Genomic DNA, 142,962 nt, shown 5'->3' on the forward strand with positions numbered 1-142,962 from the left:
ACATTGTTTCTAATATGGAAAAATTAGAAACAAACTAATATTCACTACTAAGAACTGACGTAAGTAGGATATACCCATTCAATAAGATTCTGTGTAAATGATAAAAGGATGGTTGTAACTCATCTATTCCCCTCGTAAAAATGTCCACAATTTGTATTTCAACAACAAAAGCACAGTAAATATTGAGAGTTTTATTATCTCAAACCAAGGGATTTAATTTATGTATTCAAGACTTCTTTAATGGCCCCACAATGGAATTTCACAGTTTTCTTCCAAAAGGTTCTTTATGTTTTTGGTTAAGCTTGTTTCTGGATATTTTATTTTGTGATGCCAATATGAATGGAAGATTTTCTTCCATTAAATTCCGTATGTGAATTTCTGTATAGCTTATATAAAACCTCTTACTGTTCATGTAAGAAATCTTCTGATTTTGTATATGGGCACCTTAATAAATTATGTTATTGTTTCTAGTAGTTTGATAGCTGTACCTACCCATTCTGTTTTTTATGTTTCCTTTGGTATTCCTGGAGAAGAGCTGTTAAATACAATTGTAGTTCAGTGGAATGTTATTGCTAAACACCTGGGAAAAGAGAAAAGGAAATCATAAAATTTGGAAACAAAGGTTTTTTACAAAATCAAGCAACTACGTGGCTCCCGAAATAAGGTTCCTAAAGTTGTTCTCAGTCTAGGCAGTGATGTTCCCTCATTTTTTTTTTTTTAGGCAAGGAGCTCTTTCTCCCAGTGAAACTTTGGACAGGAGCACAATGTCTGCAACTGAGCTGATTTGACTGACACTGTGGTAAGGGCAGCTGCCTGGGTAAAGGAGAAGCCTCCTCTGAATCCTTGAGAGACTTGAGAACAATGCACCAAGCACAGTCTGAAAATCTGTACAGCTTTCTGCTCTCCTTCCCCTTTCATTTCTGAATATGGAACTCCTGAAGTTGAGCACGCATTTTTTTTTCTTCTTTAGTCCCAACTCTTCTCTAGAATCTGTATTTCTCTTCTGCCATAAAGATCAGTCTATTTCAATGATAGGGGTCCCAAGATAACTTTTAGACACAAAAACAGGGAATTTGTTTACGGTCTCGATGGAATGTTTCATGATCACCATATCCTGGGATTTGATTTGGCTTCAAGGAACCAGAAAACAAAACACTGTTCATGATGATTCTTTGCTTTAAAATTTATTTAATCAATTCTTGAGAATTCTTACCTTTTTAACCTTAAAAATATAGCACAGTAATGAACATTCCATTGTTTCTGCTGATTCCGTGTCCTCCTGCAAGTTATGAATTTAACAAAGGTCTTATTCTGAATGCCCACCGTTGCTTGATGAGGGAGAGCTTCTCCACAAGTCAGGAAAATCAAATCAAACAGAACTGGAGGAAAAGCAAAAATATTAAAACAGTCTAGATCCAGGATAAGGCTTTACAAGAGCAGGGCTTTCATCCAAAACTGTTCCTGGTACAAATCATTCTTCAAGGCCCATTTACATAATTGGCTTAACTGAGAGGTCTGCTGTCTGGCAAGCACCCGCTTATAAATTTGGTTCTTCCAGTCCTATGTTAGGCAGAGCTGGCAGCTGTGCTTTGAAATTTCTCCTTTTACTATCCTGGCACACTTCTACATGTGCTTGCATAAAATTCCATCTGGTAGTATATGGGGTGCTTTTCACTGGAAGACTGCGTTTGGTGAGTAGATGAGATAATGCATCAAAAGTTTTCCACATGATGAAATTGCCACTCCTAGCATTATACTTTTTGATTAACTGACTAGGCTACACTACATTGTTTTCGAGCAAAAGCTTTCTGTTCAAATCATGTCTTATGGCAGAAGGAGCTGTCATGCTCTGAACTATCACACTGACCGGGGGGTTTTCCGTAAAGTAAATTCTGTCAGCTGCCAGAGGCTCTACAGAAAGTAAAGTATGGCATAGAGATCCAATGAGTATGTTTGATAACTGCTCTGCCACAACTGGTGTAACAAGAATAAATATCCAGCTGAGGAAATTATAAGTATCCAAACTCACATTACTTAATTAAGCTTAGCCAGGACTGAATGCACTAGTCATTTTGCCCAGAGCATGCCCCGGTTTCACTTCTCTTTCTTAAAATGTTCTTGTACACCCATCCCCAGACTGAAGATAAATTCTAGCTTTCTCTTTGGATTTAAGTGTAGACTTAAAAGTCAAAAATGCAATACTTCATAGCTCGATGCCGTATATACAAGTTCTATTGGTATCATTTTCTTTCTGTCCAGAGAACTTTCCCATTGATTCAGACTATATTCCATATTTGTTTTATGCATCAAGTGTTGCTGATGAAAAGTCTGATATCATTCTGGTTTTCTTTCTTTTGTAGACAGTCTGTGCTTTTATCACTTGTAGATTTTTGGAATTTTTTTTTTATCCCTAGTGTTTTCAGGGTTTTCCTCCGCTCCCCCACCACCCCCGCCCCCAGTGTTGGGTTACACTACACTTGGTTAATATTTGTGAAAGGTGTAAGGTTTGTGTTTAGGTTCAGTTTTTTTTTTTTGCTATGGATTTACAATGGTTCCAGTACCATTTGTTGAAAAGGTTATTATTCCCCTATTGAATTACCTTTGGATCCTTATTCTGTTCCATTGATCTATGCCAATCTTGTATGTCTGTTCTTCCACTAATATCATGCTATCAGTTTTCCCTGTGTCTTCATCCATTTTCTGTCACTATAATAGACTACCTAAGGCTAGGTAACTTATAAAGAAAAGAGATTTATTTCTTCCACTTCTGGAGGCGGGGAAGTCTATGATCAGGAGTCACATCTTGTCAGCTTCTGGTGAGGGCCTCCTGCTGTGTCATAACATGGCAGAAGGCATCACAGGGCATGATGGGTACACGGAGAGCCAAACTAACTTTTATAACAGACTCATTCTTATAAGCCCATTCCTATGATAACCTGTTAATCCATTAATCCATGAATGTATTAATTCATTCATTAGAACAGAGCCCTCATGACCCAGTCACTAGTTTCGTGAAGAACGACATTGGTACTTTGACAGGAATAATGTTGAATCTGGTAGCGTTTTAAGTTATTTGAGAAATCTTCAAATTGCTTTGGGCACTATGGCCATTTTAACAATATTGACTTGCAGGACTGGGCACAGTGGCTCATGCCTGTATTCGCAGCACTTTGGGAGGCTGAGGCAGGTGGATTGCCTGAGGTCAGGAGTTAGAGAGCAATCTGGCCAACATGGTGAAACCCCATGTCTACTAAAAATACAAAAAAATTAGCCAGGCATGGTGGCACATACCTGTAATCCCAACTACTCGGGAGGCCGAGGCAGGGAAATTGCTTGAACCAGGGAAGTGGAGGTTGCAGTGAGCCGAGATTGTGCCACTGCACTCTAGCCTGGGTGACAGGGCAAGGCTCCGTCTCAAAAAAAAAAAAAAAAAAAAAACTTTCAATCCACAAGCATGGGATATTTTCCCATTTATTTGTGTTGTCTCTGATTTATTTCAGAAGTGTTTTGTAGTTCTCTTGTAGAGATCTTTTGCCTCCCTGGTTAGCTGTATTCCTGGGTATTTCATTTTCTTTGTGGTTATTGTAAATTGGATTATGTTCTTGATTCGACTCTCAGCCTGAACATCGTTGGTATATAGAAATGCTACTGATTTTTATGCATTGATTTTGTATCCTGAAAACTTACTAACATTGTTTATGAGTTCTGTAGACTTTTGGCAGAATCTTTGGGGTTTTCTCTGGATAGAATTATATTGTCAGTGAAGAAAGACCATTTGGCTTCTTCTTTTCGATTTAAATGGAATTCATGCATTCTTAGCCCAGGTATACAGAGGGGTCAACATTAGTGAGACCATCCTTGACCATGGGGGACAGAAGCCAATGAGCAAAGTCTCTTTTCTTGCACTTCCCAAGCAAACAGTTTATTTTATAAGACTCCTCACAAGGTTCTGCTGGATCCAAAAGTAGACAATTATAGCACTGGGCCAACCCAACAATGACTCCTTGTACTGGCTTTCCTCCTTCCCTGTTGCATTCCTCCATCCTCCACCCCTGCTTCCTGGGATTATATTTCCAAATAAACAGATTTCACACAAGTTTATATCTCAAGCTCTGCTTTACGGGAAGCCAAGCCCAAGACACTTCCTTACACTTTCAAACTGGTTTTTTATTCCTCCAGAGTAGAGCCCCCTAGAACATGGCACCGGCCTGGAATCTCACAAATTGTCACATTCACCTGACTTTTACTGACAGCCAGCTTTACTCTGATTGCCCCTTCAGTTCCTTCTAGTTTCCAATTACCTTTCACTACTCCTTGGCTGAGAGGCAGAAAATAAAACTACACAATAGACGGCCACTAGATTGCGAAAGCTTTGGATGCCATGCTTAGAATTTATAGGCAGAAGAGTTCCATTGAGTATTTTTAATCAGTGTGATCATGTTTTAGAAAAATAACCAATGGCGTTATATAAGTTGGATGAGAGGAAGAAAGTCTGGAGCCATGAAGATTAGAAACAAAAAATGTTGAGAGATATCTGCTCTGATGGTTGCTATTTTTCCCTTCAAAACGGTCATCTGTCAATAGTGCTGGGCATAAAAGTAAAGCCAAGGCCTGAAGAGACGGGTAGATGTGCCCTTCGATGAGATCCTCCTATGAAGAGTTGGGTTACTCTGGGTTCGGGGCTGTCATGGTAGGTGCAGTAGAAGGATAAACAGATGAAGGAACCTGGTGATGTGAGAAATATGGCTGAAGGGATGGATCATGAGAGTCAGATTGGATAGGGAAGGTAAAGAAGTCAGGAAGCAGGACCGATAAATTCCAAGAGTAAAAAAGTGATGACTTCAAGAAGGAGAAAGGAGGCAAAACCTTACAATGTCCATCTTGTTCCTTTATTACAATTCTGAGTGGAAGGATTGTTATAGAAAACAGGGATACTAATCATTTAAATGAGGTTTGAGGATTATCTCTGGATTTCTAAGATAATTGGATTGAATATGCAATGAAATTCAATCCTGCTTAACTTGTAGGAACTATCTCATTTTAAAGTCTAAAGTGAGAATGGACAAAAACTTCTATTCATAGAATACATTCAGCAGAAATATTAATATGGATCAATAGTTGTAGAGCTAGAAAAGTGAGGCCAGAACCAATAAAGAACCTTGGTATTGGCAAATAAGAGTTTTAGCAATTATTAAAAATAAAATCCTGAGCCATGACCCTAAATTTATTGAGAATAATGCTCATCGTGGTCAGCAATTTAAATCACACAGCATTTGGAAGATTAAAGAAGCTGATAAAAAATGCAAGAAAATTAACATCTTTCAAGTAAACTTTACAAATCAATTTGGTCCTCTAATTTGGTAATTTGCCCTTGGTTTTAGTAATTTAACTTTCCCATTTTCTTTCTGTAAATGGATAATTAATTACTTCTCTTCTTTTTCACTATTAAAAAATATTTTCATATATATATTTAAAGCCAAGATAAATGCAAAAAGCAAAGTTAGAAATCAGGTTTAGAAACTATCAAGGAGGAGAGAGGGAAAAAGGGAGGTAGGGAAGGAGGAAGGGAAGGGAAGGAAAGGAAGGGACGAAGAGAAGAAAGAAAGTAAGGGAGGGAGAGGAGAAAAGGAAAAGAAATAAACTACTAAAGAGGTTTTCGCTTGCTTGTTTGTTCTTTTATCCAGTTTTAATGTGTATTGTCACTTCAGCACGACTGCATTTGCTACTTCAAATAATATCCAGAAAAATATACCAAGGCTTTAAAAACTACAAACTAATACAAGTACCAATTTTAAAAATGGTTAAATTCCACTGTATCAGTTGCCTATTCCCACATTAATACTGTGTAACAAACAACCACAAATCCTCAATGACATACAAAAACGAGTGTTTAGTCTTAACCTGCCTGTGGGTTAGCTCCATAGTTCTGTGATCAAGTGGCTGTGAGTTGAGCAGGTGGCTCTGATTTAGTCAGAACTTTATTGCATCAGCTTAGCTGGGGAAATCATGCTTCTATTGTTCTGGAACTAGAAGGCTAGCTAGGAATGTCCTTCACATGGCAATGTCAGAAGGCTAATTGCAAAATCACTTTTCAAACCTCTGCTTGAGTCACATTTCTAAGATTTCATTAGCCAAAGCAAGTCATTTGAGCCTGGGAGTGGTGCATACACTCCTGCTCACGGTGGAAGAAGGCTGATCACAGCCACTAGTGCAATCTAGCATGTCCGTTTTTAAGAATTTACTCAAGGAAATATTTTAACAAGATGAAAAGCACAACTATACACAGGGATATTCATCAATATAATGATTACAATATGGAAAAATTGGACACCTAAATATCCATGAATAGGGGCCTCTTTAAGCGCATCATGATATAAGAAAATGAAAAATTTGGCAACTATTAAAATTGTTGTAGATTCTTTTTTAATGCAAAGATGTCCACCACATATTGTAGGGTAAAAAAAGAAAAGCCTTACAGAATAGAATTGATGTTATGAACCCATTAATGTAAAATGCATACATACAAGTATTTCCACATATATTGACACATAAGAAATATCTGAACCATGTGATCCACAATTTTCTCTGAACTGCAGATTTTCAGATGCTAGTTTCTTTCTCTGCGTTATTTAATTTTTTGTAACGTACAAGTATTATTTTTATAGAAGGAATAAAGTACTCAAAAAGAATAAGCAAACAACCCACCATTAAGATTAAATGTAGAAAAAATAGGCTTTTTCTCTTAATTTAATTCCTAATTTATTGTCAAAATTTAGATGGGGAGTCCTAGTTTTTATCTATAAAATAGAGAGTAAGTATTTATTTCAGAACAAATTTTATTTTTTATTAAACTGGGTGAAAAACACAAAACTTTTTGTTATGCTATGCTTTATTTCTTTTGTATTTCTTAATTATTTCACAATAAATATTTTTAAATTGTTTTAAAGCATATCTGTTTCACTACTTAATATGTTTATATTACAAATGCAATGTTTATTAGTTCTGAGGACCTTAATGCCCAGTTAGGAAAATGTTCAAATTTGAGACTATTTTTAATAATTTGCTAGAAGTCTTTAAAAAACAAGCACTCATTTAATAAAAGATTTGTTAAACTTCTGCTATATACAATGCACTATATCAAGGACTGTGGGAGTTTTGTTTTATTTTGTTTGTTATTGTATGTGACAAAGAGTCTACTCTCAAAGAGCCAAAAACTTTGTATTTTGAAGAATAATTAAGTGTGAAATGATATAAAGAACGTTTTCCTCTAAAAATATCAGTCAAAGCTAGATTTCATAGAGAAGATTGATTCCATCTATGAGACTCTCATGTTAGACTTCAATGATTTGAAATGACCACATAGATGTTCTGGACCCATCCTTCAAGTGGCTTGAAAACTTGCTCCAAAAACTGTGGACAGTCCAGCTGCCAACTTTGATTGTGCCCCAACTGCAAGCATCCTGGTTATGGGATACCAAAAGGAACATGTATTAAAGAAAAAGAACAAAAGCAATAATCATATATTAACCAGCAAGCCTAGCACAGTGATCCAAAATTGCCTAGTGTCTCAAGGTGACTTTTTCTCAAGACTACTTAAAGTTCTCAAGGATGGTTTATTGTCCAAAAAGTCTAATATGCTGATCTTGGCTTAGTATGACTGCACACAAGGTTAGCCACCACATTTTCAATTCATTGTCTTCTACTTCCTACCAAATATGAGGATTCCAGCTATCTGTATGTTTATGTACAGTGCAGGAGCTTTGTATCATTACCAAGCAACATATTGCCCCCAGACTTACTAGTAAAATACTGAATAGGTAATACCTTCATCTTAGTTCTTAAATACCAAACACAAGCTAGAGGTGATATTTGTTTCTTTAAACTTCAGTAGTTCATTTTTCAGTACAATCACACTTATATGTTAATTTACATTTAAAGAGACATTTGCATTCAGGTCCCACCTTTCTTCACTGATTGTATGTTCTTTGAAAGCAAGAACAGCCTCTATTAATACTGATAGCCCCAAAACGCCTGTTACAATGTCTGGTGAAGAGCAGGCTTTCAATAAATAGCTTCTAAACTAAATGAATAATTCTAATTCTATTTCTGTTTCTGAGCAATAAAAATAAGTCTGATGAAATAAAATTAAAAGAGCTGAACAGTGAGTGAAGAGATATAGTAGACACTATTTACTATCAACTCCACATTCACTTCCCAATACTGTTGTCCTTTACAGCAAGACCTGCCTCCAACAATGGACATTAAAAATGTCAGACATTTACTTTCACAGCCTTTCTTGCAACTAGGAGTAAAAATGTAAGCAATTCTGGCTGATGAGCTATATGGGAAAAATCTTTGAAGAATGATTTCTCAGAAAGATGTTTCTCCTGATTAAAGGAGAGGGGAGAAAGAAGGAATGTGAGCGAGAAAGACAGATGGAGAAGGGGGAAAGAGAGGTACAAGCAGAGAAGAAGAAAGAAGGAGAGGAGAGAGAGACAGAGATGGGAGAGAAAGAAAAAGAGGGAGGAAGTGAGAGAGAGAAAAAGAGGAAGAGAGGCACAAAGAAAGAGAGAGGTTTCCCCCTCCCTTCTTGCTTTTGATTCTATAATGTGAAGATGTGATGTATGGAGCTGCTGCAACCATCTTGCAGCCTTGAAGGAAAGATCAAAAAAATTAGAGACACAAATGTAGCTTCTTGAACTAACCAGGAACAACTTGCCTCCAGTCTTTTTCTTCCCCACCCCCAGCCCCACCCTTTTTTTTTTTTTTTTTTTTTTTTTTTCCCAGACAGAGTCTTGCTCTGTCACCCAGGCTGGAATGCAGTGGCATGATCATGGCTCACTGTAGCCTTGACCTCCTGGGCTCAAGAAATCTTCCCGCCTCAGCCTCCTGAGTAGCTGGGACTACAGGCATGCACCATTACACCCAGCTAATTTTTAAATTTTTTTGTAGGGATGAGGTCTCACTATGCTGTTCAAGTGGGTCCTGAACTCCTGAGCTCAAGCGATCCTCCTGCCTCAGCCTCCTAAAATGCTGGGATTACAGGCATAAGCCACCGTGCTCAGCCCAGTCTTCTTTTTATGTGAAATTCTTTATTGTTTAGTCACCATTCACCAAATATCTTGTCAAGTGTAGCTGTATCTCTGATTCTTCATTCTCTATCAAGTCCTTCCTCATAGCACTGGTGTAATGAATGGGAAAAACATTGACGACAGTAAATGGCTATGAAAATTAATTTATCTACAAATTGAAGTGAAAGATTTTCTCACATTTTTTCAATAATTGTTGGATTATTTCCTCAAATCCCAAAATCAGCAAGTAAAGAAAAGCATACCATAAAAGCAAAACCATAAAAGAAAAGCAAAATCTCCTGAACAATTATTAAATTTCACATATCTCTAGATTATCTTCCTTTCAAAGTGAACTCCCAGAACCTCATTTGACCAACTCCAAGAATTAAGTTTTCTGATGCTTACAGCATGATTTTGAATAATAGAGATTTTATTCTCCTTAAAGATGGCCAGGAGACATTTTTCTGGAATAGTTATAGCAAATATGTACTAATTACAGGATAACTGCGAAGGATCTTTTTCTATGACAGATTGTACACTAACCTGCCATAGCTAACTTACTGTGGGTAATGGCTTAGTCACCTACAGTAGCAATATAATGACTCAGCATTTACAGCTATGCCTTTACCAAGTGAAGTCATGTAAATACTATAGAATAGACTGTAAGTACAGCAAATGATTCAGGAAAGGCGTAAGTGGTTTATTTTCCAGTTGTCTAGTCTACGATTCAGGATGATTTGTTCCTCTCAGATGCACATATTTGTGTGACTGATCCCAAACTACTTGAACTCAGACATCCAAACCAAATGAGAAGGAGAGAGAGAAAGAGAGAGAGAGAGAGAGAGAGAGAGAGAGAGCTCAATCTTCCCCTGAACTAAGAGGCTCAGGCTTGAAGACTTCATGCTGGTTAGAGTAGCCTGCAGTGACCACTATTTTCATCTGCTCGGTATACACAGTTTCCTCTGTTCTTTTTGGTAACATACTTTCCACTAGCCACAGGGTTGGCAGATGACCCAAACTGAGTCAGTCAAGTGCCACATACTACTGACCCCAGTAGTATTCAGGAATGTGCATGTGACCTAAGCAGGACCAGTCAGAATCTTGCTTTTGGCTTACTATATGAATGTTAGGAGAAATCCATTTTCAATCAAAGTGAATCAGCTCAGCATACAGAGAAAAAAAAAAAAAAAAACACTAGTTTCATTGTTTGGGTCAGGTTTTTAGCTTTTGCATAACTGGCAGGTTGCCAATTCAGATGACTTCTGACAAATATGCACCAGTTAATGCAAGGATGCTCCTAGGATTGCTGCTCCAAATTGCTTCAATTGCTCCTCCAAAAGGTAGCAAATAAAAAGTAGATGGTGAATTCAGCTATAATCTGAATTGAGAGAGAAAGAAAAGATTTGGATTAGCTATGCCATTGAAACAATGATTAACATAACAAAGAGAAGTAAAGAGTAATTGAGAGTAAAAATTAATTGACCCAAAGAAGAGAAGAATGTGAAACAGCAATATCGAAATATAATATAAGCCTTTATGTAATTTTAAATTCTCCAGTAGCCACATTTCAGAAAGCAAAATAAAGTGAAAAAAAATTTACAATGTATTTTATTTAATCTAAATGTGCCCCAAATCTTACCATTTCAACATGTAATCATTATTTTTAAGTTATTAGTGAGATACTTAACTTACTTGCATTAGTACTAAGCCTTGAAAGCCTACATGTATTTCATACTAACTTATAGCTCTTCTCCATTCAGACTACCCACATTTCCAGTGCTCATATTATCTGTATCCACATGTGGCTAGCTAGTGGCTGCCATATTGAATGGTAATAATCTGGAAAATACAACATCTTGGTTTGTAATTTTTGATGGCAGGTCCCTAATATCTTTTTGGGCTAGGAACCAGAGTGATCCCCTACATCCAAAACGCCACTTACTGGTACAATAAGTGGAGTAAAAATTCCATCCTGGGGATTTAAATGGCAAGTTCCATTATTACAAGTGAATATGGGTACACCCAAGACTGTGTGCCAAGAATCTCAGACATTTCTTGTGGACTACTATGCCTACCCTGTGAAAACACAAATATGAATTCCTACTCAGCACTTACACTCAGTTTATTGAGCTCCCTCGGAGAAATTAACATAACCATGAGCACTGGTACCATCACAAATTCGAGGCTTTAAACCTCAGTGGAAACTCAGTGTGAGTCGGAAATCCTGTCCCTGATCAATTCCCTTTCCTGTTTTTAATAGCTACTTACATCTTCACCGTGTTCCTTAAAGCCACTACCTTTGTATACAACCTTTTTTAAAAAATCATTTTTCCATGAGCAACCCTAATCTTTCTTCACAGAGAAATGGAAACCTCAAATAAGAATTCCATTTCGCTAAAATTCTGTTTCCTAATTCAACCTTCAAACTTACATACTCTTCACTCATCCTTCTTGCCTATTGCCTGAGTCTCATTCCAGTCACCTCCCATTTTCTTCAAAATTGCTCTATCAACTACTTCACCCCTTGCATATTCACCTTTTCTTTTCTTCTCTGCTTTCTCTTTCTCTTCAGCGTATAAACACGCTCAAATTTCTCTTGCTTGAAAGTTATCCACATCCAGTTATTGCTACTGCTTGCTTTCTCTGCATTTTTCACTGAAGCAATCTATCCTCCTTACTCCATTAAAACTGCCCTAAAATAATCAGATACTTCCTTTTGAAAAATCCAAAAGAGCCCGTTCTATCTTTAACTTTCTGTTTCTCAGCAGTATCTGACAGAGTTGGGCACATCCTCTCTCTTGAAAATCTTCCCACCATTGACTCTATGACGCCAATATCTCTCTTGACTTCTTCCATCTCTGCCACTTTTTAACATTTCTTTGTAGCTTTTTTACTTTTGCCTATTATTTAAATGGCGTTGTTACTCAAGTTTCAATCATCTACCTCCTTGGTTTTCCAAGTGTGGACTGTAAATAAGCAAAAGTAGCGTCACCATCTGTGAGCATGATGCAAATTCAGAATCCTAGGCCTCACTCCGGAACTTCTGGATCAAAATCTGCAATTTAACAAGATACCCAGGTGATCTATGTGCACATTCAGCTTTGAAAAGTGCTGCTTTACTCTTGACTCATCTCATTCTAGACTTTCTCCCTGAGTAATCTCATCCTCTGTGACTTTCATAACTACCCATGTATTAATGACTTCCACATTTGTATCTCCAGCTCAGTTCTCCCTCATGAACTCTACTACATATGTAGAATTTTTCACTGAACATCTCCACCCATTTGCATGACAGGAATACCAAGCTTTGTATGACTCCACAGACATACCTGGCCACATGTGTTCTAGTAAGAGAGTAATCATAAGGGATTCCGAGTGTTTGGATAAGGAGATCATGAGAGAAGGGTAATTATAAAAGACCTTATGTTGGCTTTGGAACTTGATCTGAACCCTAATGGATAGATTGGAATAGAGGAAGGGATTTAGATAAATGGAAGATGACAGAAAGCAAAAAGCACATTTTATCTTTAGAACTGATAAGGAACCCTTTCTATCAAGGCAGTAGTCTTCTGCCAGGGAAACTAAAGAAAAGGAAGCTACTCAGGGTTTCTTTAGCTTGTGTGAGAAGTCACCTAAATATCTTGGTCTCTGTCACCTACTAATTTCTTTTCACTTCTTGAACAGACATTTATTGGCTTCTACTACTATGTCAGGTACTGTTCTAGGTGCTCGAGATAAAGCAATAAATAAAATAGACAAAAATTGCCGCACTGACATTCTTGCTAGCAATATTAATTTTCTTCCCTTAATGGGTCATTTGAAAGTGAATTGTCATGCAGGGTGAGTCCCTTTGTGATCAACTCCCTGTTAAGCTCCAGGGTTCAGAAAGAATTACAAATCATCACATGAAATAGTGGAAGGCAAAGGCTTTGTATTGGGGAAACTTACAAGCAAGGTTCAGTAGGGAAAGAAAGCCTGGATCCCTCATGTTCTCTTTGCCCCCACAAAGAAGCTTGCTGGAAACTGATACCCTTGTCACCCAAAAACGACTGATATGACCACTAAATGTGCTTACATATGCTGGACCGTGATATCACAAAGAGGAATAATATCTCTGCCCCTTGGCAGGGACGTGAGGCGAAGTGTGAATGGAATGGTGCAAATCTACCACCAGAACTGAGAAACTTTTTCAAAGTAGATGAATAGCTTCATCAGTCTATATAAAAACAGTATGAAACATTCTGTTATATCCTTATTTTATACAGATTTGACTTGCCATACATTCCCCGTTGCTTTGATAGACTAACTAAAACCAGTACCAGGGTTCAATTACAATAGTGCATCATAAAACTAGAAAACATAAAACTAGTGACACACACCCACAAATGTGAAAGTAATCTATTTGAGTTCAGTTATGAGCAGACAAAAATACTGATAACAGAACACTAAACCACAGTAAATTTACAGGTGAATTACAGAGTAACTGAAATACGGGTCATACTCCTGACACTTCCATTAAATAATGTTTTCCTCAAACCCCAAAGGTCTTGCTCTTAAATATGTTTGATAATTGTAAAAAGTTTGAATACCACACTCATCTCTTTACATTTCTGTTTTTATATTGCATTTTAGTGCTGACAAAATAGAGGAGAAAAAAGTAAAGCTTTGATATCAGGCTGCTTACTGTTTCGTTTGATTTCAGCCCCATTATCACACATTTCCAGAAATACACAATAATACCAAATCACTTTCTCCATTTTGGGTTGGTTTCTCGACATATTAGCTGTCAGTGTAAAATTATTGTTCCTCCTACACGGCAACTAAAATCCCAAACAATGGTTACTGACAAATTTCTCTATAGTTCACTGATTCCTCAAAGAAAATGAATTTTCTACCCAGCTAAGATTAATTACCATTGTTACAGAAATTGGAATGCATCTGACAGCTTGCACAGAAAACACTGTGCTTTGCTTTCCTTTCTATTGTGTCAGTAATCACATGCTCCAAAATCAATTAGAATCACATAATCTTCCTAAAGAAATGCCCACCCACTATAAATGCTTAACTGCAGAAAAGTCAGGAGATGTGAAAAGTGGAGACGCAGGTTTGGGGAGGCGTGTTGGAGGCATCTTTTCATTACCTCTAGCCTGCCCCAACAGTATGCAAGATCTGGGAAGATGATACTATGGTTCTAGGCAGCCCAAAGTGGGAAGTTCCAGGCTGTTTTTGAAGGGAGAGAGTTCCCTGCCCCCCCACCCCTCACAGGATATGCGACAGGGATGTGACTCTCTGTTCCGCTACCACAAGCTCAAACCCCTTACAGAAGGGAGAGCATGCAGATGGGCAGGTGCAAGAAGCAGGGCAAGTGCTTTGGGGCTCTGGCCCCACAGCAGCTTATAGGGGTAGGTGTCCGGTACTCCCAAAGCCCAAGTGGGCACGTGTTACAGTGCACCCTTTTAGCCTTACTGTCTCTGGATGGCCTAAGGGTTAACCAACTCATTGGACCCTCTGCCTTTTTGTAAAGGGAAGGGTCCAGTATGACAATTTTCTGTATCATGAGCTCTTGTGCAGCATCCCAGAAGAATCAGGTCACACATAGACTTGAAGGATAAATACGGAGATTTTATTGAGTGGTGGAGGTGGCTCTCAGCAGGATCGATGGGGAACTAGACAGGGGATGAAGTGGGAAGATAATCTTCCCCTGGAGTTTGGCCATCCAGTGGCCTATTCTCTGACCATCCCCAGCCAAATTCCTCCCAACATTCCTTCTTTTCTCTCCTTCTCTGCCTCACCATTCTGCCATTCATCTATTCAGCCCCTCATCTCCTTGTCTGCTCCTGGAGCCTGGAGTTAAGGGTTTTATATGGGTACAGGATGGGGGCATGGCAGGCCAAAAGGCAACTTTGGGGGCATGAAAACAGGAATGCCTGTTCTCACTTAGAGCCACAGTTATCCAGGCTTGAGGGTGGGGCCTTTGCCAGGGAACCACCCTCTTCTACCCAGTATTTCCCTGTCTCCTCTCCATATCATTTTTGTTAGTATATCTGGCTAACAAACCACCTAAACTTCAGTGGTTTAAAACAACACGCCAGGTGGTTGGTGCACACCTATAATCCTAGTTACTCCGACGGCTGAGACAGGAGAATCCCTTGAGCCCAGGAGTTTAAGTCTGCCATGACCTATGATCGTGCCACTGTACTCCTGCCTGGGTGGCAGAGGAAGACCCCATTTCTCTTAAAAACAAAACGAATTGCTTTCCACAGTGGCTGAACTAATTTACGTTCCCACCAACAGTGCATAAGCATTACTTTTTCTCTGCAGCCTCACCAGCATCTGTTGTTTTTGACTTTTTAGTAATAGCCATTCTGACTGATGTGAGTATCTCAGTGTGGTTTTGACTTGCATTTCTCTGACGATTAGTGATGACAAGAATTTTTTCATGTTTTTGGCTGCTTGTATGTCTTCTTTTGAGAAGTGTCTGTTCATGTCCCTTTGCCCATTCTTTAAAAGGGTTAATTTTTGCTTGTTGATTTGTTTAAGTTCTTCACAGATTCTGGATATTAGAACTTAGCCAGATGCATAGATTGTGAATGTTTTCTCCCATATTGTAGGTTGTCTGTTTACTCTGTTGATAGTTTCTTTTGCTGTGCAGAAGCTTTTTAGTTTAATTAGGTTCCACTTGTCAATTTTTGTTTTTGTTGCAGTTGCTTTTGGGACGTAGCCGAAATTTTTTGCCAAGGCTGATGTCAAGAAAGGTATTTCCTAGGTTTTCTTCCAGTATTTTTATAGTTTGAGTTTTACATTTACATCTTTAATCTATTTTGAATTAATTTTTGTATTTGGTAAAAGGTAAGGGTCCAGTTTCATTCTTCTGCCTATGGCTAGCCAGTTATCCCAGCACCTTTTATTGACTATGAAGTCCTTTCCCCATTGCTTGTTTTTGTCAGCCTTGTCAAAGATCAGATAGTTGTGGGTGTGTTGCTTTATTTCTGGGTTTTGTATTCTGTTCCATTGGCTTTTGCACCTATTTTTCCACCAGTACCATGCTGTTTGGTTACTGTGGCCTTATAGTATAGTTTGAAGTTGAATTGCGTGATGCTTCTGGCTTTGTTCTTTTTGCTTAGGATTGGTTTGGCTTTTCAGGTTCTTTTTGATTCCATACAAATTTTAGAAATCTTTTTTTTTTTTTCTAATTCTGTGAAGAATGACATTGGTAGTTTGACAAGAATAGCATTGAATCTATAAACTGCTTTGGGCAATATGGCCAACAATCCCATTACTGGGTATATACCCAAAGGAGAATAAATCATTCTACCAAAAAGGCTTGTGCATTTGGCTGGGTGCAGTGGCTCAAATGCCTGTAATCCCAGAACTTTGGGAGGCCAAGGCAAGCAGATCACTTAAGGCCAGGAGTCTGAGACCAGCCTGGCCAACCTGGTGAAACCCCATCTCTAGAAAAATGCCAAAAATTGGGCAAGGCTAGATGGCTTATGCCTGTAACCCCAAAACTTTGGGAGGCTGAGGCGGGCAGATCACTTGAGGTCAGGAGTTTGCGACCAGCCTGCCAACGTGGTGAAACCCCATCTCTACCAAAAATATAAAAATTAGCTGGGCAGTGGTGATGTAGCACCTATAATCCCAGCTACTCAGGAGGCTGAGGTAGGAGAATTGCTTGAGTCTGGGAGGCGGAGGTTGCAGTGAGCCAAGATCACATTACTACCTCATGCTACTTGGGAGACTGAAGAAAGAGAATCGCTTGAAACCTTGAACCCTTGAACCCAGGAGGTGGAGGTTGCAGTGAGCCAAGATTGCACCATTGCACTCCAGCCTGGGCGACAGAGCAAGACCTTGGGGGAAAGAAAAAGACACGTACACTCATATGTTCACTGCAGCACTATTTACAATGGTAAAGACATGGAATCAACCTAGGTGCCCATCAGTGGTGGATTGGATGAAGGAAATATGGTACATATACACAATGGAATCCCACATCGCCATAAAAAAAAGAACGAAATCAAGTCCTCTGCAGCAACATGGATACAGCTGGAGGCTACAATCCTAAGTGAATTAACACAGGAACAGAAAATCAAATCCCACATGTTCTCACTTTCAAGTGGGAGCTAAACATTGAACACACATGGACAGAAACACAGGAACAAGAGACACTGTGAACTACTAGAGGGAGGAGGAAAAGAGGGGGGCATGAGTAGGAAAAGCTACCTATTCGGTACTGTACTCACTACCTCGATGAGAAGATCAGTACCCCACACTTCAGCATCACACAATTTACCCATGTAACAAACCTGCATGTATAACCCTGTATCTAAAATAAAAGTTGAAATTTAAAGGAAAAAAAAAATTCCTGTGGTTCAAGTGACAAAAAATGAAAACAAAAAACCAACATGTATTATGTCTCATATATCTATAGGTCAGTCAGGCAGGTTGTCGATCTGAGCACACTCCTGTAAGCAGTTAGCTGGTAGGTTGGCTACGGACTGGGTGATCAGTAATGGCTCCAGCAAGGACAGCTAGGAGGTCTCAGCTCTGCTCCATATGGTCTTCTCACCTTTCAGTCAACTAGATCAGGCTGATTTGCATGGTAGTAGCAAAGAGAGAACAAAAGCACACAAGTCCCCTTGATGACTAGGCACAGAATTGACACACCATCACATCCACTGCATACTATTAGCCAAAGCAAGTCAGTCACCAGTCAGTGTAGACCCAAGAGGTAGGGAAATGGACTCTACCTCTTGACAAGGGGATCTTTAAAGTCACATTGCAGATTGTTTAAATATAGAGGTAAAAAAATAAAGTATTTCAGTTATAAATCTACTACCCATGAGAAATTTCTGGGTAGCCTCTCTAGGTATCACATTTCAACATGGCACTTCCTTGGGGATCATAGTCTTGCTGGGACTATATCTTACTGTGACCCTGTTTTGCACATGCTGTTACACTCTAAAGGGAAAGTCAGAGAAAGGATGAGGCAAGAGGAAAAGAGGAAGATGCTGCCTGTGTCTGTGGAATTGTATTGTCCTTCAGCACCCACCAAAAATACATCCAAAACCTTTTCTATGGCCTTACGGTTGGTAGAATAAGCTTGCCTGCCCCTCAACTTTGAGAGGGGCCATGTGCCTTGCTTTGGCCAATGGGATGTGTGATCAAAAAAGGCATAAAATGTGCTTATGCATAAAACTTATACTACTGCACTTAGTAGAAAAACAGACCCCATGTAGATACTATCTTTTCAGCGTGGAGCAGAATCAGCCCTGCCAACTTATAGGTGCAAGGGCCAGAAACAAATGCTTACGGTTGTATGCAACTGAAATTGTGAGGTTGTTACACAGCAAAAGTTGATGGATAAACTGAATTAGAAGAGTAGAAGGAGGCAAGGAGGAAAATGGGGATTCTAAAGGCAGAAATCTAGCAGAGAAGGGATGAAATCACCATCTTCATTACAAGTTCGATGAATACACAAATTTTCTGGTGAGAAGTCATGCAGAGAGCCTTTTTTTCCTCACTGAGCATTACAAGCACTGATCCAAGAGTATCTTTTCATGTGTGTGTGTGTGTTTAAATATGTTTCTGGTTTAGGCCGGGCGCGGTGGCTCAAGCCTGTAATCCCAGCACTTTGGGAGGCCGAGGCGGGCGGATCACAAGGTCAGGAGATCGAGACCACAGTGAAACCCCGTCTCTACTAAAAATACAAAAAAATTAGCCGGGCGCGGTGGCGGGCGCCTGTAGTCCCAGCTACTCAGGAGGCTGAGGCAGGAGAATGGCGGGAACCCAGGAGGCGGAGCTTGCAGTGAGCCGAGATCGCGCCACTGCACTCCAGCCTGGGCAACAGCGTGAGACTCCGTCTCAAAAAAAAAAAAAAAAAAATGTTTCTGGTTTAATAGTAGGTGCTGGTTGTAGCCACCCATTAGGAGAGAACTTTGCACTATTTTTGTTAGCATAACAGGATATATTGTTGTTTGCTTAAGAACTGTCCCATATTCCCCCATCTGTGAAATGGAGATTAACATGCTAAGACACCTCAAAGGGTCTTGTTTTATGGTTTGCGGGGTTTTTTTCCCCAAAGAGTAATGGAAAAAGTAATTGAAAACATTTTAAAAAATACAAAGGGATATAAACACTAAATAATAATTACTTGTGAGAATTGAAATGAGAATTGCTTTGCCAAGAATCTTGAATTGATTATAGTCCCAATATTTGTGAGGAACAGCTAATAAGAATCTTCATTAAAATTTCTAATTTTCTACTGACTGCCTCCTTATCAGGTGAAAATTATTAGCAAACCCATATCAACCGTCATGGAATGGAATGATTTTCAGGGCAACCAGCTTAATTTTCTTCTGGGATGCAGTTGACCAAGGTTGTTTGAAGTCACACAAGCATTGCAGAAAGAGGTGCTGCTTTCAGTTAGAGAGGAAAATAATCTTTCCCCCTGGCAGATAAAGTTCCACAGGAATACTCTTGAATCATGGTTGGAAGGCTAACTGATGTGATATTGGTACTACTACCATTCCAACATACTTATTATTGATTACTTATGCACGCTGGTAATAATAATAATAACAATAAAAATAGCTGCTACTTATTAAACAACCATTGTCAGGCCATATAAATATATTTATATATATATATTCTTATTACAATACCTATTATGTACAGTTCTTTGTATATAAAAGATGCCAATAAATGCTTAATGAGTGAATGAATAAATACTTACAAGGTAAGAATTGTTAACTCTTTCTTACAGATAAGAAAAATGGCATTCAGATAACTTAAATAATTTGGGTACTAAGTCACAGAGTCAGAAATTAAAGAATTTTTTTTTTAACCCAAAGCCTTGTCTCTTTCTGTCTCACTCTTTCTCCTGTACACACCCAAAAACTAGAATGTAAACTAATGGAGTTCTCATGCTTTAGATATTCTGGTCTAAATTACAGTAAAGTTACCTACAATAACTTGAGTTCTGCTGGGTCCAGCTGTCCCATGCCAGGAAATGTAGAGGGACATGGACCAGATCAAGGTGACTTTCTCTATACCCTTCTCTCATCCCTTTGAGGCTGTGCCCTCTGAAAATCAGTTTGAAGTAAAGTATCCTGGTGTTTACAAGCAAAGTCCACCCAGCTGGTCTCTCAACTTCACCCCTTTCCTATTTCTTCTAACTGGTCTACTGGCCTTCAAAAGTACTGACCTTCCCTTGTTCCTCTTGTCCTACCAAGATGTTCCCATTGCCCAGCTCTGGGAAAATCAATGGGTCAACTGGGGTTTCCAGGCTCCCTTTATCTTCCTGTCTAATTTTCCTCTTACAGATATGGCTGCCTAGAACACTCCCTCATCCCACTTAGTTCATCGTGTTCTTTTCTGATGTTCGCTATAGTATAACGAATACAAAATTTGGAGCCAGAAATCCTAGCTCTGCCATTTACTAACTGACTTTGAGAATGTCTCAAAATCATCCTGGGTGATTACAGATGGTTTTCTCATCTATAAAGTAGGGATGAACCTAAACAGAAAAAAATGCACTTTAATGCAACTTTGAAGTCTCACCAAAGGTATTATTAATTCAGGTACTTCAGATAGAATACTATGACAAGTTGTGGTGAAGGGGAGCAATTTTTTATCATGTGAGCTCACCCTATGACCCTAAAATCATTCCCTCTAGGAGAATGACCGGCCCCCTTCTATATTAGCCCTGAATCATACATCTTAAAAGAGTTATAATAAAAGCTCGGTGAGGGCAAAAATTTTTGTTTCGTTCACTGATTATATCCTAAGGACCTGGCATGTAGTCAACACTCAACAAATATTTGTTGAATAAGTGAATAGAGAAATTGTCATAAGTAGCGAAGCTTAGAGCGAAGCCATCCACTGGGGAAATATTACGTTTGTGGTTTAAGGTAGATATATTTGAGTTCCAGTCCTGGCTCTGCATCTTTCCAGCTATGTGAGCTTGAGCAGGAGCTAAACTTTCCTAGACCTGAGTTACATCATCTGGAAATGGGAGTAATAATTTCCTGTTTTCTTAGGGTTGTTTGAAGGATTAAATGAGATGATACTTGGAAACTAGTTCACATAGCACCAGGCACAGACTGATTGCCTAGGAGGAAGAAAGATACACAGTATTTGGAAGGGGATGATCAGAGGTCCTTTAGCTCATAAAATACATTTGTTTTCTCTTCGTAGGTATAAGCGATAGCAATTCAGTCACTCATTCAACAACCATGTTTTAGGCACCTCCTGTGTGCCAAACATTGATTTAGGCACATGGGATAGGATAATTTAGTGAACAAAACAAAGAATTCCACCATTAGGAAATTGACCTTCAGGCAGGAACAAATAAAAAATAAACAGTAGACATAATAAGTAAATTAAAAGGTGTGGTGGTAGAAGATGACTAATGCCTTAGAAAATTAAAAAGTGAGTGCGTTAAGAGTAATCAGTAGTGTGGAGGCAGGGGGCCAAATGCAATATTTACTAGAGGAATCAGACTAGGAATTTTGTTTTTGTTTTGAGACGGAGTCTCGCTCTGTCGCCCAGGCTGGAGTGCAGTGGAGCGATCTAGGCTCACTGCAACCTCTGCCTCCTGGGTTCAAGCAAATCTCCTGCCTCAGCCTCCCGAGTAGCTGGGACTACAGGCGCTTGCTGCCATGCCCAGCTAGTATTTTGTATTTTAGTAGAGACGGGGTTTCACCGTGTTACCCAGGTTGGTTGCAAACTCCTGAGCTCAGGCAATCCGCTCGCCTCGGCCTCCGAGGATTACAGGAGTGAGCCACAACACCCGGCCCCCAGACTAGGAATGTTTTAGAAGACATTTGAGCAAGGACTTGAAGGAGGTAAGGGAATAAGTCATGTAGATGTCTGGGGGAAGACCACAGAAGGGAAAGGGAAGAACAGGTGCAAAGGCCGTAATGGGGTCTTCATGATGGGTGCATCTAGAGCAGGAATGAGCACAGATTATTTAGGGCTTGTGAGCTATGATATGGACTTTAGTACTTATTCAAATGATACAGGGACAATAGGAATGTTTTAAGCCAAGTAGTCACGTCACATGACTTGGATTTATTTATTTATTTATTTATTTAGATGGAGTCTCGCTCTGCCACCCAGGCTGGAGTGCAGTGGCGCGATGTCGGCTCACTGCAACCTCCGCCTCCCCAGTTCAAGTAGTTCTCTCCCTCAGCCTCCCGAGTAGCTCAGATTACAGGTGCCCGCCGCCACGTCCGGCTAATTTTTTTGTATTTTTAGTAGAGATGGGGTTTCATCATCTTGGCCAGGTTGGTCTTGGAACTCCTGACCTTGCCTCAGCCTCCCAAAGTGCTGGGATTACAGGCATGAGCCACTGCGACCATCCATGACTTGGATTTTAAAAGAGGTAGTCTGGTTGCTGGGTTGAGAATAGGTTATAGCAAGCCAGTACAGAAGCATGGAGACCTGTTAAAAGGCAACAGCAGTGATGTGGACAGGAGATGACACTGGCACAGACCAGGACAGCAGGAGCATGGGAAGTAAAAGAAGTGGATGGATTCCAGATACATTTTATTTTTATTTTTATTTTATTTTATTTTATTTTTATTTTTATTTTTTTAAGATAGAGTCTCACCCTGTTGCCCAGGCTGGAGTGCAGTGGTGCAGTCTAGGCTCACTGCAACCTCCGCCTCCGGGGTTCAAGCAATTTTCCTGCCTCAGCCTCCTGAGTAGCTAGGACTACAGGCGCCCACCACCACGCCCAGCTAATTTTTGTATTTGTAGTAGGGACGGGGTTTCATCATATTGGCCAGGCTGCTCTCGAACTCCTGACCTTGTGATCTACCCACCTTGGCCTCCCAAAGTGCTGGGATTACAGGTGTTAGCCACCGTGCCTGGACCCAGATATATTTTAAAGGTCATTAGAATGGGCACAATTCAGAGGTTTGTCCCCTGTGAAGGACTGCTAATCTCCACCTATTTACAGCTGCCATGATAAATAAAGGTACATTCGAATAATTTTACAATATTTTAGTAGGCAGATCTTTCTCTTGTTCAAAAGGGCACTGCCTCCATTGCTGATTTTTATTCAGAACTTGTCAGAACTCTGCCTGTCTGCTAACATCACAGATAGACATTATTTGCTGCCTGATGGAAGTACACATTACCCTTGAATGGTATGTGTTTCTGTAAACAATCAAGTAAAGTCTCCAATTCCAACCACCAATTTATAGGAAATACAAGGGATGGAGGATACCACTGACTTACAACCAGTAAAATATAAGCATGGAAAACTCTAGAGGACAAATGACCTGGTTTTTTTTGGTAGTTGTTTGTTTTGTTGTTGTTGTTGTTGTTTATGAGACAGAGTCTTGCTCTGTTGCCCAGGCTGGAGTGCAGTGGTGTGATCTCTGCTCACTGCAACCTCTGCCGCCTGGGTTCAGGCCATTCTCCTGCCTCAGCCTCCCGAGTAGCTGGGACTACAGGTGCCTGCCACCACGCCCGGCTAATTTTTGTATTTTTTTAGTGGAGACGGGGTTTCACCATGTTAGCCAGGATGGTCTCGATCTCCTGACCTCATGATCTGCCCGCCTCGGCCTCCCAAAGTGCTGGGATTACATGCGTGAGCCACCATGCCCAGCCATGACCTGTTTCTTTAACAGATTAATTGCAAGGGGAAAGAGGACTGATTCTCTTCTATTTCAGTAGAAATAGCTCTGACTTCAGAGCTACGTCTTCCAAATGTATTAACCTCTTTTGGATCTCGATTTTCTGGTTTTTTGTTTGTTTGTTTGTTGTTGTTGTTTTAGAGACAGAATCTTGCTCTGTCATTGTCTGGAGTGCAGTAGCGTGATCATAGCTCAATGCAGCCTCGAACTCCTGGAATCAAATGATCCTCCCACCTCAGTTTCCCAAGTAGTTAGGACTACAGGAATGCGCCACCACACCTGGCTTTTCTTTTTTTAAGTTTTTGTAGAGACAGAGTGCTGTGTTGCCCAGGCTGGTCTTGAACTTCTGTCCTCAATCATCCCACCTTGGCCTTCTAAAGTGTTGAGATTACAGGCATGAGCCACGGCTCCCAGCCTGGATCCCAATTTTTAATAAATCATTTTTTTAATGTATAAGACATTTGAGAAAATTTGAACACCATTTGGGTATTTGATTATATCAGCGCATTGTTATTAATGTTTTTAGGTGTAAAAGTGACTATGGTTATCTTTTTAAAGGAGAAAGAGAGTCTGTTTGTCTTTTAGGTAAAAATTGTCAAACATTTTCTATAAAGGGCCAGATGGTGAATATTTTAGGCTTGGTGACCACACGGTATCTGTCGCAACTACTCAGCTCCACCATTATGGCACGAAAGCAGCTACACACAGTAAGTAAATGAAAGAGCATAGCTGTTGACAGGGAGGAAAAACTTCCTCTTAGTTTTACTGATTAGAGGCCTGTGAATTATTAATAAATTGACAAATGACAGATTTGCAAGAGAGAAGATAGACTTTTACTCACATATGTAAATGGGAGTTCATAGGAAAATGTGACTTGAGGTGGCCATTAGAATTTGTGGCTTATATACTATCCTAATGGGGAAAAGTGGAGGGAAGTATTCATGGAAAAATAAATTACTTTTAGGAAAGATAAATGGGCTTTTATATGGAAGACAGGATAGTTTCTTGACAGTTTGTTAGGTGTGGTGCCAGCTTCTCAATCTAGTGTTAGGAGTCAATATTCCCTGGTTGCAAAACTCCTGGAAAAGGAATTTATGAACATTGATTGAGCTCATTTGAGAGGCTTTTTAGCCAGGCAAGGGAGTTCAGGGGGGGAAAAAAAAAAAGCTTATTCTCAAATGCTTTCAGTTCAAAATAATGTTTATGCCACAGTTGCTTATTCTGCAACCCTTCACTAAATTATAAGAAAACTTTACTTATAAAACAGACATTGGGCTATAGTTTGCTACCTCTGTTTTAGAGATACACATTGAAATATTTATAAATGAAATAATATGATGTACGAGATCTATCTCAAAATAATCACACAGGAGTAGGCATTTAGGTAAAACAGGATTGCCCGTGAATAGATAACTGCTGATGAGTACATCGGGGGTTATTATACAGCACTTCTCTGTTTTTGGATGTGTTGGCAACTTTCCATAATAAAAAATGAAGAAACAAAAACAAAAGTCAAACACAATAAAACACAATAATACTTAATATCTTATATTAATCACTATTATCAAGCACACTATATTCCAGGCACTGTGCTAATCGCTTTACATGTATTCACTCACTCAATCTTCACCACAACCCTAAGAAATAGGTTCTTGTGTAAATGAATGTGAACTTGATTGGATTGAAGGATACAAAATATTGATCCTGGGCGTGTCTGTGAGGGTGTTGCCAAAGGAGATTAACATTTAAGTCAGTGGGCTGGGAAAGGCAGACCCACCCTTAACCTGGGTGGGCATAATCTAATCAGCTGCCAGCACAGCTAGAACATAAGCAGGAAGAAAAATGTGAAAAGAGAAACTGGCCTAGCCTCCCAGCCTACATCTTTCTCCGAACCTGGATGCTTCCTGCTCTCGAACATCGGACTCCAAGTTCTTCAGTTTTGGAACTCAGGCTGGCTCTCCTTGCTTCTCAGCCTGCAGACAGCCTATTGTGGGACTTTGTGATCATGTGAGTTAATACTTAATAATACTTAATAAACTTAATAAATACTTAATAAACTCCTCTTAATGCTACATATATATATATATATATATATATATATGTTATTAGTCTGTCCCTCTAGAGAACCCTGACTAATACAGTACTATTAGTATCCCCACTTACAGATGAGAAACACAAGGTACAAAGAGGTTAAATAAATTCCCAAGGTCACAGAATGCATAAGGGGCAGAGCCAGTAGCTGAACCCAGGCAGGCTAGCTCCAAAGCCTATTCTCCTTAAGTATTATACAAGTTACTTGTTAAATACAAGACATTTATGGATTTGGAGAATTCTCTCTCTGCTCTCCTCTAACAATGGCTCTTTTCTAGTTAATATGCTGCTCCAGCAATGTCTTGTCTAGGGGATTACCTCCTGGATCTTTGCACTCTACATTATTATTCATTCATTTTTCTGAACCACAATATAACTGAGCTTAGTTATTAAAATAATCTAATTCCTTCTATAACTGAATGCATTTTTATCAACCTTCTCCCTCTTGCTTTAGAACAGAAGACAACCAAGAAAAAATCTTCTTGAGAAGAAAAAAAAAACCCAATGGCTTGTATAAAACATGAGCATTTGAGCCCTGTTAATTTCAAGTATACAGTTTTAACCAGGCAGGCAAAGATTCAGATCACGAGCCAGTGTTTTCAACCATCCTTGTGTACAAAGGATTTCACATCAGCAATATTAGCATAATCTTTAAGTAGACATCAAAAAACAAAACCATAGCTAGAAAGAACCTTGAGAGGTCATCTAATCCACCCCTACTGCTAAAAAGGGTGGGCATAAGCTAGACAAGAAAGGCAGCTTTCTAACCTTTCATCTCTACAGAAGGAATTTCATAAGCTTCTTTTAATATATCAATGCCTTAGACTGCTTACTTTTGGGAACATTCCTAAAGTCTGGATATGGTTCTTTTTGCCCGGACAAAGCTTTTCTCCATTTAATAATAGGTCACACCACGCACGGTGGCTCACGTCTATAATCCTAGCACTTTGGGAGGCCGAGGCAGGTGGATCATAAGGTCAGGGGTTTGAGACCAGCCTGGCCAACATGGTGAAACACCGTCTCTACTAAAAATACAAAAATTAGCCGGATATGGTGGCACATGCCTGTAGTCTCAGTTACTTGGGAGGCTGAGGCAGGAGAATCGCTTGAACCCAGGAGGTAGAGGCTGCAGTGAGCCTAGATTGAGCCATTGCACTCCAGCCTGGGTGACAGAGCAAGACTCCATCTCAAAAAAAGGAAAAAATAGGTAACAAGGATAACACAATAATAATAATAGTAGTAGTAATAATAATAAATTGATATAGATATATACAAATGATAAAATACCAATGCATTTTTCTGTACTTAGCAGTGAAGCTCCTGGATAATTCATCAATACGAAAAAAAACACACTACTCTTTAAATATAACATCCACTCTTTGTATACAGTATTATATTTAGTATATTGAACTACTGGATTTGAGTCTCAAGACCATTGTTAAACAGGTAATATATTGACTCCATTTAACAGATTGACTCTATCTTCATGAGAAAAATTAGGCTCAGTGATAGTGATTTAGATCAGGCTTATTAAGCCCAACTCTCCCATTTCTCCCATCACACCACTCTGGAAAAGCAAACAGATCTTCTGGTAGGTTATTCACTACCAGAATACCTTTAACAGAGCTTGGCCATTGTAGAATTAAGCAGTGAAAGGATAAAGAAAGTTCTTATATGCTGTTTGCTGACGTTAGACTAGATCAAAATGGCAACACATATTTTAGTTCACTGTGAGGTTGTACAGTGTTACTGACAAGCGGTCAGGGATGTGGAGAAAGGACTGACATAGCTTCTGCACTATTTCACATTTTAAAAATGAGCATATATGAGCACATACTATATACTATCTGTGCTTCTACCTATGGTATAAATAATATATATATTAAATGCCTATGATATTTTTATATGCATAAAAATATACCACTGGTGTTTTTACCTGTAAAGAGTCCTTCCCTTAAAGTACTGTGATAAAATATTTTAAAAATTATAAATAAAGATTCACAAACCATTAACCTGAAAAGAATAGAATATTTATACCTAGAGAGGGATCATTTTAATTTTTAGGTTGGGATTTGGTTATCAGACTTTATCCACTTAAATTATTTGTCAGTAACTGCGATAACAAAACAGATCACATCTTTCTTCTTTTCCAAAGAAATAAGATGAGGTGGTCAATCAAAATCTGAATCGTTCCTTTTCCCAACTCAGTACAGGGTCCCAAAGAGTTAGCTCTGCCCCTCGCTATAAGATTTCAATGCTTGCTCTGTGGGAAGGTAGCATATTCATGGGGTTAAAAACCTGCTCTTTGGAGTCAGATGACAGTTTTCAGTCTCTACTTTGCCAGTGTTTGGCTGTGTGACTGGACCAGCTTTTTAATCTCACTACACTTCAGATTTCTTATCCATAAAATGGGGACAACAATATTACTTAAATTACAAAGCTGTTGTGATAGTTAAATGGGTTATTAAGAAAGGCACTTGAAACAATGCCTGGCACATAAACACTAGCTATTTATGGTGGTGGTGTTGTTGTTGTTATAGTTGTTATGATTACAGTACCAAAATCCAGCTGTCTAATCTTATACTGCAAAATTTCTGGATACTCCACTGACATAGAAAAATTAGCCGGCTAAACATTTCAGAGAATGTACTTCCTTGCAGAGTTAGCGCAAGAGTCAAAAACCACAGCCCATTGGGCAAATCTGGCTTCTTGAAGGCCAAAACCTGCCATACCCATTTGTTTTTGTATTTTTTTTCCTATCGCTGCTTTTGCACTATAAGGGCAGAGTTGAGAAGCTGCAAATGAGACCATATGGCTCACATAGCCAAAAATATTTACCATCTGGCCCTTTACAGAAAAAAAAATAAATAAATTAGCTGATTCCTAAGCTAGAGGCATTTTTGTTCAAGATAACATATTTAGTCTCTTAGAATTCAAGATATGTTGCTTGTGCTAAGCAATTCTAAAGAAATCGCCAACATAACCATCATCCTTTCTTCTTTGGTACCAAAGATCAAACATGAGTCTCAAGTAACTAGACAGAGAATGAGCATCAGTGCCTCCACTAATTATGGCTGCAAGATCCATTCCTTGCACTCACTCTTGACAGTAACAACAGCTCTCTTACTTTTCTAAAACCATGGAAGAAATTCTCCTCTTTGTTGTCTTTCCTATAGCATAGATATTTTCAGTTACCGTTGGAACAAAAATTTTTGTTTTTGTGGTATATGTGCTTGTGTGTGTACATACATATGTGTACACATGTGTGCCACATACTTTGCTGAGTTCTGGGAATACTATTCTTGTTCACAAGGTTGATAAGATCTCTCTGCCATGAAGCTTACATACTACTAGAGAGAAGAAAAAAGTCCTAAAGATATATTTTTTTCCTTAAGATAATTTCTAATAGTGAAAGAGATGTGAAGATTATATTTAGTATATTGTGCAACTGGATTTGAGTCTGAAAACCATTGTTAAACAGGTTTGACTCCATTTTACAGATTGAATCTACTTTCATGAAAAAATTAAGCTCAGTGACAGTGATTTAGATCCAGGCTTATCAAGCCCAGTCTCCCATTTCTCCCATTGCACTACTCTGGAAAAGCAAAGAGATGTTCAATAAAACCACTGGGATGTGGATGGAGAAGGATTGAGAAGGAACAAAAGGGGTTACTTTAGAATTGGTGGCTACAGAAGGCCTTCTCTCAAGAAGAGATATTTGTACTGAAACTCAAATAGAAAGAGGAACGTAATTTTCACATAAATAAAAATGTGTTCCATACAAGAGCAGAAATAAGCTTGGTGTTTTTGAGGATACACATGCTGATACGCCAGCACAGCTTGAAGACGAGCAGTATGAGGTGAGATTAGAGAGGGAGGTCCTGTGAGGTCTCATAGACCTTGGTAAGATGTTTGAATTTGACCTAAGTCAAATGGGAATCCATCAGAAGATTTTCAGTAGGGAAATAACATGATCTGATTTATATTGTAAAAGATCAATTTGTCAGCTATTACAAGAATGAATAATACTTAGAAAGCAATGGAGAGTGGAAGCAGGAAGACCAAAAAGTTGGTGCTTGCAGTTCAGGGAAGAAAGGATAACAGTGGTAGAAATGGAGAACAGTGACTACTCAGGGCATATTTTGAAAATATAATTGGCTAGACTTGTTGAAGGATTAGGAAAGGGAAAGATAAAAAGGGAGAAATCAAGAATGATTCTTACTAGTCTTGTGATCTGAGCTCTAGGTGGTTGGTGGAGCAATGTACTGAGATTCATTCATTGTTCACTCATCAATGTTTGTTGAGACCAAGTTTGTGCCAGGTACTGTTCTAGACACAGGAACTATAGCAGTGAAAGAAGTAGCAAAAATCCCTCCTCTGGTGGAATTTATCTAGGTGGGGATGGAGAATAGGGAAGATTAAGAAGCAAGGAATTAGATGGGGAAGGTGAAGGTATCAATTACCAAATCCTGTTGATTCTACCTCCTAAAGATGTCTTGTAGTAGTTCAAGTAGAAAATGAATGGCAGCTGCATCACAGCCACCTTCAAGGGGTAGCCTTGAAAGGTGTTGGGAAGGAAAAATCTTCTCAATAGGCAGAGCTTCATCTGATCACTCACTTCATACAGTAGAAGTGGCCCAAGAAGTAAGCATATATAAAAATTCCTGGGAAGTGTCCACAGGCCTAGCCTTCAGTCAGGGGTCTAGAAGGAAAAGGACTGAAAGAGCAGAACAATATCTTGAGTAGAGGCAGGTGGATGGACATATAGACACTTAATGAAGGATAAAGACTTCTGCGTCACACAATTATACCTACCAGGAAGTATCTATCATAGTAGAGGGACTAAATAGCCAAGTAGACAAAATGACTTTGCCAACTGACAGTAGCCAGCTTTTGTCATTGGCCGCCATATAACTTACATGAAAGGCATATGAATCAAGAGGCTACAGTGGCAGAAATGAAGGCTACCTGTGGGCTCAACAATATGGACTTCCACTTACCAAGATATCTCACTACTGCTGCCTCTGAGTGTCCAACCTAGCTCAAAAGGAAGTACCTGTGGTTCATCTTCATAGGTATAGATAGATACCTATTTCAGATGTGGGTTTGCCTTTCTTACCCACAGAGCCTGAGCCAGCACCACTATCTGCAAGCTTATGGAATAAATAATCCACAGGCATGGAATCCCTTATGACATAGCACCTGAGCAGGGGGACCTATTGCACAGCAAGTAAGATGGCCCTATGACCACGGTTCCATAGTTTGTATCACATATTACGTCATCCAGAAGAAGCCAGCCTCAAAGAAGCTAGAACTGGCTTCTAAATGCACACCTGAATCACCAACTCAGTGATAACTCTGACTGGATGTGGTGCCATCCTCAAGATGCAGCACATGCTTACATCAAAAACTTTTATATGGGGCTAAGTCTGCAATAAGAAGAACATGTAGGTTTAGAAACAAAGGGAGTTGGAAAACATGAATGGCCCCACTTACTGTCATTTCCAGTGATTCAATCACAATAAGGAACTTCATACTTCCTATTTTGCAGTTCTTGGCTTTGCAGAGATGTATTACTGCAACTAGATAAGATTTTATTTAAGCTAACTAAATAATTTAAGTGGGAAGTCCTGGTCTCCAAAGGATATGCACTCTTGCCAGGAGACGCAAGTATTACCCTGAACAACAAGATATAGATGCCACTAGGACACTTTGGAGTTCTTGTGCCCAGGAACCATGAAGTCAACATACTAACTGTGATAGTTGACCCTAATCCGCTAGAGAAGGTAGTGTTGTGTTCACACAATTAGGACAGGGAGAATATATGTGGAAGCTAGATGATCTACGTGGGTATCTTGGCATTTCCTTGCCTCCTGATCCCAGTGCCCTATGATACACGCAGCTGCCACTGTCTGAAAAGGGAATGGTATGATTGCCAAGGGCTTACATTCCTGAGGACTGAAGGTTTGGGTTATACTACCCAGCCACCAAGGCCTAAAGAAACGATAGCTGAGGGCAAGGGGAATTTAGAATGAATAGTGGGTTAGAGAGAGGAGCATTTGTGGACCTGAGACCAACTGCAGCCTCAGAGGCTATTATTTATCCTACTAACCACGCTCATCTACATTTTTCCTCAGAAAGAGAGGCCCACAGGAACCATAAAGGAGCTGTCCCATGAACCTGCTTGGAGAAACAGATCTCTGTGGTGCAAGGGGTAGATTATAATGGCCATGAAAAATGGACAGTTCAGATCTCCTGCTGTGCCTGGGCAGCTCACAGCCAATGACCACGCGTGGTATGAGTCCTAATGCAGGACCATTCTGGAGAGATGTGGAACTCCTTTAACAAGAGATTTGGACTGCAAACTGCCCATCGGCCTGGCCAAAACTTTATTAGAATGGCACTTCAGATTGACACCCTTCCTACCCAATCCTTTCATTCCTGTGCCCCTCTCCTTCCTAGTTGTGGGAAGGAGAGATCTCTCTGCCTTCTCCTGCTCTCACCCTCTATCCTTCACAACAAGTTTCTTGCATAGAAATTTGTTTTGATGTCTGCTTCTGAAGACCTGAACAAACATATGAATCAACAATTATTATTTTTATCTGAAGTTTTATTTCTTCCATAAATATAAAGACCCTGGGGATAAGGTTAGGATATTTGGATCCAAAACTCGTCATATACTCACGGCACTAAATCACAGGAAATTCTAAAATTTCTAGCAGTATTTCTGGTAATCTAAATAATATTTATAAAAGTGTGCGTGCACGTGTGTGTGTAGGTCCTTTGTTAAACCCTTGTACATTTGTGATTTGGGGCAGAAGAATTGTTTGCTTTAGAAACTATCTTGGTTCTGTAATTTTTTTTAAATCCTGTCTTTTTTCTGTTCAAAAGGCAATACATATTCTTTTTTAAAAAAAACAGTGACGGTAAAAAGTTAAAAAAAATAAGCTAAGTAGGGATTAAGGAAAGAGTAAAAGTCAAGGGTATCTATACTGATTAAAGAATTTTTAGGGCCAGGCGTGGTGGCTCACATCTGTAATCCCAGCACTTTGGGAGGCTGAGGCAGGTGGATCACCTGAAGTCAGGAGTTTGCAACCAGCCTGGTCAAATCGGTGAAATCCCGTCTCTACTAAACATACAAAAATTATCCGGGCGTGGTGGCAGGTGCCTGTAATCCCAGCTACTCAGGAGGCTAAGGCAAGAGAACTGCTTGAACCCGGGAGACAGAGGTTGCAGTGCGCTGAGATTGTGCCATTGCACTCCAGCCTGGGCAACAGAGCGAAACTTCATCTCAAAAAAAAAAAAAAAAAAAAAAAGAATTTTTAAAATTCAGCAATAAAAGAGAAATGAATTACTGACACAATAACATGGATAAACCTCAAAAATATTATAAGAAGGCAGGCACGAAAGGTTATATTCTGTATGACTCCGCTTATTTAAAATTCTAGAAAAGTACATCTTACCTATAGTAACAGAAAGTTCTTCAGTGATTTTCTGGAGCTGGGGGCACTGACTGCAAAGGGGCAAAAAGAATTTTGGGGTATCAGAAATGTTCTTTGACTGAGGTGGTGGTTCCATGTGTGTGCATACTTCTATCAAAATTAATTGACCTATATACTTAAAATGGCATATAAATGTATTTTATATATAAATTATGCCCTGGTAAAGTTGATTTTTTAAAAACACATGATTTTCAATTTGGGAAGAAACTTGGGTCAAAATATTCTTCTTCATCCAGGCCACCATCTTTTCTTACCTACATTTTGCAACACCGTCTGACTGTATTCCCTTATGGGAATAAAGCTTCCTTCCCAGCTGTTCTTCACTCTGCAGCCAGGCTGATGTTTCTAAAAGAAAATATAATTATGTCAGCCCCAATAACCCCTTCTTCTTCACATGTATCAGTCAGTGTTGACTCAGAGAAATAGAACCACTAAGACAGATATAGATATCTGCTACAGGAATTTGACAGTTTGTGTAACCACACAATTGTGAGAACAGGTTAAAGTTTCTGTAATGCAGTTATGTTCACCTGTTATCTTCCGATGATGGAGTTTGAAGTCCACAGGGCAGGCAGTTGGGAAGGGAAGATGGATGTAAATTCCAGTAACAAGATGGAATCCACAAAGTGACAGAAAGAAATCTGTCAGTTCTCATGGCCTCTGACTTTGGTGGTATGAGGCAGAAGGTCAGGTCCTTCATTATCACGGAACTAAACACACACCTAGTCCAGGAGTCAGGGAAACTGACAGAGGATCCAGGGAAAGGTGAAGCAGTTGAAGGCTCAGCCAGTCTCACACCAACATGAGCTAACAGATAAGTAACATGCATGAGCTACAAAATAGCTGCTGCTTCACTTCCATCCTCCAAATCTCCCACAAGAATTTCTTACAGCCCACCCTAACCAAGAACATACAATAAAAGGAATGCTGTGAAATGTAGGTCAGCCTAGCCAAACCGACACATTACAAAGCCATCACACCATCCCAAACCTTAAATGGCTTCCTATTACCCTCACTGCCTCGAACAAAACTTGTAGTTATTTGTGACCTGCCTTTCCAGATTTTCTGCCATTATTTCCTAATCCATCTCAGGATATACGTACCTATGTTTAGTACAAATGTTGTGACTTCTAAACCTTCCCACATTGAATTCTCTGACTGGAACACGCTCCCTTCTCTATCTTCTCCCTCAACCTGGCTAAGACCTCTTCACCCTTACAGCCTCAGTTTCCTTTAGGAAACCTTCTCTGACATACTCTCTTCATCACTGGTGACCAGTACAAAGTCAGGTCTATGTTAGCACCCAACAGACTTCAGTTGAATGAATAAATGTGTGCTCATGAAAATTAAAACCGATTATAGTTCTATGAACACACAGCTGGAGCCTTTGGCATAACGGGGATAAAGTACTACAGTGAAAGTCAGTGGGTAGGCAATGTGTCCAGTCTATTGCAATGTGGGAAACTCTATTCATTTCAGCAGAAATACACACATCCTGTTTATCCCCTATTCACTCTATACCAGTGATATATAAACCCCACTACAACATAAACGTCCTTAGTTTGAGTTGCCCAGAAAGCAGAACCTGAGAAAAAGCGGTTTGTTTGGGAGGTGATTCCTGGGAACAAGATTAAAAATCAGGGAGGATGGGAAAGGGAAAATAAAAGCCAGTGAACAAGTGTTAGAGCTAGCTAATACTGTGGGTAACTAAAGCTCTGTTTCACTGGGGACCCTGGGAAGAACTGTGGAGAACCACAGATACCCTTCTGAAAGGAGGCTGAGGCACTTAGCCACCAATTGTCCTCATCCCTCACTGGTTGAGTATTGCCTCTGGGGAATACGTTCCCTTCCCTCTACCAACACTTCCAGGCTGCTGGGGATGAACAAGATCCCTTGGCTTTAGAGAAAACAAGGCAGAGAGGTAGAGGGACCACCAACACATGTAGTAGGATGTTGGGAAAACATAGGAAACTAGCAAAGCTTCAAAAAAGTTAGAAGAGAGCCAAGGGGACGTGGCCCGAGTCTCGAACAATTTCTGCTCCACGTCCCAAAGATTTTTTATCTCCGTTAATCACTAGGTGCCAACATAAAGACAAAAAGAATAAGAAATGTCAAATCAATTTCGGTTTCTTCTTTCAGAGAACTGATGGCTTGGGAGTTTAGAGAAATTTCATTATACTGAATTACAGTATGAATAATATGAAGAAAAGAGGGCTAGGTGTTTAAGGAGTAAATAGATCATTACTGGCTGACAGTTTTACTCAAAGAATGCTGATGCAAACTTTGTTATATTCCTTCCTATGTATTGTATGGAAATGGTATGCCTGGAGTTCTACAGTATAGCAACCCTGCCTAGCAAAGAGGAGTTGAAAGGGACAGGAGCAGCTCAAATGTTATAGAAAATTGTTTGACCTAAAGTATTAGGAAAATATAGATCCATGGTTTTCATAGGTGGTGGGGTATGGCGGTTATTTTGTCCCCCAGAAAACATTTGGCAATATCTGGAAACACTTTTGGTTGTCACAACTGGGGAAGAGAGTGCTATTGGAATAGATTAAGAGATCAGGATGGCCTTAAACACCCAACAATGTACAGTACAATCCCCCTTTTCCCAACGAAGAATCATCTTACCCAAATATTAATAGTGCCAAGGTTGAGAAACCCTAACATAAAGGATATCTGGGTATCAATGTATAAATATATAATTTCTTCACACATAACATTTAAAAATTCATATTTAATTACAAATGATTTGTTCTACATTCCAGCAATACAAAGTGTTGCATTAGTACCACCAAAACCAAAGGAATTGGTGAGGCCAATAAATCTTTTCTCAGTTTTCCATTCCTGTGCCTTTAGTGGAACATAGTTGAGATCAAATTCTGGTTCTGTACAATCCAGGTTTAAAGTAGGTGGTAGTTTTTGATAATAACAAGCTAATGTGGTAAAAGCTGCCTCGGCCGCCCCTGCAGCTCCCAGCAGATGTCCTGTTGCTCCCTTAGTTGAGGAAACTGCAAGGGCATATGCATGGTCTTTGAAGAGATGTTTGATTGCCTTGTTTTCAGCAGCATCTCCCAATGGTGTGGAAGTAGCATGTGCATTTATATAGGATATCTCTTCAGGCTGTACACCTGCATCTTTTAAAGCAGCAGCCATACACCTAATAAAACAAGAAAAGACATCAGGACCAAGTTTAATTTTAACAAAAGTCTCTTCATCTGTATGGCTTATGTGAAACAAATGTAGGTATCCAAGTACACTGGATGAAAAGAATCCCTTATTCTAGTAATGGAATGCCATCTTGCATTACCATGTGAGTTAGGATGTCATCTCTACGGGAATAATGAGTCACACTCACTACCTTGGACTGGTTCATCACCAAGAGTTAAACACACAAGCTAATGCAAGATTGTATAATCTCAAATAAAATATAATTTCATTTATTTGCATTGGCATTTTTCCTTGTGGAAAAAATATCATCTTGACTCAAGACTAGAATAATTTTTCTTCCAGGGATTTTTGGAGTGTGGCAATTTTTTATGAGAATTGTAATTATGATGTTTTTCACATTTAAATTTAAAACTTGGCATACTTCCCAATAATCTACTGTTCCATTGTTTCAAATAACCTTTCAAAATCCTCTTTATTTAGGCCATAAGAATTCTAAACAAAAAATTACAAAGGCAATCTAAGCCAAACAAACTTAAGAGTAAAAAAATATATCTGAAAGAACCTCTGAAAACGTTTTGGATGTCATCTTCCTTTAGTTCCTAAGAGAAATATACAGGTATGTATGTGTGTTTGTGTGTATAAATATTTCTTAACAGCCAGTTCAGGGTATAATTTGAAGTACGCTGAAAGGTTTCCTGTGAACATAACCATTTCTTCATCTATTTTGTTACTATGCTTGACATTTTTAGCACTAGCAACTACTCACTAAAATTCAAAAGTAGGCCAGGCATGATAGCTCACGCCTGTAATCCCAGCACTTTGGGAGGCCAAGGCAGGACTACTTGAGGCCAGGAGTTTGAGACCAGCTCTGGCTCTGGCAACATAGCAAGACCCCAACTCTATTAAAAAAAAAAAAAAAGAAAAAAGAAAAACAATCAAACAAAAACAAAATAAAAATTCAAACATATAATTTAGGGGTAGGTAAACTATGGCCCTGGCTAGATGCCTATTTTTGTAAATAGTTTTCACTGGAACACATTCATGCCCACTCATTTACATACTAAGGCTGCTTTCACATGACAATGGCAGATGGATTAGTTGCGACAGACTCCATGGCCCACAAAGCCAAAAATATTTACTATATTTTTCCCATTACAGAAAAGGTTGCTAACTCTGGCTAATTTAACTAAGTAAAACATAGTATGATTTAATAGCTATCAGCTATCTATTAACACATTATCAGGGACTTTTTTATTTTCATTTTAAAAGCACTAATCTATAACAGTTAACTTAAATGTAGTCCTTAAACCAGCAGTATCACCATCACCTGTTAGAACTACAGAATCTCCCAGTCTGGGAAATAAAGTGAAACCCCATCTCTACAAAAAAAAAAAAAAAAAAAAAAAAAAAAAAAACTGGTCTCAGTGGTGCATTCCTGTAGTCCCAGCTACTCAGGAAGCTGAGGTGATAGGATTGCTTGAGCCCAGGAGTTAGAGACTGCAGTGAGATAAGACTAGCATAAGCAATAAAGAGAGACCCTGTCTTTAAAAAAACAAAACAAAACAGAATTTCAAGCACCACCCTAAACCTACAGAATCAGAATTAGCATTTTAAATAAGATCCCTAAGTGATTATAGTTTGAGAAGTGCTGATTTGAAAAGAACAGAATTCTGTTGAAAAGAACAGAATCCTGCTGAAATGGAGCAAAGACCAGACACATCTAGAAGGGTTGACTTTACTTTCCAAGTCTGATGAAGGGTCAAAGAAGAGGACTTTGTGAGGGAGCACACTGATGCTTAAGCACAAATGGAGGCGTGAAAAGTTGGCAAAGGCACACATGGTCTTTTTCGCAACTCCACTGGTTTTAACTCAAATGCAATTTTGTAAGGATGTTCAAATGCTTTGAAATACTTCAAATATCTTAAGCAAAGAATTAAATAATCTTGTTTAGTCTAAAAATTAAAACAATAGAGATTCGGTACATCAAGGACAGACACTACAATTTTCCCTAATTTGGGACTCCCATTAAAGTGTCTTATTTGGAGAAATATTTTGAAGGAAAAAACCCATTTTTACCTTAAGGCACCTTCTCCTTCAGGATCAGGGGCAGTTATGTGACCAGCATCACCTGAGAGTCCATAGCCCAAAACTTCTGCATAGATCCGGGCTCTTCTTTGAACAGCATGTTCATATTCTTCCAGCACCAGCACAGCTGCACCTTCTCCCATTACAAAACCATCTCTCTTTGGATGAAATGGTCGACAGGCCAACTTGGGATCTGAGTTTGTGCTCAGAGCCCGGGCTCTGGAAAACCCAGCAAGAGATAAAGGGCTAATACAAGAATCTGTACCTCCAGCCACCATCACATCAGCATCACCACGGGCTATAAATCTAAAAGAGTCTCCCACAGCATGAGCTCCTGTGGTACAGGCTGTGGATACCGCATGATTTGGGCCCTTGAGTTTATATCGAATGCTGACCTGGCCTGCTGCCATATTGATCAGAATCTTAGGGACAAAAAATGGGCTAACTCTATTGTAACCTTTTGTCTGAAAATTCAAAGCAGTTTCAGAAACAACTTCAAGAGGAATCATTCCCATGCCAATTGCAACACCAGTAGCCACTTGATCAGCTTCTGACTGAGGATGCCAGCCAGAATCCTTCATGGCTAATTCTGCAGCCCCAATGGCCATGATGGTGGGAGAAGACATGGACTTGATATCTGATTTGGACACAAAGTTTTGTTCATTGAACTGACCTTCATCACTGCCTCTTGGCACATAAGCAGCAACACTGCAAGGGATACTCTTATACTCTTCACCAACCAGTGAAACAATTCCACTCTTTCCTGCGATAAGACGATCCCAAACCAAGTGAGTTCCAACACCAAGAGGAGTCACTAAGCCAATACCGGTAATGACAACTCGCCTATGCAATCTGTTTATTGGCTCAGTTCCGAAAAACTTCCTTTTACTTCTTGTTACCTGTTGGCATAATCTTGAACACAGAAGACGAGTGCTTGTAATTTTCAGGAAATTTTGCAGGCAATTGGACATGATTGAGATTCAGATGATCAGAAACACATTCCTGTAAAAGACCACAACACACCTAGGAGGTATTCTTTTATATAGCTTAAGGGCCTAAGGAAAGACATCCAAGGTGTTCCTTTGGGTGCTTGATATGAGCTGCTAACGAACACAGGGAAAATGTTACATAATTTCAATTTATACCTTAACATCAAACTACCTGTTTAAACTTATCTCCTTTTCTAGACTGTAAGTGCCCTCAGACATTTGAAGACAAATAAATGAATTGATGATTCATTCGATTCACCAAAACAGTAATTCAATGAAAAATATAAAGGCACCTCCAGCCTGATATGAGTTGCAGGAAGCATCCTTTGTCAGGATTACTGATAACTTCTTCTAAATAGCATTTCTGGTGTCAGTGGCACAGAAAACACATTTCAGGGCATATTATCTTAAGTAAGTGGGCTTTATCAATCTTCAATAATTAAGGATAACGAGCCTTTTCAAAACGCCACCCAGGGCCAAGAGCCCTAGACTGAGCGTCTGGATACGTGGGTTGGCAACAGACTCTGTGTCCAAGCTTGCGACTGGGGGAAGGGGGCGAGTCTTTCCACCCCTCTAAACTTCTCCAATTGAATCATCTGTGGAAGGAGGGGTTAGGACTGGTGGATCACTTCAAGGGTACTACAAAGGCCAGGGGCGGGAGTAATAGGGCGTAGTCACTCCCTGTACTGCCTCTCAGTCACCACCACACATGTACACAACTGAAGAAGCATGGCGACAGAAAAAGAAATCAGGCCCTAAGTCCTCGGACTTCCCTCTCGAAATTCAACCCCGACTTGATTTGACTGTAAAGGAGGAAAGGAGGGTCGAAGGAGGAGGGTAGCGGGCGATACCTGTAACACGTTTACAGCTCCAGACACAATCGCCACTGTCCTAGGCGATGACGCGCTCGAGCGCACGCGCACGCGTACGCTCATGCGCGCTCCCGCGCACGCATCCCGTTCGACTCCCCTTCCGCCGGTTGACTTTACGCCGGGTCACCTTGGCGGAGGTCAGACCTTGGGAGGCGGCTGGGTCGCTGTTTGCCTTAGCAGAGACTCTTCTCTCGGAACCTCAGTGACTCGCCGATAATTAAGGACCTGCAAATAACGCGATGAGATACCATTTTCACCCATCAAAAAGGCATTTTTCTTTGCCAGTGATAATGCCCAAATATTCCTTTTTGTCGGAGAAGGGACACCATCGTATTCTACTGGAATTGTAAGAAAGAATTAAGGAAACGACTGCAGTCACAAAGTTATTGCTATAGCTCGGAACGTTATTAGTAATTGTGAGTAAAGTAGAACTAACCAAAATGGCCAACATCAGGAAATTTGTTGTGTATCTTGTGGTACATCCAAATGCCATGCAGCCGTTTAAAATAACTCTATGGGTGAATATTTATTAATGAGATGTTGAGACTATTTGTTAGGAGACATAGTTACAAAACAGTATATATCCGTTTTTTCAAAAATAATTCTTTAAAGAGCTGCAAGATATATAATGATTGTGATCTTTCCCTCATTTTTGCTTAGCTTTATTTAATAAAGCTTTTCTACAATAAACAAATGTTTTTGTAGTAAAGTTTTTACTTTTTAAAAGTTGTCACCAGGCTGCTCTGCTTATGGAGTAGTCATTCTTTGTTCCTTTACTTTCCTAATAAACTTCTTTCACTTAAAAAAAAAATTATCACCGGATTCGAGACAATACTTAAAAATATCACACCCATTGTAACACTGGAGACATTTGTTTCTAAGTGTCTGAAAAATTAATTAACTTTGCTCAGAGCGGATTGCAAATCGATAAAGGGAAAATACAACATGAAAAAGTAAAAAAGGCAAGAAGTCGACAAGATGGTATTCATTGAACATCTGTTTTTCACATGCTATCCCAGGCGTGTTTAGTCCTTGCTCTTCTTTAGAAAAATGGTTGACCATAGAATCTTCATCTGGACCTTCTAGTCATATTTATGTTTCTTTCTGGGCAATGCCTCTTGAAGCCATTGTTTCCAAGTAGAGTCCTCTGCATTCTTTCCTACCCCTACAGAAGAATGTGAGTCAAGCTTAGCTTTTCCAGGTTGGTCCTGGATTTAAATGAGTTTGGAAATCTATTTTGTTTAAAATAATTAAGCAAAGTCCAGTTTGACCTTCGTCCCAGGCCTAACCAGTCACCTCTAGTATGATCCTCATCCAGTGACAAATAGAGTTACTTTAAGAAGAATTAAACACATGTGTTATAAAAAAAACTAACACTTGATGAGTACTTACCTAAACTTGATCTCTTTTCATTGCTGTCTTTAAAATAATAGTGAGAAAATACCTACAATATTTTTTCTGAAGCCGAACTCATATGAAACATACAATTTTAATGTGCTATTTCTTTTGTAATATCACAAATCATCTTGGCTAAGAGGTGACAAATTAAAATCTTTCAAAAAAGTAAAAAGACCATCATTTTTGTATCTACCTCATCACCTTTGATCTGGAAAAGGGTGGGAAATTTTATGATATTTTATAGCTTTATGTATTTGGTACCGTATTTCCTGCTACAATCCCATGGTGTCTTCTTGCACCAAAATCTTCAAATGGGCTCTGCTTATCCTACCCTCCTATTAAGACTTTTTAGGTCTGCCTTAAATTCTTTGTAATCTGATTCAAAACTATCTTTCCAGTTATGGCTCCCATTCTCTACTGAGCTTTCCACCCAGCAAACTGATTTTCATACTATACATGTCTTGATTGACCCTAACTTTTCTCATCTCTGTACTTTTGGTATTGTCAACAACCATTTTCTTCCTATCGATGCTTGAAATTTGAATGCAAAAATGAGTAGAGGTATGGCTCTTGCTTTCAAGAAGTTCATGGTCTAATAAAGTTCATGGTCAACCCATTAGAAACAAGTAAGTGCAAACTACTGAAACAGGTGCTGTAGCGGAACTATTATAACACAAAAGGGACAATGAGGTCTGTGCTACCTTGTAAAATCAGAAAAGGCTTCAGAGAAATGATCCTTGAACTACATCTTGGAAATGAATATTTGTCTAGTAAATTGGGTGGGAAAGGGCATCCTGGCAGGAAGAGTAGAACAAAGGCCTGGAGAAATGAAGTGTCATGGTATCTTCCACAAACAGTTAAGTATGTGGCCCATGTCAAATTTGAAGTGTGGGACAAAGCAACAGTAAAAGCATGAGAGTAAGACAGGCCCAGGTCACAAAAGCCTGGGGTATCATACTGAGGACTTTGGATTTAATCCTGTAGTTCAGAGAGCATATGCTAGCCTCCATGGTATAATTTGGAGTGCAACATTCTTTTATTGATTCTAAACTCCTCTAGAAAGGACATGGTAAACTCTCTCATTCCCTTCACCGGAGTCTCTCTTACTCCTCTTTGTCTTGAACAAAGCCACTTAAAATATTTAAGTTACCAGCCTGGTTCCTGACACCATTTGACTTTAGAATGTGGGTAGAGGGAGCCATAGAAAACTTTTTACCAGGAGAACAACATGATCAGATGGCTGCTTTAGAAAGATCACTGTTGCACAAATGAGCAGGGTGGATTGGAAGGATGTGGAAATGGACACAAGGAAGAAAGTTAAGAATGGACGCAACACGATGAGGCTCTGAGGGCAATGGCAAGGAGAGATGTAGGAGATGTTGAGAAGGAAACATTACTAGGATACTGTACATGATTTAAGGAGGGTGGGGAGTCTCTCACAGCTAGCAAGTCCTCTCCTTTCTCACCTTCTCAACCTCTCAATTTAAGGCCTCTGTTCAAATTGTCCCCCCTCACTGAAACTGCAGCTCTCAATGAAATTTCCCTCCCTCTAAACTAGTAGTTCTCAAAGTTTCCTGTGTATCAAAATCACCTGAAGGGCTTGTTATCACACAGATTGCTGGGCCCCACCTTTAAAGATGGAGCTTCAGAATTTGTTTTCCTGACAAGTTTCCTGCTGATGCTGCTGTTGCTTGTCCAACCACTGCTCTAAACTTATGACTTCTATGAAAGTAGGGACCATACTTGTCTCCTTCACAGTGCTGAGCAACTAGTAGTCACTTCATAAATATATGATGAATAAGTGAATTATGGAATGAATAAATCAACATTTATCCTTATATTTGAGAGTACACATGCACTTTTTGTGCATATCTCACCAAATGACTTTTGCGAAAACCAATGCCATAGCATTAATATTGTGATAAAAATGTAGTCCATAAAATCATAGAAATCACCATTTTTAAAAAATCATCTGAAATTTAAGTCCTTCCAAATAACTCTTTAGTAACACTTCCGTTAAAGTTCTTGAGTAACTATAATCTCTTTTGAATACCGCCATTTATAAAGCTATTAAGGGAATCCATTATAATAAGGGACTTTGTCTCTCATTTTCCTGGCTGCTTCCTCCACTTCAGTCAAGTTGGAGATATTCTAATTCTTCCATTTCCTTTAGAAAAGCTGAGTAAGTTACCCTACCTTTTATACCCATCGTTGTTTCAAACAACCAAAGAATGGTCTAGTACTAAATCAGCATTGAAATTCTTGTTCTTTTATTTTATTTTATTTATTTATATTTGTCCCAAAATAAAGATTTTTTTCCAGGATTTCACTTTTATTAAAAACATCATTTTTAGAGTTGACATATCATGGCATTGTTCTTTTTTTTTTTTTTTCCTTCGTTTTGAGAGAGAGTCCTGCTCTGTCGCGTAGGCTGGAGTGCAGTGGGGCGATCTCAGCTCACTGCAACCTCTGCCTCCTGGGTTCAAGTGATTCCCCTGCCTCTCAGCCTCCCAAGTAGCTGGGACTCCAGGTGTGCTACCGCGCCTGGCTAACGCTATTCTTTAATAAAACAGAAAAAAGAACTCTCTAAATTTTTCCCAGGATTGGTTTGGTGATATTAAAAAGTTAACCTCCATAAAAACCATTAGCAAGGAGAGGGGTTGAAGTCTTTCAGGAATTTATATAGGGATTCACTATTGTGTGACTACATTAAGTGATTAACCAACAACTCTTTATTCAGAATCTGCTGTGTGCAAAGCAGTCTGAGACAGGTGGCATAAGAGACTTTTAATCAAATAGGGAAGACAAAACTAATGATAACTTACAATGAGATAGCGTTTTAGTTGAGGAAACAAACTATTATGAAGAGATAAACAAGTCATTTTGTTCCCCCACAAAAGTACCCTATGACCATTCTATCTGTCAGAGGGAAGCCTGAGCTAGCAGCTTTCTGCCCTTTACTTGACACCTCTGCTTCAATACCAGAGCATTTCCACTTTGGTGTTTTGTATACAGACAATCTTCCTATCTTTTTTTTTTGGTAGAGATGGGGTCTTGCCATGTTGCCCAGGGTGGTCTCAAAATCCTGGGCTCAAGCGATTCACCTACCTCAGCCTCCCAAAGTATTGGGATTATAGGCATGAGCCACCATGTCCAGCCCCTAAATTTTTATTTGGAAAAATATTTAAAAAAATCTGTTGCATTTTAAAAAGTCACAAATACTGTATAATATATATTATTCTCATATAATTAGTAAAGTATAAATAAATGTATCAATGGAAAAAAGAAACCCAAATGAAGAGGAATAAAGTTTGTGATAGCTATATCCCCAGACCCAAGCCCCCAATCCATTGTGTAGTTATAGGAGACTATATTTCCCAGACTCTCCCCTTTTATCTTTTTATGTTTTATTTTTATTTTTATTTTTTGTAAATCTGGCCTTACTGAAATACCCTCTTTTATCTTGATGAGGCCTCATTCTTAGCAATGATATGGTAGAGAAAATGCTGTATGTCATTTCTGGGCTTATGTGGTTAAAAGTAGGTGTGACTTTTTTTTTTTTTGTCCAAGTAGGCTGCCTGGATTTGTAAATAAAATTTCACTGGAACATAACCATGTCCATTTATTTTCAAGTATTGTCTGTGGAGCTACAACTGTAGAGGCAGAGTTAAATAGTTGAGACAGACCTTATGGCTCACAAAGCCTAAAACACTTACTATGTGGCCCTTTACAGAAAAATGTTTCTTGACCCCTGTTCTAAGGGATGGAAGGAGACTGGGTCCACTGACATTATGACACCTGCATTATTAAACTGTTATTTGAGCCAGAAAGAAATTACTCTTGTGTTAAGCCACTGAAAATTTTAGTTACAGAAGCTAGCAACATACTACTTTCTGTTGAACACACCATACTTGGAAGCTGGTCCAAAGATCTACATATTTATTAAAAGCGTACGTATATCTGGGAGACGAATAGTCATTGAAGTGGATTGGCATAGCTTAGGGTCTTGCTCGGAGATTCTGGAAGAAAATTTCAAGTCTTAAAAGCCAACAGATGAAACATCAAGAAATGTAAAAGAAGTTATTCAGGCAAATCACTTATCTTAAGAAATAAAGTCAAGACAAATACTTGGTGAGGTTGAAAAGGGATTTCTGCAAAGAAGGAAGCCAGTGGTAAAGTACACTTTCAAGGACATGGTGGGGCAGAGACTGGATTAAAGTAGTTAGGGATGCATCTTCTAAGAGGAATAAAAGACCTTGATCATATGATATACCTAAAAAACAAGTCACAAAATAATACTTACCCTTACTGTGTGGGATGCAAATTTTTATTTTCTTCCCTTCCCGCCCCCGACATTCTATAATATCGCGTAATTATTATGCATGTGTTTTACGCTGGTCACCACGCAGTAAACCGAATCCACAACCCATTATTACGTTGCAACCTATGGTTTAAAAATACACTTCCTTACAGAGGAATCATATACTAGTTGAGCTGGGACTCAGATTTTCAGTCATTCGCCAAATTCTGAAAAGAATCCACGTAACAAACCCAGCAGAGTTTATAGCCATGGTTTTGTTTTTGACGTTTGTTGCTCCTTCCTTCTGGGGTCTTTCATCCACATCTATGTAGAACGTCCTGACAATCTGCGAAGTGAAGGCGCTAAGGTCGTTTTATTTGTGGGGAAAGGAGAGAGGTACATGCGGTTTCTCCACCTTAATAGCTGGATCGATTAGGCTGGCCCCGGGGCGCAGAGGGATCCGGGTTTCTGAGAGGCACGTGCCAGCACCATTCTCCCGGTACCTCTAGACTAAAGCCGACCTCCCCTCCAGCCGAGCTCATCCGTCCTAAGGACTCGACAACCCCCTCCTCCAGCCCCACGCCCCTCAGCCCCGGCGCCCAGGCCCCGCCCTCCCTGCGGAATCCCTCCCCAACCTGTACGACCAGGCCCCAACCCTGGGTCGAAGCACCTCGCCCCAGCCGGCCGAGGCCCCGCCACGTTGCTCCGAACAGCCCCTCGCCCCTCCCGAAGGGGCAGCAGTAGCTCCCAGCCGAGCTGCCCTGCTCACGCCCCAGGCCCCCGACCCCGCCCCAGGCCCCGACCCCGCCCCTCCCGGTGGCTGCGGTAGCCGCTGCGCGCTGAAGCGCCTGCTCAGTGTGGGACACGGAGCGCGAGGGGCGGCGGCGGCCGCTGGCGCTCAAGCATGGCGGCGGCGGCGCTGGGCAGCTCCTCAGGCTCGGCGTCCCCGGCCGTGGCCGAGCTCTGCCAGAACACCCCGGAGACCTTTCTGGAGGCCTCCAAGCTGCTGCTCACCTATGCTGACAACATCCTCAGGTGCAGGGCAAAGGGGTCGAACGGCGGGTACCGGGGTGGGTGGGCCGCGGCGCCTTGCTCGGCCAGGGACTGGGGGCGTCCGGCCTGAGCTTCGGAGGGCAGCGACACCCGGACAGACCGGGCCCTGGAGCTGGTTCTGCTCCTAACGTCCGAGCCCGCCAGCCAGGGGCCTCGGGACCCGGCCAAGTCCCACCCCCCGCTCGAGAAGAGGAAGTTTCTTTGCAGTTGTGACTTGGCACCTGCAGTCAGGGTGCTGCGGGTGGACTGGAGTCCCGGAAGCGGGGCCGGGCGCAGGAGAGGTAGGAAGGCGTGCTGCGGACACTGCCGCTCTTCTCGTCGTTTAACGACCTCAGATATCAGGACACAACCGTAACCGCACCGCGCGTGTCATTCCCCCTGCGTGCATTTTTTCGAGCGGAGTGGCTTACATTTCCACGTACTTACCAGAAGTTAGTCACTGACAAAGTGATGTTTTCTTCCCATGTTGAGACTATCCGAGTACTAAAGCATAATGCTTCTGAAGTGGTGGGTTTTAAAATTTTTAATGTTTTCTTCTGCCCACTTTTGTTGATCGAAGCATTATAGTATTTTGAAGTTACGGTTTTTATATTAATACCTGGACTCTACTATATAAACTCTTTAAGAATTCGTGGAGGTAATCGCCTTGGATGAGAGTTAATTTGCTTCATTTTCCTGTCAGCAAAATTGCACTTCTAGAGGTCTAGGGGACCTTGTAGATTTCGGGAATTGGGGGGCAAGTTTGATTATTCATTTTGAATGAGTACCCACCTCAACTCTGCAGATCAAATGATGTGTCTTAACGGAGAGACATGGTGTTGGGGGAGGGAAATGGAACTGAGGTTAAAGGAGCGCCACTTCCTTTAGTGATGTTACCTCATTTATCAGGTCACCGTGATTAATTAATTAGGTTCTCTGTTCCCCTCAGCCCCTGGTGCATTAAGTGGTTGGTAAATTATCATGAAGTCTAAGAGGAAATTCTTCTCAGTTTCAAGGTTATGTTTCATGTGACCCAATTTTAGACATTAGTTACATGTGCAGTTTTTAAAATCCATGTCAGTAATATTTCATTTAGGCAATGGTAATGATGTTTAAAGTAAATTGAAGGGAAAATATGTTGAGCCCTTATTTTGTGGCAGATGCTATGAAGGATGCAACATATAGCCTGTTCACAGCTACATAATTGTGACCTGTGTGGGGACCTCCTTCGTGCTCTGTGACACCTTCTCAACTCACCTTTTTCACCCTTTGGGGCCTTACAGCTCTTCACAGTACAAGGATGCCAAGGGACTCTATAAATGAACTGATAGGCTGGGTTCTCCAGAGCCCATTAGCTGGGACTTACCGCCTGGAAAGCCACCAAGCTATTTAAACCCCACTAGTCAGAAAAAAGAGGTGCCCTTGTAATGAAGACTCACTTCTGCTTTAAATCTAGTGAAACCGAAAATGCTGAGGTTTAGCTTGAGGAGGAAACCTTTGCATGCAAATAATGACATTTAACATCATAATCTTCATTAGGAATGTTTACTAATGGCTTGTTTCTGATTTTTTTTTTTTTTTTGGAGACGGAGTTTGCTCTTGTTGATGAGGCTGGAGTGCAGCGGCGCAATCTTGACTCACTGCAACCTCCGCCTCCTGGGTTCAAGATTCTGAAAGATGAGGGGTGTGGCAGTGAGCTCAAAGGATAGTGGACACGCTGGAATAATGCTGAGAAGAGTTTAAGAAAGTCTTTGTGCGTTGCTTTTCCAGGGATAGGAAAGAGGATATGATGGGTTTGAAGTCTAAAGTCCCTACAGCCCTCTAAGTCTTTGAGGGCTGGGGTGAGGCCTTTGGTATCAATCTATGCACAAAACCATGGTCAGTTTACTCAACATATTTAATAAGAAAAAAGATAGAATTTGAGGAACTGGATGTGACTGTCATTGCTGGACCCTGTTTGCAGTATTCTTTTACTGAGAAAAATAGATTAATGTGAGGTCCACAGATGATATAAAAATAAAATTGCTCACTGGGCACGGTGGTTCACTCCTGTAACCCCAGCACTGTGGGAGGCCAAGGTGGGCGGATTACTTGAGCTTAGGAGTTAGAGACCAGCCTGGGCAACATGGCGAAACCCCGTCTCTACAAAAAAAAATACAAAAAACTAGCCGGGCGTGGTGGCGGGTGTCTGTAGTCCCAGCTACTCTACTCGGGAGGCTGAGGCAGGAGAATGGCGTAAACCCGGGAGGCGGAGCTTGCAGTGAACTGAGATCCGGCCACTGCACTCCAACCTGCGCGACAGAGCGAGACTCCGTCCCCCCAAAAAAAATTAAATTAAAAATAAATAAATAAATAAATAAGTCAAGCGTGGTGGCAGACACCTCTAGTCCCGGCTATTTGGTGGGCAGAGGTGGGAGGATGGCTTGAGCCCATGATTATGCCACTGCATTCTAGCCTGGGTGGCAAAGTGAGATCCTTTCTCAAAAAATAAATAAATAAATAAATAAATCTCACTAGAAATTAAGGAGGAAAATCTATATTGTATATCAATAGTTAAATGGAAGCAACATATATCAAAATAACAAAGGCCAGTCGAAGTGGCTCCCGCCTGTAATACCAGGGCTTTAGGACACCCCAGGTGGAAGGATTGCAGCCGGGTCAACACAGTGAGACCCCATCTCTTCATGAAAAAAAAATAGCCAGGTGTGGTGGCTTGCCTGTAGTCCTAGCTGCTTCAGAGACTGAGGCAGGAGGATTGCTGAGCCCAGGAGTTCTAAGCAGCAATGAGCTTTGATAGTGCCATTGCTCTCCAGCTGGAGTGACAGAGCAAGACTTTGTTTTTTAAAAACAAAACAAACCAAACTATATGAGAACTGATGTGTATTTTATAAGAATTTTTAAACAATTGTGAAAGAAGGAAGAAACTAGAAAATTCGCCCAGAGAAAGACCGAGCATGTAGAGATCTGAAAGCTGTAAGGAAAAGAATAGATTAAAATAGCTCAAGCAGTTTTGAACCAGTAGGTTATATCATCCTGGTGGTACTGACATGTTTATCACCCTGTGAATACTTTGAGTGTCAGGAAAAGATGCCTCATTTATCTAAAACTAGCTTTGATAAATGTAGGATTATTTTATAGTTCAGTTTTCTTAAGTGGTAAGAAAGAGAGGCTCACTTGTAACACAGTGTAGCATGGAAGCCAGGAATGCTGAATGTTCTGTAGTGCTCAAGGAAACTCCACTAAGAAAAGGTCCCACGTGTTAATGGTGCTGAGACTGAGAAACCCTAATCTAATACACAGAATAAAGAGTTGAGAATAAAATTTTCTTTGTATTTAACAACCATCCGTGATTCTCAGATTACATACAGTAAAGAACAATGTTTTTGTTTTAATTTCCAATCCCTTATGGACCAATAACTTTTGTAAAATACACTGAAAATTTCATGGCAGTATCAAATTGCTATATACCAAACATTCCATTTCTGTACTTCTTGCTTCATTTTTATGCCCTTGTAAACAAACAAAAGATTTCTGTACTTCTTGCATATGGGTAGCAAATAATTTGTAGATTAGCACCAATCTGTGGACATTTTGAATAGCACTATTTAGAGCTTTTGTCTCTGAATATTCTGTAATAAACTTACATGATTTTTGAAATTAGGGAAAAGTTTAAAAACATTCATTGAGTATTTATGACATTTGGCAATAGGTAGTTGACTGGTGAAAAACAAATGCAAAATTTGTTAAAACTTATAAAATTAAAATATTTGCTTTTTGGTTTTGTTTTTATGTCAGAATACCTATGGAACATGTGTAGATAGGACAAAGTTGATAAGTCATTTGCTAGCATTTGCCTACTCACCATACCATACCCCAGGCTGATGGCTTCTTATGGAAGTACATCTTCCTGTGGATCCCAGACACTGCCTCAGAATCCTCCTTAACATAGTACTTAAAGAAGTCCTATCACTTTAAGGCAGTTGGTGTCAGATATGAAAGTTATCATCCTAAACTATGTTCTGAGAGTCTTTTGTATATAATACTGTCTTTATCTTAACCTTATGTTCTTTTAATGTTTTTTTCAAACAATTCTTCTGATTTATCAAAGTAATTAAAAATCTCAAACCAAAACTTTTCATGTGCTGGTTTCTTGTCTCAAGTATGCTATTCAAAATCTTAATTATGGTAAAAGAAAGTTATATCTTCCTTTTATTGCTGTACTGTGTTGAGAATGTGTCTTGGGCCAGGTGCGGTGGCTCACGCCTGTAATCCCCAGCACTTTGGGAGGCCGAGGCAGGTGGATCACCTGAGGTTAGGAGTTCGAGACCAGCCTGGCTGACATGGTAAAACCCCGTCTCTACTTAAAAAATGCAAAACTTAGCCAGGAGCGGTGGCGCGCCCCTGTAATCCCAGCTACTTGGGAGGCTCAGGTGGGAGAATTGCTTGTACCCAGGAGGCAGAGGCTGTAGTGAGCCGAGGTTACACCACTGCACTCTAGCTTGGGCAACAGAGCGAGACCCCCTCTCAAAAAAAAAAGAATGTATTTTAAACTGAAGGGAGACCCCCCCACCTCAAAAAAAAAAATGTACCTTAAACTTAACAGCACAGAATGTAACTTACTGTTTTCACTTACAGTAAGAACAATCACTGATTTAGGGAAGAAAGAAAATCAAGTGACTATAAAGGTATACCTAGGTCATGTTTGTTGAAAGTAAAGTCTTTGAAGAACTATGACCTGTTTTGTTTGTTTGTTTTGTTTTGTTTTTTTGGAGACGGAGTCTTGCTCTGTCACCCAGGCTGGAGTGCAATGGCACAATCTCAGCTCACTGCAACCTCCGCCTCCCAGGTTCAAGCGACTCTCCTACCTCCTACCAAGTAGCTGGGACTAGAGGTGTGCATCACCACGCCCAGCTAATTTTTGTATTTTTAGTAGAGACAGGGTTTCACCATGTTGGCCTGGATGGTCTCAGTCTCTTGACCTCGTGATCCACCAGCCTCAGCCTCCCAAAGTGATGGAATTACAGGTATGAGCCACTGCACCCAGCCGTGATCTGTTTTTATATAACTTTTTAGTTTCTTTCATTCATTTCACGAATATTTGTTAACCACCATCTATGTGCCAGGCACCATTCTATATGATGAAGATTCATCAGAACAAAACAGATAAAATTTTTTGCCCCTGTTCAGAGATTACATGGATTTTTTTTTAAACAGCCTAAAAGACTCATTAAGGTGTCTAGACTTAACAGCACAGAATTAATATGTCACATGGATGTTCTTTGTGGCAGCATTAATATTATGAGGTGTGAAATTAAACAGTGAGGTGGTGCTAGATGTGTACTGAAGTAAGAGTCACAAAATTGAACTACTTTTCCAGACTGCTTCCTATTTATTTGAAGTTCAAGCCTATGCTACCATGTAGGAATGTAGCCAGTATAAAATATTAAAAGGAATACAAAAACACTATGAAAAATATAAATTACCATATATAATCAAACTTTTGTTTTTTGTCAGAAACCCTAATGATGAAAAATATAGATCTATCCGGATTGGAAACACAGCTTTTTCTACTAGACTCTTGCCTGTCAGAGGAGCTGTTGAATGTTTATTTGAAATGGGCTTTGAAGAGGTAAGTATGTTCGAGGATTTCCTCTCCCCTCTTCACGCACAAAGCAGTCGTTATCATGTTGGTGAATAATTGTTTGAATAAGATAATGTTTTTTAATTTATCATTTTGGGAATCAGTAGAAATAGTTGTTTCTTCACTGATTGGACATTTAAAAATCACAGCAAGTATAGTTTAAAATTTCAGTAAAGTATAACAACGCTCCACAGAGAAATTCTTACGAGTCTTAATTCTTGAGAAGAAGGGAGGGTCAAACATGCAACCCCAGGACCAAATGTGGTTCACTTTAGGCTTTTAGCAAAAACCTGATTTGTGAGCACACGTGAATACTAATAGATCTAGCTACCTGTCTCTAGTAGGAAATGAAAAGAGTCTGAAGTAAACAGAAAAACTGAGTTCAGTTACCACACAGAAGGGGTTTCTTCTGTGACCGGAGAGGAGTCTCAGTATGTTTTTTTGTTTACTTCAAACGAATATTTTGGTGTTACCTTTTGGAATCTTGTGGTGTAGTTTAATTTTATGACACATTGAAAGTAGTTATTAAGATTCTGAATTTTCTTTATGTTTATATCCTTAACTAGTTCTCCTTTGTAGAGTGTTGAAAGAATTTGAACAGGTTACAGAGACTCAGTAGTCAGTAGTAGTTAGAATAGGCAATCGTAGAAATTGTTAAAGAGAGATGCTGAGCTGCTATGTAAGATTCAATTTCCTTCGTGCCTCTCTGCTTGCCTCCCCAGGTTCCATTTCAGTCCCTGAAGTAACAGTAGTGAACAAAGTAGTAGATATAGTCCCATCTCACGTGGAGCTTACATTTCTAATAGTTTAAACAGCCAGTAGATGTGAAAACAAGATGAGTGCAAAGAAGAAAATAAGACCAGGTAATAGAATAAAAAGTACTTTGCATGGCAGGTAGTGGTCAGGGAAGGCCTCTCTGAGGAGATGACATTTGAGCTGTGACTTGAAAGATCTCAGGTACCTGAAACTCTCAAGTAAGAGTATTTCAGACAGAAGGATTAATGTGTGTAAAGGATTTCCTGCAGGAGTAACCGTGAAACAGAAATAAGCTGCATAGGGAGGCAGAGACCAGGACACGTGGGGTCTTGAGGACTGTGGCAAAAGACTTAGACTTTATTCTAAGTGAGATGAGAAGCCATTGGGAATTTTTTTTTTTTTTTTTTTTTTTTTTTTTTTGAGGCGGAGTCTCGCTCTGTCGCCCAGGCTGGAGTGCAGTGGCACGATCTCAGCTCACTGCAAGCTCCGCCTCCCGGGTTCCCGCCATTCTCCTGCCTCAGCCTCCCGAGTAGCTGGGACTACAGGCGCCGCCACCACGCCCGGCTAATTTTTTTTTTTGTATTTTTAGTGGAGACGGGGTTTCATTGTGTTAGCCAGGATGGTCTCGATCTCCTGACCTCGTGATCCGCCCGTCTCGGCCTCCCAAAGTGCTGGGATTACAGGCTTGAGCCACCGCGCCCGGCCTTTTTTTTTTTTTTTTTTTTTTTGAGATGGAGTTTCGCTCTTGTTGCCCAGGCTGGAGTGCAATGATGCAATCTCGGCTCACCATAACCTCCGCCTCCTGCGTTCAAGCGATTCTCCTGCCTCAGCCTCCCAAGTAGCTGGGATTATAGGCATATGCCACCAAGCCTGGCTAATTTTGTATTTTTAGTAGAGATGGGGTTTCTCCATGTTGGTCAGGTTGGTCTCGAACTCCTGACCTCAGGTGATCTGCCCGCCTTGGCCTCCCAAAGTGCTGGAATTACAGGCGTGAGCCACCGTGCCCAGTCTGGAAAGTTTTAAGTAGGGAAAAATATTTTTGAAGATTATTCCAGCTTGCTGTAAAGAGAATTCTTGGAGGTGGTGGGATGGGGACAAGGGATGAAGCAGGGAGACCAGTTAGAAAGCTTATTATGTTAGTCTAAATAAGAAATGGTAGTGGTTTGTGTAAGGTCCATGAAGGCAGGGCTTTTTGTCATTTCTGTTCCTTGTGTTGCTAGCTCCTGGAATAATGCTGGTACCTTAGAAATGTTAGGCATTCAATAAAGATTTGTTGAATTAAGTACTGATGGTGGAGATGGAGAGAAGTAGATGGATCCAGGATTTCTTTTTGTGGCAGAATCAACAGGACTTGCTGGTGATTTAGATGTAAGATATAAGGGAAAGGAAGGAATCAGGGACTTATCTATGTTTTGGTGTAAGCAGCTAATTGGATGGGAGTATCATTATTTGAGATAGAGAAGCCTTGGAGGGTAGCAGGTTTTAAGGGAGAAACCACCACCTGTCTTTGGACAATTGTGACTAATTTGCTGTCAAATATTCAAGTAGAGATGTCAAGCAGTTGGATATATGAGTTTACAACCCCAAAGGAGAGACTAGGCTGGGGATATAAATTATGGTATCATCTGATTGTAGATGATACACAGGCATCTTAACATAAAGAATTTAAAATTCCTTGTTCAAGGAAGTGCCAGTTTTCAAGATTCAAATTGGTTGGGAAAATTGAGTAAATGACAACTGAAGGCTCTACCCATTTCTCATGTTGAAGTGTCACATATTTAATAGAATTAGATTTGTCTTTCATTCAGCAAATATTTGAGTGCTGAGTAGGATAGCCAGCCATTCCAGTTTGCTCAGTGCTGTCCTGGTTTTAGCAGTGAAAGTCCCACATCCCAGAAAACCCCTCAGTCTCAGGCAAACCAGTGTTGATCACTCCAGTGCCAAATAACAGGCCACACTGAGACTTGTAGTAGTATTTGATGCAAATGGAGTCACAATTTCAGAAAAGATTAACAGGTTTTGATATGACTAATTTATACTGTTTCTGTTCGGCTTTAGACATCGCATCTCAGGACTTGTCTGAAGTAAATGTTTTATCAGCGTGGCTAAGTTTAGGAAGAACTAATAGTGCTGAAACTGAACTCTACCACCAAAAAGAAATTTGGTGGGCTTTTTAAAGAATAATTATATGGATACATAATAGTTGTACATTATGGGGTGCAGGTGATATTTTGATGCAAGCATACAAATGTGTAATGATCAAATCTGATTAAGTGGAATATCCATGATCTGAAGCATTTATCATCTCTTTGTGTTAGAAACATTCAAAATTCTGTCTTCTAGCTATTTTGAAATACACAATGAATTGTTCTTAACCATAGTCACCCTATTGTGCTGTAGAACATGAGAAATTATTCCTCCTATTTAACTATAATTTTGTACCCATTAACCAATCTCTTTCTGTTGCACAGTCCCTTCTATCCCTCCAAGCCTCTGGTAACTGCCATTCCACTCTTCTTTATTTTTTTAAATTTGTATTTAATTTTGTAATATATTTTTACAATCACTCTTTTCTTCTATGGGATCAATTGTTTTAGCTCCCAAATATGAGTGAGAACATGTGTTATTTGTCTTTCTGAATCTGGCTTACTTAACATAAGGTCCATCCATTTCCATCCATGTTGATGTAAATGACAGGATTTTGTTCTTTTTTATGGTGGAATAATATTCCATTGTGTATATATACCACATATTCTTTATCCATTTATCTGTTGATGGACAATTAGGTTAATTCCATATCTTGGCTATTGTGAATAGTGCTGCAGTAAATGTAGGAATGCAGATATCTCCTCAATATGTTGATTTTGGAAAATGGTGGATAGGAGACAGGACTAACTTGCAGCTCCCAGTTGTACTGACAGAACAGTGCCTGGAAACTCACATCGTGATCTTTTGCTCTGAGAACTGCCACAGGAACATTCCAGGAAAACCAAAAGAATTCACAGATCCTTTGAAAAAAGCAGCTTGCTGCTGCAAATTCCGTGAGACAGAGGAAAATCTGTAAGTGCCTGAAGTGTGAGGGGGGAAAGTCCACTGGGGAACCTGAAAATCCAGATCATGGGAGAAGGGTTTAACTTTACCTAGAGCTGAAATGAATTTAGAGAGCTGAGCGAAATACAAAAGTAGAACAAGTGGCGAGAAGAGCCTGCAGGCACTCCTGGCCACCAAGGAAGCCATTTCTGACTTTATCTCACAGGGGTCCTTGGGGAGGGCTGCCAGTGGAATTGGGGAAGGACCACAGGGAGAATGAAACTTGCAGCTGAACATGAATTTTCCTGGACTGGGGAGTATAGGGGAGGTGGCAAAGAGGAAATGCAGATAGAAGCACAGAAGCCAAGGCAGACGGAGAGGGGTGAAGCCTGAAAGCCCTGATTGCTTTATCAGTGGGGAGACTTGTAGCCTGGGGCAAAATCTCAGTGCTGCGCACACTGTCTGGATATAAACATGGTGCTATGGGTGGCTCATGGTGAGAGTGAGACTGGCCCTTCTGGCTGCGTGGGAGTGCGGTAAGGCCTGTTATTGCTGGCTTTCCCTCACTTCCCTGGTAACCTGTATGACGCAGCAGAGACAGCCATAACCTCCCTGGGAACATAACTCCATTGGCCTGAGAACCACACCCCCATCCCCCACAGTGGCCACAACAAGCCCAACCCAAAGAGAGTCTGAACTCAGACACGCCTAACCCTGCCTTCACCTGATGGTCTTTCTCAACCCATCCTGGTAACTGAAGAGAAAAGACATAATCTCTTGGGAGCTCTATGGCCCTGCCCACTGCCTGAGAAACCCAAATGCTTATCCAGGCAACCCTAGGGCAAGCTTATATCCTCTTGATACTACTGTAGCTGATGCTGTCTTGAAAGCATCACCTCCTGGCTGAGCATCACTTCCTTTCCAAGAAAGGAAAAAACAACAGCTGATTCCACCACCTGTAACATCCTGGCTAACCAGAGGTCCTGAGTCTGACCACATGACAGCTTTACTGCCAGCACACCTGGAATTCGAGAAAACCATCACGCTAAACAAAACTACAACCAAGGTCCCACACAGAGTCCACTTCACTCCCCTGCCACCTCCATCAGAGTAGGAACTGATGTCTATGACTGAGACTTGAAGACAGATCACATCATAGGACTCTTTGCAGACACTCTCTAATACCAGTTCAGAGCCCAGTAGCTCTACTGGGTCGCTAGACCCAGAGGCGCAATAACAATCACTGCAGTCCAGCTCTCAGGAAGCCCCATTCCTAGAGGAAGGGAAGAGCACCACATCAAGGGACCACCCTGTGGGGCAAAAGAATCTGAACAGCAGCCCTTGAGCCCCAGATCTTTCCTCTGACATAGTCTATACCTAAATGAGAAGGAACCAGAAAAACAATTCTGGTAATATGACAAAACAGGGTTCTTTAACATCCCCAAAAGATCACACTAGCATAGTAGCAATGGGTCCAAACCAAGAAGAAATCTCTGAATTGCCAGAAAAAGAATTCAGAAGGTCAATTATTAGGTTACTCAAGGAGACACCAGAGAAAGATGAATACCAACTGAAAGAAATTTAAAGAGTTATACAGGATATGGATGAAAATAAATCTCCAGAGAAATAAATAGTATAAATAAAAAACAATTACAGCTTCTGGAAGTGAAGAACACACTTAGGGAAATACAAAATATGTTGGAAAGTTTCAACAATGGAATTGAGCAAGTAGAAGAAAAGAACTTCAGAGCTCAAAGATAAGGCTTTTGTATTAACCCAATCCAACAAAGACAAAAAAGAATTTAAAAAATGATCAAAGCCCCAAGGAAGTTTGGGATTATGTTAAACGACCAAACCCAAGAATAATTAGTGTTCTAGAGGAAGAAAATACATCTGAACATTTGGAAAACATATTTGTGGGAATAATTGAGGAAAACTTCTCTAGCCTTGCTAGAGATCTACGTATCCAAATACAAGAAGCTCAAAGAACACCTGGGAAATTCATCTCAAAAAGATCATCACCTAGGCACATAGTCCTCGGGTCATCTAAAGTCAAGACAAAGGAAATAATCTTACAAGCCCTTAGGCAAAAGCCTCAGATAACCTATAAAGGAAAACCTATCAGATTAACAGCAGATTTCTCAGTAGAAACCCTATAAGCTAGAAGGGATTGGGGTCCTATCTTTAGCCTCTTTACATAAAATAATTGTCAGCCAAGAATTTTGCATCCAGCAAAACTAAGCTTCATAAATGAAGGAAAGATAGTCTTTTTCAGACAAATGTCAAGAGAATTTGCCACTACCAACCTAACACTACAAGAACTGCTAAAAAGGAGCTCTAAATCTTGAAATAAAACCTTGAAATACCAAAATATAACCTCCTTAAAGCATATATCTCACAGATCGTTTAAAACAATAAATAACATGATTAAAAAAAAAAACAGAAAACAAAGTATTCACACAACAACTAGCATGATCACTAGAATAGTACCTCACATCTCAGTACTAACATTGAATGTCAGTGGCCTAAATGCTCCACAGAATGGCAGAATGAATAAGAATTTACCAACCAAGTATTCTCTGTCTCCAAGAGACTCAATGCATAAAGACTAACATAAACTTAAGGTAAAGGGGTGAAAAAATATATTCCATGCAAAAAGCCAGCAGGAGTAGCTATTCTTATACAAAACAGATTTCAAAGCAACAATTAAAAAAAAACGAAGAAGGGCATTATATAATGATAAAAGGCCTAGTTCAACAGGAAAGTATTACAGTCCTAAATATGTATGCACCTAACACTGGAGCTCCCAAATTTATACAACAATTGCTACTAGACCTAAGAAATGAGATAGACGACAACACAATAAAAGTGGAGTCTTCAGTACTCACTGATAGCACTAGACAGGTCTGCAAAATTGACATAGAAGGGACATACCTTAAGGTAATCAAAGCTGTGTGTGACAGACTCACAGCCAACAGTATACTGAATAGGGAAAAGCAGAAAGCATTCCCTCTGAGAACCAGAACAAGACAAGGATGCCCACTTTCACCACTTCTATTCAACATAGTACTAGAAGTCCTAGCCAGAGCAGTCAGACAAGAGAAAGAAATAAAGAACATCAAAATTGGTAAAGAGGAATAAACTGTTGCTCTTTGCTGATGATATGATCGTATACCTGGAAAACCCTAAAGACTCATCCAAAAAGCTCCTAGAGCTGATAAGTGAATTCAGTAAAGTTTCAGAATGCAAAATTAATGTACCCAAATCAGTAGCACTATTAGTGCACCACAGCGACCAAGCTGAGAATCAAGAACTCCTTTTATAATAGCTTCAATAAAATAAAATACTTAGGAATATACCTAACCAAGCACGTGAAAGACCTCTACAAGGAAAACTACAAAACATTGCTGAAGGAAATCATAGACAACACAAACAAATGGAAACACATCCCATACTCATGGAAGGGTAGAATCAATACTGTGAAAATGACCATACTACCAAAAGCAATCTCCAAATTTAGTGCCATTCCCATCAAAATACCATCATCATTCTCCATAGAACTAGAAAAAAACAGTTCTAAAATTTTTAAAAGCAGCCTACATAGCCAAAACAAGACTAAAGAAAAAACAAATCTGGACAAATCACATTACTTGACCTCAAAATATACTACAAGACTATAGTCAACAAAACAGCATGGTACTGGCATAAACATAGGCACATAGACTAATATAATACAATAAATAACTCAGAAATTAAAGCCAAATACTTACAGCCAACTGATCTTCAACAAAGCAAACAAAACATAAAGTGGGAAAAGGACACCTATTCAGTGGTGCGGGGATAATTGGCAAGCCACATGCAGAAGATTGAAACTGGATCCTCATCTCTTACCTTATACAAAAATCAGCTGGAGCTGTATGAAAGACTTACATCTAAGACCTGGAACCATAAAAAATTCTAGAAGATAACACCATAAAAACCTGTCTAGACATTGGCTTAGATGAAGACTTCATGACCAAGAACCCAACAGCAAATGCAATAAAAACAAAGATAAATAGATGGAGCTTATACTAAAAAGCTTCTGCACAGCTAAAATAATCAGCATAGGTAACAGACAACCCACAGAATGGGAGAAAATCTTCACAAACTAGGCATCTGACAAAGGACTAATATCTAGAATCTAGAAGGAACTCAAATCAGTGAGAAAAAAAATCCCATCAAAAAGTTGGCTAAGGACGTGAATAGACAGTTCTCAAAAGATACACAAATGGCCAATAAACATATGAAAAAATGTTCAACATCTTTATCAGGGAAATCAAATCAAAACCACAGTGTGTCACCACCTTACTCCTGCAAGAATGGCCATAATTAAAAAATCAAAAAATAAGAGATGTTAGTGAAAACTTTTACACTGTTGGTGGGAATGTAAACTAGTATGACCCCTATGGAAAACAACGTGGAGAGTCCTTAAAGAACTAAAAGTAGATCTACCATTTGATCCAGTAATTCCTGTACTTGGATATCTACCCAGAGGAAAAGAAGTCATTATATGAAAAAGATACTTGCACACGCATGTTTATAGTAGCACAGTTTGCTATTGCAAAAATATGGAATCAATCCATCAGTCAACAAGTGGATGAAGAAAATGTGGAGGCCAGGCCGTAGTGGCTCATGGCTGTAATCCTAGCACTTTGGGAGGCCATTGTGGGTGGATCACTCAAGGTCAGGAGTTCAAGACCACCCTGGCCAACATGGTGAAACCCCATCTCTACTAAAAATACAAAAATTTGCTGGGCATGGTGGTGGACACTTGTAGTCCCAGCTACTCAGGAGGCTGAGGGGAGAATCACTTGAACCCAGGAGGCAGAGATTGCAGTGAGCTGAGATCATGCCATTACACTCCCACTTGGGTGACAAGAGCAAAAGTCTGTCTCAAATAAAAAAGTGGAATACTGTGGATACTACTCAGCTATAAAAAAAGAATGAAATAATGTCATTTGCAACCTGAATGGCATCAGCAACCTGAATGGAATTGGAGACCATTATTCTAAGTGAGGTAACTCAGGAATGGAAAACCAAACATTGTATGTTCTCACTTATAAGTTCTCACTTACAAGTGGGACCTAAGCTATGTGGACACAAAGGCCTAAGAACCATACAGTGGACTTTGGGGACTTGGAGAGGGGAAGAGTAGGAAGGGTGCGAGGGATAAAAGACTATACATTTAGTCGGGTTATAAGTGCATCAAAACCTCAGAAATCACTGCTAAAGAAATTATCCATGTAACCAGAAACCAACCCCTTCCCCAAAAACCTATTGAAATAAAAAAATAGAATTAAAAAAAATTAAAAATGCTTAAAAATTAAGCATAAGAATTTTTTTTTAAATTAAAGATCATTTAAAAATGATTACTTTTTTTGGATATGTGCCTAGCAGTAGGATTAGTGAATCATATGGTAGTTCTATTTTTAGTTTTTTTGAGGAAACTTCATACTCTTTTTCTTAGTTTACATACTAATTTGTATTCCCACTAACAATGTATAAAAGATTATTTGCTCTAGATCTTGAGGAATCACCACACTGTTTTCCACAATGGTTGAACTAATTTACAGTCCCACCAACAGTGTAAAAGTGTTCCTATTTCTCCACATCCTCTCCAGCACCTGTTGTTTCCTGATTTTTTAATGATTGCCATTCTAACTGGTGTGAGATGATATCTCATTGTGGTTTTGATTTGCATTTCTCTGATGATGAGCATTTTTTCATGTGTCTGTTGTCTATATGAATGTCTTTTGAGAAGTGTCTGTTCATATCCTTTGCCCACTTTTTGATGGGGTTGGTTTTTTCTTGTAAATTTGATTGAGTTCTTTATAGGTTCTGGATATTAGCCCTTTGTCAGATGAGTAGATTGCAGAAATTTTCTCCCATTCTGTAGGTTGCCTGTTCACTCTGATGGTAGTTTCTTTTGCAGTGCAGAAGCTCTTTAGTTTAATTAGATCCCATTTGTCAATTTTGGCTATTGTTGCCATTGCTTTTGGTGTTTTAGACGTCAAGTCCTTGCCCATGCCTATGTCCTGAATGGTATTACCTAGGTTTTCTTCTAGGGTTTTTATGGTATTAGGTCTAACATTTAAGTCTCTAATCTGTCTTGAATTAATTTTTGTATAAGGAGTAAGGAAAGGATCCAGTTTCAGCTTTCTACTTATGGCTAGCCAATTTTCCCAGCACCATTTATTAAATAGGGAATCCTTTCCCCATTTCTGGTTTTTGTCAGGTTTGTCAAAGATCAGATGGCTGTAGATGTGTGGTATTATTTCTGAGGGCTCTGTTCTGTTCCGTTGGTCTATATCTCTGTTTTGGTACCAGTACCATGCTGTTTTGGTTACTGTAGCCTTGTAGTATAGTTTGAAGTCAGGTAGCATGATGTCTCCAGTTTTGTTCTTTTGGCTTAGTATTGTCTTGGCAATGTGGGGTCTTTTTTGGTTCCATATGAACTTTAAAGCAGTTTTTTCCAATTCTATGAAGAAAATCATTGGTAGCTTAATGGGGATGGCATTGAATCTATAAATTACCTTGGGCAGTATGGCCATTTTCACAATATTGATTCTTCCTATCCGTGAGCATGGTATATTCTTCCATTTGTTTGTGTCCTCTTTTATTTCACTGAGCAGTGGTTTGTAGTTCTCCTTGAAGAGGTCCTTTACATCCCTTGTAAGTTGGATTCCTAGGTATTTTATTTTCTTTGAAGCTATTGTGAATGGGAGTTCATTCACTAGAAATACCATTTGACCCAGCCATCCCATTACTGGGGATATACCCAGAGGATTATAAATCATGCTGCTATAAAGACACATGCACACGTATGTTTATTGTGGCACTATTCACAATAGCGAAGACTTGGAATCAACCCAAATGTCCATCAGTGACAGACTGGATTAAGAAAATGTGGCACATATAAACCATGGAATACTGTGCAGCCATAAAAAAGGATGAGTTCATGTCCTTTGTAGGGACATGGATGCAGCTGGAAACCATCATTCTCAGCAAACTATTGCAAGAACAGAAAATCAAATACCGCATGTTCTCACTCATAGGTGGGAATTGAACAATGAGATCACTTGGACACAGGAAGGGGAACATCACACACCAGGTCCTGTTGTGGGGATGGGGGAGGGGGGAGGGATAACATTAGGAAATATACCTAATGTAAATGACGAGTTAATGGGTGCAGCACACCAACATGGCACATGTATACATATGTAACAAACCTGCACGTTGTGCACATGTACCCTAGAACTTAAAGTATAATAATAAAAAAAAAATTCAAAAAAAAAAAAGATTCTTTGCATCCTTGCCCACATTTGTTTTCTGTCTTTTTGATAATAACTATTTTAACTGGAGTGAGATAATATCTCATTATGGTTTTGATTTTCATTTCTCTGATAATTAGTGATGTTAGGCATTTTTTTCATATACCTGTTAGCCAATGGTATGTCTTCCTTTGAGAAATGTCTATTCAGATCTTTTGCTCATTTTTATTTTTATTTTTAATTATTTTTTGAAACAGAGTCCCACTTTGTTGCCCAGGCTGGAGAGCAGTGGCACAATCTCGGCTTACTGCAGCCTTTACCTCTCAAGTTCAAGTGATTCTCCTGCCTCAGCCTCCTGAGTAGCTGGGACTGCAGGTGCACGCCACCTTGCCCGACTAATTCTTTTGTATTTTTTGTAGAGATGGGGTTTCACCATGTTGGCCAGACTGGTCTCGAACTTCTGACCTCAAGTGATCCACCTACCTCTGTCTCCCAAAGTGCTGGGATTACAGGCGTGAGCCACCACGCCGGCCTCTTTTGCTCATCTTTAAATGAGATTTGTTTTTAGCTATTAAGTTGTTTTGGTTCCTTTTGTATCCTGGTTCTTAATCCCTTGTCATTTGAATAGTTTGCACATATTTTCTTTCACTTTCTAGTTTGTCTCTTCACATTGTTTGTTCTTTCCTTTGCTGTGCATAAACTTTTTAATTTGATGTGATGCCTTTAGTCAATTTTTGCTTTAGTTGTCTGTGCTATTAAAGTCATACTCATGAGGGCGGGCGTGGTGGCTCATGCCTGTAATCCCAGCACTTCGGGAAGCCGAAGTGGGCGGATCACGAGGTCAGGAGATTGAGACCATGTCTAACACGGCGAAACCCTGTCTCTACTAAAAATACAAAAAATTAGCCGGGCATGCTGGTGGGCACCTGTAGTCCCAGCTACTCAGGAGGCTGAGGCAGGAGAATGGAGGTTGCAGTGAGCCAAGATTGCACCACTGCACTCCAACCTGGGCGACAGAGCAAGACTCCGCTTCCAAAAAAAAAAAAAATCTTAGTCATGAAATCTTTGCCCAGACTAATTTCCTGAAGTGTTTTCCCAATATTTTCTTCTAGTAGTCTTATAGTTTAAGGTTATAGTTTAAGGTCTTACACTTAAGTCTCTAATCCATCTTTTTTTTTTTTTTTAGATGGAGTTTCGCCTCTTGTTGCCCTGGCTGGAGTGCAGTGGCACAGTCACCGCTCACTGCAGCCTCTGCCAGGTTCAAGCGATTCTCCTGCCTCAGTCTCCCGAGTAACTGGGATTACAGGTGTCCACCACCACGCCCAGCTCTTTTTCTTTTTTATTTTTGGTAGAGACAGGGTTTCACCATGTTGGCCAGGCTGGTCTTGAACTCCTGACCTCAGGTGGTCCACTCACCTCGGCCTCCCAAAGTTCTTGGATTACAGGCATGAGCCACCGTGCCTGGCCCATCTTTTTTTTTTTGAGATGGAGTCTTGCTCTGTCACCCAGGCTGGAGTGTAATGGTGTGATCCTGGCTCACTGCAACCACCGCCTCTGGGGTTCAAGTGATTCTCTTGCCTCAGTCTCCCGACTAGCTGGGATTACAGGCACCTACCACCATGCCCGGCTAATTTTTGTATTTTTAGTAGAGACGGGGTTTTGCCATGTTGGCCAGGCTGGTCTCGAACTCCCTACCTCAAGCGATCCACCTGCCTCAGCCTCCCAAAATGCTGGGATTATAGGCACGAGCCACTGTGCCCAGACTCTAATCCATCTTGATTTGATTTTTTTATATGGTAAGAAATAGATGGGTTCTGGTTTCATTCTTTTGCATATGGATATCTGATTTTCCCAGCGTGCTGGGCTTTTGAAAATGGAGTATGAACCTAAGACCTATCCCAAAATTTTCAACTATGTTAAAATTCTGGTTACTTTTAGGCCCACTTGTCTCTGAGGCTGCATTCTTTTTTATGACAGTTTCTGAGAGTGATGTTGAAATGAAAAAGATTGGGTTCCAAATGGATATGTGACCCTACAGTTTATCTCAGGGAAGTAGTTTTCCACTAGGAGCCATACCTGCCCCCTCCACCTGCACCTCTTTCTTCAACCTGTTGAAGATGAGAATGGGAAATTTGCTAGGGCAGTTTGGTTGTTCTGTTGACTGGATGATATTTTCAGCATTTAGTAGTCAGGGTCAGGTTTGCTAAATATCCTGTAGTAAGAATTGTCTCAACAAAAATTCCTTGAGAAACAAATTTGTTAAATACTAGAATTCTTTTTGATTTCTCTTTTTTTTTTTTTTTTTTTTTTTTTGAGATGGAGTTTAGTTCTGTCGCCCAGGCTGGAGTGCAGTGGCACGATCTCGGCTCACTGCAACCTCCGCCTCCTGGGTTCAAGTGATTCTCCTGCCTCAGCCTCCCAAGTAGTTGGAATTATAGGCACCCCCCAGCCAATTTTTGTATTTTAGTAGAGACGGGTTTCACCGTGTTGACCAGGCTGGTCTCGAACTCCTGACCTCATGATTTGCCTGCCTCAGCCTCCCAAAGTGCTGAGATTACAGGCGTGAGCTACTGCGTCCAGCCTTTTTTTGTTGTTGTTTTGTTTTTTGAGACAAAGTCTCGTTCTCGTCCCCCAGACTGGAGTGCTATAGCGCTATCTCGACTCACTGCAACTTCCACCTCCTGGGTTCAAGTGATTCTCCTGCCTCGGCCCCCTGAGTAGCCGGGATTACAGGCACCTGTCACCATGCCTGGCTAATTTTTGTACTTTTAGTAGAGACAAGGTTTCACCATGTTGGCCAGGTTGGTCTAGAACTCCTGACCTCAGGTGATCCACCCACCTCAGTCTCCCAAAGTGCTGGGATTACAGGCGTGAGCCACCGCGCCTGGCCTCTTTTTGATTTCTTAAAATGTTATTACATCTAGTGCATTAAGCTTATAATTTTGTCCATTTATGAAAATAACAGTGCTGTTGGTTAAATTTTTTGATTTAGACACTTTGACCATAATTATATCTTCTTTTAGGACTGGTTGTAAGGAGATTGAAGGGAAGGGAGCATGGCATGAGCAGCATTTCTGTCTTAATGGGGCCCTCTCTGAGTTGTGGACTGAGACTGTATCTAAATAACCTGTCATGCTCTTTTTCCTTCTCTGTCCATGGAGTTATTTGCCTTTCTCAGTGCTGTTCCAGTAACAGTATGAGATCAGATGCCTCTATATTTGGTTTTAAACCAGATGTCTGGTTTCTCTTCCTAGGCCTCCTCCTAGATGTAGGAAGATTCTTTCTGATGTTGAAAAAGCATTGTGTTACAATTTTTGGCAGTCGTCTAATCGTTACAATTGTACAAATGTTGTCTGCTTATTCCCTTCAACTATTTGTTTAAGCTCGTGGGTTTTGGTCTCTGTTCAGTCGAAGATGGAGTCAGTTATAGCATAACGATTAAGGTCATGGAGTCTGAATCTCTGCTCTGCCAGTTATTCTGTGGCTTCGAGCAGGTTGTTTAACTTCCCCGAGCCTTTGTATTTTCATATAATAAATGCGTATTGGCCAGGCGCGGTGGCTCACGCCTATAATTCCAGCATTTTGGGAGACTGAGGTGGGCAGATCACCTGAGGTCAGGAGTTTGAGACCAGCCTGACCAATGTGGTGAAACCTTGTCTCTACTAAAAAATACAAAAATTAGCCAGGCGTGGTGGCGCATGCCTATAATCCCAGCTACTCGGGAAGCTGAGGCAGGAGAATCGCTTGAGCCCGGGAGGCGGAGGTTGCAGTGAGCCGAGATCGCACCACTGCACTCCAGACTGGGCAATAAGAGCAAAACTATCTACCAAAAAAAAAAAAAAAGTGAGTATTAATCTAATACCTACTTTTCAGGGTAGTTGTTAGTATTACTTGAGATAATGTGTTTAAAATGCTTAGCATTTTGCTTTAGGAGGCTGAGGTGGGAGGATCATTTGAGGTTAGGAGTTTGCGATCAGCCTGGCCAAAAGAGAAAGATCCCTGTCTCTCCAAAAAATAAAAAAATCATCCAGGTGTGGTGGCATGCACCTGTAGTCCTAGCTACTGGGAGGCTGAGGATGGAAGATCGCTTGAGCCCAGGAGTTTGAGGTTATAGCTTTGATCACTCCACTGCACTCCAGCTTAGGTAACAGAGGGAGACCCTGCCTCAGAGAAAAAAAAGCCTAGCACAGTACCTAGAACACACAAAGACAATACATTGTAGTTATCTTTGTTATAGCAATTATGAATCATACATGGAGCTTGCTGGTCTTTTCCAGCTTTTTAAAAAGGATTCAAATGAAATTGACTTTCATGTCATTGAGTAATGTCTTGTTCAGTTGATTCCTATAGGTCTGCCGTCACCAGGGAAATTCAGTAATATTGTCGATTTTGGAGTTTAATTTAAATGCTCATGATCTGCAGGTTGTGTACTGCAGGCTCTAGCAACTTTTTTTTTTTTTTTTTTTTTGAGACTGAGCCCGCTCTGTCACCTAGGCCGGAGTGCAGTGGTGTCGTCTCAGCTCATTGCAACCTCTGCCTCCCAGGTTCGAGCAATTCTCCTGCCTCAGCCTCCCAAGTAGCTAGGATTACAGGCACCTGCCACCATGCCCGGCTCATTTTTGTATTTTTGGTAGAGACGGGATTTTGCCATGTTGGCCAGGCTGGTCTCGAACCCCTGACTTCAGGTAATTCACCCATCTGGGCCTCCCAAAGTGCTGGGATTATAGGCGTGAGCCACCATGCCCAGCTGCAACTTTTTATCTCATTTGCAGTTGGAGAAATTACTGTTTTAACATTGTTTGTTCTCAGTATCCAGAAATTTGATCGAATAAATTTTCATTTCATTTCACCTTTTTTCTTGTTTTGTAATTTACTGTTTTACATTATAGAATTTGTTGTAGCATTTTATTTTAAAGCATTCTCAGCGTATTTGTAGGTATTCTTTAAATGAATCATTACTCAAAGACATAGTTTTAATTTTTTTTGTTTTCTTCAGATTACCTTTCTATTACTGTTAACCATCCATACTTTTGGATTGACTATCAGGGTGTACTTTTTGTTACCTTGGAAAAATTAGTGGGCCCCATATACAGACTTCTAATCATGTAGCTATTCTTTAAAGACTCAGATTAACAAGATTCAAAGGTTGTTAGATAACTTCTTATTGGTTTTATGTGACCCTGGGTTCTTTTGTGTGGCTGTATCTCTACTGTCATTATTATTTCATAGGGAATTTCATAGAGAATAGTAGTATCATATACTATTGCAGAGAGGATAGGAATATGCATTTTTGCAACCGTTATGAGGCCATCTGACTTATTATTTCTAGAAGATCAAATATTTTTTCCTGAAGGTCCTTTGAACCACATTAAATAGGCTAAAGATTAAATGCCCAAAAGGAGATAAATTTTTTTTATAATTTTGTGGTTTATGTTTAGGCATTATTTACCTTAGACTGTATTTAAAAATAACAATAATGGTAAGAAAACAGTATGATTTTAGAAACATGCATTCTATACTATTGGTTTCATTATACGTCTGTGTGTGTGTGTGTATGTGTGTGTATGCACAAAAGAATGAGCAGAGGTTCACATTTTTTCTAATTTTATAAATTCCAGGGAGAAACACATCTTATCTTTCCTAAAAAAGCTTCAGTGGAGCAGCTGCAAAAAATTCGTGACCTGATTGCCATAGAGAGAAGCAGCAGATTGGATGGCTCAAATAAGAGCCACAAAGTAGAGTCATCTCAGCAACCTGCAGCCAGTACCCAGCTTCCTACAACACCGTCTTCAAATCCCAGTGGGTTAAACCAGCACACAAGGAACCGTCAAGGGCAGTCACCAGATCCACCATCTGCTTCAACGGTAATGTTAGAATTAAACCTTCTTTAACTGTTTCTTTCAAAATGTTGAAATAGCAAAAGCTTTGGAATGTGTCATGATTTATTCCTCAATTTATGCACCATATTTTATTCTTGGTTCTTATAACTCTAAAACATCCAAATTTCTTCAGCTCTTTAAAAAATTGTCAGATTTCCTCTACTGCATTAATACTTCTGATCTAAATTATACCTGCTGCCATTCACTGTGGGGATATTTCCAACAACACAGCCATTATCAATACCTTAATTCAATAAAAAAGCTTCTTTAGGTTTAAGGTAATTAAGAATGCGTTAATTTAATGATAGTGGATGCTGGCAAATTAGTGAAATTTTGTTATTGGTATACACCGTATATATACTTGTGAAGAACTAAAGTCAAACTTACAGGCATTCTTGATAAGCCGAAATGATTCTATTTGATAGGAAATTATCCTGTTTACAAAAATCCCTTTTGACCAAGGTCCTTACGTATTCTTCTCCTAAGTTTTTACTGTCAGAAAAATTCTTGTGATAGTTCTGTAAGTCTAACAAGCACCTCAATGGATTTTTATGCCCCCTGAGATCATGTGCATTCCATTTTGAATACCTTAGGTCTTCATCAGTTTTGCAGTTAAGGTTGGTACAGTTACAGAAGCTCACTTAACATCCTTCTTGGTTTTTAACACCTCTTCTTAGGAGTTTTCCAATTACAGTGTTAGAATAAGAATTTCCTACTTTATCTTTTTAATTGCAGTATTACAGTTTAAAATGCACATAGCGCAAAAAGTTTGCAAACTTTTTTTTTTACAAAATATCTCTTTCCTGGGCTAAGTAGTATTTTGTTAGTGTTCTGGCTCAGGAAAGCCATTCACATTTTCTGAATCTTCTTTAAACTCTTTTTTTGTTTGTTTGTTTGTTTGTTTTTTTGTGGAGACAGAGTCTCATTCTGTCCAGGCTGTAGTGCAGTGGCACAATCTTGGCTCACTGCAACCTCTGCCTCCCAGGTTCAAGTGATTCTTGTGCCTCAGCCTCCTGAGTTGCTGGAACTACAGGCACGTACCATCACTCCTGGCTAATTTTTGCTTTTTTTTTTCTCTTTTTGAGATGGAGTTCTTGTTGCCCAGGCTAGAATGCAATGGTGCGATCTTGGCTCACTGCAATCCCCCCGTCCCGCGTTCAACAGATTCTCCAGCCTCCGCCTCCCGAGTAGCTGGGATTACAGGCACCTGCCACCACACCTGGCTAATTTTTTGTATTTTTAGTAGAGACGGGGTTTCTCCATGTGTGCCAGGTGGTCTCAAACTCCTGACCTCAAGTGATCTGTCCGCCTTGGCCTCCCAAAGGGCTGGGTTACAGGCGTGAGCCACCTCACCCAGCCCTTTTTTTTTTTCCAGTTCTTAACCTTACAATTCAGATATAGTTTCAGGTCTTTAAAATCCTGTCAGTCACCAGAAAGCCTCTAAACACTACACTAAAAACAGAATGTCGTTCTACTGGCAAAACACATTCTAGTGTAGAAGAAAGTAAACTTTCTCAAAGAGGTATGCTATTAATAGGCTAGTATATATTAATTCTTACTACTCTAGTCCTTCAGACAAAATATCTTCTGTATTTCTTAAAGAAGTTGAGAGAAATTAGAATGAATCTTGTTTTTCATTGACAACTCTTGGTTATTTGTGGATCACTTGAATATACGTATTTCTTAAAAGTGTTTTGTTAATTATGCTTTTATCATTAGTTGCTATACTACAGAATTTGACAGTTTTCTTCTACCTTGCCCATTTTGAGTGGAGATACTGAGAATTAAAATGTACCAAAGTCAGGGAGCCAGAGAGATAGTTTTTAAAGCATTTGACCTGTGTATAAACTAGATAAGTCCTAGTGAACTTATAACTATTTTTTTTGTTTTGTTTTGTTTTGTTTTGTTTGTGTTTTTTTGGTTAAAACTATATCAAGTAAAATGATGATGTATAAGTCAAGATGATAGTCACTGATGTTGACATTTGCCAGTAAGCTTTTAAGATACAAAATACTGGAATATATTGATGCTGAATAAATGATGATAGTGGTGGTGATTATTAGAAAGTTAATCTTGCTACTTTTTCTGGGCATTTTATGTTAATAGAATTACATAGTATATAATCTTTTGTTTCTGACTTTTACTTTGCGTAACATTTTTGAAATTCTTCATATTGTAGGATATATCAGTATTGTGTTCCTTTTTATTGTTGAATAATATTCCATTTTAAGGATTTGCCACATATTGTTTCCATTCATCAGTTGATGGACATTTGGGTTGTTTCCCATGTTTGCCTATTATGAATAATGCTGCTGTGAACATTCACATACAAATTTTTGTGTAGACATGTGTTTTTATTTCTCTTGAGTAGATTCCTAGGAGTGGAACCACTGGGTTGTATGGTAAGTTTATATTTGTTTTTAAGAAATTACCAAGCTGTTTTCCAAAATTGTACCATTTTACCTTCTCATCAGAAATATGTGAGGCTTCCAGTTTCTTAGTATCCTCACCAACCATTGTTACTGTCTTTTTTAGTATACCCATTTTAGTGGTTGTTAAGTAGTATTTCATTTTGGTTTTAATTTGCATTTCCCTAATGACTTAATTGATTTTCAAACTTGCTGGTTGTACATGCTAAGTGTTTAGTGTTCCTAATGGAAGTAACTTTCTGATCATCCTTTATTTTTATACCTGTTGCCTTCCAAAGGCAGATTCAGAACAGCAAGGACAATTTTTCAATGATGTGGTACCTCAGCGTGTTAGAAGCATTGTTTCCAGCTTCGCAACTTTATCTAGGTTAAAGATGTGATTCTGAAGTATAATATGCTTAAATTATACAGCCAGTACTTTTTACTCAGGTAATCTAAATGTATGCTTTTATTTAGCACATGACTACTTTGAGTATGTATATGAAATTGGTAGGAAGTTTTCATCAACTCTTTATTGCTCCAGAAATTACTACCAATTTATATATGGGTATATGTTTATTTAAACCAGTTATCATAATTTGTGATTATTTCATTGAAATTATAAAAGTCATATATTATCAGATAATGATAAATAATAAAATGAACTAGTTAATTTTAAAACTAATTTTATCTCATAAAGCAACAATAAGGCAACCTCTTAGTCTTAGTCTAGATCTATGTGTGAGTTTTTTTTTTTTTTCGGAGACAGAGTTTCGCTCTTGTTGCCCAGGCTGGAGTGCAATGGCGTAATCTCGGCTGACAGCAACCTCCGCCTCCTGGGTTCAAGTGATTCTCCTGCCTCAGCCTCCCTATAGTTGGGATTACAGGCATGTACCATCATGCCCAGCTATTATCAATACCTTAATTCAATACCTTAATTCAATATTTTTAGTATTTTTAGTAGAGACGGGGTTTCTCCATGTTGGTCAGGCTGGTCTTGAACTCCCGACCTCAGGTGATCCGCCTGCCTTGGCCTCCCAAAGTGCTGGGTTACAGGCGTGAGCCACTGCGCCCGGCCTATATGCCAGCTTTGTAAGAGAAGAAACCTATTTGAACATAAGATTTAAACATCCACTTTCTTTTTCATGAACCTACCACTCTTAAAAGTTAACTAATACCTACATGCCCTTTGATGGGGGATTACATTGTATCCTTATATCAGCGTACTTAGGGTCTGTTAAAAATGAAGATGTGGTCTGTTTTGACATGAAGAACATTATTATATGGAAAAAAGGTAAACTGAGAATTCCAAAATTAAACAATATATGTTGTCTGTATATGTGTAATATTTTGATTTTTCTTATTAGAAACATACACACACACACACATATATATGTGTATATATATGTTCATTTTTTTAAAGCTTTGGAAGGCCATACACAGACATCTTAACCATAATGTACTCTGAGTGATGAAATTATGGGTGCTTTCATATTATTTATACTATTCAGTATTTTCTGAAGCAACATGTATTACCTTTATAAATAGAAAAGTTTTTCTTTAAATAAGTTTACTGAAGTCACAAGTTGATTAAAACATATTTAAAATAACAGAACTTTTATGTCTAAAAACAGGTTTTAAATTTTAAGGTCTCAAAGGGTTGCATAAAATTAAAGAGAGGGCAAGTAGGCTCAAGCCTTGATTTGTTTTGTGTGTGTGTGTGTGTGTGTGTTTTAACTAAAGAAGTGAATTTGCTAATCTAACTTCCACTTATTAATTCCCATGATTTGATAAAATTATACACATTGTACTTTTTTTCTTATGAAAAGTCTTAAATATATCTCATATCAGAAATCAAAATAATTGGAAGTATGATTAGTGAAGATAAAAACTCTTTAATCTAAAACCAGCAGATTTCACATTTCAAACTTCCATTTATACTCCAAGTAACTTTAGTGTCTCAATTAACTGCTGCCTTCTGTAGCATTAGTACATGGTTACCCAGCTGCTGTAATCGCCATGTAATCAGCAACCTTCTATTTTTATGACTTAGTTTTTTCAGAGTTGTGCCAATGAATATGTAAAGAAATAAGGCAAGAAAATAAACTTTATTGTTTAAAATATTTTGAGTGCCATTAAAACTACAGTGAATCAGATAATTTTCAGATTGAAAATAATTAAATTGAAAATAGAAATACTCCGGATGAATTCTTACCTTCTTGGTAAATGAAAGTCTGCATTTAAGAAAAATGAGACACTATAAGTGCTTCATTTTAATATGAATTCTTTCAAATAAAAATGGAGACATTCTTTTTTTTTTATTTTATTTTTTCCTGTTTCTATACTAATCCTAGTAAAGGAGCATATTTGTTTCCATGACGAATTCCCTGGACTTGTCATCACCAACTCTACATTTCTTCTGTCAGCTGTTGCACAATCTCTTCTGTAATGGAGGCAATGTGTCTGCTCTTAATAAAGGCCAGTTGCTCCTCTCTCCCTATATCCCTTCTACTCTGTTCACCATGGAATCTCACATGGACAGTGCCCCTCTTGTACCTGTTCTTTTCTTGGGGAATCTTCCTAGTGGTCTGTAAACCTTGTTTTAGGCCAGTTTTCGTTTGAGATTGTTCCACTGGCATCACATGCAAATTTCTGAACATAATTCCAGGCTGGCTGAATCAAAATGGAAGAAGAGTGAAGTTTGGAATCTACATTTTTTAACAAGCAGGTTAATGTTTAAGAGCTTTACCTTTAAGCTCTCCTATCTTAGGAACAAGGTGACATAGAAATATCCCTGGTCCTCCATGCCCTGTCTTTCTTGCTTCCTCTTCCCAGTACTCATTATTGCATCTTTATTTCTTACATACTTTTCTAGTGGGTCTCTGTACTTTAATTATATGCCCTATCAGTAAAATATTTTTGAGCACATATTGTCAATACATTTGTGTTCATTTGTTTATATGTTATATACATGTACTACTATGGCAATATACTGTACATATTATAAAACAATGTAAAGAGGATCTAAATAGTAAATAATATGTTTAATTCAAAAAAATTTATTTATTTATTTTGAGACAGGGTCTCGCTTTGTCGCTCAGGCTGGAACGCAGTGGCATGATCACAGCTCACTGCAGCTTTGACCTCCTGGGCTCAAATGATCCTCCCACCTCAGCCTTCCAAGTAGCTGGGACTACAGGTGTGTACCCCAAGCCCAGCTAATTTTTCTTTATTTTTTGTAGAGATGGGGGTCTTGCCATGTTGCTCAGGGTGGTCTGGAACTGCTGGTCTCAAGCAGTCCGCCTCCCTCAGCTGCCCAAAGTGCTAGGGTTATAGCCATAAGCCACCACGCCCCACCAAAAAATTTGTTAATACTATATTATCTAATGAATGTAAACAAATCCATATTTCAAATAGTCTTTATAATTTTGAATTTAAGGGGCTTTGTTAGATCTCATTAGATTGTTAGTGATTTTCTTTTTTGCACTAAAATGTAGCTGTTGAAGTGCTTATGCTAAAAAAGCAGATGATGTGGTTGCCCTGTCATTTTCTCCTTGTTAATGTGTGCTTTTGTTATTAGTATTAGCCTCGGGGCCTAGAGTTCTTTGTAATCTTTTTAAGCTAGATTGGGGGTTAATTTAGTTAAAATGATATAATCCGTAATTCCACTTAATCCAGCACATTTGAACTGCACAACTTTGTCACATGACAGCTGCAGAAGTAGGAGTGCGGGTGCCACTGTTAACCCTTTGACTTTATGACATTTTTTCTCTTACATCAGGGTAGCTTCTCCAGTCTGTGAAGGAGGCACTGTTAATCCAGATAGTAAATATTATTATAACTTAATTGTTTTACTTGTCGGACAAAATAGAAATAGAAATTCTCATACTTTCCACATCCCTGTGGACCATCTCGTACAGCTCCTTTGGTACAGCTTAGCCAGCCCACTGTTGCACATCACTTGTATAACTCAGTCTCTTGCAAATTGTTTTCCTTATTAATGCTATTGTTAGACTGTATTCTTACTACGATCAGTGATTTCCATGTTGCCAAATTTGACTTTTTTCAGTTGGTTTTTACCATTTGGTAGTCTTTTTTCTTTTAAGCTCAAATTTTATTAATAACCTTGGAACAAATACATTAATATTTCCTTATAGTCATATAGCATTTTACAAGTTTGAAGGAACTTCCACGTATACCAGTCAAACCCTTACAACAGCCCTGTGAGGTAGGCAGGATAGGTGTTTTTTTTCCTACTACTATTTAGAGCAAGGCTAACAGGTGAAGTAAGGGCACACAGCTGGTAAATGATAAAGCTGGGACTAGAACTTAGGCCTTTTGACTTGCTGCCTCCCTGAGAACATTCAAGTAATGATATCCCATGCTATATAGCAGATATCTCCTATGATGTTGATCAGGTCTGTTTTTATACATTTTACCTGTTTTTCTATTACCTTTCCCTAATATCAAAAAACTCTAAAACTGATGAGACATTTGAGACATTTCTTCTCTGTTACTGAACTTTTTCTTAGATATATCAAGCACTATCCTAAGATGAAACTTCTGTTTTGAGAATCCTTGGCTATAAATTCTAAATTATGATATGAACATTTATTTTACAAAATTCTGCAAATATATGTTGAACTTAAGAAAAACAAAACAGGTCTGTTTATATTCTCAAAAGCTTTGCCGTCTTTCCCAATATGACTTTAAGATGTGTGTAAGAGGAAAACAGGGAAAGTGTTCAGCAATATTACAGTATGATCGGGAAACTAATGCAGAGTGCACATAAATGCAAGTCACATCACACTAGTTTGTTTTCCTTGTTTTTAGAGGATGGAGAACCATTAGTGTCTTACTTTCAGGTTTGATCCCATCTTATATGTGATATCCTCAGCAACAAGCTAAAAATATGATCTGAATTATACCAATAGGAGGACTCAAGCAGCAGTGATCAAAACATATATGTATGTGGTAAAAAGGAAGAAAACACTTGTTCTTCAGTGGTTTTGCCTAGGTCCAGTGTAATTACTTATCAAAACAAATTTTAACCTACAGCATCTCTGTTAAATTTAGAAATGTGAAATATGGTAGAGTTATCAACTTGGAATGTAAGACTAAAACTGTAACTGACCCAAAACTACCTGTCAAAAGCACAGAAAGCTCAACAGGCATAAAAACTAAAGAGTAAAACCCAACTGTTCTGATGTAGAGTGAAAAACAGCAAATGCAAACCATCGGGTTAAAATGAATCACGAAACATTAGGCATGTAGAGAATGTTTTAAAAATATGAAAATGACAGTAAGCTGTATTACCAGGAATTATATTTTTTAAATTCCAGGTATGGCCTTTTACATTTAAGAACAATGGAGAGACAGAAACAAGCCTATGGGGTAGGTGCAGAAAATGGATGGGATTTAGAAAGGGAGTTCAGTTGGGGAATTAAAGAAGGCCAAGAAACAAATACATTCAAAATGGATTTAGAATCTCTCCTCTAAATCTACCCTTTCCAAAAATGTTTCCTAAATTGAGAGATTTGGTAAAAATGAAAAAGCTAGTGACAATAAAAGTGACTATTTTACCTTATAAAATAAAGTAGTATTTAAATGTAGATTAGAAATTATGCTGTAAAAGATAAATCTGCTGACCAGGCTGTAGAACCTGAGACTTAGGTGCTGCTGTCAGTGATAGAAGGCAGAAAAGTGTCTCAAAACCAGAATTACCATACTAGGACTCAACATTAATGAAACTTAAGAAACAAGTACTTAACTGTTGGTAATTGAAGTCCAATGAAAAACACATTTGTATGTTTACTAAAGCGATCTAACAGTTTTAGCTAATAGGAAAAATGCTGCAGCTACATTTCAGTCTTTTAAGGTAAAATGAGAAGATCTAGAATATTCTAGCTCAGTATATTGGGCTCAAAACCAGCTTTCCTTTTGAAATGCATCTAGACTAGACTATAATTCCTTACGTAGTATCATTGTATTCATCATCTTCATGTTTTTCTCTTCAGTGGGTTTGCTTCATTGACTGTGTTCTATGACAAAACCATGTTGGTGGTAATAAGAATATTTTGGGGCCCAATCATTGTGGGATTAGTTGGAACATTTTGAACTGCAGTTGTTGCGGGAACTGCTTTGACAGGTGTGGACTGAGAAGGTGGAATCTGCACTATTAAATCTTTGGCTTGTCACTGACATTGGAGTTGAAACTTTATTCGGGACAGACACTGTTTGTGGGGTCGCTGTGACAGGAGTGGTAGGTTTGCTAACAGCACCAACAGTTAATCGTGAAACTAGTCTCCCTTGGTTAGGTCCCTTTTTAATTAAGGACTTCAACCTATAGTTTGGAGCTGTTAAGCAGTATCTATCATCTGCATCAACATTAGGTTTCTTAGCATGGCTTGAATAAATTTTTGCGTCATGCAGAATTGTCACATTTCGGAAAGCAAATTCCAAAATTTGATTTATAACCTTTGGTTTGTAGTCTGTGATTCCCATATCCTTCAGGATCTGTGCCATCACCAAGGCATCCCTTGGAGCGTTCTTGGGAGGTGCCATCTTGCCTCACTCCATGTTATCCAGACACTTGTCATCCAGAGAGAGAGCCTATTGATATTCTTTAACTGAGTTGGTCATTTCATGGTTTTTCTCCTGCTGCAAGTGGTTCAAGTGCTGACCCAGTTGCTCATATCCAAAAACAGACAGACAAACAAAAAAGCCATGAATCATCTCTAATGTGTTTTTTTCCTTTTCCAAATACTCTTGACTTCATAGTACAGTCACCAAAACTTATTGATTTTACTTCCTAAGTTCTTTTCATGTCCATTCACTTTTTTTTCCCTACCAGTTGTAAAACTACCCTAATTTAAGCCACCAGCTCTTTTGGAGTTCTGCAGTAGTCCCCCATGGGGTCTTCTGATACCTGCTTTCTCTACATAGCGGCTCAAGTGATATTCTGAAAACAGATCAGATTGTTCTACTCTTCTTACTTTCATCTCTGTAATGGCTTACCATTGCAATGAAAAGCGACCAGAATGATCTTTATCTCTCCACTGCTTTCCCCTTGTTTCTCTTGGTACTAAACACTGATCTCTCTGATCCTTCAAAATACGCTAAGCGATCCCCAGCTACCTTTGTGCTGTTTTCTGACAGGAATGGTCTTTTCCTTCCCTCTTCACTAGCTTTTTCTCATCCTTCCTATTCTGCCACGAATATCATTTCTTCAAGGAAGTTCAGGTTCAAGGACCTTGTTGTAAAGTCTCATTTTATGCTACATATTTGCTTAATAATATTTATCCGCATGATTAATTTTTAACCATTATATCCCCAGCACCTAGCAAATAAAGGATAAATAAATATTTGAGTAAATGAACATTGTTTATCAGTATTTGCTTGTTTTTGTATCCATAGACTGCTTGCTGTGTGAGGGTAATGCCCATACTATATCTATTTTGGTCTCCATTTTTTTTCCAGTATCTAACACATTCACACACAAATATTTTTCAGTTACTGTGGTGGGTCTGTCATTATTTGTTTAATACCTTTTCCCCATAGACCTTAAATTGATTATGTCTGTCTTGTGCACCCATTCCAGTGCTTAATACAGTGCCTGACATGTAAGTATTTGGTAATTTTTTTTGTTGTTGTTATCGACCTGTCTCTACTTTGCACTATGCACATTTAACCCATTTACATTTATTCTAATTGCTAATATGTTTAAACTTACTTCTGATATCTTATTTTGTGTTGTCTATATTCTTGCTTTTTTTTTCTTTTCTCCCTGTTTTGTTTAGATCAAGTTTTTTTCTATAATAGGTTTATTCCTGTAAGAGTTAGGAATTAAATATAATCTTTTTAATCTTTTAATTATTGACCTGAAATCTGTAATGCAAATTTTTAATTTTATATTTTTCTACCAACATCTTACCATAAGAGAAGAACCTCTGTTCTGCTCCCTTCCTTGCTACTTTTCTTATGAAAAAATTGAGATTTTGCTTTCCAACTGTGATTATCTATACCAATCAAAACTTGTACCAGTACTTTTATTTTAGATCCTACTCCCCAGTATGTATTTATTTTTAAAAATTAATGTAGGCTATATTTATTTTTTGGCTATAATAACTTTCCTCATAATTCTTTTAGATAGGATTTGAGAGTGATATAATTTCTGTATTGTCACATATCAGAAAATGTATTTATTTTGCCCCTGTACATGATTAGTTTGACTGGGAATGAATTCTGCATTCCTAATCATTTTCCCTCAGATTTTCAAAAAATTTGCTTCATTGTTTCCAATGAAATATCTGACATCAAATAATTTTTTCTTTACATGTAATGTTTCTTCTTACTTGAAGACTTTTAGGATTTTGTTTTTAGCCTTGCTATCATAAAATGTCATCATTATATGCTTAGCATTTGTTTTTGTTTTGTTTTCCATACATACTAGCTCTTCAGCTATAAGAAATTTATTTCTGTTATTTTTTTGAGAAGTTGCCTTCTTCCATTGTTTTTACTGTTTTTCTGGAATTTCCATTAACTGGATGTGAGAAGTTTTGGATTTATCCTCAATGTCTATTTGTTCTTTTTATGCCTCATTCTCAGAAAATGTCTTTGGTTACTAATTAACTGATCACTCTTTAGCCGTGTTTATTCTACCGTTTGACACCATCTATGCTTTCTTCTTTATTTTATATTGTTAATTTATTTTATATTACTTATTAATTTATTTTTGAGACTACATTGCCCAGGCTGGAGTGCAGTAGGGCAATCACAGCTCACTGCAGCCTTGACCTCCTGGGCTCAAGCGATCTTCCCACCTTAGCCTCCTGAGTAGCTGGGACTACAGGCACACAACACTATACCTGGCTACCTAATTTTTTTTTTTTTTGACCCAGGTTGGCCTAGAACTCCCAACTCAAGTAATCCTTCCACCTTGGCCTCCCAAAGTGCCTGGCTTCTTCTTTATTTTAATGTTTAAATTTTTTATATCCAGCCGGGCGCAGTGGCTCACGCCTGTAATCCCAGCACTTTGGCAGGCCAAGGCAGGCGGATCACAAGGTCAGGAGTTTGAGACCAGCCTGGCCAGTATGGTGAAACCCAGTCTCTACTAAAAATACAAAAATTAGCCGGGCGTGGTGGCAGGCACCTGTACTCCCAGCTACTCGGGAGACTGAGGCAGGAGAATCACTTGAACCCAGGAGGCAGAGGTTGCAGCGAGCCAGGATGGCACCATTGCACTCCAGCCTGGGCAACAGAGTGAGACTCCGTCTCAAAAAATAATAAATAAGTAAATAAATAAATAAATAAATAAAATTTTTCTATCCAAGATCCATAGTTGAGTCTTTCTCTGAATATAGTATACTATTGAAACTTTTTAAAGTTTCTTCTGTATTTCTGTCATTGCTACAGGATTAGTTCTTCTGATACTGATTCTCATGCATCTCCCCCACAGTTGTTGTGGATCCATATGTGTTTGAGAGGTCCTGCCAGCTTATCTGTGAATACTGCATTTGCTTCTGACAGCTGTGGAGAAGGGCAGTACATACCGCACAATGGGATGTGCCAGTGACAGCAGTTCTGAGCTTGGTTACTCCCCTTTCCTTTTGTGACTCTAAGCATGCACGCTCACTGCTCAGAGGCAGACCTTTTTGTTGATGAGGTGATAAGGAGGGAGAAGCCAAAATAATTAGCTGTTCCTCCAGAGTTCAACCACTCTCCCTAATGCTTGCTCTGAGGACACTTCCTATTCTGTAGATCCTCTGGCTTCTCTGCCCTTGGGATTGTTTTGGAAACTTTTTTTACTTTTCATCACCACCCTCTCTGGAGGTTTCTTCCTTAAGTCCTTTCATATTTGCCTTTTCTCTTTCAGGAATTTCTCAAAATTCCGGATTCTTTAAAAGCACACCTCTTTTGCTACTGCTGTACATTACAGGGATTTAAAGTGGAAGGGGCCATTAGCTCCTTAGATCAGAGCGCTTTATTGATCCATGCTTGTATTCAAGAATTCTGCATATCCTTGTTTAAATGTATCCTTAATAGTATATACAAAGGGAAAAAAATAGATAGATCTTAGGATCTGACACAAATGTGGCTGTATCCTAATACTAATGTTATGAAGGTTGTGGGTATAATTATTATATTTAAGTGAATCCATACATTCCCTTCTACCTATAAAATCATAAAACCACAGTGCTCTTTTATTATATATTATTTTTGTAACATATAGTGAAAAGTTAATTTCAGTATTTTTTTTCTTATTAGGTTACTCCTGATTCAGCCATTCTAGGAGTTCTTCAGTCCAACATTCAGCATGTGCTGGTCTATGAAAATCCTGCTCTTCAGGAGAAAGCGTTGGCTTGTATTCCAGTCCAAGAACTAAAAAGGAAATCACAAGAAAAGTTATCAAGAGTTAGAAAATTGGATAAAGGTAGTAGCTTTACATAATCATTTATTGCTAAATGTAAATCATTGCTAAATAAACAGAAAATACTGAAATACAACTGACCCTTGAACAACACGGGTTTGAACTGCATGGGTCCACTTATACGTGGATTCTTTTAAACCAAATGTGGATTCACAGGATGCAAAACTCATACGGAGGGTCAGCTCTTTATATACATGGGTTCTGCAGGGATGACTGAGACATGAATATGTGTGGATTCTGGTATAGGTGGGGGTCCTGGAACCAGTCCCCGGCATATACCAAGGGACAGTTGTAGTGCCTTTTGCTCTTATACATTGTTTTACAGTGTTATACATTATAAATATTTAACCTATTTCAATTTGAATTTTTAAGAAGTATAATAATAGTATAATTTTATTGCATATATCTCGTGGGCACATAACACCCTTTTTTTCAATTTTTTAATTGAAGTAAAATACATATAACAAAATTTACCATCTTACCCATTTTTAAGTGTACAATTCAGTGTTATTAAATATAGTCATAATGTTGTTCAGCTATTACCACCATCTATAGCTTTTTTTATCTTGTAAAACCGAAATGATACTCATTAAATAATAATCCTTCCCCAGTTTCCAGCAACCACTATTCTACTTTGTTGCTGTGATTTTGACTATTCTATCTCATATAAGTGGAATCATACAGTATTTGTCTTTTGGTGACTGGTTTATTTCACTTAGCATAATGAACCTCAAGGTTCATCCAGTGATATGGTTTGGCTCTGTGTGCCCACCCAAATCTCACCTTGAATTGTAATCCTTATAATCCCCATGTGTCAAGGGTGGGACCAGGTGGAGGTACTTGAATCATTGGGGTGGTTCCCCCATGCTGCTGTCATAATAATAAGTGAGTCTCGTGAGATCTGATGGTTTTGTACGCATCTGGCATTTCCCCTGCTTGCACTCATTCTCTCTCCTGCTGCCCTGTGAAAAGGTGCCTTCCGCCATGATTGTAAGTTTCAGGAGGCCTCCCCAGCCATGCGGAACTGTGAGTCAATTAAACCTTTTCTTTATAAATTACCCAGTTGCAGGTATTTCTTCATAGCAGCATAAGAACAAACTAATATATCTAGGTTGTAACATATTGCAGAATTTCCTCCTTTTTTTGGGCAGTTTTTATAGTTTTATTTAAACACAAAACATGCACATGGGCTGTCTACTCATTTTCTTAGCTGTGCAGCCTCGCATTGGGGTTGGTGACTCTGATGGCTAGCTGGGTGGCTCTTTCCATGATGGCTTTGCAGTTCTTGGAGGAAACGTTGTGAGCATTCTCAGCACAGTAAGATTTGTTGCACATCAGCAGCACTTACAGCTCCTTGACGTTGTGGACCAGGAACTTCTGGAAGCCACTGGGCAGCATGTCCTTTGTTTTTTTGTTGCTCCCATAACTAATGTTGGGCATCAAGATCTGGCCCTTGAACCTTCTATGAACCCTGTTGTCAATACCTCTGGGTTTCCGCCAGTTACACTTAATTTTGACACATTGGTCAGACTGGTGCCAGATGAACTTCTTGGTTCTCTTTTTCATGATCTTGGGCTTCACAAGGGGTCTGATGGCTGCCACCTCTGTAGGCAGCGCTGAGGAGGAGAGAGCTTCCTTTTTAAGGTGAATAATATCCTATTGTATGTATATATCACATTTTGCATATCCATTTATTCATTCATTCATGGATACTTGGGTTGTTTCAACATTTTGGCTATTGTGAATAATGTTGCTATGAACATGGGTGTGCAAATACTTTACTCTGAAATCCTGGTTTCAGTTATTTTTGGTATATACCCAGAAGTGGAACTGCTGGATCTTACGGCAATTCTATTTTTAATTTTTTGAGGAACCACCATACTGTTTTCCACAGTGACTGTATCATTTTACATTGCTAACAGTGCACAAGTGTTCTAATTTCCCATGTTCTTACCAACACTTACTATTTTCTGATTTTTTCAATAGTAGCCATGCTAATGGGGATGAAGTGGTATGTCACTGTAGTTTTGATTTGCATTTTCCTAATTCATGATATTGAGCATTTTTTTCATGTGCTTATTGGTCATTTGAATATCTTCTTTGGAGAAATGTTTATTCAAGTCTTTTGAACATTCTTTTTAACAACTTTTTTTTTTAACCTGAATATGTATTTGCAGTTTAATCATTGGTATATGAATATTTTAGGTAAAGTAGAACTTTAGCCCACAGAATATATGGTAGCATCACTAGTGAATTTAAATTAGTGAATTTTAATGTGAATCTAACAGAAACCATATTCAGAATTAATCCATATGAATAGACCATTGACTCACTTTTGTTAGTAGAGAGACATTATTTATTAAGAGTAGGTTTTGGAGTCAACTGTCTTTGTATAAATTCAGCTCCGCTACTTCCTGTGCGTCACTGAGCAAGTAATTTAATCTCTATGACTCAGTTTCTTCATGTAGAAATAAGAATGATAATTTTTAGAAATAAATGAAATAATACATGTAAAAGCTGGGCTTGATGTACTGGATAATAGGAACTGAGGTAAACAGGCCTTTCATGTAAGGTTTTATGCTAATCTAGGAATTAATCTAACTAGAGTTGTTTTCATGTTTGCTATAGCTGTAGGTATCAGAGGCTTCAAATTCCTCCAGTGTTCTTGTTGTCTCCCGCATTGTCTTTAGGCTTCCCTAAGAGCTCCACCTTAGGGTCTGCATTTATCCTGCTTGGTGTTTGTTTAGTTGTAATCCATTGTTACTATACTGGAGCCCTATTGGTGTGATGGTAAGGTATCAAGGAGAAGGTTCTATAATCTTTTGATTAAATCTCGGTATTTTAGTGGGCCTATATCTCTGGGCCTGTGCCTGTCACAAGTGTTTGTTAGCCTTTTTACCCCCATAGGTGAGACAGGAGGGCTACAAGGGGCTGGAGTCGGGGGAATGTATGTCCTTCCCCCAGTTCAGAGAAGACTCTGGTAAAATCTTTTTCCCTAGAGAGTAGGCCTTAATTGTGAAGAACACTCTGGCTATACCTCACAATTCTTACTCATCCCATCTTTTCTAGAGCCACAAAGGATTTTTCTTGGTTTTTATTGTGAAAACCTGGTGGGCTTCCTGCAGGCAAAATGCACAGAAGTGTAGGGACCTCTCCCAAGACTGAATTTCTTACTTCCAAGCTAGTCCATACTCAGCTTGCAGCAGTTTGTCAAAATTGCTATTTAAATATCCTTACCAGTTTATGGCTCTAGTGACTTCTGTTCCATTTAAGCAGATTTGGGCTGTGATTCTCTTTATTTGTCTTTTTGGATTTTGGGGTGATAGTTCACTCTGTGACCTCAGTTCTCTAATGGGTCCAAGAAAAGTCACTGATTTCAGTTGAGCTTTTTATTGTTTTAAAGGTGGAAGTATTGACCTCTGCTTGATAGAAGCTGGAAACTGAAACCAGAAATCCCTCTGAAGGCTTAACTATGTGTATCTCTTCCTTTTTTAACCATTTGATAAATTTTCACATATGTCATTTATATATTTTGCTACCCATTGTATTTTGGTGATTTGTATTTTGGTGATTTTTGTCTTTTTAAAAATGTTACGCTATGCCATTTTTAAATTTTTGATGACTGGCTTGGGCCTTAGATTTACTTCTGCTACAGGCCTGCTAACTTTAAGACAGTTGTTCTCAGGCCGGGCGCGGTGGCTCAAGCCTGTAATCCCAGCACTTTGGGAGGCCGAGACGGGCGGATCACTAGGTCAGGAGATCGAGACCATCCTGGCTAACACGGCGAAACCCCGTCTCTACTAAAAACACAAAAAATTAGCCGGGCGAGGTGGCGGCGCCTGTGGTCCCAGCTACTCCGGAGGCTGAGGCAGGAGAATGGCGGGAACCCGGGAGGCGGAGCTTGCAGTGAGCTGAGATCTGGCCACTGCACTCCAGCCTGGGTGACAGAGCGAGACTCCGTCTCAAAAAAAAAAAAAAAAAAAAAAAAAAAAAAAAAAAAAAAAAAAAAAAGACAGTTGTTCTCTTCTTGTATTAACGGTTTTTTTCCTGTGTGTATAATAAGAATACTTTTTAATATGTGATTATACAGGCCCTGTCCAGCTTCAAAGTACTGTGGTCCTTTATATGATGCCTTACATAAATGCCTGTTTATCAGGTACTTACTGAACATGTTTTGTGTTTGAGTCGTTGGGCTGGGCCCTGCAGGGGAGAGACAGTATAATAATATAGCCTTGCCTTAAGAAGCAGCTGAATAGAAGATGAGAATTCAAATATACAGATCAACTGAGTGTAAAGCAGAGTCCAACAAATGTAATGTATGAGGTATAATTTTTAAAACATGTTGTAGACCAACCTGGCCAACATGGTGAAACCCCGTCTCTACTAAAAATACAAAAATTAGCCAGTTGCAGTTGCCTATAATCCCAGCTACTTGGGAGTCTGAGGCAGGAGAATTGCTTGAAACCTGAAGGCAGAGGTTGCAGTGAGTGGAGATTGCGCCACTGCACTCCAGCCTGGGCAAAAGAGCGAAACTCCGTCTCAAAAAGTAAAAAAAATGAAAATAAAAAAAAACCTTTATGTTGCTAAATGAATAAACTTCAATGAGAAATAGCATAGAGACAGAATGTTCCTGTTTGTGTCCATCATATTTTCTCTCTCTAGGCAAATAATAACCAGGAGATTGCTCAAGGAGCAAGAATCTACAATAAAGAGCATTAGTTAGGTGAACGTTATGTTTATCCTGATGCATTTGTCCATCTGTCCTCACAGTGGGAATGGTCTTATCAGTGGACCAAGAATCCTTCAAGTCCGTTAGCTAAGGCTTAAAGTCCATTTCCCATAAAAATCTGCTGATGTTCCCTGCTAACATTTGCTCTAGCATTTTTTCTTTCTAATTATAAAGATAATACAGGGGTTGTAGAAAATTTGGAAAATAGGGAGAAGATAAACATCAATAACTTCATCACATTGGAGTATGACTTTTAAGATCTATGTATACATTCTTTCACACTTAAAAAGTTTTAATTAAAATAGGAAAGAAATGCCAGCAGATTAGTAGTGAAAATTATGAAAATCAGTACAAGACTGGGCTTTTTTTTTTTTTAAGGGTGTGAAGGATGAGTGGGATTTATAAAATATGTCAAAGTACATACTAAGAGATTGGGGATTTTCTTCCAAATGTAGTGGTCAACATGCATAGAGGCAGAGAAGGACAGGCTCTATTTGGGAACAATGAATAATACAGTTAGACTGTGTGTAGGGTAGGGTGTATATAAAGCAGTGGAAGATCAAGTAGGCTGAAACCGTGTTTTGGTTGACATTGAATTTCAGACAGAGCAGTGTATACCAAGTTCATTTTTAATGTTTTCAAAAAGAATTAGCAGTAAAATGAAACAAAGCATATTTCTAATAAGGTTTGAAATTGTAAAGACCAAAGAAATTCAAAGGAAACACAAGTCTTGGCAAAAAGACTAATGTTATATTGTGACTGTAATTGAACACATAGCAGAAATGTTACATAACCTTTTTCATCAGAAAGCAGAAAATGATATTTCAGGTGTTCTTGAATAGGTAATTCAGCAGGATTGACTACTGACGCTTTGAGTGAGTGACATCAGACTGTATTTAAGGAAGATTAGTAATAACTTGTGGAATGAATTAAAATCAAAAGAGTACAAAGACAGAAAAATTAAAACACAATAGTAATCTAATTTACATAAGAGGGGTAAGAGGGTGAACAAAGGGTTGAGATTACAAGGGAGAAGATGGATGTGAAAGTTGTTGGGGTTATAGAATATGTGTAATTGGCAGTCGATAGGATAAGGCATCATGTATATATAAGGAAGATGTCAAAGATGACTGGGTAACTTTGAATCTAGGCAACTAGGAAATTAAAGGAGTTAGTAGAAACAGGTTTTGAAGGGAAAGGAAGAGCGAGTTGAGGTGCCTGCTATCTGGACTGTCACTGAAAACATAGGCCTGGAAATTCAATAAGAAGTCAAGCCTTGAAATACACTTTAGGATGATAGGTAAAGCCATGCAGGTAAATGAGATTGCTAAAATTGAGAGGACAGGGTGGAAAGGTAGGATTACAGAGGTTCTAGAAAACAGTGTAGCACTAGCCTGGATATTTACATTTAAATTAAATTGAGATGAAAAATCAAGTTCTTCAGTCACATTCAGCACATTTCAGCTACTCAATAACCTCAAGTGGTTAATGACAACCTTACTAGACAGTAGGAATAGGAATTATTTCCATTATTGCTGAAAATTCTATTGGATGGTGATCGTTTAGAAACACAACAGGATATAGGAAGAGGAAGAGTAACAAGTGAAGGAAACTTAAACATACAGTGAAATAAGTGGTACGGCAGGCACAATGAGTATATCAACTAGGATTAGGTTCTGCTATGAGTAAAATGACTGGTGGCTGAGATATTATTTTCTCATGTAAGAAATTATGGAGGTAGTCTGGTGCTAATGGTGAGCTATCATCAAAGACCTAGGTGCCTTCTGTCTTTCAGCTCAGACGTACATGTTTTCCATCCTTCACATCACCTTGTAGTCCAAAATGGCTGCGGCAGCTCCAGCCATTACATTTCCAGACCAAACATCAGGAAGAAGAAATGGAGAAAAAGCGTAAAGGTTTTATCTCTAATTTGAGCTCCTTCTCTTGAAGTTATCTTCTTGGAGTCACGTGAAGTTTAGTCATTTAGCCACACTTAGTCGCAAGGGAAGTTGGGATCTGTAGTTTTTTAGCTGGTGCATTGTCATCCCTCCAAAACTGAAATTCTACAAATGAGGACGAAGTGGCAAGTGAAGATTATATGGCCACCATCAGTCTCTGCCCCAGTGAGTGAATGGCACTGAGATGATGATGAAGCCCCCGCTGGCCAAGTTGGTGATTTTCTTTCATTAGTGCAGTGGACTGTTTTTTCCTTTCCAGACAAAATCATATTCTGGGTCTATGGACTGGGGAAAGTGTTTTGGTTTGATGCAGAAGTGGGGACCTTGTGACACTGCCAAATGAGATAGAGAAGCATGGTTTGATAGCTCTGGCCTGGTAGACTGAAGGTTTGTCATGATTGCATGTTTCAGATACAGGTGAAACACCTTTCTGGAGGAGGAACCTAGTTTTGAAAAGTGGTAACAAAATGTGTCTTGGCCTACTAAATTGCATATGAAGATATGAGATGGAGAACATGGATGAGGCTACCTCTACTGATGTTTTTACCCATTTTCTCATTCTCTTGTACATTGAAGGGGTTTTCAGAGAATGGAGTTGGGGCCTAAACTTGTTGATTTTATTTTGTCACTGATAAGTTACTAGAAATCTACATTTATATGGTATTTTTGAAGATGGTAACTTTAGAAATTTGAAGTCTTAATTTTTGAAGTAAACCCAACATTGTCTTCACAGAATTTAGCATCTAAATCAGGCTTCCCTTATCTCTGAAATTTCTGAGCTTTCATCATACAGGAATCTACTTTTATTTTTTCTGAGCCCCTAGTTAAGGATATTGCTTAAATGAGGAACATTGACCCTTAATTGGGTGTTACTGTTTGGTAGTCGTACTTTCAGCTGGAGACGTGCTGATTTATACCTGGAGTATGTAACAGAAGTACAAATACGCTGTTATCCTTTCCTTCTTGGTCTTGATAATGACTAGTGAACAATTGCAATTCTAAGTAATATTTTGAGGCATGTTTGTTCAGTCCCTTCATCATTCAAGTATTTATTAAGCATCTAGTGTATAGCAAGCAGAACACTAAGTGTTGGAGATATAGCAGTGAACAAAACTAAGTACCTACCATTATGGGAACACAACACACACACACACACACACACACTAGTGAAAAGTGCTAGGAAGACCAGCGGGAGAACAGAGAGTGAGTGATGATTAGTAAGATGCTGTTTGATACAAGATTTTCAGGGATGGCTTCTCTAAAAAGCAATGATTTCCCTTTTAGGTAGAAGGCATGAGCAGCTGCAAAGGAGTGAGGTTGGCAAGTTTAAGAGATGGCAGGGAGAGCATGGTGGCTATAGCCAGTGAACAAGACAGGAGGAGATAGGGTTTGAGGTCAGAGAGGTAAGAGGGTATTTACATTTCCTGGGGCTACTATAACAAATTACCACAAACTTGGTGAAATAAAAAGAAATGCATTCTTACAGTTCCAGAAGGCAGAAATCCAAAATCATTGTCACAGAGAGAAATCAAAGTATCCCCAGAGCCATGCTCCTTTTGGAGGGGAGAATCTGTTCTTTGCTTCTTTCAGCTTTTGGTTGCTGCTGGCAGTCCTTGGTTTGTGGCTGCAACAGTTCGGTCTTAAGGCCAGCATCTTCAAATCTCTCTCTGTCCCATCTTCACATTGCCTTCTCTGTGTGTAAAATCTCCGTTTACTTGCTTCTTATGAGGTTACTTGTGATTGGATTTATCCACATATTCCAGGATAATCTCCCCATCTAAAGATCCTTAACTTTATAACATCTGCAAAGACCTTTCTCTTTTTTTGCCACATAAGGTAACTACATTCATAGGCTACAGTGATTAGGACATGGATATCCTCTGAGGGCCATTTTTTAGCCTACTACAGGGGGCCAGCTGAAAGAACAAGAGTTGGGACTTTGAATTTTATTCTGAATGAGATGGAAACCCATTGGAGGGTTTTTTAAGTCATATAATCTGGCCCGTACTTTAAAAAAGATGACCCTAGCTGCTGCATGGTAGGCACTAGACCGAGAAGGAGAATGACAGTCCTCTGTTTCTAAAACTTTGTTTTTAATGTAACTAATTCATGAATATCTTCCTGTTGGAAAGCTTTCATATTATATGGGAAACTCCAAACTCTCCCTGCCATTCAGTTCTGTTCCTTTTCATGTCTTGTCCTGGGTATTTATACCTGTAAATAATTATCTATAAAAATAGTTTAAGTTGTGTGGGGTTTATGTAAAATTTATCATCTCATCTATTCAGCTCCTTGGTGTTTTTCATTTACAAATATGTATTGGACAGCCTTTTCACTCCATAGTGTTTGATTGTACATATACTATTATTTATACAATTCCCTATTGATGGACAAAGAGGTTGTTTCCATTTTCTCTGTTCTAAATGCCACCACAGTGGAGAGTCTTGTAAAATATCTTTTGACACACATGCACAAGTGTTTCTCTTGGATGGATACTGAAATGTCAAGTGCGTGTAATACTTTTATACTATAATGGATCCTGCCAAATTGCCTTCCAATTTATACTAGAAGTGTCTAAGAATATTTGTTTCCACTTAATGAAAGTATTGAATTTCTTTTATGGACTTTGTGAATTTTTCTAATGGGTTTCTTAATGTTCTTACTGATTTATAGAAGTTTTTTATGTATTTAGAAATTTTTTTTTTTGAGATATCGCCCAGGTTGGAGTGCAGTGGCGTGATCTCAGCTCACTGCAGCCTCTGCCTCCCAGGTTCAAGTGATTCTCCTGCCTCAGCCTCCTGAGTAGCTGGGAGTACAGGCACCTGCCACCACGACCAGCTTTTGTGTGTGTGTGTGTGTGTGTGTGTGTGTGTTTTTAGTAGAGGTGGGGTTTCACCACGTTGGGCAAGCTGTTCTCCAACTCCTGACTTCAGGTGATCTGCCTGCCTCAGCCTCCCAAAGTGCTGGGATTACAGGCACAAGCCACCGTGCCCGGCCAGAAATTTATATTTTCTTTGTTAGACATGTTATAATTTTTTCCTCCCAGGGTTCTTTAGTATAGCTTTTGAAATTCAAAAGTTTTTATTTTTAACATAAGAAAAATTTTTTTTATTATTGATTTAATGGTTTGTATCTTGCTTAAGACCTTCCCTAACCCAAAGTCATAAACATAAACACATTCACCTATAAACTTCTATTTTTACTTTTATAGTATTCTGGAGAAGGAGTTTTTTTTTTTTTTTTAATGAACTATAGTAGGGATCTGATACTTAGATAGCTGTTTGTCCAAATATCATTTATTGAAACAGTCCATCCTGTTAAAGCTGCTTTAAAATGCTAACTTTATTAAATACTGTGCATTTGCTTAGAAATCTGTCTTTCAGGACTCTTGTTTCATTGATCTGTTTGTTTATTCCTCACTAATATCACAATGTTTCAATTATTAGAGTTTTGTAATATGTCTTGATACACTGTAGGCAGATTTACCTCATGATTCTTATTCAAAGTTGTGTGGGTTTTTTTGTGCATTTTCTCTTTCACATGAGATTTTGTAGTTAGCTTGTCAATTTTTTTTTTTTTTTTTAATGAGACAGAGTTTCGCTCTGTCACTCAGGCTGGAGTGCAGTGGCACAATCTTGGCTCACTGCAACCTCTGCATCCCAGGTTCAGGTGATTCTCCTGCCTCAGCCTCCCGAGTAGCTGGGATTACAGGCGCCTACCACCACACCCAGAAAATTTTTGTAGTTTTTAGCAGAGACAAAAGTTTCACCTTGCTGGCCAGGCTAGTCTTGAACTCCTGATCTCAGATGATCCGCCTGTTTTGGCCTTCCAAAGTGCTGGGATTAGAGGTGTGAGCCACCACGCCTGGCTAGCTTGTCAAATTTTATGAAAAAATATTGTATAATTTTATTTGGGATTGTATTAAATTATAGATTAATTTGTGGAAGGTTAACAACTTTAGAAATATTGAGTTTTCCCTCCAGGAACATTAATATTTCTGACCTTTTTACATTCTCTGTAGTTTTTTTTTTTTCTCTGTAGTTTTTTATTTTGAAACACATCAAACTTAAATACAAGCACAAAGTATAATGTATCATACACCTATGACCAACATCAAGCTTTTTTAGATTTCTATGCTATATATATCCTTCATATTTATGTTTTATCACTCTATCTTAATCATAAAACATTAAAGATAGAGATGAGAACCCCCATATATGTTTTTAAGATTGATTTTCCCTCTCCTTCCCTTCTTGCCAGAGTTACCATGGTCTTGAATATGATCAAGAGAGATCTGTTTATGGAAAAGTGGGTATAATATTATCTGTCATAATATTAGGATTGTTATATATACTAGAGATATGGTTGTGTTTTTATGTGTTTGGGGATGAGTATCCATAGATGGATTATATTGTACAGTTGAAGCCCTAATAGAAAGGTTAATAATTAGGATGATTTTTTAAATGTCTGGAATTCTGCGATTTCTGCCTTTTGTGATTGTTTAATGTTTACTTGTGTATATACCTGACAACAAATTTAATGTATCCCATTTTTAAATGTTTTTAAAAATCAAATTTATTTTTCTACCTCCCTTGTACTTCAGGATCAATTCCTAACTGACTGTAGTTCCCTAAGAGGTCATTGTGTTTAGCTCACTTGCTAATGCATAATGTCAGTTAGAGGATATAAAATGGTAAATGTTCTACTGTTTTTAATGTGCAGTTATACATGTCATTGTATTTCAGCCTAGTGCATAATAAATGACAGTTTCTTCTTGTCTCTTATTAGTGAAAACCTTTAAAATCATCTTACGTTTTCATATTTTTCAGGTTCATATTTGAGAATAAATATGTGTGGGTATTTTAAATTTTGCCAGCTTTAGCTCTTACTTGGTTCTCCCTTAATTTCTCAGGTACTAATATAAGTGATGAGGATTTTCTTTTGCTGGAGCTTTTGCACTGGTTTAAGGAAGAATTTTTTCACTGGGTGAATAACATTTTGTGCAGCAAATGTGGTGGACAGACTAGGTCTAGAGATAGATCATTACTACCCAATGACGATGAGCTGAAGTGGGGCGCAAAGAAAGTGGAAGATCATTACTGTGATGCCTGCCAGTTCAGCAATCGATTCCCAAGGTGGGTGCCCAGGACAGTAAAGTCAGAATAATCTCTTAATGAAATAGTTAGAAGAGAGTTTTTACTAAATGAACTTTTTAATATTTATTTTAATTATCAGAAACGTATTCCTCTGAAACACAGGTGAGCAAACTGGCTGGCAGGCTAAATCCAGCCGACATCCTGTTTTTGTCAGTAAAGTTATATTAGAAGATAACCATGCTGATTCATATACTTGTGGTCTGTTTTTATGCTGGAACAGCAGAGTTGAATAATGGTGACAGAAATGATATGACCCACAAAGTCTGAAATATTCACCATCTGTCTTGTATAGGAAATTAGTTGACTCTTGTTCTAAAGTATAACTTGAGTATAGTCATGTTTAATGCTATATATCTTGTATTACTTTTTTAATTCCTAATTTTTAACTGTCTGGTAACTAACAATACTGATAATAATAATGCTGAAGTATACTTTAACCTTCCATATTATCATCGGATGATTATTTTAAACACATAATTGTATTTACTCTCACAATAATCAGCATTATTATTATTATCAGTATTATTAGCAGAAGTTTGTTTTAGTTAGGTGCTTCCCCTGCCCAACCTAACCTACTCCTCATATCTCTTAATTTTAAACTAAGGACATTTTAAATTTTAAATTTGCATTCTTTCATTTATAAGCCTGTTTTCAGATTTTCTGAATTGGCGATGCTTATAAAGTTTGGTTGTATTATCAGTCAAGAAAACATACCACGTCTTAAAAATATCTAATTTTTTTAGCTCAGGACATAGTTTCTAATCATGTGCTCGTTTCAATCTCTAGCTGTTCTCTATATGAGGAGGCTGAGGCAGGAGGATTGCTTGAACCTGGGAGGCAGAGGTTGCAGTGATCTGAGATTGTGCCACTGCGCTCCAGTCTGGGCAAAAGAGTGAGACTTCATCAAAAAAAAAAAAAAAAAGAAAAGAAAAAAGTTATTTAATTACCTAAGTTCTGAATTCATTTATTTAGCTTAAGAAATGTTTCATTAAGCATTTGCTTAACAGACTTGTCATCGCAGAGCCCATTCATTTATGCCACTGTTTCCTTTCCTTCCAAAGCACATCGCTGACCTCGCTGCTCAGCTGCAGCACTTTTCCTGGTCAGCTCGATCAGTTCAAAACCCATCTCAACACAAAATGCAAAATTTAGTGTTCTCGAATTGTCTGGTAATTTTATAATTGGAGTAACTTCTGAAAAGAATGTTACAAATAGATCCCAAAAAACAACTTCTAAATTAGCAGGCACCTTTAAATACTTCAAAAGAGTAAAATTTTAATCAAAATGATTATTAGAAAGAAAGATAATATTTTAGATAAAATTGAATTTAAGCTAAAATTTTTGTTGAGTAATTTGTTAAAGTTGTTTACCTTTTAAATATAGTGAGCTAGTTATACCAGTTTGCTTGTCCAAATCTTACGTTATTCAAAACACAGGTCAAATAAAAGCTCTCCTCCCCAGCCACTTTCTGACTTGTTGTATTTTTTGATCACTAACCTGACCTGTTGTATTGTTTGATCACATTCTGCCATATATTAAACACTAAATCTGACCTGTTGCATTGTTTGATCACATTCTGCCATATATTAAAATTATTTGTGTTCATTCCTTTCCTCAGGATTGTAAACACCTTGAAAGCAGTACTACTGTTTATTTTTCACCAAAGATTCTAACATTGTGCCTCATATATCCTAGATTCCTAAAGCAATATTTAAAAACAAATTAAAGACTGGGCGCAGTGGCTCACGCCTATAATCTCAGCACTTTGGGAGACTGAGGCAGGCGGGGTGGATCATGAGGTCAGGAGATCGAGACCATCCTGGCTAACACGTTGAAACCCTGTCTCTATTAAAAATACGAACAAAATTAGCCAGACCTGGTGGCACGTGCCTATAGTCCCAGGTACTGTGGAGGCTGAGGCAGGAGAATCACTTGAACCCGGAAGGCAGAGGTTGCAGTGAGCTGAGATCACGCCACTGCACTCCAACCTGGATGACAGAGTGAGACTCCATCTCAAAAAAAACAAAAAAAAATTAAGAAACGTTTCTGTTTAGCATAGAGGTAATGTAAATTATCTTTAAAATCTTGATTTTGATAATCAAAGTTTTTTTTTTTCTTTTTAAACCAGATATAATAACCCTGAGAAACTTTTGGAAACAAGATGTGGACGGTGTGGCGAGTGGGCCAATTGTTTTACACTGTGCTGTCGAGCTTTAGGATTTGAAGCTCGCTATGTTTGGGATTACACAGGTACAGAATGTGGAATGAGCAGAGGGTAGTAGGGCTTTGCAGGCTTACAGGTTTGGGTTTACATTCTGAGCCCAGCATTCTCTGTTACTTTTTGGCCTTGTCAGTCTGACCTTCCATTTGCCTTGTGTAAAACAGTAATAATACCAACCTTCCAGGTTTTTTGAAGGGATCACAAGAGTTTTGTAAAACACCTAGCGTTGTGCCTGGTGCTTTGCACTATAAATATTCTTTTTTTCCCCTTTATTTTATTTTTATTGATGCATAATGGATATACATATTTGGGGACTACTTGTAATAATTTAATGCATTTATATAAATTCCACAGAGCAAATCAGTATTATTGGGATATCTGTGATCTTAAATATTTGTCTTTATGCTGGAAACATTTGAATTACTCTCTCCTCTCATATGAAATATGCAGTAGACTATTGTAAACTGTAACCACCCTATTGATCTATCAAACACTAGGTATTATTTCTTTTATTAGCAATTTACCATGGCATTTATAGTGATGCTATTTATATATGGATAAAAACATTTAATAATGTGCCATAGAAATCTTCATTGCTATAGGGATTACTATAAAAGATTTAGTAAACTGTAAACTTAAATCGCAGTATACAGAAATAATAAAATAAAAGTCATGTGATATTTGTGTTGTCCCTATTTAGAAATGACTTGGTGGTCTACATGTTAAAAAGTTGTTTTCCTTGTGTTTCCATTTTCTAAAGAATTAAATGAAACCTTCCGTTAATAGTTAGTGTTCTCTTAAAATCAAATATAAAGCATATATTGACCAGAGATTCTATTAGGCTTCCTGCTGGTTCTGGGTCTTAACGTCCAGCGAGAGAGACTGTAGTTTCAAAAGTGGTATTAACTCCTTCATGATGGTAAAATCGGAATGATACTTTTTATGCTGCTGTTTAATATGTCTACCTTCTTAAGAGATAAAGCGCGCAGTAAGCCTAAAACTGACTACATTAAAGGAGATTGGAAAAACATTTTTAAGATTTCAAAGAGACAGAAATTAATACAGGTATTCTAAAATCCTGTGTGCCACAAAATGCACTTATTAACTAAAATTCAGAATATTACACATTACTTTATGATTCTTAGGGGTTTGTGTATAGTTATTAGAAGTCATTCTGATTTCATTGTCTTTTTTCCATTGTTCTCTTTTCTCTTACTTGAGTAGACCATGTCTGGACAGAAGTCTATTCTCCTTCTCAGCAGCGGTGGCTACACTGTGATGCATGTGAAGATGTCTGTGACAAGCCACTTCTTTATGAAATAGGATGGGGCAAGAAGCTTTCCTACGTCATAGCATTTTCAAAAGATGAGGTAGGGCATAAAAGAAAAAAACTTTTTTCCAAAAATAAAATACAGTTTTTTCTTTTTTGACAGTTTTATGAATGTAAAATTAACATACGATAACCTGCATATATTTAAATTGTACAGTTTGATAAGTTTTATTTGTATACACTGAAATCACCACTGTAAATCAGTATTCATTGTATGGATGTGCCATAGTTTACCATTTAACCTGTTGATGGCTATTTGGGTAGTTCCCAGTTTTTTTCACAATTTCAAACTAAGCTGCCATGAACAGTCAGTCACACAAGTCTTTATACGGGCATATGCTGCCTTTTCTCTTTGCTTAATGCCTACGAGTAGAATGGCTGCATTATATGGTAGATATACATATAACTTTTTAAGAAACCACTAAACTGTTTTCCAACGTGATTGTGCCATCCACAGCAGTATGTGAGGGTTTCCGGTTCCTCCGTGTCCTTGCTAACATTTAGTATGATCTGACTTTTTAATTTTATCCCCTTTAATAGGTGTGTAGTGGCATTTCATTATGGTTTTTATTTGTACTTCCCTAACGACAAATAATATTGAGCATCTTTTTTACGTGTTTGCTTACCATCCATATGTCCCCTTATTTTTTTTTTTAATTGGGTATTGTTTTTTCTTACTGTTGGGTTTTGAGAGTTCTTTATATAATCTTACATAAGTCCATTATCAGATATGTGCTTTGCAAAGATTTTTCTCCCTATCTGTAGTTTGTCTTTTCATACTCTTAATAACTTTTGAAGAGAAGAAACTGGTGTTCAGTTTACTAATTTGTTGTTTTATGGATTGTGCCTTTTGATGTTATATTTAAGAAATTTTGCCTAGCCGTTGGTCACAATGATTTTCTCCTATGTTATGTCTTAGAAGTTTTATATTTTTAGTTTTACACTTAGATCTGTGATCCATTTTGAGTTAATTTTTTTATAGGATCTAAGGTATGAAGGGTTTTTTTTACATATGGATAATGAATTGTTCTAGTACCATTTACTGAAAAGATTATTTTTTCTCCATTGAATTGTCTTTCCACTTGTATTAAAAATCAGTTCTATAATATAAATTTAATATAATAAAAATGGATAAAATTTTTATTTATTGAATTTTGTGAAATCAGCTTTGCAGATACATTTTAAAAAGGTAATGTTTTGAAATTTTCACTTTTTTATCATAGCATTTCTGGTTAAACTATCAACTGTTTAGGAATGAATAAGTGACGAATTCAGTTTATTTTACAGACTTTTAAAGTTTTATTTTATTTTATTTTAATTTTTCGAGACAGAGTCTCACCCTGTTGCCCAGACTGGAGTGCACTTACACAATCCCGGCTCACTGCAACCTCTGCCTCCCAGGTTCAAGCGATTCTCCTGCCTCAGCTTCCTGAGTAACTAGGATTACAAGCACGTGCCACCATACTTGGCTAATATTTTTTTGTATTTTTTTTTTAGTAGAGATGTGGTTTCACCATGTTGGCCAGGCTGGTCTCAAACTCCTGACCTCAAGTGATCTGCTCACTGCAGCCTCCCAAAGTGCTGAGATTACTGCACCTGGCCCCATGGCTTTTAAATTTTAAACAAAGGATAGTATTCTAAAAATTGCATTTAAGGCTGGGCATGGTGGCTCATGCCTATAATCCCAGCACTTTGGGAGGCCAAGGTAGGTGGATCACCTGAGGTCAGGAGTTTGAGACCAGCCTGGCCAACATGGTGAAACCCTGTCTCTACTTAAAACAATACGAAAATTAGCTGGACGTGATAGTACATGCCTGTAGTCCCAGCTACTCGGGACGCTGAGATACTAGAATCACTTGACCCTGGGAAGTGAGACTACAGTGAGCTGAGATCACGCCACTGCACTCTAGCCTGGACAACAGAGCGAGACTTCCAGAAAAAAAAAAAAAAAAAAAAAAGCATTTAAAAATTACATACATTTTAGGTATCTAGTAAATAAAGGTCGATGGTTGTAATCTTGTTAATTATTTGTAGTCTGTTATTTCTTTCAGGTAGTTGATGTTACTTGGCGATATTCCTGTAAACATGAAGAGGTGATTGCCAGAAGAACTAAGGTTAAAGAAGCATTACTTCGAGAAACTATTAATGGGCTTAATAAGCAGGTATGTGGTGGCTATCTTTTTTGAAAGAACAGTTGACATTTTTTATGTAATCAAGAATAGCCATTTATTAGCCTATTGAAATTCTTAAAGTAGTAGCATTGTTTCATAAGCAAGAATATTTTAATCTGTCTTTCTGTTCATTGAAAATTTTGAGGACTCTTTTTAAATATTACGAGTTTTGGATTAAACTGTCTCATCTCAAAGTTCTATGAAACAAAATTTCAGTGTTGGTAGTACCTGACAAAAAGTGTGTTGTCTTATTTATCAATGTAACTGTGCTTTGGATATGACACAGACTCATATTTATGTAGTATGTGTGTACATACACACACACACACGCACAAACACACACACACACACGTCCATGTGAGGACATTTCTGAAGCAAGGCACAGGAAATTATTAACAATGACTACTTCCGAGGAGAGGAACTGGGGTTCCAAGATGAAAGGTTCAATTTTTATTTTATACCCCATGGATAGTATTGAAAAATTTAACTCTATACATGTGGGGTTTTTTCATAAATTAAAAAATAAGCAATGAATTTTGCTGTAGCAGGCAGTCAGAACAGAGCAGAGCACATTAATCCAATCAGTGATTATGATTCCAGGTGAGGTTTCAGTCTATTTTGAATCTGCACTTACGCCTAATGTGTAGCCCTTCAGAGATCTCTACCTGAAAACCTGGAGTATTTGCTAGACCCCCTTGCTGTAGAAGACTCTGACCCTCAGTTTATTTTTACCCCAGCACTGTGATTCTGCTAAAAATTCTGGTTTGATTTCCAGCACTTTAGTCACTATTTTGTCCTTGGCTTCTCAGACTGTTCTCATGCCACTTAATAATTGACAAATGACTGGAAGGGAAAAGGGTGCAGTATGTGCCCTTCACCTGAATTCTTTTCTTCTCTTGGAGTCTTAACTTCTCAAGTTCTGGCTGCCTTTGCAGCTTTCTGTTGCATTCAACAGGTGTTTATATGTGAGTGTTCTGTGTGTGTGTTTCTACTAGCTTTTCTAGCTTTTCTCAGCAAGACATTCTGACACAAGCCAGTCTATCATATCCAGAAACAGAAGTTGCTACCTTCATTATAAATAAATCTAGGACAGTAGAGCTCATGGAGAGTTGGAAATAGGTGTTAAATGATTTCCCAATGTAAAATTTATAAAATTATTTAACTTTTCCACAGTGTCCTTTTTATTTTCTGAATTAATATATGTTTGAAAATAAAATTCAATACTTGTTTCAAGACCTCTTAAAATGCAAGTGTTTTAAGTATATTCTTGCTTAGAGATGGACCTATACATTCCCCTAATCTTAACAACTTTTTTAAAAAACATGAATTACAGAGGCAACTGTTTTTGTCAGAAAACAGAAGGAAAGAACTTCTCCAGAGGATAATTGTGGAGCTTGTTGAATTTATATCTCCCAAAACCCCTAAACCTGGAGAACTTGGGGGAAGAATATCTGGGTCAGTGGCTTGGAGAGTAGCCCGAGGTGAAATGGGTCTACAGGTATTTAATTCATTCTAACATGATGATCATTTTACTTTCCTGCTTCCTATACTATGCTTTTCCTGTACTATGCTCCAACTGCATTGACTATGACCTTTCAGTTAACTTGAGAGTAATTATTTTAAAATGCAAACATTTGAAGAGAACCAGTAATTGATTGACATAGCATAATCATGTGTAAGAGTTAGCAAAGCATTTTTAAAATGGGACTTAAAATTTTTTTTACCTTATGTAAATTTTTAGTGTAGTATAACTTTTACTGAAGAATATACAGGAAAATGCACAAATTACAAATGTACAGCTTAATGAATGTTTACAAATTTAACACCCATATAATCACCAACCAGAATAAGAAATAGATCACTGGAACTGTAGAAACAAGCGTGAGTTTCTTTCCACACTGTCTTATACTCTTGAAAGTAATCGTTATTCTGGCTTCTAACATCATATATTAATTTTGCCTGTTATTGTGCTTTATATAAATGGAATCATATAGCACGTACTGTTTTGTATATAACTTCTTTTGTGCAACTTTGTGTCAGTGAGTTGCATGTTGCAGTATGTATGGTATGTTTAGTCTCATTGCTGTATAATTCATTGTATGAATGTAATTTTTCACTGTTGATGGCTATTTGGGTTATTTCTAGTTTTGGCTGATATAAATGGTGCTGCTCTGAACATTTATATTCATGTTTTCAGTGAATATGTTTAGGCATTTTGTTGGATGTATACCTAGGAATGGAATTGATAGGTAATAGAGTATGAGTATGTATTCAGCTTTAGTAGATATTGCCAAACAATTTTTCAAAATGGTTATGCCAGCTTATACTCTCACAGCAGTATATGAAATTTTTCGACATCTATGTGTACACTTGGTATTGTCTATCTTTTCCATTTTAGCAGTTCTGGTGGCATATAGTAGCATCGTGATTTTAATTTGCATTTTGGTGATGACTAATTATGTTGAATGCCTGTTCTTTAAACTTTTGGATATCCTCATTCTCTTTTGTGAAGTGCTTATTTAGGTCTTTTAAAATGAGATTCTAATGCATTTAGAAGACTGCTGTTTCACTTTTATCCTCTCCAGATGAAAACTTTATGGAGTGGGGAAAATACAGAATTTGGGGAATTCAGCAGATGAAAGTGTTTATTTCTTGGTATATGCTTCCATATATCTGATATTGGCTAGAAATTATTGTTGGTGGTATAATTACTGTTATATTAAAACTTATTTTTTAAGATATCACATGATTAATCTCCCAAAAGTAAATAACAATAGAAATATAATTTCCATAGTTAGGTCCTAAAGTTAAGTGACTAGGTAAAAATCAGTGTGCTAGGCTTTGTAACAGGCATTAGGACAGTATAATAGACTTTCCTTCGCCTTTAGGGAGCTAAAGTTGAGTCACTGGAGAGCATTTAATATAAATGTTTAGGAAATTTGCAATGAAAAATGCTTGAAAGGAAAATAACTCATCACAATATCAATATCAAGCAGTTCCAGAGTTTTATTTATCTACTTTTTCTAAATTTGCCATTGTTGCAGCTCATTTCTCTAGTAACAGAGTATGTTTTAAAGGAGTGAATTATCCCTAATAAATTTTATGTTTGCTTTTTAATTTGTCCTATCGTCTGTAGCAGGCAGTTAAAAGTGTTGGTTCAGCCATAGGATTACAAGATCCAAATTCAACAAATAATTCAAATCACTGCCAATGCAGTGTGTTACAAGTATAAATCTAAATACAGCCAGTTAAAAAGAGCTAATTTAATTCACAGCTGTGTTCAATTTAAAACATGGATATTATTTAGGTCTTCATTTCTTTTTATGCATGGGTGTGCTACCTCTTGCATGGCATGGAAGTTGATTAACTTTAAAAATATGAATTGGGTTGCATACCACATTGTTTTCTCTTTTGAATTTTTTTTTAAAGTTTCTTAATTGCTGGAGACCATTTTAGGGCCATGGATTTAAAAAGAAATCATTTTTTCCTTTAGAAATAGATGTTTGTTTTAAAAGTAAATAGAGAAACATTGATCCTAAATACTTTTGGAATTAATCTTGCAATCAGTTGGAAACAGAAGGAACATTAGTGATACCATTTCCAGAAAGAAAAGTTTTATTTTAATCTTAGAATGAAAATATTTTGGCCGGGCGCGGTGGCTCAAGCCTGTAATCCCAGCACTTTGGGAGGCCGAGACAGGCGGATCACGAGGTCAGGAGATCGAGACCATCCTGACTAACACGGTGAAACCCCGTCTCTACTAAAAAAATACAAAAAAATAGCCTGGCGAGGTGGCGGGCACCTGTAGTCCCAGCTACTCAGGAGGCTGAGGCAGGAGAATGGCGCAAACCCGGGAGGCGGAGCTTGCAGTGAGCTGAGATCCGGCCACTGCACTCCATCCTGGGCGGCAGAGCGAGACTCCGTCTCAAAAAAAAAAAAAAAAAAATTTTATAAAATATTAATGTTATTTTGGACTAGAATGCAAAGATTGCCTGGGATTTTAAGGTTAAAATGTGAGCTTTTGTAATAATTTTACACATGCAAAAGACTGTTTCATGCTATACCTCTCAGCTGCTCTCCTACCTTAGGGAATTAGGAAAGGACACTGAAGAAATGGTTGAGGACTGAGGATGAGAAAGAATCAAGTATGTGGAGAGTAGAAAGAACAGCATCCTAGACGAAAGAAGCAGCATGTCTCAAGGCCGTGAGGCAAAATGAGCTGGACCTTTTTGAGGAACTAAAGGAAAAGTAATATGATGTGAGTGTAGAAATGAAAGGGAAGAGTAACAGGACATCTGGTTGGAGAAGCAAACAGGGTGAACCATCATAAGGCCCTGGTAGCCTTGGTAAAGAGCTTGGAGTTTAAGTCACTGAAGTGAGTTAAGCAGGAAAATGACATATCCTAGTTTACATTTTTTTAAAAATCAATTTCATTGCTATGTGGAGCATGGATAGGAGAGGTAAGAGTTGACAGCTGGGAGTCAGCTTCAGGAGACAGTTGTAGAAGTCCAAGTAGGGGATAGTGGTGGTGGTAGAAAAGAATAAAAATTAATGAATTCATTGAATGCAAAATCACAAAAATATAAGTCAGAGCTCATACTTCTTGTTTTTCTCTCTAGTAATGTTTAGAGCTATAATAACATCATACTGATTATATTTAATTTATAAAATAATTTCCAAATTTTCCAATGGCACCAATTTTTTTCTTTTCAATTTTGAAGGATTCTCTTACCACTCTGCTTAGTAATTTCTCTTTTTTCTTTTTTACATCTTTCATAATGTTGAAAAACTAATTCTGCTTTCTTTTTAAGAGAAAAGAGACCTCGTTTATTCCCTCTGAAAATGAGAAGATTTCTAAACAGCTCCACCTTTGTTATAATATTGTGAAAGATCGTTATGTTCGAGTTTCAAATAACAATCAAACCATTTCTGGATGGGAGAATGGTGTGTGGAAAATGGAATCTATATTCAGAAAAGTTGAAACAGACTGGCACATGGTAACTTAATACATAAAACCGTTTAAAACTTTTGTCATTGTTTAAGCAAATATAGATTGGCTTCATTTTTCAGTTGTGCAAAATATGAAAACTGATATATCATACTTATTTTTAGTAATCCTTTAACCTGGAAAAGAAAATTGTGTCCCCAGTGTGTAATCAAAAGTCCACTAGAAATTCTTGCATTTTTATCAAGGAAGTATCTGTTTTCATCTAAGAGGATGAATTTAATTCTTTCATGGGGAAAAATAATCAAATGTATGATGAAGTCATGTGACTGATTTTTGCATGAATATATATATTCTATTCAATACTATATATATACACTATTCAATACTATAAATATATATATAGAGAGAGTGAATTAATTCCTTCACAGATGTGTATTGATTACCCATTAAATACAGGCTATTTAGGGAGTATAATAGATTTAGTTCAAAATTTCAGAAAGCTAAACATCTAATAGGCAGTCACTTCAAAGAATGGATGATTGAGCAGCAATATTGGTTATTTCTTCTCTGTATCTTAAAAAAATAAGTAAGTAGAGGTTAGGACTATAGCAGTGCATTTATACCAAGTTGCATGTTATCATCACATGCTCTCAGTAACAAATAAGAGGCTTTGCTTTAAAACTGCCTGCTCCTTAGAAATACACCAAAAATAAGCTTAAAGCTATTCACATGACCTCAGTAGATCTGATCTTATTATTGATAGAGTTTCATAGGAATTAATTAACTTATAGGAAGCTTTTAAAGTTAATTTACCAAGATACTTGAGTGGGAAGTTGTTCACTTGTAAAATATATTGGATAGATTTAAAAAGTGAGACACATATAAACAGCTGCTAGTGTTTATGAGCATCTATTATATTCTGTCACCATACTAGGCATTAGTCAAATTACCAAAGACGTCTATACAGTGATAAGGTCTCTGCTTTTCTCTTTTTCAACCGTAAGTTTTTGTTCAAAAACTTACCTTGCTGCTTAAACATAGAAATACTCCACTTATATCACATTGTCTAATACTAAAAAAGTTGAGTCATTTTTGTATTAATAACTTATAGGATTATTCTAAATTTTGGAATTTTCTTCTTTAGCTAAAGAAATGCATAAAAATAGAGATAAAATTTAAAATTTCAAGATATCTGTAATTAGTTAGGTAGTTGATGAGAGAGGATGAACATCTTCTAGAAGACTATCCTTAGCCTAAGAATTTCTCTGAACAGAAAGCAAGATAGAATAAAAGTGTTATTTATCCAGTGACCATACTTGCTGAAATGGAGAAAAATCATGTGTTTCCTCCTAACCAGCAACATTAGTAAAATAGTAATGATGGGGAAAATAGTGATATGTTACAGAAGATGTGATATGCCAAGAAACAGAACTACTCTATGGAGTATTCCTTCTTTGTCTTATACACTCATTTGTTCATCAGCAAACTTGTACTGTTGTGCCAGGCATTATTCTCAGCTACATGGACAAAAAGATGATTCCTGACCTCACGATCTAAAAGGGGAAGCCAAAGCATAAACCGCCATCTTAACCATGATGCAGAGTGCTATAATAAGGATATCAGCACATTGCTATGGAAACAGCGAGGTGGGAGTGATTAGCTCTGGCTGTGGGAGTTGGGCAAAGCTCCACTGAGCAGACGACATTTGAGCTGGACGCTGAAGGTTGAGTAGGTGTTCATCAGGCAAGGAAACCAAAACAAGGCATGGAGTACGTGGCATGTTTCAGCATCTCCAAATAGAACATTTTAGCCACAGAGGGTCTATTGTATGAGAAAGATTTAAATAATGTAAATGATAGACAAAGGCCATTAAATAGAAAACACACCCCTATTCAAGTAAAGCTTATGCCTTGATATACTTTTATGAAGGGTACCATTTTTTTTAAGTTGAATGAGTTTCTTTCTAGCTACATATATTTAGTATCAAATGAAGAAAAATACTAGAATCTTGTAGACAGTGATAACTCGGAAGTAACAATTGTCATTATAATTTGGGTATTCCATCTAAATCAGTATTTCTGGTTCTGTACTAGCACGCCCCCAATTAGGGATTTTCTAGCTCTGTTGAATAGTAAATGTATTTTTCACCACACTTTTTCTTGGTAATCTCCAACCAGGTGTCATGACAGATCACATGCAGCCTGCTTTCAGAGTTTTAGAACAGATTCTTTACCTCTCAAAGAGGTATCCTCCCAGGAGCACAAAGATTAAAATTTGCTATTTAGCAAATAACATTGTTCAATAATATCTGAATTGAAAAGAATATAAAAACTAAATCAAGAAAACCAGTATGCTTTTTGGGAGGCAAGTGATAACACCTTGATAAAAGTAGTATTAATAGCTTCCTTGCTAATCTCCATCTGCCCTAATCCTTTCAAACCTGTGATCCATGCTATCGCTAAAGAAACATTTACAAAAACTTAATCCTTAACTGAGTGCTCTTAGAGTAAGACATAGCTCCAAGTCTTTTCCAAATCTGCTCCTTGCCTTCTTCTCTGGCTTTGCCTTGCACTATGCTACCCCTTGCTCTCTGCATTGCAGATATATTGCCCCTTCTCCCTTCTTCACAGAACCTCCTATACTTCTCTTTTTTGATTAATGTATTCTTAACCTTGCCACTTGGTCCAAGCCTCACTCCCTCAGGTCCCAGCAAACTGAATCCATTTCCCTCTTTATAGGTTCATTTGTACCATGTACCTCTCTTTCATGGCATGTATTCAACAAATAGGTATGAGAATAAATTATTTGTCTCTTTCTGTAACAATGTTTACATTAGATTGTAAACAATTCTCAGGGGGAGACCTTGTCTTTTTCTACTCACTTTTGTACTCTCAGTATTCATACATCTGGCATAGTACCCGATACATAGTAAGTGTTTAGTAAAGATTGGTGAATGTAAGAATGTATGTGGCATAAATTCTGCATCACCCCTAGGACTATGTAGAGCACTGTAAAAACTTCACTTTGTTGAGTGTCCTTTAGATGGTCTTAGATACTTTTTGGTTTTGATCAGTTTTCTCTCTCTCTTCGTCACTACAGTCATTTTAGCATTTTGATGGAGGGGGCGGGTGCATGGCATTATGTCAAGAATTCATTCAGCACTTAGCGAATATGCACATTGTCAAATATTGTGCTTGGCAGTCAGATGTAATGGTGAATTAAGAGGCAAGCCTCAAGGTGCATATCAGCTGGTAAATGAAAGACATGTGTGGGCCAACCGTTTAGATTAATGGGGTAAATGGTAGAAGAGTATGTGTTTGTTTATGATACTGAGAGAAAGAAGACAGAAACAAGAGCCACTAACACCCTGAATCTGAGTGAAAAAACCTCATACTCCAAGTATTTTGTTTTGTTTTTTTTTTTTGTTCACTCTACACGTATTTTGTTTTGTTTTTCTGTTCTCTCTACAACAATCAACTCAGACCTCTGTGACCAAATATGTGGGGGGTGGGTTCCCCCAAATAAGCAAGCAAGCAATTCTGTAGCAGAACCAGCTGAGTGACCTCTAATGCAATCAATTCTAACATAATCTTCATGGAGATAACATTAGATCCCAAATGTTGAGGGCTTAGTCCCCAAGACTGTCTCCTCCCCACTTCAGATGCCAGTCACAAGCTCCAGTTTGTTTTACCTGTGCTTCTTACCAACTGACTGTAAATCAGGTTCCTATCACTCTCTCCTTGGAGTCAATTAATTTGCTAGAGTGACTCACAGAACTCAGGGAAACACATTTAGTGGTTTATTATAAAGGATATTACAAAGGATGCAGATGAAGAGATGCAGAGGACAAGGTATAGGAAGGCACATGGAGCCCCTCTGCCCTCCCCAGGTGCGCCACCCTCTAGGAACCTCCATGTGATCAGCTCTCCAGAAGTTCTCCAAACGCTGTTCTCATAGGCCTTTTGTGGAGACTTCATTGGATTTTCATAACCATGACAACAGTGTAGAAATATGTTTGGACAAAAAGGGTGTGATCTGATACTAATAGCCTGACAAACCCCAGCAAAGCCTATCTGTTCAGATTCTTCTTGGTCTCTGTGCGGCATTTCCACCTCCAGGGTATGGAACAGGACACTTTCTGAAACAGGGGTGTTAGGACCCACAATCAGACAAGGTAGGTCAGATAAATTCTTTATGGTCAGCTCCAAGACAGAAAGTTGTGGGGAGAGTAGAGTATATGTTTAGTTTCCATGGCCTGCCTTAGAAATAACAAAGGCTATGGGAGTTATGAGCCAGGAACCGTGAATGAAAATCTGGAGAGATATATATACACACACACATATCATAGTATCACACTGAGTCAGGGAAGGCCTTTGAGAAGAAGTAATATCTGAGTTGGCTTTTGGAGAGGAGGAAGAGGGACAGTTTCTTAGTATGAGGATAGGATATGGAAGGGGAGGTTGTTTGGGGACCTGAGAAATAGTGGGTTTGAAAGCACTGAGGTGAGAGACATCTGGTGTATTCAGGAAAGAGTGAAAAGTAGAGAGTATGAAGGAGAATAGTGAGAAATGAGACTAGAGAGGTAAATAATTGTCAGGTCCCAGGGACTTTGATTACCTTGCAATTATGTAACAGGAAACCATGAAAGTTTCCTATTTCACATGGAGTAAATTGGAAGTATACATGGAAATCTTAAAAATTCTAACCAGATTCTCCAAATGGAATAAATTGGAAGTATACACAGAAATATTTAAATACAGTGGGAACTAGGAGTGGATTCATGTTTGATTTTCAAGATAAAATGGAATAACCAAAAATAAGACTCATTGCAAGTACCAGTTTACCAGCAACAATTTAAGATCCCTTGAAATACAACTATTTTGCTCTATATCTGTAGGAATGATGACCATCAGGGTGCCTGCTGTATGGTGAACTTAATTTGAGTGAATCTTAGCAGCCTAAGTAGAACAATAATTTTAAGAATGTATTAAAGAAGAGCTTCAAACAATATAGTACAAACTGAACCTCTAGGGAGCCATAGCAGCCTGACATGTAGTAATCAAAAAATCTTTGAGCAAAGATCTTCTATAGAATATTAATTACATAAAGAAGCCAACATGCAAATTGTTCAGTCCTGAAAATAGTGGTTACAGCCACAACCCGAAGGACAAGTTCTATTTGTATACATTGTGAATAGTATGGCTTATGCCTAAACCCTAGACACACAGGTCTTGTTCTCACCCAAAGGTTGTATATGCCCATATGTGCTTACAGACATCAAAAAGGCGCAAGGATGGGTCACTGGTGGGAGGAGGGTTGGGGTGGTATATATAGAATACGGGAGAAAACCTCCATGATTTCTGACTTTACTAGCACTCCTGCTAAAGTAGGATAGCAACACTCACCTTTTAGAGACCTACAAATTACAAAACCGAGCTTATAGAATGTACACAATAAATTAAAAAAAAATTTTTTTAAGCCAACAGGCAAAAATGTGTCTATCAAATAACTCATGATGTTAGGAATAATCAGCAGTTGTAAAAAAATGTTTTTTCTCTACACTAAACAAGTGAATATTTGCCTTTTTTCCCCCTTTTAAATAAAGGTATAGTTACTGATTGTGTTGGTATTATACATAGACAGGACCAGATTTGGAGGTTTTTTATAAATTCCATTGTTTTGGCACATTTTAATTTACCAAACTGAGTATACGTATTCTTGGTAACTTTCTACCACCTCTAAAAATGAGTCTTTGACAGAATATATTGTGCAAAAAAGATGATAGGAATTTTCTATATAAATAGGGTGTTTGATCTCCATATACTGTTTCTTTAGCATGAGACATTTTTTATTTTGCTCATAGTATGTTTGAATGTTTAAACATGTAAGTATTAAATCATGACCTCTATCTTATTCTTTAACTTTCTAGTCTTAAAAGCTGATTATGCCTTTAGGACTGAAAATTTTAAGTCTTTAATAAATGCTGTCAGGCATGTTCAACAGCTACTATAAACCTTCTCTTACAGTTAAAACCACAGTTCTGACCCAGACCCACACAGTATAATTAAGGCAGTTATTGGAGTAAGCTAGATTTGAAGTTAACCTAATTCAACCTATCATATTTTATACCCATACTTTTGAGGGACATTTGAATCTAGTGAGCTCTGAAAATACACAAGATACAGAAATGCATGTTGAGATATAAATTTTTATGTCTTAAGATTACTTTCCTCAAGTCTTTTAGTTCTTTTAATTCACGTTTCTTCCAGTAACCTCTCTGTTTGGCTCTTCTTTCCCAGATATCCCCCTTTGGTAGCCATTCCTTTAAAGGAGCGATTAACCTGTGTGTAACTCAGATGTCTAATAGTTTAGGATGGGTGAAACTAATGACTCCCAGGGAACACCGGTGGAGTCCTGAGTCCCACGTCCTCCTTACAAACGGCTTTAGGAGGAGCATGCAGTAGGAACATACATGAACACTAGAGGATGTTATAGTGACGTTGTCCAAACTTAAATGGAGCAATTGACAGTTCCACGTCTAGGTTTGTCAACAACAACAGTTGGCTATACATACCTAGTTTAAGTAGTAGTTTCAGATCATTTTCTTTGGAGAGTGATTGCTCAGTTGTTACATAATCTCTAACTCACTGATTCTAAAATTTTTCAGATTAACGGGCACACCTGGAAGAAAAATAGCTATAGGTTGGTTGTCAAATAGATGGTGATTAGAATACTATTGGTGATTGATGTTTTTACTTGATGAGTAAAGACCAGAATACAGAATAGTACATGTAATAGGATATTCCATGGCAGATGTGTTTTATATGGTACTTTCAACTATTTTCCCCTGAGCTACAGTATGAGTTAGATGTTCCTAAAAAGATCAAGTCTAACATGAATATATATACACACATATATATATATTTGCATACAGATCTTTAATACTTAATATTTGCTAAATGTTTTTATTTTTATTTTTTTTTTTAGACAGAGTCTCGCTCTGTCACTTGGGCTGGAGTGCAGTGGCACAATCTCACTCACTGCAACCTCCGCCTCCCTAGTTCAAGCAGTATTCATGTATCAGCCTCCCGAGTAGCTTGGATTACAGGGGTGCACCAACATGCCTGGCTAATTTTTGTATTTTTAATAGAGATGGGGTTCCACCACGTTGGTCAGGCTGGTCTTGAACTCCTTATCTCAAGTGATCTGACTGCCTCAGCCTCCCAAAGTGCCAGGATTACCGGTGTGAGTGACCGCGCCTGGCCCTAAATGCTTTTATGAATCCAGAAACTGTGCTCCCCAGAGAGCTTATGATTTGATGAAGGTAGGTCAGAATATGGGCAGTATCAAGGAGTATAGTATACAAAAATATAAAGGGAGCCGGGCGCGGTGGCTCACGCCTGTAATCCCAGCACTTTGGGAGGCCGAGGCGGGCGGATCACAAGGTCAGGAGATCGAGACCACGGTGAAACCCCGTCTCTACTAAAAATACAAAAAATTAGCCGGGCGCGGTTGTGGGCGCCTGTAGTCCCAGCTACTCGGGAGGCTGAGGCAGGAGAATGGCGTGAACCCGGGAGGCGGAGCTTGCAGTGAGCCGAGATCGCGCCACTGCACTCCAGCCTGGGTGACAGAGCGAGACTCCGTCTCAAAAAAAAAAAAAAAAAAAAAAAAAAAAAATATATATATATATATATATATATATATATAAAGGAGCATTGGCAATTCAAGGTGGGATGAAATTGTGGAGTATTTTCTTTTCTTTTCTTTTTTTGTTTTGAGATGGAGTCTTGTTCTGTCGCCCAGGCTGGAGTGCAGTGGTGCAATCTCGGCTTACTGCAAGCTCTGCCTCCCAGGTTCACACCATTCTCCTGCCTCAGCCTCCCGAGTAGCTGGGACTGCAGGCGCCTGCCACCATGCCCGGCTAACAGTTTGTATTTTTAGTAGACACAGGGTTTCACTGTGTTAGGATGGTCTCGATCTCCTGACCTCGTGGATCCGCCCGCCTCAGCCTCCCAAAGTCCTGGGATTACAGGCATGAGCCACCATGCCCGGCCTAATTGTGGAGGATTTTTAAAGCTAATAGATTAGACTTAATGTAAGAACCAAGTACTTGCTGTACCTTTCAGACCAGGCAGATGACATAAAGAGAGTGGGATTTTAAAACATTAACCTGATCAGAGCCAGGCACGGTAGCTCACACCTGTAATCTCAGCAACTCAGGAGACTGAGGCAGGCGTCCAAGTGAGACCCTGCCTCTAAAAAATTTTTTAATTAGCCAGGCATGGTAGTTGGAGGCTGAGACAACAGAGTCATTTGAACCCAGGAGTTCGAGGCTGCAGTGAGTTATGATCGCACCACTGCATTCCAGCCTGGGTGACAGAGTGAGACCCTGTGTCTAAAATAATACACTTGAAAATAAAAATATGATCAGAGCAATTGGAATTGCACAGCAGTAGTCAATTGCAGCAAGATGAGTGTAAAGTCCAAACTGTAGTAGTAAGTGCAGTATTAGTGAAGAAGGGGTTTCTTTCCAGGAATTATTTCAAACAAATACATAGAATTTTGTGGGAATTCAGATGTAAGGGATGAACAACTGAAGAGTCAGAGTCTTAAGAGTTTGAGCATGGTTGAATAGAGTGACCTGTGAAAGACCAAGGCTATGGATGTCAGTTTTCATGGCAATGTTTTGAGGAGTGTAGATAGAAGTATGAGAGGGAATGAGCTGGAAGCAGCCAGTAGGCTTAGATGCCTTCAGTAGTATACATTTAATGTGCTAAAGGGTATTGATGAAGGAACAGGGAGCATGCCATTTAGAGAAGTGAGCACGGATATCACCTTTTAAACCGTTAGTTAGCAATGGCTGAGGTATTTTCTCGATTTAGAGGCTACAGCATATCACGTCACGCTAGGAAAGCGTATATGAAAATCCAGACTTAGAAAAGAAATAAAAATTAAGGAGTAGTTGCATTTAAAAGGATTCTTCATTTTCAGCAGGATTAATCATAAAACTCATTTTAAAAAGTTGTCTTAATATAAAAGAATATGATTTACCAAAATTTGGTTAGTATGCAGTCCTTTAGAATTGCACTTATTGGGGACATCTGCATTCAAAGATGCCACGGGAAAAATTGCCAAAAAAAAAAAAAAAAAAATGTTAGCAGTTAAAAACCTTTTCAACAGGGAAAAGTTGGTTTTTAAATAACGACTTGTACATACTACCCTGTGACAGTAATATTCTTCACTAAGTTTGTTTTCTGTATTATTTCATTATTTCTGACAGTTCCTTTCTCCCCATCCCTACTCCTTATAGGTATATTTGGCCCGAAAGGAAGGATCATCTTTTGCTTATATTTCCTGGAAGTTTGAGTGTGGGTCGGTTGGCCTAAAAATCGATAGCATTTCTATTAGAACAACTAGTCAAACTTTTCAAACTGGAACAATAGAATGGAAATTGCGATCTGATACAGCACGAGTAGAACTGACAGGCGGTAAGCATTTGACTGGAGAATTAATCATGAAATATATATTTACCACTCTGAAGACCACTTGTACTTATTTGAGATGTAGTTCTTTTTTGTACCCAAGAGTTATTGATACTATTTCAGTTAAAAAAAAAAAAAAATTTAAATAAAACCTGTGTGATCCCATTGTAACAGAAAGGCCGATGTTTTCTGTTGTGAAATACAAACGCAAGGAAAAAAATCATTTCTTTGTTTCAAAGGATGCATTTCTTCCATAAAGAATAATTTGTATTTATTTTTAAGGGTTTATTTTAACTTATACATCAGCCTATATAAAATGCATTTCAAAATGATCTGTGCTCTTTAAATTACCAAAAGCAAAATGTTAATTTTTTTCCCCTCGAACAGATAACAATCTTCACTCCTATGCTGATTTTTCTGGTGCCACTGAAGTTATTTTGGAAGCAGAATTAAGCAGAGGAGATGGTGATGTCGCTTGGCAACACACCCAGCTGTTTAGACAAAGCTTAAATGACCATGAAGAAAATTGTTTGGAGATAATTATAAAATTTAGTGACCTTTGAGATCCTGAACATTATAGAAAAGCTAGCAATAATCAAGGACTTACTAAAGTAGTCTGTTGGTTCAGTGCATGCTTAGTTGGCAGTTACCACCCTGTGCTAGCATATTTCTTTTGCTAGCTATCCATCATGTAACCCTCATGAAAATTATCTTTATACTGTGGACTATAATAAAATATTGAATTAAAAACTTTCTTCCATATGTGACTATAATTTGGAGTAAAGTCTCATTGACCCAATATGGGATTTTAATCTAAAAACTATAAATATAGTTTTAAAAGTTAATGATATTCATGATTAAATGCTATTCATGATTATGATAAAATCTTGGGCTTGTGATAGTAATTTGACATTTTCTGATCAGCCATTCATTTCTTCATAAGTGGTTGAATTAGTCTCCTAATATTTTTAATTTTTAATTAATGTGAAAGTACAGTATCTCATACATTATATAATGCATGAAAATTTATATGATTATAAATATGCAGGCATTTAAGAAATAAAATGAATTATTTTGCCTTACATCTTTTTAGTTTTTATTTTGGCTAACAAAAATCTTTTTTCTAAACATTGAAAAATACTTGAATAGATATGAGTTATGAAAACATTTAACATTGACAACATAAATTAGGATACATTTTAAATTCCATAATACGTGGACATTTTGAAAATGCCTTACCTTTGAGTTATATTTTTATCTACCTCATTGAATAAAATATTCTTGATTTTGAAAATACGTAACTATATTTTACAGTATCTATATATTGTATCAAGAGTTTTTGTGTATGTTCTCTATAACCTCTCAAATTAAGTTTAGTGAACATTTATTAAGCATTTATGTACAAAGCATTGTGATAGCACTGTGGAAGAAGCAGTGGTGAAAAACATAGCCCCAAGCCTCCAGATTCCTTTGTGCTGTTCTGCAAAGTGAGTTCTCAACTCTTTATACAAGAAAAAGACATACTCAGAGTCTCACCCTGTGCCACTCAATAGAACGTGACATGTATTGTAAAATACATAATAAGATCCTGAAACAAAGGTCTTATATTTATTCTTTTTTTCTTTTTAGAGATGAGATCTTGCTATGTTGCCTAAGCTGCTTGGAACTCCTGGGGTTAAGCGATTCTGTCACCTCAGCCTTCCAAGTAGCTGGGGCTATAGGCATGTGCCATTGCTCCCAGCTTATATTTGCTTTACAATTGCAGTAAAACTCTGCTGAGAATCTTTTTTTGCTAAAAAGTTATATTTCAAGAGAAGTAGTTTATGCATCTGAAATTATTAATATATCTTGAATATAAGAAAGTTTTCTGGAACTCTCAGTCTCTCGAAATTTTAACCTATAGTGGCCAAGTACTTAAGATCGGAAGGACTTGACACTTACCTGTCTTGTGGTGTCTGCTGTTGGCACAGTGAGTATTTTCATGATCATATGGGCTGATCCTGTTAATCAGCATGAAAAAACCTAGAACTGTTCAAGCAGTTTTATAAAGATGGTAATAGAATGTAGGAACTCAACTGAATGGATGCATTCTAACTTTTACTGTGGCTTTAAATAGAAAAAATGATTCGAGTTCAGATGGTTTATGTTGTTACAGAGTTGAACTGTCGAAGAGAAAAGGTAGTTGCACACTTTTTTTTTTTTAATACTTTTCAATATATGTACATATTTTTCATTTTACTTTAAGTTCTGGGATACAAGTGCAGAACGTATAGGTTTGTTACGTAGGTATATGTGTGCCATCATGATTTGCTGTACCTATCAACTCATCATCTAGGTTTTAAGCCGTGCATGCATTAGCTGTTTGTCCCAATGCTCTCCCTCCCCTTGTACCCCACCTCCCAATTGGCCCCGGTGTGTGTTGTCCCTTCCCTGTGTCCATGTGTTCTCACTGTTCAACTCCCACTTATGAGTGAGAACATGCAGTGTTTGGTTTTCTGTTCCTGTGTTTGCTAAGGATGATGGTTTCCAGCTTCATCCATGTGTCTGCAAAGGACATGATTTCATTCCTTTCTATGGCTGCATAGTATTCCGTGGTGCATACGTACCACATTTTCTTTATCCAGTGGGTCATTGATGGGCATTTGGGCTGGTTCCATGTGTTTGCTATTATAAATAATGCTTCAGTAAACATATATGCGCATGTGTCTTAATAGTAGACTGATGTATATTCCTTTGGGTATATACCCAATAATGGGATTGCTGGGTCAAATGGTATTTCTGGTTCTAGATCCTTGAGAAGTCTTCCACAGTGGTTGAATTAATTTACATTGCACCAACAGTGTAAAAGCATTCCTGTTTCTCCACAGCCTCACCAGCATCTGTTGTTTCTTGACTTTTTAATAATACCATTCTGACTGGCATGAGGTGGTATCTCATTGTGGTTTTGATTTGCATTTCTCAAATGATCAGTGATGTTGAGCCTTTTTTCATGTTTATTGGCCGCATAAATGTCTTCTTTTGAGAAGTGTCTGACCATATCCTTTGCCCACTTTTTGATGGGGTTTTTTGTTTTCTTCTTGTAAATTTGTTTAAGTTCCTTGTAGATTCTGGATATTAGATCTTTGTCAGATGGATAGATTGCAAAAATTTTCTCCCATTCTGTAGGTTGCCTGTTCACTCTGTTGGTAATTTCTTTTGTTGTGCAGAAACTCTTTAATTAGATCTTATTTGTCAATTTTTGCTTTTATTGCAATTGCTTTTGGCATTTTCATCATGAAGTCTTTGCCCATGCCTGTGTCCTAAATGGTATTGCCTAGGTTTAATCAGTATGCAAAAATCACAAGCATTCCTATACACCAACGAAAGACAAGCAGAGAGCCAGATCATGAATGAACTCACATTCGTAATTACTACAAAGAGAATAAAATACCTAGGAATACAGCTAACAAGGGTGGTGAAGAATCGCTTCAAGGAGAACTACAAACCACTGCTCAAGGAAATAAGAGAGGACACAAACAAATGGAAAAACCTAACATCCTCATGGATAGGAAGAATTAATATGAAAATGAACCTACTGCCCAAAGTAATTTATAGATTCAATGCTAGTCCCATCAAACTACCATTAACATTCTTCACAGAATTAGAAAAAATTAAATTTCATGTGGAACTACAAAAGAGCCCATATAGCCATGACAAACCTAAGCAAAGAGAACAAAGCTGGAAGCATCACATTACCCGACTTCAAACCATACTACAAGGCTAGAGTAATCAAAACAGCATAGTGCTGGTACTAAAACACATATAGACCAATGGAACAGAACAGAGACCTCAGAAAAATAACACATCTACAACCATTGCGACAAACCTGACAAAAACAATGGGGAAAGGATTCTGTATTTCATAAATGGTCCTGGGAAAACTGGCTAGCCATATGCAGAAAACTGAAACTGGTCCCCTTCCTTATACCTTATACAAAAATTAACTCAAGATGGATTAAAGACCTAAATGTAAAACACTTTTCTTAAATGTATTTCATGAGATTTTCAACCCAGAGCCTACCCAATATGTGTTAATAGATATTATACAGAAAAGTTTGGAAATGGTACAGAAGGTATGGGACAACACAGTTCTTGATAATGTGAAAAGTTGAGTGACAGTAAACTGGTAAGGCAAAAGTAACTTCGGCAAAGAATGTCAGATAGGACAAACCCCTCAGTGAGTGACCAATATTAAGGTACATTTTATTTAGGATCTTATGATTAGTAAGTTTTCCACTGCCATTGCATATTAAAAAGAATCTATACCCTGGTTTCAGGTCAGATCCCATCATGATGAATTCCACAGACACTGCTTGTTATTGTAGTGTTTTAAGAAAGTCCTTTGCTAGAAACCACATTCTCATGGTGAACAAGAAGTACATCTGATGCTTTGATCGATTTACAAGGAAAATAGTGCTTCTGATTAAAGGAGAGCCAGAGAACACTTTGTCATAGAACACTTTTGGGATAGAAAGTGTTGTTAGAGATAATTTAACCCAGATTTCTTACTTTTCAATGAGGAAAACTCAAGCCCAGAGAAGGTAAATGACCTGTCCTGACAATTCAGTGAATCAGTGGTATAGGCAAGATTCATTTCTACATCTAGTTGCAAGGTTATAGAATCAGAGACCTGTAAGTGGGTTGCTGTTTTAATAGGTGTTATTATACTTTAATAGAAATGTTCAAGTTGAGAAGGTATTACAGTTGAAATTAGAAGGTATTAATATTGAAATATAGAAACTTTAATAGAAATGTTTAAGTTGAGAAGGTGTTATAATTGAAATTGATTTTTCTAACCATAGTTAAGTTTTTCTAAAGACCTTTTTTCCTCTACAACAATAAATTGTATTTTGATTTTATAGTACCAGCAGATACACTCTTCATAAACTAATAGCAGATCCAGGTAGCACGCCTTCCTTAAATACTTTTGGGAGAAGAAGAAGAAACCAATACAGGTCATGATTGGTTTTATTTCTCTTAGCATATATTCAGTTACACTCTGCATATTGACAAAACACTGTTTTATTTCTGATAAGAGATTTAGAATAGACCTAAAACAACAGTCACCACTTTTTGAGTTTTTCATAAGTGCCAGTGACTTTCATTGTCTCATTTGATCATGATGGCATTGTACAGTAGATACTGTATCTTATCACTGTTTTATAGATGATGAAACTAAAGAATTAAGTGGGAGCCAGTATTTTAATGGCTGTGTGTCCAACATCCCTTTCCTATTTCTTAAGCCTCAGTGAAAGCAGACTCAGAAGTTGAGACCTTGCTCTCTCCTTAGTTTTCTGAAGACTTGCTCTGGGAATAACAAAATTGTTTTATAACGATATAACAAAATATTATAAAGTAAAAGTGCTGCCTCCACTTCCCATGCTCTGTATTATTTTGCAAGTTAACTGCCAAAAATTTTACATGTGTCCTTCCAAAGGTTTCCTGTGGATTTTCATGTCTATATATGTATACACACAAACATATACATACAGTGTTCATGTGTTTGTTTTTTATGTAAATGGAAGTATATCCTTTTCCAGCTTATTTTTTAACAATGTGTCTTAGAAATCATTCCTTGGTCAGTCATGGATCTGCTACATTTATTTTTAACTGCTTCACAGTATTCCATAATTTATCCATTCTATTATTTACAGATATTTAGATTCCCCACCCTTTTTTGTTTGTTTGGTTTTTTTTTTTTTTTTTTTGGTTATTAAAATCCCTGCTACAATGAGCATCTTTGTACATATTTCTTTTACATAAAATGCATTGCAAAGATATGTGCATTTTAAATCTGACTAGCTACTGTCAAATTGCCCTCTAAAGATAATTTACACATCCAGCAGTAGTGGTTGAGGACACGGATTTCCTTCCATTCTTACCGAAACTGAATATTGCAGTTGTGCTGGCCATCCACCAGAGATCCCCGCCTCTTAGCTTCCATACGCTTTGGGTTGTCCCTTTTATACTAAATTAGAGCTAGCCCATGTGTCCAGTAGAATATAGTGAGTAATCATGTGGTATTTCCGAGGCTAGGACATAAAAGCCTTGGCTTTCTTGAACTGGTCTCTCAGAAGAAGCTAGCTGCCATGCCACTAGGACGCTCCAGAAGATCCTGTGGAGCGGAACCGAGGCCTGCCTCCAATCGCAAGCACCAACTTGCCAGTCACGGAAGTGGTTTCTCCCACCCCAGTCAAGCCTTTAAAAACTAACTTAATGGGAATGAGACACCCCAAGTCAGAACTGCTCAGCCAAACCGCTAGTGAATTCCTCATGCATGCACAGAAACCATGAGAGAGAATAAATGATTTTTTAAGACATTGTTTCTGAGTGATTTGTTTATACATCATTAGATTACCAAAATAGCAATGTTACTGTTGCCATTCTGAACTGTGAAAAGTACCTAGTTTTAACTTATATTTCCCTGTTTACTTGTGAGGTTAAACAGTTTTTAAATATTCATTGGCCATTTTTTTTTTTTTTTTTTTTTTTTGAGACGGAGTCTCGCTCTGTCACCCAGGCTGGAGTGCAGTGGCCGGATCTCAGCTCACTGCAAGCTCCGCCTCCCGGGTTTACGCCATTCTCCGGCCTCAGCCTCCCGAGTAGCTGGGACTACAGGCGCCCGCCACCTCGCCCGGCTAGTTTTTTTTTTTTTTTTTTGTATTTCTTAATAGAGACGGGGTTTCACCGTGTTAGCCAGGATGGTCTCGATCTCCTGGCCTCGTGATCCGCCCGTCTCGGCCTCCCAAAGTGCTGGGATTACAGGCTTGAGCCACCGCGCCCGGCCCATTTTTGTTTTGTATTTAAATTTTCTATGTGTATGTATTATATATAATTATATGTTAATATGCTTACAATATGTAAAATTGAGTATATAAGCAATTCATACCTTTTTCTATTGGATAGGTTCTTTGTTTTGATAGTCATATTTAATATCCAACTCTTTTTTTTTTTTTTTCTTTTTTTGAGACGGAGTCTGGCTGTGTCTCCCAGCCTGGAGTGCAGTGGCGCTATCTCGGCTCACTGCAAGCTCCGCCTCCTGGGTTCACACCATTCTCCTGCCTCAGCCTCCCGAGCCGCTGGGACTACAGCACCCGCCACCTCGCCTGGCTAATTTTTTTTTTCTTTTTTTTTTGTATTTTTAGTAGAGACGGGGTTTCACCGTATTAGCCAGGATGGTCTGGATCTCCTGACCTCGTGATCCGCCTGCCTCGGCCTCCCAAAGTGCTGGGATTGCAGGCTCCAGCCACCACGCCCAGCCAATATCCAACTCTTTATGATTGTTTCTTCACATCAGCTTGCACTTGATGATTGTATTATCTTCTCTATCTCTTGAGATTACTAATTAGAACTATTCTAGAAGTCTCTTGTTACTGAAATATTTCTATTTTCTCTTGAATTGTATCACATTGTTCACCTTGGTTCTCTTTTATGTTTTCCTTAAATGTTTGATCCACTATATTTATAATTAAGGACTAAACTGATAATAACAGGGAACTGGCCTGGGTTTTCTCACTGATGACGTATTTTTTTGCCAGACCCTTCCCTTGGGTGGGAGGGCTGACAGCGGGACAGTGTAAGTGCTGGGCGTGGCATGCCAACCATGAGCTTTACCATGGAGTTCCTGGGCATCAGGTACACAGACCTTCAGACCCTCACTCCCTGCTCAGTACTTAGGTTCATTTGTTTTGGTGATTTTCTTTTTTTACTTCTTTCTTATATAAAGCATACACACAATTCCAAAGTCAAAACTGTATATCAAAGTGCAGAAGTTTTGTTTCCAACTCTGTTTTCTTCTGTGTTTCCTTCTTCCATCCACCCCACCCTCATGGGTAACCACATTTATTAGCTTGGATTTATTCTTCCATCTTTCCCATTTTGAAAATAAAAGCAAAAAGCATTTCTTTTCCTTTCCATCACTGTAGACACGATTCTATACTCAGACACTGTTTTGCACTTTGCCTTTTTTTACTTAGTATTTCATGGAAATCATGCTACCTCAGTATTTTAAGAGCTTTCTCATTCGTTGTACAGCTGTGTAATATTTCTTTCAATATATGATAATTCACATTTTGACTTATCTCCAGGTAACATTTAACATTTTTTTAACATTTAAAAGTTAGTAGATTAACATAAAATCTGGATTTTTTTGGCTAATAGTGAAAAATTGGGTCATGTAACAACACTGTGGTTTATAATTCCTGTATGGAAGCAGTTGGCTTAGCCTGACTATACCCATGCCCCCTTTAAGACAGGACCAGCATAGGACTTGTACTTCCTGTTCACCATAAACCCCACATCCCTGTGTCTGGCTCCTGTGCTGAAGCCTAGCGTCAGTCACCATTTACCCCAAGACTTACACCAGTGTTCCTAGAGAAATGCTCCTCTATTCCTTTGTCTACCAAGGTTATAAAATCCAAGATGGACTAAATTGGTTGAATGATTTTATTTACACATTGATTCATTCATTTTCACCTGTAATCACTTTACTCATGAAAGTTACCTGCCTGTACTTGTTAGAGTTTATGACTGCCTCTAAAAGAATGTACTGTGTTGCATATATTTTAGTCAAGTTTAACATAATTGTTTTATATTACAAATTCTTAAGATTTGACATGTTGATTAAGGAGGTTGTCTTTGAATTGGTAGAAACTTAGACTCCATCAATAAGCTACATAGATTGTAGTAATCATTACTCTTATCAAATACAAAATATAGGAGACTTACCAATTTGTATGTCTTAATTTCTGTAACTTGTACCTTTTCTCAACTTTCAATTTTCCGTGAAGCAAATATTCCCAGTCCTTGTAGTTGTCTTTGGATTCTTGCAATGAGTAATTCTCAGAATGCTTTGTAAATATCACCACTGCATTTTGTGAAACTAGCTCTGCAGAGCTGGCTAGCTCCACCATAACACTCTTATGGTTTAAAAGAATTGTCATTAGTATTTTTGTTTTTCCCCCAGTTATTTCCTGCTATTATTTATTTTAGTTTTAATAACTACAAAGAAGTACAAAGAATAATATGACATAAACCAGTGCACTGTCCACTCAAGTAATACATATTAGCATTGTTTTATTTGCTTTACCTTCTAATGAAAAACGAAACACAGCACGTATAAAGATGAAATCTCCTATGGAACTTTGTATTAGTCCGTTCTCACACTGCTATAAAGATATTACCTGAGACTGGGTGATTTATAAGGAAAAGAGGTTTCATTGACTCACAGTTCTGTATGGCTTGGGAGGCCTCAGGAAACTTACAATCATGGCGAAAGGGGAACCAGGCATACCTTACGTGGTGGCAGTCGAGAGTGTAAAAAGCCCAAGGGAGGCTGGGCGTGGTAGCTCACGCCTGTAATCCCAGCACTTTGGGAGGCCAAGGCGGGCGGATCACCTGAGGCCAGGAGTTTGAGACCAGCCTGGTCAACCCCATCTCTACTAAAATCACAAAAATTAGCCGGGCAGGGTGGTGCGTGCCTGTACTCCAGAGGCTGAGGCAGGAGAATCTCTCGAACCCAGGAGGCAGAGGTTACAGTGAGTCAAAATGGCGCCACTGCACTCCAGCCTGGGTGACATAGTGAGACCGTCTCAAAAAAAAAGAGCCCAACGGAAACTACCATTTATAAAACCATCAGATCTCGTGAGAACTCCCACAGTATCACAAGAACAACATGGGGAAACTGCACCCATGATCCAATCACCTCCAACCAGTTCTCTCACTCAACACCTGAGGATTACAATTCAAGATGAGATTTGGGTGGGGGAACAAAGCTTAACCATGTCAACCCTCTTCCTTTTTTTTTTTTTTTTTTTTTTTTTTTTTTTTTTTTTTAAGGCAGGGTCTCACTTTGTCACCCAGGCTGGAGTGCAGTGGTACAATCTCGGCTCACTGCAGCCTCAACCTACTCCTGGGTGCAAGCCATCCGCCTGCCTCAGCCCCCCAGGCAGCTGGGACTACAGGCACGTGCCACAATGCTCAGCAAATTTTTGTATTTTTCTGTAGAGAGAGGGTTTCACCATGTTGCCTAGGCTGGTCTTGAACCTCCCCAAAGTGCTGTGATTATAGACATGAGCCACTGCGCCCAGCCGGACCGTCTTTCAGTCCCATTTCTCCTACCTTCCACAGAGGCACCTGTAATCAGTAATTCTGTTTATTCTATGATCTTTTGCTATATACATATATTAACAATATACAATGTTGATTCATATGGTTTTAAGTCTACATAAATAGTATATATAGTACATAAGATTCTGCAACTTGCTTTTTTATTCATTTTCTATGTCTGTGTTGATACATATAGGTCTTGATAACTCCTCTTAAGTGCTGCATAGATTCCATCATTTAACAGTACCCCAATTTGGCCGGGTGCGGTGGCTCTAGCCTGTAATCCCAGCACTTTGGGAGGCCGAGATGGGCGGATCACGAGGTCAGGAGATCGAGACCATGCTGGCTAACACGGTGAAACCCCGTCTCTACTAAAAAATTACAAAAAACTAGCCGGGCGTAGTGGCTGGCGCCTGTAGTCCTAGCTACTCGGGAGGCTGAGGCAGGAGAATGGCGTGAACCCGGGAGGCGGAGCTTGCAGTGAGCTGAGATCCGGCCACTGCACTCCAGCCTGGGCGACAGAGCGAGACTCCGTCTCAAAAAAAAAAACAACAAACAAAAAACAGTACCCCAATTTATTTCTCCCTTATCGACTTGATGGACATTTAAGATATTCTTACTGTTTAGTAAGTTGTTAGTATCACAGCTAATGCTTTATCTCCTTGTAGATAAGTGTGAAGTAGGATATATTCCTAGAAATGGAACTGGTGGGTCATAGGATATGTGTATTTTCAAATGTATTGCCAGTTGTTCTATAAGATGTTTAATGCTAACTTACTCATGTCCTGCTTCTCTACATCCTAGCCTATATGCAGTATTGTTAAACGTTATAATCTTTGCCAGTATGATCTGTGTAAAATCGTATTTTCTTACTTTGTGGTTTTTCTTTTTTTTCTGATTATGGGTGAGTTTGAGTATCTTTTCACATTTATTGATCATTTGGGCTTTCTGTTCTGTGACCAAATATTTTGCTTTCTTTTCTTTTCTCTTGTTTGTCCTTTTCTTCTTGCTGGTTTTTAGAAGGTCCTTATGTATTCTGGACAGTAATCTTTTGTCTGTTATATATTTCTGTAATATTTTCTCCATATATGATCCATCTTTTAAATTCATTGATTATTTTTTGTTAGAAACAACACAACAAAGCCATATTCTCTACAAGATCTGTTTAGAAAGATAACCTTTGACTTATAACTCTTTGTAAGCACTGGAGCCAATCTAACTAGAAAAAGGGCTTTGTGGGAAGAAAAGGGACAGTGGTTTCCGGTAGGAAAAAAACAAAACAAAACAGGTGTGCTAAATTCCTGGAGTCCTTGAAATCCAACACTGAATAAAATTTTATGTTCGATGGCAATGTGCTTATAATTGAGAGAATGTTTAGGCTTAGAGAGAAGTAAGTGCTTGAAAAGGAAGACATTTTCATGCTGAATTCCTTGGTCAGAAAGACTATCATCTGAAATGTTATGTCATCCCTTTCAGATGCAAAAAAAACTTAAAAAAGCAAAGAGAGTCTTTGATCTTCACTTAATAAATATGGAGCCATCAAAAGCTCTTGAACTCCTTGTAAACTTAAATTTGAAACAGATTAAATGCTGAGGGGGAATGATAGCCGGAGAGCTTTTTGAAATGGATCATGAAGTAACTGAATTTCAAAAAATTCATGGTTGAGGAAATGAGGATGGTAATTTCATTTTGATCCAAATAATCTGACTGTATGAGGAATGTTAGCACTGAATGGTCATGCATTCAAGCTGTGTATCTTTGCCACTAAGGGAAAAAATTATGGTATTTTTCAAAATAAAATACTATTAGCCCGAAAATGCCAGGTGGCAGAGGAGTTACCCAAAGGATAAGGCACAAACTCAAGTACCACTTTTTTCATGTATGGGAGTATATGTCTACATTGAAGCAGTCACAAGCTTCCTGAGGACCAGGATGCTTCACTTCCTGCTCTCCCTCCACTTCTCTGTAGAAAACCGCCATGCCGGTCCCTGGATGCATACAGGAGCTGCATGAATGCCTAATATATGCATATGAAATAACCATGACTCCTAGAACATATTTTCAGTGGGAGAATGAAAACATTTTCCATTTGATACCTCATACTCTTCTCTCCACATCATAAACCGTAACTCATGAAATCTTTTGGCAACTTCATTTTGCTTTGTGAGTGCGAGTTAATTATTTTTCTTAGTTTGGATGCAGTGTTGGGTTTAAGCCTCATTTTCTGATAAAAGTATGATTTTTATTTCACTGCAGAAGGAATTGCATACAGATTAAATTATACTTCTATTTACAAAATAATTCCTCTTGTAAACTATTTGTGAATGTATTACAATGGTAATACATGAATAGAAAGAGGAAGAAAAGAAATTACAAGATGTGTAGTTAATATTTCTGCTATTTTCCTTTTGTAATCAAGCCTTGCACAGCGCATGACCTCTCAGTGTTCTTCAGAGCAAGGACTATGCATCACACCATATGAGGAGTGTGTTTAAAATGCAGACTTCTGGATCTCATGTAGGAGATTTCAAGTCAGAATCCTTGGCTGAGGCTAGGGAATTTAGTTTATTAACAAGTCCCTGATTCTTAAATGGATAAACATTTGAGAATTACTGTTCTAACCTAATGCTTACATTTTTATAATGAGGAAATTGAAGGTCAGAGAGTTAAGACATTGGCCCAGGTTACACAAGTTAGTAATTCCTTGACCAGTGTTTAATATTTGGAAGAGTCTCTAATTGCTAACCTGTCTCATTCTTTTTTACCAATATTTTACTAACGTGGGTTTTTTTTGTGTTTTATTGTAATTTCCCTTGAGTCATTATGTGCTGGCTGCTTTTTTAACTTGAAAAAGGAGTAGCTTCAGCTTTTTCTGGTTCTCTTCTCTCAACTCATTTAGAACAGAGAGTTACCTCCAAAGGGAGAAGAGGAGAAAAGAAAGGAGGGAGAAAGAAAAATGGTGTCTTAGATTAACTGTGCCCATTTCTTTGCATCATATTTCACCTTGAACCCACTGCAGTTTGTCTTTTACCCATTCACTCTGCTGAAACACAAGATGGCAAGGCTGTTAGGGACTGTGTTCTGTTCTTTTTTGTTGCCCCTACTATACTTAGCACAGCACTCAAGAGGGACATAGTAAGAGGCAGCAAACAGTAAGCAGATAAACTACAGAATTAAAAGAATCCAAAGTGGATTCCCTGCCTCTCCAGGAAATTGTGACTCCTTTGGGGTATATTCAGTAGTTTTGCTCCAGAACAAATTCTAAAAATTTTGCATCCACCGTGCTGTAGATGATTGTACAAATATGTGAAATGTTATTGAATATCCACTTTTGAGCTCTTTATGTTAGCCTTCAAGTAGTAGTCTCAGATACATGGATATTTCTTCATTCTCCCTCAGTCAGGGGGACTAGATCTCTCTCAACTTGCATTCTGGTTCCTTTTCTGATTGAATCTATCAGCATAATTCAGCTTGGCTTTCTGGTACCCTAATCAGTTGAACAAGTGATCATCTTATATTGAAATTGCCATGTATGTTATTTACATTAAAATTTATGGTTAAAATCATCACAGGGATAGCTTGACAGCAGTGCACATACCACAACTTTCTTAAAACTTTTTTTCATGGTCAATTCTTATCTGTCTTTCAGTTCTTCCTGCCTAACTGAGGTATTTTACCAAAGCTCGATTTTGAGTCTTCGTTCTAATTTCACTATGCCTTTTATAGAATTGAATATATCTCATAGTTTTACTGATCAACCTAGACATAAAGAACTCCCACTGTTCGACTTCAGGCAGGCAGATATCTCAGTGATGTCTGAGTTTCACATCTTTGGCCACCTGGGTTCCATTTCTGTGCAGATATTCCACTGCCGTTCTCAAACACAGTCCAGTCTTTCGTATGACAGGCTTCTTGTTAATGACTGTGTAGGAGCCAGCTTGATATTCATAATATAGTTGATTCAATCATTCAGTTATTATTGACAGTCTAATCTGTGTCAGGAACTAAGTACTAGGAATATAGCGATGAATAAAATAGACAAAAAAAACCCTGTTCTCATAGAATTTATATTTTAGAGAGAGAGATGAGTTTTAAACAAAATATACACATATTTAGATAGTGATAGATAGATGTTTAGATAGTGATAAATTCCAAAGAGAGTAACAGCGAAATGACTGACAATTTGGTGTGGCTTTATTGTCTACACTCACCTCTACCTGCCAGATGTTGGTTACAAGGAGGACACATTACCATTCATTACCATATTTCACTGTGAGTATTAAATAATTTAGATAGGCTATGCATTTTGCACACTTCCTTGAGCTAGCTGCAAGCATCCCCCTTTCTCCCTCACTGGTTGCCCTCCCACCATTGTGTCATCAGGATAAACCCAATGCACCTTTTCTTCATATGAAATCCTTTGCTCTCCCATGTGTTGTGTCAGTGATGGTAACTGTGGCCCTAACTGTTGTTGGAGGTTATTGAAGGACCAACCATTGGCCTAGTAGTGTTGTACTAGACATTGATTAAGAGGAATGTTGATGTGAAACTCAGGGCTTAGCAGCGTCTTTCCATCTCTACCTGGACCAATTTGCCTTCTTGCTTTGGTCTCACTAATGTCCCGTCAGTCTAGTGGAGCTGCCTTGTTAAATAGTTGTATCGATTTAAGTAATTTCCTTCTCTGAGTCTGTTTCATTATATGATACATGAGATAATAACTCCAACTTTTCAAGAATGTAGTGAGAATTAGAGATATGTTAAGTAAAGCATTAGCATGATGCTTGGATACAGTAAGATTCAATGAATGGTAGTGGTTATTGTGACTGACCTTCTCTCTTCCTGGAGGGCCAGACCTGGTTAAACCTCGCCTTCTCAAAATTCAGCCTTGGCTGCTCCTGTGTAGATGCCTTTCTTCTCATTCATACTTGCTTCAACCATAACATCTCTTTGTTAATTTGCAGTTATCTCCAAAGATGTAACAAGAAAATCAGATTCTGAAGAAATTGTTAGTCCTAAATAATATGCAGTAAATATTAACTTAAAAGCAATTAAAATTTATTTTTATGCAGCTGTGACTCTGGGGTTTATAAATTTTAAAACAATTTAATTATTTTTATTTTTTCTTATAATTATCTTTCTTATAATACATGTTCACTATAGAAAAAAATAACCTACAGAGAAGCAAAACTTAAAAAATCACTTGTAATCCCATTGCTCAGAGATAATCACTGATTGGATTCTGGTATGTATCTTTACCAAAATACATATTTATCTTAGGAACAATTTTTAAGTTAATATAACTTTTTAAAAATAAAAATAAAATTGCGCTATACATAATGTTCTGTAATTTAAATGTGAATTATAATGTGGTTTTCATTATTTTTTATGACTGCATAGTAATCAACTATCTAGATGCATTATAATTGGAAGCAAACCAATTGCCTGCTGGATTTTTAGTGGTTTTATTACTTTGTGGTTTTGTTTTTACATGGTTTTTTTTTTAAGAGAAAGTAAGCTTTTTTTTTTAAAGAGAAACAATAAATGGCAAGATAATCAGCTATTTGCAATTTTTTTAAAAAGTCAAAATACCCAGAACATGTCCTGTGATGATATAACTACAGTTCAGTTTTCCATTCATTAATAACATCTTAGAGATTCATCAATTTGTTGTGACTGTCACCAAGGCACAATACTCTTCCCTCCCTGCTTCTTTTATTACTGGATACCTCCTATACTTCAAATACTGTAGTGGAAACTGAGGATACAACCCCAGCATTCAAGGAACTACTCTACTTGTTGGTATAGGACTAATACTTTTAGGGTGTGAAATATTTAAGCAAGGGTTTTTAAACATCATTACACTACTATAAATTAAATTGGCCGGATTTTATGGTTTGTGTATGATTAGTACAGAAATGTTTTGTTTGTTTTTTGTTTTTTGAGACGGAGTCTTGCTCTGTCGCCCAGGCTAGAGAGCAATGGCACGATCTCAGCTCACTGCAACCTCCACCTCCTTGGTTCAAGTGAGTCTCCTGCCTCAGCCTCCCGAGTAGCTGGAACTACAGGCACGCACCACCACACCCGGCTAACTTTGTATTTTCAGTAGAGACAGAGTTTCACCATGTTGACCAGGCTGGTCTTGGACTCATAACCTCAGGTGATCCTCTCGCCTCAGCCTCCCAAAGTGCTGGGATTACAGGCGTGAGCCACCACACCAGGCCAAGATGTTCTTTATATTTGAATCTCAATTTTGTTAACTAGTCTAAACATATAGAGCATCGAATATACCATTTCCTTATCTCCTTGTTTCCTACTTGTCCTGTGCTTAAAAAACAAAAAGTAATCTATTGCTTAATCTCATGTACCATGAAAATAAAGTAATATCAGGAGAATTGGAAAGAACTTCTGTAATTTGTGACAGATATGTTTGGCATTTCAGGAAGACAGTAATTTTGAAAGAGAAGTGAGATTAAAATAGAGCCCGATGGCTAAGTGCAGGTCTGGTGGTTCTGGACTACAGCTTGTTTACATGAAAGCATAGAATTTAGAGATCCACGTTGCGCTGAACACACTAGCTTCTGTGAGCTGTTTCAAAGACTGTGGCATGCTGTGATTAACTCAATATCATGCAAGATAGTTTTAGACCCCAATCTCCTGACAAACAGATTCAACACAGGCAAAGTTTGAATCTGTTTACAGTTCATATATTGATAAGATGTAGACAACATTCATTGTATAAGAAAGTAGGTTTCAAAGATACAATTAAATCTCAGCTTTCTGCAATAAGTATTATATCTGACTAGTAGTAATTAACAGAAGGTAAATGTGTAAAAATATAATTAATAAATTGCATCTTTTCAAACTCAGCTTCATCACTGCATAAAATTATAGTAGGTGACATTATGAAGAAATCACATATACTTTGGGTTCTTATGGTAAATTAAATTGATCCAGCAACTATTTAGATGAACTACCATCTTCTTAAATTGAAGATATTCCACACCAACCCAAAATTTACCTGCTCAACTGCAAGAGATTCCCTTTCCCATCTTTCCTATTTCTATCAATAATGCCAACTTACATCATGAAATCTTATGAGGTCCATCTTGTTGATTCTTCTTTTAAAATATTTCTATCTTCCACTCATTCCTTTCTAACCCCATAACATGGCCCAAGCCCTCATCCCTTCCTAATTGGCTTCTGTGCTCTAGTATCTCCTTCTTCCAATATATTCTACATGTTACTGCAAAGTGGCCTGTGATCTTCTAGAAATATTTATTTAATCAGATCCATCCTCAGTTCAAACTCCCCCTTCATTCTCCACAAGAAAAATCTTGGTTCAATTCTTACCACATAGTAGGTTTCCAGAAATGTTGAGTGCCTGATGGGCTAACTCACTGATTGGTTTTCGAAGTATGACATTTTGGTTTTCTTTTAGCTCACTCATGTGAGTCATTAAGTTTGAACTTATCTCTCTGGTACTGTATTTCTTCTGGGTTGTTTTCATTTCCACTATTAAATGCACTGTGGCATTGTAAAATGATTGTTGACCGTGAAATAAACTAAGGTGATTAAAGCTTTAACTACACTTCCGTCTTATGAAGTAATTCACAGTCACAATCTAACTTGCACCTCATTAAAACTTAAATCATTCACAATGTGTGTCTTTAAGTTGAAGGTACTGATTTCCATAACCCTCACTGGAAAATCAGTCTTATTATTTTTCTACTTCCCTGTGGATACTCAACTCTTCTTCTCATTGTTTTATTTTTAGACCCAGCTGACCTGCCAATCATCTGTCTGTGGGCTGCTCACGGACAAGACCATTACTAAACAGGATTGTAACGTAGGGTTTTTGGCTACAGCATAAATGTTTGTAAATCAGGTGAATACATTGAGCATACAGTTTAATCACTTTATATTGAAGAGAAAATGTAAATGAAATGTTAAATGTTTGCATTTGAACTGAAAGCATTTTCTCCTCTTCCCCACTGCCCTATTTAGGATTTCCAAAAATGTTGATTAAATTTAAGCAAGACTTAATATCTGCTTTAGAATAATTGTATAGCCAAGATTAAAATGATTCACATAATCAAATTTACAAATTGAACAAAACAAATAAATTGGTAGAGACAATTCCTAGGGTGCTCTGATGTATCACATCCTCTCAGTTACCCCAGTGGATAACCATTGCTGTTATTTCTTTACCTAGGTTTTAGGACCCTAAATATTAGCTAATAAGAGAGTCTCCTTGTCTCTTAGCTTAATTTTTATAAGTACTCCTGGAAGATGTACACAGCTTGCTGAGCAGTGACTGAAAATGAGGGAAATGAAGAAGATTTGAATGGTTCTGGCTAATATTGGATGATTTTGGATAATTAACTTCTGAATAATTGAGTGTAATATGCATATTTCTTTGATTCATAGTTAGAAGCTTTTTTAGCTTTTCTGATTGCACACTCTATATTTTCTAATTGTAGGCTGAGTGTCAAATTGCCCGTATTCCAAAGACTGGGAAGAAATGTGGGAAGTTAGCTTATGTTTCAAACTTATTTAAAATATGCATTTTTTTAAAGCTATGTAGACTATTTTTACCAATAAGCTAAGTTTAACATTTCTCTCACTGTGCTGGAATGATGTTGCTACTGTAAAATGCTATTGTGTAGATTGGAAATTTAGAGAGTAATTATATTTTCAAAAGGCTTCAAGCCAAGTTCTACTTCATGTTTCTTAAGAGTTTTGCCTCCAGCCAGTGTGATAATACTAGAAGAAGTTACTCATTCTTAAGTCAAGACAACACCTGTAGCAGAATGTGCAAAGACCCAACAATAGTTACTGAACAAGCTATTCCCTGCTGAAGTGGTATCAGTAGAGATAGATGATGTAATAGATGAAAGATGCAGGGACCTCTTTTGTATGCTTGATGGTGGGAATTATCTTTAAAATCTTTTAAGGATTATTTTTACACAGGAGCACTGTAGAAGCTGTTTCCTGGTTTATTTTAGTACTATCAACGCTGTAATTTGAATTAGAAAATGTCAAAAGAATGATTGTATACTGTTCATTTGATTGCACCAAACAATGAAGGGCATTAAGTGTGGTAATCCGAGGCATATTTAGTAAAGATTTTTGGAAAAGTTACATATTACAGTGGTTTCCCTGTTCCTCATCTTCCTCATTCTTCCCCCTTCTGTTCATTCTCCTCTTTCTCCTCCTCCTCCCCCATCCCTCCTCTTACTTTTCTTCTTAAAAATGAATTGGTAGTTCTGACATTCATATATATAGACTCTAATTTACCAGTGGGCTATGTTCCATAAATATGTTTGAAGTCAGTCAGTTAACATAACAGAAAGACCAAGGACACTGAAGTAAGCCAGACTTGGCTGAATCCTGGCTCTATTATTTCTTAGCTGAGTTGAGTCCCTTTACCTTTCAGAGTCTCTTTTTGCATGTGTAGAAAAAGAATAATATCTTCCTTACTGAGTTGTTATGAAGATTAAAGAGAATATATACAAAACCCAAAGCACAGTGCTACAGACATTGTAAGTATTCAATTTATAACAGTAATAGACTATAAGTAGTAGATACAGCTGTAGTTGTCAGAACTAAGAATTAACAGCAGAAATGTAGGTGATTACACTATGAGTTAAATGAGTTTTTATGGAGCAGCCTAGAAAATCCATCTTAATTAAAACTAAGGTGAACAAAAATTTTTATAACATTCAACTCTGAAAAAACAAAGACACTTAAGGCCAAATTTTTAAAATTTTATAATGAAATCAGCTTTAGCCCATGAGCAAGAATATGCGTTTTTACAAGGTATAGGAGCTTTTAGATTGGAAGAAAGTCATAGAAAATATTAGCACTGTGTTTTTGACAGTGTTTAATATCTGTTGGTATTTGAGAAGCAGCAAAACAGAGACAACTGGTTGGGTGCAGTGGCTCATGCCTGTAATCCCAGCACTTTGGGAGGCAAAGGTGGGTGGATTGCTTGAGCTCAGAAGTTTGAGTCGAGCCTGGGCAACATGTTGAAACCCTGTCTCCACCAAAAAAATGCATAAATTAGCTGGACATGGTGGCCGTGTGCCTGTAGTCCCAGCTACTCCGGAGGCTGAGGTGGGAGGATCGCTTGAGCCAAGGAGGCAGAAGGTGCAGAGTTGAGATTGCGCCACTGCACTCCAGCCTAGGCGGCAGAGTGAAACCCTGTCTCAAAACAAAACAAACAAACAACAACACGGAGACAACTTATTTTTCATCCTTTCATGTGCATAGAGCTTTAGAGTTTATAAATTTGTTCATAGGTGTTATCTCAGGGGCCGTACCAACTGTAAAGTTAGAGACACTGAGGCTTAAGCAAAAATCACTTGCTTGAAGTCATACAATAAGTTAACAGCAAAATGGGAACTAAAAATAGTTTATTTAATGTATGGAAACATTTGCTGAGTGCATGCCAATCCTGGGGAAATGAAAATAAATATATCTTCCACCACTTCCTCCTGCCAACACTTAACACAATCTAGGTCTTCCTCTCTAAGGATTTTAACTTTCCTCTCTGCTTGGGCCAAGTAAAGAATGGTGAGCTGTGCAGTCCAGAACAGAACTTTTTTCCTGGGCTTGCCTATTCCTGGGCAATGCCAATAATGCACTAGTTGTCTGTCATTCAACAAGAAGCCTCTTGGGCGGGGGCCACAAGTTCCCTCTTCCCCTAAGTGTGCACGCAGAGCTTCGAAGGTCCCAGAACCAGAGAGATTTTCTGTTACACCAAGGCAGAGTGGACTGGGATTCCTTCAGAAAATCTACATCACTCACATTTGGGTTTTTTGGTTGTTAAGTATGTATGAATAATAGTTCACCACTGACACTTAAACTGCCAACCTAGTACTTCTCAAAGCACCAGAAGTTAAGGCATCTTATTTTCTACAATTCAGTGACATTCTATGATGATCATTCTCTCATAATAGGTTTTTTCAATGTTTTGTTCGTTTGTTTGAGACAAAGTGTGGCTCTATCACCCAGGCTGGAGTGCAGCAGTGTGATCTCAGCTCACAGTAACCTCTGCCTCTTGGGCCCAAGCCATCCTCCCAACTCAGCCTCCCGACTAGCTAGGACTACAAGCATGCATCACTATGACCGGCTAATTTTTGTATTTTTTGTAGCAACAGGGTTTCACCATGTTGCCCGGGCTGATCTCAAACTCCTGGGCTCGAGTGATAGGCCCGCCTCAGCCTCCCAAAGTGCTGGGATTGCAATCAATGTTTTTAAAGATAAAAAAAATACTTTGCAAAATCAGAGATGACACAAATAAATAGAAAAACATTCCATGCTCCTGGATAGGAAGAATCAATATCATCAAAATGGCCACACTGCCCAAAGCAAATTATAGATTCAATATTATTCCCATTAAACTACCACTGACATACTTCACAGAATTAGAAAAATTTATTTTAAAATTCATGTGGAACAAAAAAGGTCCCCAATAGCCAAGGCAATCCTTTTTTTTCTTTTTCTTTTGAGACGGAGTCTTGCTCTGTCTCCCAGGCTGGAGTGCAGTGGTGCGATCTCGGTTCACTGCAACCTCTGCCGCCTGGGTTCAAGAGATTCTCCTGCCTCAGCCTCCCGAGTAGCTGGGACTACAGGCATGTGCCACCACGCCTGGCTAATTTTTTGTATTTTTAGTAGAGACAGGGTTTCATCGTGTTAGCCAGAATAGTCTCTATCTCCTGATCTCGTGATCCAGCTGCCTCAGCCTCCCAAAGTGTTGGGATTACAGGTGGGAGCCACCACGCCCAGCCTAGCCAAGGCAATCCTAAGCAAAAAGAACAAAGCTGGAGGCAACATGCTACCCAACTTCAAACAATACTACAGGGATACAGTAACCGAAACAGCACGGTACTCAAACAAGAATAGACACATAGATCAATGGAACAGAATAGAGAACCCAGAAGTAAGACTGCACACCTACAACTATCTGAACTTCAACAAACCTGACAAAAAGGAGCAATGGGAAAAGGACTCCCTATTCAATAAATGGTGCTGGGATAACTGGCAGCCATACGCAGAAAATTGAAACTGGACCTCTTCTTTACACCATATACAAAAATTAACTCAAGATGAATTAAAGACTTAAATGTAAAACCCAAAACTATAAAAACCCTGGAAGACAACCTAGACAATACCATTCAGGACATAGGCACAGACAAAGATTTTATGACGAAGATGCCAAAAACAATTTTAATGAAAGCGAAAATTGACAAATGGGATCTAATTAAACTAAACAGTTTCTGCACAGCAAAATAAACTATAAACAGAGTAAACAGACAACCTACAGAATGGGAGAAAAATTTTGCAAACTACGCATCTGACAAAGTTCTAATATCCAGCATCCATTAGAAACTTAAACAAATTTACTAGAAAAAAAAAAAAGACCCATTAAAAAGTGGCCAAAGGACATTAACAGAGACTTCTCAAAAGAAGACATACATGCAGCCAACAATCGTGTGAAAAAAAAGCTCAACATCACTGATCACTAGAGAAATGCAAATCAAAAGCACAATGAGATACTATCTCACACCAGTCAGAATGGGTATTATTAAAAAAAAAAATACAGATGCTGGCAAGGTTGTGGAGAAAAGGGAACACTTTTACACTGTTGCTGGGAGTGTAAATTGGTTCAACCACTGTGGAAGCCAGTGTGGTGATTCCTCAAAGACCTAAAGACAGAAATACCATTCAATCCAGCAATCCCATTACTGGGTATATACCCAATTGAATATTAATTGTTCCATTATTAAGATATATGCATGCATATGTTCACTGCAGCACTATTCACAATAGCAAAGACATGGAATCAACCCAAACACCCATTAATGATAGACTGGGTAAAGAAAATGGGGTACATTTACACCATGGAATACTATACAGCCATAAAAAAGCATGAGATCATGTCCTCATGTTGTTTGCAGGAACATGGATGGAGCTGGAAGCCATTATCCTCAGAAAACTAGTGCAGGAACAAAAAACCAAATACTTTATGTTCTCACTTATAAGTGGGAGCTAAATGATGAGAACACAAGAACACATACAGGGGAATGACACACACTGAGTCCTATTGGAGGGTAAAGGGTGAGAGGAGGGAGGGAAGCAGAAAAAATAACTAATGGATACTATGTGTAATACTTGGGTGATGAAATAATCTGTACAACCAACTCCACAATACACCTTTACCTGTGTAACAAACCTGCACATCCTGCACCCATACCCTAAACTTAAAACAACTTTGCACTCTGGTTTTGTAGAGCCCTAGCATGAGGTTGAAACAACATACCGACAACACGTCTAGGATAGATGTTTTAGTTTTTAAGAACAGGAAGTGCAGCTTTACTTTTTCTCTCCATTTGCAGCATTCACAGCATGTTAAGCACAGAGCCCCTGATTAAATAAAAAGAGGTTTTGAAATTTTAAGGATTCAGATCATGAATGGGTTTTATTACTTTTCTCCAAAGCATAATATTAATAGATTACTGGGTTCCTCTTCCAAAATCCAAACAGCAAATAGTTTTTGTTGAACTGTGCTCTCTTCCCCCAAAAGGAAATTCTAATTAACTCAACAGATGCTGGCGAGGTTGTTGAGAAAAAGGAAGGCTTTTTCTCTAAGCAATTTTCAACTTCTGAGCAATTTAAAGGTTGGGGGTTGCGCTACAGTTGGTCTTAGTTTTTCTAATGTCTTTTGTTAGCCTCATAAAAAAACTCCTATGGATATGAATCTTAATAGATTTCAGTTCTGTTCTATTTTCACATTCCTGCTTTTCCTGAGGGAGTAGTAATAGTTTGGTTATTGTTGGTCTGGCAGGCAGCTGGAAAAAGAATGTGGAGTTTATGGGAGTAGGGGGCCTCTCTGCTTATTGCTGCTGCCAGAAATGTATATTCTGCAACTCCTAGGTTTTGTGCAAGGCTTGTGTCGTAAATGGAACCATGTACCTTGATGGTTTTATGTGAGTCCATCAAAGTTGGACTTAGTTGCATTTAACCTATTTTGTCAAGGAAGAGATAGAGAGATTATTCATATTCTGGAATATCCTCTCCCTTCCTTCCTCCTCTCACTCTTTTCAAATGTTCTCTCACCCTTGGAGAGAGTTATTTGTTTGGATGAAGAAACTGTGTTTTGAGGAATCCTCTTAATATATCTATGAGAGAGCTTATTTGTCATGTCAGAAAGCAGAGGCTAAAACCCTGGCATAGTTACACATGGAATGTGTAACATTTAAGAGAGATGTTAAGTGACAGACTCAAGATTACACAGCTAGTAAGTGTAGTAGCCACAACCAATCTCTTGACTTCTTCCGTTTCTCCAAGTCTCTCAACTTGCTCATGGCATTGCTTTCTTTCCTGTTCAGTCTAGACTCTGGGTTGAACAATTTCAGCTTCTGCCTCACTCACTCTACCAATCCCTATTCCTCAACTGGTCCATTCTCCCCTGCACTACCTGCTATTTACCAGGCTGCTGGTAAAAACCACGCAGTCAAGGAGACTGTCCTGCCCTACAGCCTCTTTCCACCTTGCACACTCTTCCTGGGCCATCTACCTCCATGGGATAACCTAGTAGACCTTCGCTGGCATGTTGCAAACTTTCATCTGCAGTCCAGGCTATGTCCTGAGTTCTAGGGACATCTTTTCTCATTTAATGAAGATATTTACTTAGATGTCCCAGACAGAATTCACCTACTTCTCCCTCAAATCTGTATCTTCCTCTATAGTGAAGACCCTAGGAACTTTGGAGGGAACAAAAAACCCAGGAAATCAAAAGCTAAGAACATGGACGCCTTTGCCTCTTCTAAATCTAATTAGAGCCAAGTGCATTGAAAGTTTCAGGCTGGCATTGTCTCATGCTTTCATCAGTTACTTTATGATCTAAGTCATTGTGTGCAGAAGTTCAGTGTTTCAGGATGGGACATGTTCGTTAATTTATTAGGCATCAGTGATGCCAGATATGCGCCTGAGATAGAGAGTTGTTTAACTAAATAATGGCTGTGTGTGCTGTTTTCTTTATATCCACTGGAATATCTTTTAAATTTCCTGAATAACCAGTCTCCCTGGCACTTGTATACTCCTTCTAAGCTTATGTACATGCCCCCCTTCTCTGCCCTCCACCAGGTGAATAATTTGTATTTAAAGCATTATTCTAAATGCATACCTTTTGAAAAAGGGGCCACAAAAAGACCACTGATTTCCTTTGGGGTCAATATAAAATAAATAGCATTTGAATAGGTAAAAATCATATGCTTCAGTTAGGAAAGAGCTACAGAATTAGATATGATTAAACCTTGCCTGAAGGGCTGAGCTGTTTGAGAAGGCTTCAACTTGTTGGGCATGGTGTGACTTGGCTCTGAGTACCAAGATTGCTTAGACTTAGGGACTTCTGAGCTCGATTCCAAGGGCTTCTGAGCATGCCTCACTCCTGCCTCTGCAATTGACATGTCTTGCCATTATCTCAAATACAAAGAACTAAATGATGATTTGGTTTTTACTTCTTCAACAAAGGTTGTCAAAAACTGAAAGTGCACCTGTTGAAGTTTGGCTTTTCTTCAGGGATATATTAAAGTGAAAAGAGCAACAAGCCAGAAGACAGTTTATGTTCCTATGAGCTGTGTGATCTGAACCTGTCACCTTACTCTCCCAGCTTCAGTTTCCTGTTCTGCACAATAACTTTTATACTTCATATCAAAGTTTCCTGATATTGCTAACAGAACACCCAGAAATTTATTACTTTATGATAAATATGTTTTCATAACACAGAAAGACCCACTAACTTTAACACCTTTGTTACTTTGATTCTGAGATAATTTTTTTTTTTCTGATAATGGCAAAAGGCAGACTTTTTTTTTTTTTTTTAAAGGTCCGGGATGCATGTGCAGAATGTGCAGGTGATGAGATAATTCTTATATATTCTTTAAAAAAAAAAAAAAGATCATGCCTGTAATCCCAGCACTTTGGGAGGTTGAGGCAGGTGGATCACCTAAGGTCAGGAGTTAGAGACCAGCCTAACCAATATGGTAAAACCCTGACTCTACTGCAAATACAAAAATTAGCCGGGCATGGTGGTGTGTGACTGTAGTCTCAGCTACTTGGGAGGCTGAGGCAGGAGAATCACTTGAACCTGGGAAGTGGAGGTTGCAGTGAGCTAAGATCGCACCACTGCACTCCAGCCTAGGCGAAAGAGAGAGATTGTCTCAAAAAAACAAAACAAAACAAAACAGAACAAAACCCTTAAATTTGAAGTACTTTTATTACTTGTTGGCTGTGGAAAATTAATTTAAAAGCTAAGGTTACAACATTGTAGACTGTGAGCTATTAGCAACCAGGACCCTTATGCAGAATAATGGTATATTTAAAACTGGAATATTGTACTGAGGTTCTCTGAACCTTAAGAAAGAGAATGAGAATTATAAGAGTCAGATGACAGAAGGGCCTTTCACTGAGATCAGAGGATAGGGAGGAGAAGGCTAAGGAGGTGAAGTTTGGTGGATAGGAATCAAGTCGGAACATGTCATTCTCCTGCTCAAAACTCCAGTGGCTCCCATTCCACTAACTGTAAAAGCAAAATCCTTCTCAGAGCCCCCTAAACCCTCTCCCACCTACCTGACCCCTGCTGCCTCCCGAGACTCACCTCCTATCACTGTGTCTTTCACTCCCATTGCTCCAGCCTTATTGTTTCTGGGACGCCCCAGCACACTCCTGCCTCATCCTGCCTCAGGGCTTTTGCACTTGCTATTCCCTCATACTGGAATTTTCTCCCCACCATGGCTAGTTCCTCCCTTCTTCAGCTCTCTACTCATAGGCCAGCTTATCAAAGAGAGATCTTTCTTTTTTCTTTTCTTTCTTTTTTTTTTTTTTTTTTTTTTTGAGAAAGAATCTGGCTTTGTCTTCTAGGCTGGTATGCAGTCATGCAGTCTTGGCTCCCTGCAACCTCCTTCTCCCTAGCTCAAGTCATCCTCCCACCTCAGCCTCCTGAGTAACTGGGACCACAGGCATGTTTCATCACACCTGGTTAATTTTTGTATTTTTTTGTAGAGACTGGGGTCTCCCTATGTTACCCAGGCTGGTCTCAAACTCCTGAGCTCAAGCCATCTGCCTGCCTCAGCCTCCCCAGGTGCTGGGATTACAGGTGTGAGCCACCGCTCCCTGCCCCAAACCTAAAGGGACCTTTCTTGACTACCACCAATAAAATAACACTGACCCCAGCACCTTCTCTCTCCCTTACTTACCTTTATTTTTCACATACCCTCATCACCACCTGATATCTATTTGTTTATTGTCTATATGCCCCTCCTCCATGTAAGCTACAGAAGCTAGGAGAGGGGTATGCTTAATTATTACTGCATCCCCATTACCTAGCATTGGCTCATCGTACATGCTCAATAAACAGGTATTAAGTGAACAATGAAATCAGTTTGTACCTTGCATTGGCTCATGGTACGTGCTCAATAAACAGGTACTAAGTGAGCAATGGAATCAGTTTGGGACATGCTGAATGGGAGTTGTTTCAGTTACATCTAAGTGGAGCAACACACAAGAAGTTTATGAACAGGTTTATCAGAGATGTCTGGGCTATATATTGGGAGTCATCAGCATATGGCATGAGAATGGATGAGATCCTGCAGTAAGGAATGAGCAATGGGAAGAGCCGAAGATGCATTCCTGGGAACACCAACCTTGAGGTACATGTAGAGGAAAGAGATTCATGAAGGAGACAGAAGAGTAGCAAGAAATTGAAAAACAAAACCAGAGGGGAGAGTTATTCTTAAAGCGAACTACAGAGAGGATCCAAATGAGAGAATGACAAACAGTGTCAATTGGTGCAGAGTGAGATTGGTTCCTTAGAGCAGTGTCCCTGGAATGGTGAAGGGAGATGCCAGGCTGCAGAAGTGACACATGAATCAGAGACGAGATGGTGAGGGTAGAAGCTGGACATGAGAGGATGAAGTTAGTTGAAGCAGTAGCAGAAACAGCTTTAAATGAAAATGGCAGATTAAATTTTTCTGTGGATGGAGTGAAAACTGGGAGGTGGAGGGAGATGGACTTGAGGATATAGATGAAAAACTGACCACAATCTGTGGCAAAGGTACTTCTCCCATTGTTGAAGAGAAGGGAAAAGGAGTGGACACAGAGGTAAGCAAGTGAGGATAGCAAAGGGAGAACTTTCTGCCTGAGCCCTCC

General features: G+C 38.5%; 2 protein-coding genes, 1 long non-coding RNA gene and 2 pseudogenes across 8 annotated transcripts in view; 1 reads left to right on the top strand and 4 right to left on the bottom strand.

Annotated features, from left to right (window-relative positions):
* The window catches only part of LOC105488937 (uncharacterized), a 23,075-nt gene extending 22,547 nt beyond the window's left edge, over nt 1-528 (bottom strand). The window contains exon 1 of the long non-coding RNA XR_011619620.1: nt 493-528. This is a non-coding gene — a long non-coding RNA (uncharacterized lncRNA). The remainder of the gene's footprint in view (nt 1-492) is intronic.
* Nucleotides 529-36,026: 35,498 nt separating this feature from the next.
* Nucleotides 36,027-47,460, bottom strand: LOC105488938 (3-oxoacyl-ACP synthase, mitochondrial). 3 transcript variants are annotated; one of them, XM_011753459.3, is made up of 5 exons: nt 47,139-47,460; nt 46,296-46,470; nt 40,406-40,651; nt 38,557-39,567; nt 36,027-36,469 (listed from the first exon to the last, which is right to left on the bottom strand). In XM_011753459.3, exons 4-5 carry the CDS (start codon nt 39,534-39,536, stop codon nt 36,067-36,069), a joined length of 1,383 nt encoding a protein of 460 aa, XP_011751761.1. In that variant the 5' UTR covers nt 39,537-39,567; nt 40,406-40,651; nt 46,296-46,470; nt 47,139-47,460; the 3' UTR covers nt 36,027-36,066. The 3 variants fall into 3 exon arrangements, with proteins under 3 accessions (XP_011751761.1, XP_011751760.1, XP_011751762.1); XM_011753458.3 differs by having other exon boundaries at nt 46,128-46,470; XM_011753460.3 differs by lacking the exon at nt 46,296-46,470.
* LOC105488939 (N-glycanase 1) lies at nt 46,410-115,686 on the top strand. 4 transcript variants are annotated; one of them, XM_024795093.2, is made up of 12 exons: nt 46,410-46,520; nt 52,671-52,785; nt 69,512-69,757; nt 82,447-82,612; nt 94,209-94,431; nt 96,581-96,702; nt 97,898-98,043; nt 100,055-100,165; nt 101,508-101,672; nt 104,986-105,171; nt 114,433-114,610; nt 114,992-115,686. In XM_024795093.2, exons 2-12 carry the CDS (start codon nt 52,771-52,773, stop codon nt 115,165-115,167), a joined length of 1,734 nt encoding a protein of 577 aa, XP_024650861.2. In that variant the 5' UTR covers nt 46,410-46,520; nt 52,671-52,770; the 3' UTR covers nt 115,168-115,686. The 4 variants fall into 4 exon arrangements, with proteins under 4 accessions (XP_024650861.2, XP_070946907.1, XP_070946909.1 ...); XM_071090806.1 differs by lacking the exon at nt 46,410-46,520 and adding an exon at nt 46,978-47,159; XM_071090808.1 differs by lacking the exons at nt 46,410-46,520; nt 114,433-114,610 and adding an exon at nt 46,978-47,159.
* LOC112427894 (transcription initiation factor TFIID subunit 9B pseudogene) lies at nt 78,152-78,759 on the bottom strand (annotated as a pseudogene).
* On the bottom strand, nt 83,804-85,290 carry LOC112427893 (large ribosomal subunit protein eL32-like; annotated as a pseudogene).
* Nucleotides 115,687-142,962: the final 27,276 nt, after the last annotated feature.

The sequence above is a fragment of the Macaca nemestrina genome, chromosome 2, assembly GCF_043159975.1.
Source record: "Macaca nemestrina isolate mMacNem1 chromosome 2, mMacNem.hap1, whole genome shotgun sequence".
NCBI lineage: Eukaryota > Metazoa > Chordata > Mammalia > Primates > Cercopithecidae > Macaca > Macaca nemestrina.

Coding starts and splice junctions, on each gene's coding strand:
- LOC105488938 (XM_011753460.3), bottom strand. CDS start 39,536: ATGTCCAATTGCCTGCAAAATTTCCTGAAAATTACAAGCACTCGTCTT. Junction 36,470..38,556: donor GAAGGAGAAGGTGCCTTAAG/GTAAAAATGGGT, acceptor TTGTTTTATTAG/GTGTATGGCTGCTGCTTTAA.
- LOC105488939 (XM_071090806.1), top strand. CDS start 47,029: ATGGCGGCGGCGGCGCTGGGCAGCTCCTCAGGCTCGGCGTCCCCGGCC. Junction 47,160..52,670: donor TATGCTGACAACATCCTCAG/GTGCAGGGCAAA, acceptor GTTTTTTGTCAG/AAACCCTAATGATGAAAAAT. Junction 101,673..104,985: donor GAGGTGAAATGGGTCTACAG/GTATTTAATTCA, acceptor TTTCTTTTTAAG/AGAAAAGAGACCTCGTTTAT.